At 47.9% G+C, this 106,992-nt stretch overlaps 3 protein-coding genes and 1 long non-coding RNA gene across 10 annotated transcripts; 3 read left to right on the forward strand and 1 right to left on the reverse strand.

Moving 5' to 3' along the window:
- The first annotated feature begins 6,764 nt into the window (after positions 1–6,764).
- Positions 6,765–11,858, forward strand: CDKN1B (cyclin dependent kinase inhibitor 1B). The gene is made up of 3 exons (XM_040967121.1): positions 6,765–7,745; positions 8,319–8,448; positions 10,509–11,858. Exons 1-2 carry the CDS (start codon positions 7,271–7,273, stop codon positions 8,438–8,440), a joined length of 597 nt encoding a protein of 198 aa, XP_040823055.1. The 5' UTR covers positions 6,765–7,270; the 3' UTR covers positions 8,441–8,448; positions 10,509–11,858.
- On the reverse strand, positions 11,859–15,164 carry LOC121147334. The gene is made up of 2 exons (XR_005882363.1): positions 15,086–15,164; positions 11,859–12,033 (listed from the first exon to the last, which is right to left on the reverse strand). It is a non-coding gene; the product is annotated as an uncharacterized LOC121147334 (long non-coding RNA).
- A 183-nt stretch (positions 15,165–15,347) lies between these two features.
- Positions 15,348–55,377, forward strand: APOLD1 (apolipoprotein L domain containing 1). Of its 7 annotated transcripts, none has more exons than XM_040967171.1 (4): positions 15,348–15,430; positions 16,796–16,947; positions 17,983–18,115; positions 54,326–55,377. In XM_040967171.1, exons 2-4 carry the CDS (start codon positions 16,907–16,909, stop codon positions 55,307–55,309), a joined length of 1,158 nt encoding a protein of 385 aa, XP_040823105.1. In that variant the 5' UTR covers positions 15,348–15,430; positions 16,796–16,906; the 3' UTR covers positions 55,310–55,377. The 7 variants fall into 7 exon arrangements, with proteins under 7 accessions (XP_040823105.1, XP_040823113.1, XP_040823121.1 ...); XM_040967179.1 differs by lacking the exon at positions 15,348–15,430 and adding an exon at positions 15,437–15,664; XM_040967187.1 differs by lacking the exon at positions 15,348–15,430 and adding an exon at positions 15,437–15,632.
- On the forward strand, positions 18,067–75,416 carry DDX47 (DEAD-box helicase 47). Its single transcript, XM_040967162.1, has 13 exons — positions 18,067–18,115; positions 63,712–63,890; positions 64,465–64,558; positions 67,763–67,951; positions 68,133–68,204; positions 68,460–68,578; positions 70,202–70,273; positions 70,413–70,529; positions 71,031–71,177; positions 72,012–72,149; positions 73,064–73,134; positions 73,677–73,806; positions 74,968–75,416. The coding sequence occupies exons 2-13, from the start codon at positions 63,801–63,803 to the stop codon at positions 75,097–75,099; spliced, it is 1,371 nt and encodes a 456-aa protein (XP_040823096.1). The 5' UTR covers positions 18,067–18,115; positions 63,712–63,800; the 3' UTR covers positions 75,100–75,416.
- Positions 75,417–106,992: the final 31,576 nt, after the last annotated feature.

The raw sequence follows: 106,992 nt of genomic DNA on the forward strand, positions 1-106,992 counted from the left end.
GGCTGCTCCACTTTGGACCCAACTCCCTGCTAATGCACTTGGGAAAGCAATGGAAGATGGCCTGAGTCCTTGGGTCCCATGTGGAAGATCTGGAAGGAATTCCTGGCTCTTGGCCTTACCCTGATGCAGCCCTGGCCATTGTAGCCATTTGGGGAGTGAACTAGTAGATGAAAGATTATCTCTATCTCTCCTCCTCTCTCTGTAACTCTGCCTTTCAAATAAATAAAAAATAAAATTTTATTTTTTATAAAAATCAAACACCCAAGCTTGAATCCTTAAGTTTACCCTTATTTCTCCATTGGTTCTAATTCTCTTTCCTGTTGGAACCCCTCACGCAGTCTAGTTCTGTTGGCCTCGGTGCTGCTTTAAGGCTGTTTAATCTGTTGCTTGAGCAATTGCAGTAGTCTCCAGAATTATCTCCCCGTGCCAGCCTCTCCAGGCGCATCGCACCCCTCCTTCATCCTGCTGTCAGACGCCACTTCCGAACACAAAGATCTGACTGTACAAAACAGCTTGGGCCCCTTCATCGTCACCTCCCCTCTCATAGGCACCATATAAAAAGCATCTTCAGCTATGCCTTTGCAGCTTAGGTTATGGCAGATTGCCTCCTGTTCTCTCTCCTAGACTCACTCTGGTTTCATGGCTCTATTTTTCTAAAACATATATTTGAGAGAGAGGAGAGAAAGAGAAAGGGAGGCAGTAAGGAAAGGGGAGAGAGAGAGAGACAGAGAGACAGAGAGACTCTCATGCATTGTCTGAGTGAGGCTAAAGCCAGAAGACAGAAATTCAGTCCAGATTTTTACCATGGATTGCACCTACTTGAGGCATTGTTTTTTGCCTCTCAGGGTCTGCATTAACAGGAAGCTAGCGCCAGGAGCTGAGCACTGCAGCGTGGTATATGAGCATCTTGACAGCTAGGGCTAAAGGCAGACCCTCATTTGCTTCATGCTTGTACTTCACCCATCTCCCAGGCTCCTCTGTTTTGTCTGTCTGTCTGTCTGTCCCTCTCTCTCTCTCACACACACGGAACTCTATATTCAGCTTTTCGTGTAGCACTATCCCTAGATGCCATCTCCTGGGTCAACTTCAGCCTTACTGTGCTCCAGGTCATCCCATCTCAGAAATCTAGGCCTCAGAACTTCAGCCCAGCCCAGGACTGGCTTGCTTTTATTCAGGATACCAGTCATAGCGTTCTTTTCACCTGATATTCTTTGTGTTCCCACTACTAACAGACTTATTTTTTTCAAAAATACATTGTATGTGTGTTTAGAAAATCTTTAAGAAGCAGAGACATAAAACACTTCCCTCTTGTGGTTTATTTCCCAAAGACCCCCAGTGATGGGGGCATAGGCACACCAAAGCTGGGAGTTTGGAACTCAATCCAAGTATCCCATGGGTGTGACTTGGGGTCCAAACACTTGAGCATAACATGTTTCCTTTCAGGATGGAGGGAACATTAGCAGGAGCTGAAATTGAAAGCTCAATCAAGACTTGAACCCAAGTACTCTAATATAGGATGTAGGAGTCCCAAAAGGCATCTCAAATGCCAGGCCAAAAGGTCTATCCCTAAACGTGCTGTTTTCAACTTCCATCTTTAAAATTTAACTTCCATCTTCCAAAATTTTAAATTCTTTTTATTGGGCCCTGGCAGGTTTGAACTGCTGCATGGCACACTGGCATTTTATATGACCTTCAGTTCCATGCCAGCTACTGCACTTCTGATCCAGTTTGTGGCTGGATCTGTGTCATGGGGAAAGTGGGGGAGAAGTCTTCTCTTGGCTGGTTCACTTTCTAGATGGCCACAAGGGCCAACGCAAGGAGCCAGAATCTTCTTCTAGGTCTGCTGCGTGAGCGCAGGGACCCAGGGATTTAGGGTTGTCCTTCCCTGCTTTCCCAGACACAACAGCAGGGAGCTGGATCTGAAGTGGAATAGCTGGGACTGGAACCAGAGCACGTTAGGGACGTCTGCCTTGCATGGTGTTATTTAACTCACTATGCCAAAAGCTTCTTTCTACTTTATTTTATTTAAGATTTGTTCTTTTTTTTTTTAAAAAAGCTTTATTTATTACAAAGTCAGATATACAGAGAGGAGGAGAGACAGAGAGGAAAATCTTCCATACGATGATTCACTCCCCAAGTGACCACAACGGCCAGTACTGTGCCGATCCGAAGCCAGGAACCTGGAACTTCCTTCCGGGTCTCCCACGCGGGTGCGGGTTTCCACTGCTTTCCCAGACCACAAGCAGGGAGCCGAGTGGGAAGTGGAGCTGCTGGGATTAGAACCGGCGCCCATATGGGATCCCAGCGCGTTCAAGGCGAGGAGTTTAGCCGCTAGGCCACGGCACCGGGCCCAATTTATTCTATTTTTATTGATAAGTCAGATATACAGAGAAGAGAGACAGAGAGGAAGATCTGATTTCACTGTCCAAGCGACCGCAACGGCCGGCCGGAGCTAAGCGGTGCCGCTAGGATTAGAACCTGTGTCCATATAGCATCCCGCGGCGCGGCGCGTGCAAGGCGAGTACCTTAACCGCTAGACTCCCATGCTGGGCCCGCCCTTTCTTTCTATTTTAAATTTGAGCACTTCTGGGGGGCCTGGGCTGTGGCACCGTGAGTCACGTAACCGTCTTCCAGAGCACGTGATCCCAAGTGGACGCTGGTCCCAGTGACTACCGGCTGCTGTTCAATTCTGACACCGTTCCCCGCTAACGCACCTGGGAACCCTGCCACGTAGACGACCCGGAGGAAACTCCTCACCGCTGGCTTCAAAATTTGCCCAGCTCTGGCCTTTTTGGCCATTTGGGGAGTCAACCAGAGCATGGGAGATTCCCCCTCTTCCTAATTCTCCCTTTGAAAGAAAGAAACATCTTTTTAAAAATTAATAGAAGGCGCCCAGCAAATTTCTGCGAACTGAAATTCAAAGAGTCAGAAATGGATGGCTATAAAATTGCTAGATTCATATATTCCTGTCCGTGTAGCGGAATGACAAAGGTGAGCAAAAACTATTGCATTGTAAACATCCTCAAAGCCGTGTGCGCTTGGGAGGGGCACGTGGAACCTTGGCAGAACACCTCCCCCCTCCCACCCCGCAATGTGCCGCGCAACTTCCCCTGGACAGGACCACGGCTGGGGGGGTCTGTCGGACAGGACCACGGCTGGGGGGGTCTGTCGGACAGGACCACGGCTGGGGGGTCTGTCGGACAGGACCACGGCTGGGGGGGTCTGTCGGACAGGACCACGGCTGGGGGGGTCTGTCGGACAGGACCACGGCTGGGGGGGTCTGTCGGACAGGACCACGGCTGGGGGGGGGGTCTGTCGGACAGGACCACGGCTGGGGGTGTCTGTCGGACAGGACCACGGCTGGGGGGGGTGTCTGTCGGACAGGACCACGGCTGGGGGGGTCTGTCGGACAGGACCACGGCTGGGGGGGGGTCTGTCGGACAGGACCACGGCGGGGGGGGGGGTCTGTCGGACACAGGTGCTTGCCCAGCCGCCTCATTCTGCCACACAGGTGTTTTCTTTTTCAGTTATTTTTATCTTTGCCTCTTTCCTTAGTTGGTGAGACACAGAGATGGAGGGGAGTGGGGCGGGGGTGGGGAGGTTTCCGTGACACGTCTCAGCTGTAAGTGAGGAACCTGGCAGGGGTGAACGTGACAGGAGAAAGAACACACAGGGCCTGCAAACCCAGTCTGCGGGTCTCTCCTCGCTGTCTCCGGCAAGCGCCTTCTCGCTGTGAGAGAGGAGGGCGCTTGGCTCGCCGCCGCCTTTCCTCCCGACTGGCGGGCGCACTCCGGAGTGTGTTTTCCTTGCTCTGTCGCTACTACGAGATGACGCCTGACTTCTTTTTATTTGCCCTGCAAGAGCTGGGTGCCTTGACTGTCAACAAAACACTTTAGACTGTAGCGAGGAGGTCGGCGTAGGCGCTGCCCCACGGCCAGCTGCCAGCCTTCTTAAGGTGGCGTGACCTGGACTCGACTTTTTAAGATGAACAAAGCAACAAAATGGTGTAGCTCCTTGTTCATGAAAGATCCAGAGAACCGCGGGCAGAGACAGCAGCATTCGTTTTTTGCCTTCATATCCTACTCACATTCCATGAATAAAACCACACTTGCGTGGCAGGTTTAAATACTGCAGAATGTCTTTATTTACATACTCATCTCTGCAGAAGCTAGTGAATTTGTTTATCTGTAGTATCTACAAATTATAATGAAGTTCCTGTGTACTCCTGGCAAATATTTTTTGTGAAGCTGTGTAAACAAGAATTTGTAAAAACTTTGCTTATTTTATTTGAAAGACAGGCAGAGATCTGTCTTCTTTGTCACTCCCCAAAAGCATGCAACCCCTGGGGCTGTAAACTCAATCCAGGTCTCCCACGGCGGTGCCAGGGACCCTATTCCCTGCCTCACTGCGTGTGCTGCAACAAGAAGCTGGAATCAGCAGAGCTGGGAGACTGAAGCCCATGCCCTCTGACATGGTACGTGGGCATTCCAAGTCGGGCTTTAACCATAGGTCTCCCCTCCCCCCGCCAGCAATTATTTTTAAAAATCTGGACAAGTATCAATTTCAGAGGTCAAGTATAGATTTATGACAGTGAAACTTTTTTTTCCGCTAATTTTCCTGCTGCTTTTCCTCCAGGCCTCATTCAAAGAAATTAAGTAGGGGCTTTAAATGTAAAAAAAAAAAAAAAAAAAAAAAGAAAGAAAGAAAAGAAAAGAAAAGAAAAGAAAAGAAAAGAAAAGAAAAAGAAAAAGAAAATTACACTGGATGGGTGTATGGGTCTCCAGCTAAAAGCCTTTATCTGGCAGCGAGATGGGAAGTCCCAACTTTTATATCAGCTTTGAGTTCTCTACACATCATCCGCACCTCGTGCCCCATCCTTTTGGAATCTGGATTTTAGCTGAAGGAGCGGATAGCGATACAGCAGAGGCCACTGAGAGCTGAGTCTAAATGGCCAGTGACCACAGAGACATCAAGTAGGCACCTGCCAGCAGCCCACAGTTGGAGAAGGAGCCATTTTGAATAACTTACTAGGGAAGCGACCCCCTCGACCCCCTCGAGACTGCAGCACGAGCCAAGTGTGGCAAGAAATGGAGCAGAGGATGGGAGTGGGGGCAGGGAGGAGTGGGGTAGAAGAGGGAGACTGCCTTCTCCGGCCACCTGTGCTTCCAGCTGGATGCACCCCCAGGCCAGCAAAACTCTCAAGGTCTCAGCGTCCTCAGTGGTAACAAGGGAGTGTCAAACCGCAGGGTCTCTATGACCCCTCCAGCTGCCGCTTCCTGACATGCATGAAGTGAGGCAGGCTAGCCAGGTGGACAAACAAGATGCGGCTAAGAACACACGTGGAGGCATCTGGACTTGCCTAAAGCACAGGTGCATGAAGAAGAAAACGGCGCTGATGTGCCACCGGAACACCGGCCCGGTTTCCAATATGGCTTACTAAGTTTGACCCATGTCAAGACACTACATGTTGGGAGTGGTGTGAACAGGCAACGGAAGACCCGCTTAGCCCTGTTTCGGAAAACAGGACAGTCCCATCCCCTCCTATTTGAACTTCTACCACTTGCAGAAGGTCAAAGTGACAGGTAAACTTCAAGTTGCAACGGAGAGCATAGAAATGCCCAAATGGCATCAGGTGTTAGAGCAGCTCTGTATGGGTTTTCTAAGCCACTTCCTAATCTGAACTTGGACCCCCGAAGGGAGTATTTTCCACCCTTCCACAGCACGATAGCTATCTAAAAGCTCGCAGCTGAATGTCCTCCGCTCGGAGACTTCAGCTTTCATCCAAATACAATGAAGCAATCACTCCCGTGGGAGAAGGAAGGGGCTGCTGGGTCCTGGTAGCACTGTGAAGAGCTCATGGCCAGTGTAGGTGGCCTCACCTGGGCTGGAGAAGCAAGGCCGGAGCCACGTTGTAAAGAAAGGCGTTGGAGTCGGCTACAAAGTATCGAGCGGCCGAAGCGAGTTTCTGAGCTCGAGGTCTTATTTTTATTGAGGGAGAGCTTGGGTGCCAAAAGCATTCTAAATGCTGCCGTCCACTTCCGGCTACTTTATGGAAAAGTCGTCTGCCCCAGCGGCCCCTTCCCTGAGCTTCCCCCCCGCCCATCCCCTCTTCCCGCCTGTTCTAGCACATCAGGAACCTTCGTCATGACCGATTTATCTGACCACTGTCCCACCCTCTGCAGCCCTGGAGGAAGCAACCGGGCAGGCAGGGAGCTCGCCTGCGCGGAGGGGGCTCCTGGGGAAGAGCGGAGCAGGACTGGGGTGGGGTGAGGTGGGGGCGGGGAAGGGCAGGGCTCCCCCTCACTTACTCCCCACCCCCATCTCTCATCCCCCGGCTCGGTGGGCACAGACAGAACCAGCTGGGCAGCGAAGCTCAGAAAGAGGGGCGAGCGACCCTCTAGGCCCGAGGTGGCCCGGGTGGGGAGCCCGGCGGTCGGTCGACGCCCGGGGCGGTTGCGTGTCCCAGACCCCGCCCGGGCCCGCCGCCCGGCCCCTCCCTAGCGCCGTGGCCGGCCGGCCGTTCGGCTCTAGGCGGCCGGTTGCCTTTTTAATTTCCCCGAGGCCAGCGCAGCAGGTTTGCTGGCAGCCGCGCGGCCCCGTCGATCGCGCGCACCCCCTTCCTCCACACCCCCCTCTGCAGGCGGCGCGCGGGGACGCGGGCGGGCGCTCGCCCCGCGCCAGGGCCACCTTAAGGCCGCGCTCGCCAGCCTCGGTGGGGCGGCTCCCGGCGCCGCGACCAATGGATCTCCTCCTCTGTTTAAATAGACTCGCCGTGTCAATCATCTTCTTCTTCGTCAGCCTCCCTTCCACCGCCATATTGGGCCACTAAAAAAGGGGGCTCGTCTTTTCGGGGTGTTTTCCGCCCCCTCTCCTCTCTCCACTTTCTCTGCGCGCGGCGCGGCTTGGACGGCGCAAGGCTCAGGGAGCAGACACCCGCGGGCTCGCTCCGGCTGGGATTCGGACGGGCCAGCCCTCCCGCTCCTCCCCTCCCCTCCCCGCCCTCTCGCGCGCCCGCACACTTGATCGGCGGAGGCGGCGGCGGCGGCTTCGGCTGTGCGTCCGGGGCTTCCCCGCTCTGCTCCCGCACCCTGCGCGCCCCCTTAGTGCGGCGGCCACTCGCCTCGGTCGGTCTCTCTTGGCTCCTAGCGCTGTAGTACGCGCGCCGGGCTCGGCTGCGTCTGAGCGTCCGGCTGCGTTCGGTTTTGTTTTGCGGAGAGCCCGCGCTAGAGGAGAGGCGGTGGGGGTCCAGACCGGGCCCAGGGGGTTCAAGATGTCTAACGTGAGAGTGTCCAACGGGAGCCCAGTCCTGGAGCGCACAGACGCCAGGCAGGCGGAGCACCCCAAGCCGTCCGCCTGCAGAAACCTCTTCGGTCCGGTGAATCACGAAGAGCTGAGCCGGGACCTGGAAAAGCACTGCCGAGACATGGAGGAGGCGAGCCAGCGCAAGTGGAATTTCGACTTCCAGAATCACAAGCCCCTGGAGGGCAAGTACGAGTGGCAGGAGGTGGAGAAGGGCAGCTTGCCCGAGTTCTACTACAGACCTCCTCGGCCGCCCAAAGGCGCCTGCAAGGTGCCGGCGCTGGAGATCCAAGACCTCAGCGGAACGCGTCCCGCCGCGCCGGGTGCGGGGTCCCAGGCCAACTCCGAGGACACGCACCTGGGAGATCCAAAGACAGAGCAGTCGGACGGCCCTACAGCCTTGGCCGAGCAGTGCGTCGGGATGAGGAAGCGACCTGCTACGGATGGTAATGATGGCCCCCTACCCCCACCCCGAGCCCCCGAGTCTGTGTATCCCTCCTTGCTCGCGTGCGTGCTCCGGCTCTGCCTTACTAGACTCAGCTTCAGCGTATTCAGATGGGGGGAGGGGTAGCAACTTGATTACGAACCCCGCGGACTGCTTATTTATTTATTTATTTATGGTACCTGGGAGGGTGTTAGTCTTCACGAGTCAAAAGCGGGAGGTTGTAAGATGTGATCATTTTTATCCCCTGTTTCTGCCCACAAAAAAAAAAAGCGCCGTTCTTTTTCTAGGTGGGCAACAAAATTGTAATGTTTCCCAGAGGGACCCCCCCCCCACGCCTCGCCAACTTTTTCCTCCTTCCCTCCCCTTACTCCCCCCACGGGCACCGGGGAGAGGGAGCCGCAGACCACCTGACTGGACGCTGCCCCTTCCAGGGTCTTGGGCGTAGGCGATGGGGTTTTCATCCGCTGGCCACGGGGACCAGCTTGCGCCAGCCATTGTTTGTCCTCATAACGACTGTATGTGTGCGAGTGTGTGTGCGTCTGTTCTTTTAACACTCTCGCTCTTTGCCTTGCAGATACTACCCCTCAAAACAAAAGAGCCAACAGAACAGAAGAAAATGTTTCAGACGGTTCCCCGAACTCCGGTTCGGTAGAGCAGACGCCCAAGAAGCCGGGCCTCAGAAGACGTCAGACGTAAACAACTCGGTGGGTTGATCAGGAAGGGACACCCCCCTTCCACACCCCGTGCTCCACCCCAACCGGGGGGGGGGGTGTGGAAAAAAAAAGTCCAACCCGGACACCCCAGCTGGGCTGCCTGAACCCAGAATACCTTTACACCCCAGCTGACGGGCTGCTGGCAGATAAGGAGCTCGGTAGGGTTTGCGGGGTGTTCCTAGTTTGAGAAGTCAAAAGGGTAGCCGTGGGGCAGGCTGGAAGTCAATATGGAATACTGTAATCCTTCGAAGTTTCTAGCTCTCCTTGAAACACTAACTGCCTAGAGCGAGTGCCTGTGTGTAACCAAGGCCCCTTTCCCCGGTGAGTCCCACTCCACACAGGCTGGGAACAATAGGTCCCCCCTTCCTGCCCCTCACTCCCGGTCCTCTACTCCCTACTCCATCTGCACCAGACCTGGAGGTGCTCCTCAGTCCCCCTTCTCCAGAATTTGAAAATTGGCCCATGCGCAATTAAATAGCAAGCACGAAGGAAAAGTGAGGTGCAGCCAGCTCACCTTGGCTTAGACATGTGAATAGGGAGGTGAGAGGATGTGTGCTTTAACTTGATCAGTTTTCATAAACTGTCACTTTCCCTTTTTACTGATGCCTTTTGGGGAAAACACGGGAACCTACATCTTAAAAACAAACAAAGACAAAACCCTGAAGTTGGAAAGCTCAGAAATACCCAAGTTCCTACGGCATTGCCACTCGTCCTGGAGCTGCAAAGCAGAAGTACGCTTCCCTCCGGCAGAATAAGCAGTCCAGGAACGTGTCAGCTTGTGTATGCTAATCACACCAGGGCAGCGTGATTGGGATATGTGTGGGGGAAGTGGGTGGTAGTTGTCGCGTAGAGTAGGCTCGCCAGTCCAGGAAAAGCCTGGTGTTTTTCATAGAGTAAATGTGTCTCTGTGGATGGCTAATTTGAATCATTCAGCCCTGACTTTACCTGGACAGCTTTCCCTTCCCAGGGATTGATCGCAACTTTCTATCCACAAGTTCTGAGACGCACCCCCCCCAGCACAGTGTAAGTGTAGCCGACGCAGATTCCTCCCGTTCATATTGTCTTTTAAAAACTTCACTTGTAAACACTTCAGAGTCAGTTCAAGACCAGGCATTCAGGCTGCTTGGTCCCACAGAGGATTTCTTGACTTCGCTAAAGGTTTTCAGAACTGCGCTGCAGAGCCTCGACAGCGCAACTCCGTGCGAAATGGAAAAAATTGGGTGACACATTTTCCTGAAGCGACATAAACAACGCCCCGTGCTCGCTGGCTTGTGACTTGCGACCTAGCTCCTCGGAGGAGAAAGCCCCAGACTTAGAGGATTTTGATCTGGCCCTACAGGGAGCCATGTGTTAGTAATGGTGCCAGCTACAAGAACCATAGTGGTACGGGCCTAGGGGAAGGCGTTAGCACTCACTGTAGTCCAGAGAGGAATAAGAAACAAGAGTATTTGCATTTTGGACAATGCTGTTTGTAGGGATTTTCCTTCTGGAGAGCTGTTGTTTCCAAGTATCTTTCAACTTTAGCAAATGGAGCTGCTCTCCAGTGTCGCCATTTCTTCATTTTCCTGTTTCTTTTTTTTTCTCTCCCTGCCCGTTTTTTTTTTTTTTTAACCCAGATTCTCCACGGTCTCTCAGCCTCTGCACTGTTGACATTCGGGGCCGAGTCCTTTGTTGAAGCAGGCTGTCCTGAGCCTTGGAGGGTGTCTGGCAGCCTCCCTGGCCTCTGCCCACCAGATGCCAGTAGCATTCCCCCTCCCACAGTGGTAACAATCAGAAAATGTCTCCAGATCCTGCCAAATGTCCCTTGGGTGGGGGCGGGGGGGCAGCCCATTGCTAGGAACTGCTGCTGTAGCCGAGAAAGGAGACGCACAGGGGACGCATGGTGTCCGCAGGAGCCGACTGTATTCACTGGGTATCAGTACAGATTCCCTTCCCTGCGGCCCTCAGGTGTGTCCTGATCCACGCAGCGAGCCAGTCAGTCCTGTGGCTTCTGCATAACATTTCCCTAGTGCTTTTCTTCCTAATCCTCCCTCTCGCTTTCCTTTTTGCAGCCTTCAGAATATGTTTCCTGGTTTGTCCGAGACACCCCAGCTTGAGGGAGCAAGGAAGATGTACATGACCGATTTAAAGACGTATGGCTGACTCCATGGAACGGACATCTTGTATAAGCACTGAACAGCAACAACACCATAACACTAAAATGTTTAGGCACTCTTAAATGATCTGCCTCTAAAAGCATTGGATGTAGCATTGTGCAATTAGGTTTTTCCTTATTTGCTTCATTGTACTACCTGTGTATATAGTTTTTACCTTTTATGTAGCACATAAACATTGGGGGCAGGGGAGGGCAGGGTGGGGCTGCAGAATTGGCATGGGTGGGTATGAAGAGCTGGCTTCGGTTGATAGCAAGGAAGAAAATATTTGACTTGCCAAGAAGAGAAGCAATTGGATGGAGAAGATTGAATTGTTTTCTTTAAAGATGTAATGTCCCTTTCAGTGAAAAGTGATATATCATATTTTTAAATCATTACCATTTGGACACTGGCTACAAATAGTTGCTTTTTATTTTTATAGGAAGCTTACTTTTATTTGGGCCCTCCAATGATTTTTCTAAGTAGCAGCAAATGGCTTAAAAAAAAAAGCAACCAAAAAATTATCCCAGTGCCTCCCCCCTAAAGTATCTCTTAGTTGGAACTTACCAGTTAATTATTCAGCTGTTTGCTAATCACTCCAGGAAATTCTAGGCAGAAACCTTAAGGTGGACAGGGGGGAATTCTGGACCCCCTCAAATCTGACCATGTATTTTTTGTCACACCAGCTGAGAAATTTTTCTTACATTTTGGTTTCACTTTGGGTTTTGTGGACACAGTCAAAATAATTTTTAAAAATCTGTAACTTCACACACACAAAAAGAGATAGTCTTTCATTTTAAGCTTCTCCTGCTCATTTCTTAATTTGTCCAACAGGAATGAGGGGTTTCTTAAGGAAGGTATGCATAGAGAGAAGGCACACTTGGGGAACAAGTGAAATGCATACTACATCTTTCAACAGTGTTTCTTCATTGCCTGTGTATGTGTATGGAACAGAACCATTTGAAATGTACCTGTGTACATAACTCTGTAAAGACACTGAGAAATTATACTAACTTATTTATGTTAAAAAGAAATTTCTTCTTCTTCTTCTTTTTTAATCTAGACAATATACAAGCCAAAGTGGCATGTCTTGTGCATTTGTAAATGCTTCTTCTGGGTAGAATAGGTTTTTCCCTTCTTCTGTTAAATAATATGGCTGTGCTTAAAAAAGTTGCATACTGAGCCAAGTATAATTTTTTGTAATGTGTGAAAAAAGATACCAATTATTGTTACACATCAAGCAATCAATAAAGAAAACTTCCATAGCTATTCACTGAGTCAGATTTAATGTGCTGCACGAAGCTTAAGGAGTCCTGTTTACACAAACATGGTCTAAGGTAACATTTAGATCATCGAGGCCCACAACTCAAGGATGTTTCCTGTGGCTACGAAATGCAGTTTGTGTTTTCCATATTTTCCTGTGTGGATGCACGAAGCTTTAGCTCTGGAAAGTAAAGGGGGAAAAAAAAAAGTTACATTTTCATAGAAATAATATTGTTCAAGTCCCCTTGAGTTAAAATATATCTTCTGGGGGAGGGATGTGTCAGAACCAAAAATTCTTACATAAGTGTGGACTGGTCACACAACTGCAGGATTGAAAATGAAAGTAACGTGGGGACTCCTGAATTGTGTTATTTGCCCAAGTTCAGTGTTGGGGGGGAGCAATTGTTCAGACCACCTCTCTTTCAAAATACTCAGCTATGTGATGGACCCTGGGGAAATTGGTCAGTATCCTATATTGATTTAGGAATAAATTCATATTTAACTGGGTAACAATATGAAATTTCCCAATTCCTGAGTACACTGCTTATAAACTACACATCCCAAACTGGGTTGCTCTAAATCCCAGGTTGGGCTTTTTTGGGGGTCTCCAGAGTCAATATAGCAGAGATAAAATTTTTATTTAAGAAGAAATTATTTATTTAAAAATTTTGTAAAAAGACAAGCCGTATGAAGTCAGATTTACAAGAATTCCTGTAATTCTACACTCTCTTAAAAAATGTGGCTGGAGTGTAAAAGTAAATTATTTGTTCTAAGGATCTCCAAAGAGGAACAATATTAAAGTCTGATTTGAGGTGAAATTATTTTACCCAAACACTTGCATTTACATCACAGCACCCCAAAAGACGCTCCAAATAAGATGGTATCAGCATTTTTTGACCTGAGATTTTTTTTTTTTTTTTTAAGCAGGATTGAGACTCTTTGTCTGTGTGGAAGAGGAAAATGGGTCTTTGAGTGGAGAGGCCAGTTTTTAAAGAAGGTATCATTATAATCAAAGATTTAAGCTGTTTTTTTTTTTTTTGTGATTCTGTTTAAACTCCCATTTTCACTCTGTTTTTCAGGAAGAGACTGTGTGAGCAAGAAAAACAACTCAAAGAGAGGAAGGAGTGGAGGGTAGGAGCTAATGAAATCAAAGTTCCTCTGAAGGGGGGGGGAGAGATACTTCAAGAAAGTAATGGGGGAAAATGTCCACCGAGTGGTTGCCTGTAACCCATTTTTCCTCTCTTCAAGGGGTCGCCATGCGAAGTTGGAGAGGCTGGGTGTTAACCGCGCCGCGCTGGGGCGAGGTGGATGCTGGCCGCCCCCAGCCATCGGTCCGGCGCCCCTGCACGTCTGTGCTAAAGCCCTCCGAGGCCGCTCCACGGCTCGCATCGTCTTCCCCTCTCCGGACGGGACCGTGGAACCCGTCGCGACCGTCCCTCGAAGGGGCCGCCGGCCACCCCCTGCCCCGCTGCCCCGGCCCCTTGCGCCGCCGTCGTCTCCCCGGAGCGCCGGGTTAGCCCCCCGCGCTCGCCCGCCGCCGCGCCGCGGTTGCGGGGTCTGGCTGGCTTCAACAGGAGGGCGGGGAGAACAAAAAAAAGGCCAGCGGGTCTCGCTCCTCGTCGGTCCGTGGCAGCCCGCCGCCGCGCGCCGTTCCCGCGCCCGGGGTGCCCGCAGGCCGCTGAGGACGGCCGCGCCTCTGCCAGCGCAGGCGGGCTGCCTAGTTCGTCTCAGCAACTTTGTTCCTTCACCGCGTCTCCTCCCGGGCTAAAGAAGCCGCGGAAGCCCCCCTATTCCTCCTGGCCGCACTCTGCGCTGGGGCACCCCGCCGCCTCCGGAGCGGCGCGGGACCCTGGGCGCGTTGGAGAGACCACCTTCCAGGGCGCGGACCCTCCGAGGCAGCAGCCCGCTCCCACCCCTGCCCCGGGCTCCAATGATCCGCGGCCCCGCGCATTTCGAAAGCCTCGGCGGCTCGCCGGCGCTCGGTGAGGGCCGCAGCCGCTCGCCGGACGCGCCGAACGCCCGGCCGACTGCGAGGGTCGCCGGGGCCCGCCTCGCAAGGCTCCCCAGGAGCCTCCCCCGGCTGCCCCGGCGCGGAGGAGGAACTGAGGCAAAATGTAGCCAAAGGGCCGAGAGCCGAGGCCTGGGGGTCCGCGGGCCAGGCGGGGGGCCAGCGAGGCAGGCGGCCATGAGGGCCTCGGAGCGCCCACCGCCCCCCACGGCCGCCCCCGCGGAGGCCGCGGATCGCCGCCTTCGCCATTTCCTCGCCCTCCGTGCTGTGGCTGTACACTTGCCCTTTCGGCGCTTTTAAGAGGTGTTTTCCGAGCTCCTCTAACGTCTCCAAAGTGTTTTCAGAGTGTACTTTTTGTTTGGTCGAGTTGTCATCTCTTTCACCTGAGCCACACCCTATAGGCACCTTCTCCCTCTCGACTGAATAGTAAGACCAAGAATTTTTAAAAAGTAAAATAAATTAAATGACTAGAACTAAGTAGGGGTGAAGCGGCCCACGGCTGAGCTAGAAGACCTCGGGGGGCGGGGGGCACGTCCGGGACCTGGCGCGCAGGGGCCGGGTAGGGCGGGGTCGGCCCTGGTCTGAACCGAAAGTGCAGGCTTTGCGCGCCAACTGCACTCCTCCAGGCGGCCACGGCGCGCGTGCCCTGTCTCCCGCGCGTGGGGGCAAGAACGAGGTAGACCGGGGCAGGGGTAGACCCAGGAAGAGCTCAGGAGGGCTTTGGGCGCGAAACCTCGACGGGCCGGCCGCACAAGGGACGCGGAGGCCCGGGATTGCATCACTGCGGCGCGCCCCCCCTCTCTCCTCCGCCATTCCCCACCCTTGGCCCAGCCCCGGGCCGGACTCCGCCGAGCGGCTACCATCATGGCGCTCGGGCCCGGCCGGGCCGCGCCTCCCGCGCTCAGTCCCGGGGCGTCCGGGCCGCAGCCACCGAGCTCGCACCAAGCACTTGGCAAACATCGGCCCCTCCCGGGAGCGCAGGCCCGCCTCCCTTCCCTCCCTTCCTCCCTCCCTTCTTCCTCTCTCTCTCTTTCTGCCCCCCCTTCTGGTGCGTGCGCGCGCGCGCGCGCGTGTGTGCATGTGTGCGTGTGTGCAGCAGAGAACTTGAAGATTATTTTTTTTTCCTCTCTCTCTCTCTTTCTCTCTCTCTCTCTCCCTCTCTCTTTTTTTCCTCCTCCCGTGCTGGTGGTTGTAAACTTGATTGGCATTGGCTGCGCCCACTGACCCCTGCGCGGAGTCCACTGAAGATTTAAGGTGGATCCGAGAGGCTGCGGCTGCAGGCGGAGTCTCGCGCTCGAGCTGATTTTGCAGGGGGAGAAAAAAAAAAAAAAGCCCCAAACCGTGAGCCCGCCGCGTCGTACGAATCCCGCGCGGTACCAGCCCCGCGCCCGCCGCGCCCCGCCCACCCTGCCCGCCGCGCTGCCCCCGCCCAGCCGCCGCTCCTTCGCCATTGGCCCGCGTGTGCAGTTTGAATTTTTTTTTTTTTTTTGCAAAGCTTGTTTTTTTTTTTTTTTCTGAAAAATACAGTATCGTAGATGGTGTGATTCGCAACTTCCTTCGGCGGCGCGAGGTGGGGTGTTTTAGCTGGCTGTGTGCAGGCGGGAGGGAGGGGGCGGGCGGAGCGGCCGGTGGCCGGGTTCGCTCCCGGAGCGTGGCGCACGGTGTGCGGGGGCGGTGGAGCACGCAAGCGGCTTCGAGGTGTAGCCTCAGCGGGCACGGATGCCCGGGGTGCACCCTTCCACCGGCTGTTGGCCAGGGACAGCAGGATCCTGGTGAGGATGCACCGTTCCCCAGTCTTGGACAGGTAGAAGCGGGGAGGGCAGAGGGGTGACCTGGCGGGTGAAGGAGAAAGAACACCTTCGGGTGATCGAGTCAGAGTGGAGGTGGAAATACATCGAGCAAAAACGTATTCTTTCCAGTGCCGCTCCAAGTCCCGTCGGCGTTCAAGCAGTTGGTGTCCTTTTTACTGAGGGAAAGAAAAAAAAAAAAAAAACCGTTTGGGGTCGGTGATTTGGAAGTGTTTTGGGATGAGCTTGTATCTGTAAACCAAATCGAGATAGTGACTTGATGTGCCCTTGATTTCTGGGTTCGAGCAAGTGCGTTAAGGTTGAGGGTTAAGGTTAGTAGGAATACAGCCGGGATAGAGAAGCTGTCACTTTTAATTTAGAACCCAATTGTGTTTTACTGTGAACCCTTCTCAAAGCTTCTAAGAATTCCGTTTAATCTCCAAATCACGCTGTGTCCACATGAGCGTTTACACATCTCTGTTAGCTGCTATACTGCAGAGGATTTTTAACACAATAGCTAGCCCTGGCCTTCAACAGTTCCTAACCCAGGGCTGATGTTTGTCAGCGAACTCCTGCAATTCTTAGCCTAACAAAACCATTCAAACCAACTAAGTGCCACCAACCTCGGGCAAATCAACCTGCTTTGCATCCTTAGCAAGCCCGCATCAGGATGGGTCACTAGTCACCCTGTACCTCCCCGGGACCCACCTAAGCAGGGCGGACCCCGAGGAAACACACAGGCCTTGCTATGGGAACATGGTCCAAAAGGTTCAAGCATCAAAGCAGGATTTGGACCAATAACTTTCAAAGTCTGTTCTAGACGCTGTAGTTCCAGCCTTTACACGTCTATATTTCCACTAAATTAGGCTATTCTCCTTGGTTTTCAGCCAGCTGTGCTGTCCAGTAGCCAGTTACCCTGAGTGTGTGTGTGTGTGTGTGTGCGCAGGGGGGACAGTTAGCCAAGCACTCAAATGTGGCCGGTCTAGACTGCAGTGTGCTGTTAGGTGTAACACGCTCAGCAGGAGAGTGTGAAAGAAAAATGTTAAATATCTCATTTGTAATTTCCATGTTTATTATGTCACAATATTTCTGAGATGTTGGGTTGAATAAAACATTGTTAAATGAATTTTATCTGCTCCCTTTTGCAGTCTTCAGTATGGTCACTGGTCCATTTGACTCACAGCTACCTCGAACGATCTGCTGGAAAATTGATGCTCTAGATGAACTCCTGTCATGGACTGGAGGCCCCTTCTTGAAGAATGGCGACTAACAATGCTGGCACCTCCATGTCCAAATTGAAGTAAGGCCCCAAAGTCAGCTTCTAGAATTGTTGAATAGAATCCTGCCAATATCTGGTCTTGAACACCTAGGGTTAGAGTCCAAATGTTGGGAATGTAACGCGGTTATTAAAAAAAGTGCTACTTAAGGCCTTTTTGGCCAATGTGTGGTTCCATAAGATTTTAGTGCAACTGAAAAGTTCCTATTATCATCATGTGGCTCAGTGATGCTGATGTAAACAGACCTGTAGCATTGACAGGTGTACATCCCATACAGTTTTGGTCCAGTGCATAGGCTTTGATAATGAACGACTAGTTACAGACTTAGTATTTGTTATATATTTAGAGAAAATTTTTGTCTGTGTGACAGGCAGAGTCAGAAAATTTAAGATGCCAAAGCTGAGGCCTGGCAACTGAGTCCAGGTCTTGTCCGTTGATGGCAGGAACAACACGAGCCCTGCCCTGCTGCCTCCCAGGGTCCACGTGAGCAGAAAGCTGGTGTTAGGAGCAGTGATGGGTAGCTAACCTAGAACTGCAGTGTGGAATGCAGACAACTGCCTTGCCACGCACCTAGCTAGGTACACACATGTATTTTAATCAGTGTTTTAGAGTTTACTCCTTTTTTTTTTTTAAGTGAAGTGTGGAATACCCTCAGGGAGGCCCTTTGGTAGACAGTCCAGGGCACACCTTTTGTTCTCATCAGAGGTGACCACTGCCTGCTCATTATTGCCCCAAGACCTTCCAGGAGGACAAGGTGTGAAGACAGGGACACAGATGAGCCGCACCCCATATGGGTGTAGGCTATTGTGGTTTTTCTCTTAGTTTTTGTAAAGCTGTTGCAATGCATTTGTTTTAAGCTAATCGTTATAACAAAAATCACCATGTTTTGAAAAGAAAGTCAAATGTTTATAAGGTAAGAAAGTGACAGTAAGATCAGGTGAATGTTGAAGAAAGAAAAAAATTTATAGAACGAATCTAGCATAGCCTGAGTGTAGAGTGTAAGTCTCTGGAGGCAGACAGGAGAGTCATTCTCTCACTCACTGACTCTCCCTGCACAGCTTTCAGTCCTACAGCTTGCTGGATTCATGGGCAGTACCCACCCGGGGGCACATTCTCCCATCTTTTACACCACGGTTCTGCACCTTTCCTGTGATTGGATACAGACTCACTGCGTGCGGTAACAGTAACATGGTGTGTGGCCTGGAGGGGGAGGCTGTGTGTTCCATAGGTGGGTACTTCAGATAAGCTTCCTGTTGGTGCTAAAACTTCTGGAAAATTTGAAAAACTTTACTATACACTTTTCCCTTTAAGGTTTTGAAGGTCTCTCGTATTCATTTATCTTGCATTAAAATAAACTTGTGTCTTTTAATTCTATTTTCCATTTTTTGTCTTTTCAGATATATATATATTTATTTATTTGTTTATTTATTTGAAAGAGGGATAGGGAGAGGAAAGAGGAAAGCGACAGAGGGAATTCTGTTTGCTGTTCACTCCCCCGGATAGTCACAATAGCCTGCACTGGTCCAGGCTGCAGCTAGGAGCTTGGAACTCCATCTGGATCTCCCATGTGAGTGGCAGGGGACCAAGCACTTGGGTCATAACCTGGAGCATCAACAGGGAGCTGGATTCGGAGCAGAGTAGCTGGTGTGGTACAGGTGTCACAAATGGTCAACTTGCTATGTCGTAACACCAGTGCCCCCATGAACTTTGAAGTTCCCACATACAGCCCAGCTATGTGGTGGGCTGTCTAAGTACATGTCATGGTGTGCACTCAGCAATGGGATCCTCTCATGTTGCGCTGCCTAGCACATAGCCACCATGAAGTGACACATGATTGTGTGTCTATAAGGAGATCAGATGGGGTCACCACGGCTTTCTGCACGATGGAGATAGATGAAGAAGTCCCATAGATGAGGAATGACAGAAACAGACTCCAAAAAAGAAAAACCTCCACAAGTAACTTTTCACTACCAGTCCTCAGGGGACAGAAGAGTGGTGGGAAGACACAGCGGTCTCAATGGAAACAGTCTGACAGGTGGCTTGGACAAAGGGAACGGTGCCCCATGGAGGAGTGCTCACCAGGTTGAAACTGGAAGTCCTTCCTAATGAATCTATACCTTTACACCACATCCTGAGAATGAGGGGGGTGATGACTGATTAATTTGAGAGGCATTTGGGCAGGGGGAGAGACATACTCCTCGTTTGCTGATTCACTCCTCAGACACCTGCCGTGACAGGAGCCAGAAAGTCAGCCTGTGAATGGCAGGGACCTAGTTACTTGAGCCTCAGTGTCCCAAGGGTATGCATGGGCAGGGAACTGGAGTCAGAAACTGGAGCACTCCGTGGGAGACAAGCCCTAGGCCAATGCTTTCGTGTAGGCCAGGTGCCTGCCCCTCCAGTGGGTTCTGGTCATGTTATTTAATTTCATTGCTCTACCAAGCAGGCACCCAGGATCATATCATTGTTGTTATTGTTATTATTACTTAGTTACTTTGGGATTATATACATATATAGATTATATATACATATATGTATATGTATGTATTTCAAGATGCAGTTCCATAGACTCAGGATTTCCCCTCCCTCTTCCCCATTCCCCTCCCCCACTGTTTCCCCTGTATTATTACAACAGTATAATCCTTCAACATCACAAGTCCAACATTCTATTTAAATGCATCATGACATTGTAGGAGTAGACGATGGTGAAGTCCAGAATCCTATCGTCAAGATGTATTTAACAGCTTCATTGGCAGTCTTTTATTCAGGACTATATATTATTTTAAACACTGTGAATATTGAATTTGTTTCCATGTATGATAAAATTAGTCTTCCACACCCCTTTGCTTTCCTTTTTCCCCCCATAAATGTGGATTTGTCTTAAAGTGGGCTCTTTATCTCACATTTCTATATCAGGATACATTTCTGAAGAAGTAAAGAAAGTGAAATAGATAAAAACGTGCAGGGAGCCGGATGAGAAGTGGAGCTGCTGGGATTAGAACCGGCGCCCATACGGGATGCCAGCGCATTCAAGGCAAGGACTTGAACAAGGACACTACCGTGCTGGGCCCCCATTTTGAGCATTTTAAGATGTCCAGTCTGACGACACAAAGAGCTTTCACACTGCTTAGTGACTATGGCCTCTGGGTCATTTTCTTCCAACTTTTCTTATGATAGCTTTTTCCATGCACGTTTTTATTTTTAGCTTATCAAAGGGATCAATATGTTATATCTTATGAATTAAATATTTTGTGTCATACCTGGAAAGCCCTTCCCTTCTCTGAGATTTTATTTTTCCAATGCTTTTCCTGAAATACAAACTGTATTGAGAAGTCAGATGTTTCGTTAAAAGAAGTATAGTTAGGATTACCCAGACACATGGGCAGCTATTCTTGCTTTTTTAAAAAAGAATTTTTTTTAAAGATTTATTTTTATTATTTTTTTTTATTGGAAAGGCGGATATACAGAGAGGAGAGACAGAGAGGAAGATCTTCCGTCCGATGATTCACTCCCCAAACGAGCGCAAGGGCCGATGCTATGCCAGTCCGAAGCCAGGAGCCTCCCACACGGGTGCAGGGTCCCAAAGCTTTGGGCCATCCTCGACTGCTCTCCCGGACCACAGGCAGGGAGCTGGAAGGGAAGCGGGGCTGCTGGGATAGAACCGGCGGCCATATGGGATCCCGGGCGTGCAAGGCGAGGACCCTCAACCACTTGCGCCACCGCGCCGGGCCCAAAAAGAATTTTTACTAACGTATTTCTATTAATTTGAAAAGGAATGAGAGAGATCATCTGTCCACAGGTTCACACCCCCAAACGTACTGCACCATCCAGGGCTGGGCCAGGCCAGAATCCAGAGCACAGAATTCCATCTGGGCCTCACACACGGGTGATGGGAGCCCACTATCTCAGCGATCACCGGCCACCCCCCAGGAACATGGGCCAGAAATTGGAATCAGGACGGAAGTTGGGACTTGAACCCAAGCTCTCTGACATGGGATGAGGCTTCCCAAGTGTGGTCTAACCGCCGTGTTGGCAGTCCACCCTCATTATTCTTTCTTGATGGCTTGGTCTTTGTTTTCCTCCTTTTTATCTAAGGTTTTTTGTAGTTTCACTGGTGACCAAGGAAACAAGGAATGCGTGCGTGAGGAAGCCATGGCCTGCGTGAGCCATCACCCAGGTTCATTTCTCTCCCCCAAACCACCTCATCTTGGGTTAATGGCCTTGCTTTACCTGGCCCTTGGCATTCCTCAGCTCAGTTGTTTCCAAACAGCACACAGGCTTTTGTGACACACTCTCACCCATTCCTGCTTCCCATCTCTTTATCATCAGTAATCCACGTCTCCAGAATCCTTGCCTGCCTCCGGTTTTTCCTTCAAACACTCCATTCTTTCACATTTTGTTTCTTTGTTTTGATTTCTTATTTATTGGATAGGGAGAGGCGAGACAGAGAGAGAGAGAGGAGAGAAAGCTAAAAACCTAAAGAGAACCTCCACATTATCTGTTGGTTCCAAGTGCTCACAATAGCCAGGGCTGAGCCAGGCCAAAGCCAGGAACCTAGAACTCCAACTTGGTCTCCCACATGGGCGGCAGGGACCCCAGGGTGCTTATTAGCAGGGATCTAGGTTGAAAGAGAAGCAAAAGCACAAACCCAGGCCCTGCTATATGGGATATAGGTGTCCCAAGCAATGTCTAAACTGCTGCACCAAACAGCCATTCCTCGACTGTCTTTTAAAAGCTTTGAGCATAGTTTATTGCACTACATGAGAAGTATGAAATGTCTAAATCAGTAGAGTGAGAAAATAATGTGTGGGTAGGTAAGTGGTGTTATAGGTGGCTAAACATTTGGAGAAAACTGCTGAATATGCAACACATGTGTGTGAGTATTTTATATTTTTATACACTGTGGGTTTAACATGTGTAGTCCATGATTGCACAATTCCTGTCTATAATAAATCTTGGGAAATAGTAAGATTTATGACCAAAAATCTTATTTTTCATCAGAATAATCGTTTGCAGTGTTATAATTAGCTTTTATAAAGAGGTGAACAAACCAAATGAATGATTTCTATTGAACCCTCTTTAGTATATCCAGGAATAACACAGATTGCAGTCATTAAGACAGCGCAGGTGGCTTAATATGTATTCACAGGAAACGTTGTCTGTAAGACACAGGGGCCAGTGATGCAGTGTAGCACCTGTGGCATTGGCAATCCATATGAGCATCTGGCTGCTCTGCTTCTGATCCAACGCCCTGCTAATGGCATGGGAAAGCAGCAGAAGACAGTCAATGTGCTTGAGTCCCTGACCGCATGTGGGAGACCGAGAAAAAGCCTCTGGCTTTGTCTCAACCCGTCTCTGGCTCTGGTGCCCATTTGGGGAGTGAGCCGGAGGGTAGACGACCTCTCGCTGTCTCTCCTCTCTCTGCATTTCTGTCTTTCAACTAAAAATAAATAAACCTTTTTTAAAAAGGACATTAAGGCAAAAAGCTGGCATAAGCAATATTTATGGTATGGAACCATTTTCTGTGAAAGGTAAAATATAAAATATATAAAACCAGAACAAAAAGCATAAAATAAACATCATATAACATATAAAGTAAAATAAAAATTATTTGTGAAAAATAAAAATATGCTCATACATGTAACATTTATCTGGAAACATTAAAGTTTCCTAACTTCTGATTGGAAGATACTTTCTCTTAAACATCTTTGTATTGATTGCATTTTTATAACAGCTTTTTAATATTTCTAGAACTTCTCAAATGCCCAGATGGATTACAGAGGAGTGTGTATATGTGTGTGTGTGCCTGTGTGCATATTATATACACATAGCTTCGTGTGCAGGGTACATAAGTGAGATATCCATACCACTGGAATTAACCCAGGGATATTGTAAACAACAGAAACTTGCAGCTTTGCCCTCTCTCCTTGCTAACAGTATTCCACACTCGCACTGCCTCATCCTTTGCACATGCAGGGAAACAGTGTGGAGATTAGCAGATCCAGTAGCTGCCCTGGCTTGGTTACTGAGGACACAGGGCTGGGACAGTCATTTTCAATTTCGAGTTAGTTTCTAGGAGGACCTGAAGTAAATCTTAAAAGTGAGGGATGTTGAGTTTGGGGAATTGCTTCATTCTGTCTTTGCATTTACAGTTGAGAAAATATTGATTCTTTCTTTCCTGTCTTGGGGGGAGGTTCAACGAGAGGATGGATGGGTTCCTTCTGACTCTCTGAGCTGTGAGATTGTGCATTCCATCACTGAAGAGCAAGTGCTTGTCCAAGGAAGCTATAGTCCTCAGTTTGGCCACAAACCACAAATCCACCAAACTCAAAAGGAGATGATAGTACAATTGCGTAGGCTGAACCAGGCTCGTTTATTATCTCATTGGGAAAGAGCATGTGAATGTGTAACTGAATATTTGCTTAGTGGTGTTAAATGTTGCTTTGTTGTTGCATGTACACTCGGGAGCCTTCTGGGCGAGGCTACTGTCCTAAAGCCACAGTCTGTTAGAGGAAGTAGACCAGATGGCATTACAGGGAGTGTGTGGAAAGAGATATGGATGGAAAGGATGTCACAATTCAGCTTCGAGCTCTGACAACTTGAGCTCCATCCAAGGTTTCCCAGCTGGGGAGTAAGCGGGGCCTGCACCCCAAGCTCTGTTATTTCCCCCCCTAAGTAAAGGGGCCTTCACAAATCTACCTGTCCAAGGGGGTGCCTCCCTCACGTTCCAGTCCTGTAGAATGCTGGAAAAGACAGAAACAGGAAGCAGAACCTGGTGATAGGGGCTAAGAAATTGCTCTTAAAAAATGACCTGGTAGCTAGGACCTGGAGGCTGAGCAGAAGTCAAGCAAGTGAAGGAGTTGGGGGAAGGAGAGTCATCCAGGCAGACCCTGGTCCAAGGCAGCAAACCAGGGAAGGACTTAGAAATCAAATGTTTGTGGGGCTGGGTGTTTAGCGGAGTGGCTAAGACACTGCTTGTAATGACGGCATCCCCCATGGGAGTGCCTGGGTTTGAGTTGTAGCTCCCTCTCTGAGTCTATCTCCCTGCGAATGTGCACCTTGTGAAATAGCAGGTGACGGCTTAAGTAGCTGGCTCCCCACCACTAACACAGGAGACCTGGGTGTATTCTTGGCTCTTGGACTTGGTTTGCTCCAGCCCTGCCTTTCAGCAAGCAGATGGAAAGTCTGCCTCTGTCTCTTTAGTTTTTTTTTTAAGGTGCTTATTTCTGGAATACAAGCTCCAAGGGCAGAAGGCCTGTGTGCTGTGGTAAGGGTGATGGACTTGTTAAGCCACAGTAAGGAATATTGGGCTTTCCTTTAAGTGTAATTGGAAGCCAGTCCATAACTGAAGAGAATAACTTGAACATTTTCAATTAAATAGTTTAATCCTTTCTTCACTCCCTCTAACTCTAGCTACAAACCTCAGCCTGTACTGGGGTCATCCCAGTAGAATATGGGAAGGAGAGTTCAGGCTTTCATTCCCTACAAAGATCGGTCACAGATTTATGGAAATGACAGGTGTCATGGTGCGGGGGGTTAGGCTGCCATTTGGGACGCTCACATCTCATGTGGGAGTACCAGGGATGGAGATGAGCCTCTACTGCTGAGGCAGCTGCTGATGGGCAGTGGTGGTGGCACCTGTGCCTGGGATCCTGTCACTCAAGGGAAATCCTGATGGAGTTCCTTGTTGCTGGCTTGGGTCTGGCCCAGCCCCAGCTGTTGTGGGTGTTTGTGTAGTGAAGCAGCAAATGGAAGAGTTCTCTCTCTATGCTTTTGAAACAAATAATAATAATAATAAAAGCCTTCATAATAAACCTTTAAAATAGTTTATGGAAAATAGAACTGAGAGATAAGTTTTTTTGGGAGTGCAAAAACAAAACAACAATCCAAAAACCAAAACAACAACAACAAAAAAAGTGTTTTAAACCCCTTGAAATCCAAGTATAGAGGGTTCTTCAAAAAGGTTCATGGAAAATTTATGTTATGAAAAGCTTTGCATGGGTTTCACATTTGTGTGTGTGTGTGTGTGTGTGTGTAAAAGCAAACATCTCAGGGCCAGTGTTATGGCATAATAGGTTAAACTACCACTTACAATATGGCATCCCAAATGGTTAATGTAAGTCCTGTTGCTCCATTTATGGCACCGTTCCCTCCAAATAGTTCTAGGAGGACAGCAGAAGGTGGCTGCAGCCCTCGATCCGCGTTCAAGTTGGAGACCTAGAAGAAGCCCTAGGCTTTGGTCTGGCCTAGCCAGGGCCATTGTGGCCACTTAGGAACTGAACCAGCAGATAGGATATCTCCCCCTCTATCTTTCTGTAATTCTGCCTTTCAGGTACAATTCTAAAAATCTTTTTTTTAAAAATAAACATGCCTTCATTTTTCCATTTTCATTCCATTTTATTTCCTTCATTTTATTTTGAGTACATTATTTTGCTATGACGCTGTGAAACACGTACAATATAATTTTTTTAAAGATTTATTTTTATTATTATTTTTTATTGGAAAGGCAGATATACAGAGAGGAGAGACAGAGAGGAAGATCTTCCGTCCGATGATTCACTCTTCAAGTGAGCACAACGGCCAATGCTATGCCGGTCCGAAGCCAGGAGCCTCTTCCGGGTCTCCCACGTGGGTGCAGGGTCCCAAAGCTTTGGGCTGTCCTTGACTGCCTTCCCGGGCCACAGGCAGGGAGCTGGAAGGGAAGTGGGGCTGCCGGGATAGAACCGGCGCCCATATGGGATCCCGGGCGTGCAAGGCGAGCACCTTAACCACTTGCGCCACCGCGCCGGGCCCACAATATAATTTCTAAGCAAACTTTTTTCAGTCTTCATTTGGTAAGATCTAATGTGAAGTGCTTGAACCACGAGGGCAGCCACTGATCCCAAATGGCATAATTCCAGGTTTGTTTTTTATTATTTATGTAGAGGAAGGGAGAAAGAGAAAAAAAGAAGAGACTGAACATTCCTACCTACTGATTCACTCCCCGAATTCTCACACCAGCAGGGTCTGGATAGGACCAGGGCTGGAAGCCAAGAACTTAATCCGGGTCTCCCGTGTGTGTGGCAGGAACCATCACTGGTGCCTCCGTCATTGGATCAAACATTCCCTTCTGTCCATGTGAGCCAGAGCCAGGCCTAGTGTCTGCTGAACCACAGGTCTGAAGCAGTGGACCCCAACACTTTGTCCACCCACCGAGCTGCTGGTTTTAGCTGGAGGTCCCTTTTCATTGTCATCACCAGCCAGTTCCTTGTACCGCTTTCGAGTCTGGTCCACACTAGGTCTGTGAGATTGCTGGGCAAAGAAGGAGAACTCGGAGGCGGATCCTCAGTCATGGTCTCCCAGCAGCGCTGCCCTGCTTCCTTTCATGTTTACCCCGGAGCTGGCTTCGGTGTTCACAGGTACTTTAGCCAAATGCTCCATTCTTTATTTGGCTTGGCAAGGAGACTTTCAAAGAGGGCTAGGAAGAACAAATCCTCTAGAACGGGCTTTCGTCCTTGCTTTTAAGACCGAAGATTAGTAGAAGAGAGCCCTCTGCTGGCTAGATGGGCAGAACAGCCCAGAGTTGGTGGCAGGGCAGGAAGCTGTAACCCAGCGCTCCGCCTCTTAGGTTCTTGTGTAGGTATGAACAACTTCAGGTCTGCAGCTGTCAGTTCATGCTTCTTTGGAGCTGATCTAAGAGACCTGTAATTGCCAGCTCAATCACAACAGTTTTTCTTTTCCTTTTTTAAAAAAGGTTTATTTGAAAGTCATCCTTCGTGAGAGACACAGTGGTGAGAGCAAGAACAAGAGAGAGAGGTAAGGGAGGGATTTGGGGCTGGGTCAGATGGAAGCCAACAGCCAAGATTCAGCGTGGGTCTTCCACATGGATTGTAGAGTCGAGCCTCAAACCCAGGCAGTCTGACACATGATCCCAGGCAGTGTCTTAACTGCTATGCCTAACACCGACCCCTTGTTGTAGTCTTTGGCAAAAGTGTTTGTCTTTCATAATCTCTTTGAAAGTAATAGCTCTGAATCTTAGCCCCGGACCTGAAATAACTCCCCCATCTAGCTTATCTTCATTCTTTTTTCTTTTTCCTTTCCTGCCTTCCACCTTGCCTTCTTCCCTCCTCCAGCACCACAAAATAAAACCAGTCTTCACTCCAAAGAGAGGACCCGTTGATGGAATCTGAGAAGGGGAACCAGCGTGGCTTATCTGCCGCACACCGTCAGCTGTGTAGCCAGGCGGGAGGCCCAGGGTTGGTGTGACCAACTGAGGAGGGCTCTCTTTTGCCCCTGGGGAAGCCTGTAGAGGGGTTTGTTGGGCCGTGGGAATGTGGATGACTGACGGGAGCTGTGGTGCTGAGAACCGAGTCCTGTATCAGGAAGAGAAAGAGGGCTGTGTCCTGGAGACCAGTGGCCGTCAGGTGCCCTGCTGTGTGCTCAGCCCTGGAGTAAGCAACTTACACACCTTAATTCTATTCCTTGTTTTCCCTCTCCACTGTCTCAAACACCTTTCTCTGGAAGAAAACAAAAATGGATACTTCAGAAAATGTAGGATGCAACTTGCCTAAGAGAATAGCCGTGTGTGTGTTCACTGTTTTATTGTTATATTTTTGTTCCGAATAGGCTGCCGTTCCTACACACAGGAGGGAGTGTACACATACCCTACTGGACAAATCCTAAATCTCATTCTAACATTCTACCTCTGGCCCTTGGGCGGAGAGCCTCGCGTCTGCTCCCCTTTCAGCAATGACGCTTGTTTTCTGTCTCCCCTTGTTGAAGCCAAAGTACCTGCTGCTAGTTTCCATGGTGACCATGGTAGTGCTCTTAGCGCCCCAAACTCTGATTTGAATAAACTGCGATCCAGAGGTTGACAGCTCTCCAAAGTCACCCTCCCAGGCAGGGATGAAGATGGAAGAAGGACCCAAACACCTTTCTCTCTTTCTCTTTCTCTCTCTCTCTCTCTTTTATATGTTTAAAGGGTAGAAAGGGAAAGACACAGAGAGAGGGCGAGCTTTCTTCTGTTGATTCATTCCCCAGATGGCCATAATGGCCAGGCTGAAGCTAGGAAAATTGGACCGTCCTCTGCTGCTTTCCCAGGCACATGAGCAGGGAGCTGGATGGGAAGTGGAGCAGTTAGGACTCACCATTGCAGCTGGGACACTGGAATTACAGGCAGTGGTTTAATCCACTCTTTTGGTGGGATCCACACCTGTCCTTGCCCAGGGTTATGTAGATTTATTTTTTTTTTAATTTGCTTTACTCTGCTCTTTTTGCTAGATGTCTGTCATTTTCTCTAAGGCCTTTATCCGTCTACCCTGCGTGCTCACAGCTTGGCCAATCTATGCAGCTTTTCCCACCAGGCCTCGCCAGTTTCCCCTCTCTTTGTAAATTTCCTTATCTTGTTTGTGTCTTCTTAGGGTTTTAACAAGTAGCTAGATTCAAAAAATTTCCAAAAAGTATCTATAAACCCTTTTTTCTTTTCTATAGTGTTTATTGATTCTGCTATTCCTATATTGTTTGACAGCATTGGCAATTATTTTAAGTATGTTAAAAGTTGCCTTTGTGAAGGTGTGTCAACAAGTTTATGGGAAATGGAATTAAAACATTGGTGCTGGGGTTAGATGCTACTTGGGATGCTTGGGCTCAAGTTCTGGCTGTTTCTGATTCCACATTATGGCTCAAGTACTTGGGTCCCCGGGATACCCATGTGGGAGATTTGGATGGAGTTTCTGACTGTTGGCTTCATGGGGCTCAGCCCTGGTTGTTGTGGACACTTGGGATGGGATAGAGCATCTCTCTGTGTCTCTCTGCCTTTTCAATAAATTTTAAGAGGATGCATTTATGTTGATGCAAAAAAATTTTTGAAACCCATACTTATGGGTTTGACAGAAAATACATATTCTGAAAAAAATGCATGCATTTTAACTTTTTCCTATATCATAACAGACTCATTTTAAAATTCCATCTTCTGGAAGTACCTTATACTTACTGCAGCTCTTTCTCACAGTAAAACAGGCCTTCTTCCTGGTGATACAGCCTTTGACTTCTAGAACAAATCTCCTACTCTGGGAATTTAAGGCACTGTCGCAAGTCAACAGTGTAGCTGTTTTAGAATACAGTGTTAACAGTTTCAAATTGTTATCTTGCAGTTTCTAAGATGTTGACATTGACTACAGTTTTTTTTTTGTGGGTAAGACATGGTCTGACTCCTATTCTGCCACAGAAAAGACTGAAGCAGCTCTCCCCAAGCCGTTTGCTCTGTTAGGCCCTGGAGGCACTGGAAAGGAGGTCTGACACCTGCCGGTCTGTCTGCTTCCAGCTGCCTACAAGGTGGATAAGATGGATGTAACCTGAGACACATTCTTTGTGGCTGAGGATAGAAGGTACATTGTGCAACAGAAAGATACAGCAGCTATAGGCGATGCCACGCCAGCTCTGTAACTGCTTATCTGCAGAATTCCTTTACAGAAAAGAAAAATAAACGTTTATCTTGTTGGAGCCGCTATGATTTCTGGGCTCTGTTTCTAGCTGCCAAATGCAAATCTTAACTGATAGCAAAGTCCTTGAGGAGTTTTGAGCCAGGGACTGATTCCATACCATTGTTGGCTCGGCAAGGACAGATTCTGGAGGGGGCGTTTGAGGGAGAGGGTTCTGAGATAAAGTTGGCCTAGCAGGTGGGGACGGAGAGTGAGGGGTGATTGAATGAGGAGATGACACATGTTCCACAGGGTCACCAATTTCGGTTAATTTCCCAGGACACCTCTGCTAAACCCTATTGTGTGGTGGTCCTTTACATTTTAGTGATGGAGTAATTTGCATGCTGCTATTGTCAGCCGGCCTGAAAGCTGAGGAGATTGGGGCGATGGGTGCTCTTTGTGCCTTAAAAAGCAGCGGGAGAAAGCTGGAAGAGGGAAGGTGGATCAGTGTTACAGTAAAGTGAAGCGATTCTATTTACTAAGCTCCTGCAGGCATTTCCAAGGAAAGGAACTTTTGTTAGCCGTGATTGTCTAATCTAGATACATTTGAAATGTATCCTTTATTGGGTAGTAACTGTAAATAACATTAAAAATGTATCATGGAGGAACTTGCCAAGTACAGATAATTGCATACAATGAAAGCTTCTAAAAGGAAGGGGAAAAAATCCAAGGTTCTTAAATTACCCTGTGGTTGATGTGATCACGCTAGGTAGTGACTGAGTTTTCACAGTAAACTTTTCATTTTGAGGCAGGGCAAGAATGTCATACGTTTTAGGTGAGAAGAAATTTCATTATTATTTACATGGGTTATAAAAGTAAGATGCTGTAGTTACACTTGGGTGTTACAAACTTGAGTATATGAACTCTCCCTGTTCATTCACGAGTGTATTCCTCAGGCCCATTGTCGATGGACAGGTACCTTAGTCCAGGCCCAGAGAACCAGCTGATTCTCTCAGAAAGCCCAGCTTCCTGTTCCCTGTGGTCCTAACAGGAAACCTTAACTCCAGGGCAAGCTCATCTATGAACCTATCTGCAGATTCAGTATCTCTTTACATCCTTAAACATGGGCTGGCCGTTCTAAGCTTCCTTGTAGATCTAGCTTGGACAGGTTCTTAGAAGTCTTATCCTAGCTACCAACTTCAAGGTCCCTTAAGGCAGTGGCTTTCAGTCCTGCCCCCTCTGCACAAAGAACTGAAGATGCAGCTGGCACCATAGCCTAGTGGCTAAAGTCCTTGCCTAGCACTCACCAGGATCCCATATGGGCACTGGTTCGTGTCCTGGTGGCCCCGCTTCCCATCCATTTCTCTGCTTATGGGCTGGAAAAGCAGTGGAGGACGGCCCAAAGCCTTGGGACCTTGCACCCATGTGGGAAACGCAGAAGAGGCTCCTGGCTTTGGATTGGCTTAGCTCTGACCATTACGGCCACTTGGGGAGTGAATCAATGGATGGAAGATGTTCCTCTCTGTCTCTCCTTCTCTCTATATATCTGACTTTCCAATAAAAATAAAATAAATCTTTAAAAAATGAATTACAGATGCACCCAGTGTGAGTAATTCCATCTCGCCATTTCTCCTGTCATATCCCCAACTGGGATAACATACATCTAAAGGCAAATGACTGGCTCCCAGGTTATAACCTGGATTGCCTGTTGCAAACTTCCATACTTTTGCTACAGCTCAACTTTCATAGTGGCATATGGATTGTCTCCTATTTAAAGTGGGGAGAAATCTGAAAAATGGTGCCAACAATGATCAGTATTTAAATTGCGTCTCCCTAAAGTCCCTGGGCTGTGTTTGCTACATCACACCAAAGCATGCAGTACAACAAGCATTTTTTTTTCCACTCTTTCTCTCTAGTTAAATAAATCATAACGATTGTCATCCACAGAGCAATGGTGTTCTCAAAACTGCTTGTCCAACACATTATTTGTTTAATCCTCCAAGAAGTTCTAAGAAGTGGCTTTAAAAACCAGGATTGTTATTCAAGGTCACAGCGGGTAGCTGAGCGAGAGCTCAAGTTCAGGTGTCACTGACTCTCAGCTTAGGGTTTGAGGTTTTCCTGTTGTTCCCATAAATAATCTCAGCGAGAACAGGACTGTGGCTTCACTGTGACAGTCTGCTTCATTCTCTTTTGCTCTCTGCCAGGCTACAAGACTTTATGGGGATTAAATATTTCTGGGCAGCCATGACTTGCCGTCTGTTGAAAAACGAGACTCTAATATCTTTAATAACTGTTTCATTACGAACCAAGGCAGGGTGACGGTCAGACCTAGAGAGGTGTAGGGGCCACTTGGGGTACCCACATCCTGTACTGCATCAGCTGTGCTAATGCACAATTGGGGAGGGGCGGGATGAGTATTGCAGAACTGGGTCCCTGTCGTGTGTCTGGGAAATCCTGAATGAGTTTTGCAAGCCTGGCTTTGGCCTCGCCCAGTTCTGGCTATTGGGAACATTTGGAGAAGGACCAGCAGATGGGAGATCTTTATCTTTTAGGTAAACCAAAGTTTAAAAAGAATTAAAAACCACAACAATAGAGGGCTGTTACTCAGTTTGGAATAATCCTAGAAATACCTATTTTGTGCTCTCCGTCTCTCCTGAGACACAATGGACGTTATGCACTTATTTTGGGCAGAAGGGACACCCTGGGTGCTACTTTTTGGTGAAGACTACAATTACCGTCAGGCATTCTGAGGCCGGGAATTTTTTTTTTTTTTCTTTTTCTTTCAGGATTTATTTATTTTGGGCTGTCCTCGACTGCTTTCCATTGCCACAATCAGGGATTTGAAAGCCGCATATGAACCAGCGCCCACATAGGATCCCGGCACATAAATGGCGAGAACTTGAGCCACTTGTCCACTGTGCCCGGCCCTATTTATTTCACTTTTAAGTCAGAGTTACAGAGAAACGGGTAGGAGAGAGAGACACACACAGATTTTTCCATCTGCTTCCGGTTCACTCCTCAAATGGCCACAACCACTTGGCAGAGCTGAGCCAGTCAGAAGCCAGAAGCCAGGAACTTCTTCCGGGTCTCCTACGTAACTACAGGGTCCCAAGGCTTTAGGCTGTTCTTCGCTGCTTTCCCACACCACAGGTACGGAGCTGACTGGGACACAACTGGTACCGCTATGGGATGTACCGCTATGGGATGTTTTTGCTGAAACTATGCCAATGGCGCGTACCCCGCAAGAATGCCATCAGTTTCCTGATAGGCTTGTCTCTAAAGCTCGGGTCGAGTTTTAGCTCCATATGGATTCTGGTGCTCTCAAACTCCACCTGCTTCCATGGAAGGTAAGAAGGTCACCCCGCTCCCCTCACCCACCTCTTGAAAGCTTGGTATTTGATTAGCTTGGGTGTTAACTGGTTTCCCACTCTGAGATGATTAGCCTAGCAGGGGACTTGGCTCACTTTGCTGGTAGGTGCAAAAACAGGAGTCAAGTGTTGTTCGCCAGTTTGTTTAGTTAGTGAGGAGTTTCATTGTAAAAATCAATTCCTTTGTGCTGTTGAAGATTGCTGAGGGAGGTTTTCCCTTGAAACACCCAGGTTTTCCCTGACTGGTTGAAAGCTAAGGCCATGTGCCTTTCGGGGGACTTCTCCTGCAGTTCCATTGGGTTGCTTTTGGTGCCTTGTCTCTCTAAGTTTGTAAATGAAAACTAATGATTGGCTTACTGTGTTATTGTCGTGACCAACTGAAAGGGAGGTGCAATTACAAATTTTATGGGTCATGATGTGCGAATGCCATCATGGAATTGCTGCAAAATGCTAACTGTTATTGATAGGAGTACAAACTAGTGTTACACTTCATTGGAGGAAGTTGATTGACGTGCACATGTGACCGCTTTTCAAAACAGCCTTTTCCATCGCTCTGTGTTCGCTCTCTCAATTTGCATCTTTGTAAAAGCACACTTTCCCGGTCAGCTTTAGTAGATACAATACTATTTGTTTTCCTTAATTGTCTTGCCCTCAGTGAAGTGAGCATCGACTTCACAGTACTTCTTACTTGGGAACACTGACAATAATTCAAAGTCAAGGACGTGTTGTAACACTGCTTCCTAAGCTGATGTCCCAAAGCCCGGGCCTTGAGTAACAGGTGTATTTTCTTCAAGGATGATGTGTTAGCCTGCTTTCTAGGGCCACTGCTTCCTTCCTAAGTGCAAACATGTTTTAATTAATCAAATTAGAATCAAGTCCTGGGCCCAGCACAATAGTCTAGTGGTTAAAGTCCTTTCGTTGCATGCACTGACATCCTGAATGGATGCCAATTTGTGTCCTGGCTGCTCCACTTCCCTTCAGCTCCCTGCTTGTGGCCTGGGAAAGCAGTCGAAACCTTGGGACGCTGCACCCACATGGAAGACCTGGAAAAAGGTCCTGGCCCCTGGCTTCAGATTGGCTCAGCTCTGGCCGTTGTGGTCACTTGGGGAGTGAACCAGAGGATGGAAGTTCTGTCTCTCCTTCTCTCCGTAAATGTGACTTTTCAATAAAAAAAAATAAATCTTAATTGTGGGCCTGGCGCAGTGGCCTAGCTGCTAAAGTCCTCGCCTTGAACGCGCCGGGATCCCATATGGTCGCTGGTTCTAATCCCAGCAGCCCCACTTTCCATCCAGCTCCCTGCCAGTGGTCTGGGAAAGCAGTTGAGGATGGCCCAAGGCCTTGGGACCCTGCACCCGTTTGGGAGACCTGGAAGAGCTCCTGGCTCCCGGCTTTGGATTGGTTCAGCTCCAGCCGTTGTGGTCATTTGGGGAGCGAATTGTTGGACGGAAAACCTTCCTCTCTGTCTCTCGTCCTCTCTGTATATCTGCCTTTCCAATACAAATAAATAAATCTTAAAAAAAAATCCTAATTATTGTGCAAAAGAAAAAAAAAAGTGTGAAGTCCCAATGGCGTGATTTAACTCCACTCACTGTAGTTTTTTTCCGTTGTCATCTGGGTGCATCACTAAGGCTGGTGAAACAGCTGTGTGAACTATGACTCTCACATTGGTGTGTAATTTTGTGAATAAACATTTGCACAAAATTCAGGCAAATATGTATCTTGAAAGGCATTTCATCTCAGTTTTTTTCTTCCCTTCCTCCTCTCAGTAAATATTGGGCATCTACTGTTTATATTGGGCTTTTGATATAGAAAACATCACCCTGATCTCCCGTCCCCAAGGAACTCAGAAGTATTTGTGTGAAATCACAAGACAGGGTGTTTTGAACAGGGAACTTGGGTAACTGCTGGAGAAGCATTGCTGAGAAAGTGTCATGGCCCGAACATGCGCCGCCAGATTTCAGATGCCACTTGTAGCCATTTGGAGGAATGAACCATTGCATGGAAGATCTCTCTCTCTCTGTCTCACGCACTCTCTCTCTCCTCTCTTGCTTTGTGACTCCCCCTTTCAAACACTAATTTTTAAAAAGTAAAAGATTTGGAACAAAATGATGGATGGAAAAATACACATTGGCAGATATGCACGTTGTCATTGGTAATTAGCAAATTACACACTAATGCTGCAGTGAGAGAATGTCATACATTTATTGGAATGACTAAAACCTCAAACCAATCCAAGTTGAAACAAGACAAGATTGAATGCTGGCAAGGATGTGGACCAACTGGGACTGTTGCTCCTGTCTGGCAGGAGTGCCAGATGGGAGAGCAAATTTGAAAACAGTTTGTATCTTATGGTAAACATGTGTTTCCATATGGTCCAATAATCCTAGGTATTTACCCGAGAGAACTGAAAAACCTGTATTTACATTCTGCGGATTGATGCTTATGGCAGCTGTATTCCTAATTGCCCAAAACTCAAACCCCAGTTGCCTTTTTTTCAATTGAATGAATAAATGAACCATGATACATTTATACAGTGGAATATTACTCAGCAATAGAAAGAGGAGAAATATTATTTTTTAAAAAATAATTAAGTCATTTATCTTTAAAATTTTCTCCTATGTGCTTGATGTGGTAGCCTAGCAGCTAAAGTCTTTGCCTTGCATGCACCGGGATCCTGTATGGGTGCTGGTTCTAATCCCGGCAGCCCCACTTCGCTTCCAGCTCCCTGCTTGTGGCTAGGGAAAGCAGTCGAGGACGGCCCAAAGCCTTGGGATGCTGCACCCGTGTGGGAGACCTGGAAGAGCTCTTGGCTCCTGGCTTTGGATCAGTGCAGCTCCAGCCATTGCAGCTGCTTGGGGAGTGAACCATTGGACGGAAGATCTTCCTCTCTGTCTCTCCTCCTCTCTGTATATCTGACTTTCCAATAAAAATAGATAAATCTTTTTAAAGATTTTTGTGGAAATAATAGTCTTTCCCACTTTCCTGTAGCCCTTGAATCTTTGTGCCCTAATTACCATGTAAAGATTGTCAAAAATTAAAAAAAAAAATAAGAGGGTGGGGAGAGAGAGAAGTCTTCCATCCATTGGTTTACTCCCCAGATGGCTGCAACTGCCAAAGCCAACCAGGCTGTAGCCAGGAGCCTAGCATCCCCTCTGATTCTCCTGAGTGGGCGGCATGGACCCAGTTCGGACCACCCTCTGCTGCCCTCCCATGTCCATTAGCAGAGCACCTGGAACTTGAACCAGTGATCCAATACAGACTGCCAATGTTGCAGGTGACAGTGTAACTCTGTGCCTCAGCACTGATCCCACCACATGGCATTCTCAGAAAGGCAAAAGCAAAGGAACGGAAACAGTTTGAGCAGTTGCCAGGGGCCTTGGGTGAGGGGAGGTGACGATTACGAAGAGGCGGTCCCTGGAGAGTGAGCTGGGCCGACATTGAACTCTTCCATATCTTAAAGGCAGTGACAGGGTCACAGTACTGCTTCACTGGCAAGAGGAAAGATGCACACATTTTTCCTGTTTGGGGAGCTAATAGTGAGAAGGCTTGACTTCTGCTTTCTGATTAAATTGAAGTCATCCTATCCAACAGTTGAACATGGCCAAGCCTTTAGCAGAGTACCAGTTGGAAATGACATATTCAATGACCAGCCTAGAGGCCGGAGAATTCCAGCGTGGTTCCAATGGGGCGGGCGGGATAACAGCCCCCAAATGTCTGTGCATTTATGTCCAGAACCTGCCAACTCTCCCTCAGATGGCAAAAGGGTCTTTGTAGTTGTGATTAATGTTGAGAACCTTGAGATGGGGAGGGGCAAACTCAGATTATTAGGTGGGCCCAGTGTAGTGAAACAGCCCCCTGACAGCAAAAATGGAAAAGCTTTTGGAATGGCCGTGACCGAGTGAGCTGCCAGGGAAGAATGGCCACTCCATAGTGTAGGATCATTATGTGACAGGTAGATACGACTTCAAAGAGGTGCACATCCTGATCCTCAGAATCTCTGAATAGCCTGTTAGGTGGAAAAGGGGGAATGACAGTTGCAGATAGAATTAAGTTTCCTGATTTGCTGGCCTTCCAGTAGGGAGGGTAGCTTGGCTTACCCAAGTGGACTAGGTTTAATCACACGGTCTTTAGATGGGGAGGAGGGAGGAAGAAGAGGAGGCTGGAGAGGAGTGATGTGATATGAAGATGGACCCTAGCTGCTGCTTTTAGGGATGAAGAAAGGGACCAGGGTGGTCTCTAGAAGTTGGAAAAGGCAAGGAACAGATTCTCCACCGGAGCCTCTGGGAAGGACACCTTGATTTTAGCTCATCTAGACTCTGGCTGGAGTTCTAGCCCAAAGTACTAAAAGATAGTAAATGTGTGTTGTTTCAAGCCACTCAGCTGGTGCAACTTGATGTAGCTCCAACGGGAGACTAAGACACAGGGAGAACGCATTGTTCTTCAATGTGAGAGGAGAATGTGAAGAGAAGGGAATTGCTAGCTTGGCTTCCTGCCTCCTGTGGGTGATCTGTTACCCACTTTCAGAATCATTCTCTGAAGAGGCTTGGATGTGGTTTGTTTCTCCTGGGTCCTTTTGCTGGTGACATGGTGGTGCTTAGAGGTGCTTAGGCCTTGCTAGGGGCACTGCTCCGAGAAGTAGCCCTTGTAGGTGTTTGAGCTCACAGATGGACATTGGATCTACTTGATGAGACATGCCCTCACCTCACACTGGAGTGCCTCATTTGGGTTCTGATTCTGTCCCTGACTCTGGGTGATGCAGGCCCTGAGAAGGCAGTGGTGATGGTTCAAGTAGTTGGAATTCTGCTACTTGACTGAGTTCCCAGCTGAGTCCTGGTCGTTTTATGCATTTGGAGACAGAACCAGAGGAGTTCCAGTGGAGACTGACCTCTGTGTGTCTCTCAAATAATAAATAAATTTTTGTGGCAACCCACTTGGCGAGTTCCCGTTGGGACTGTCATTTCTTATGTGTGCCCTGCCAGCTGCCACCTGCCATGAACCCAAGTGATGCTATCGAGACTTTCGGCCTCTAACATTTGTGAGCTCAGTAAACATCTCTTTCTTCACAAGTAGCCTGACTCTGCTAACTTCATTATGATTCTGATAAGCTGACAGTCTCATTCCCACTGTACATTTATGACATTACCATTGGGTTTATTGCCTGTTAAACTGCACCCCTGCTGCCAGGGCCCAGTGTTACTGAAAATGTTTTTGCAATGCCTGATCTCCTCTTGCCCAGGCGACTAGGTCTCATTTTGAGCCTTGTTTTATGCCATCTGCTGCTATCTCAAAATTGCTGTTTCCCAGCCTTCCCTCCACCGAATATTGCAGGAAACATGTGCCTCTGCAGCCCCCACCCCGGATTTGTGCTGCCCAAACTCTTTCCTTTTGCACTTCTTGCTTGCTTGCTTGGGATTGTGTTTTATGCCTGTGTGACAGATATTAAAATGATGTGTGACCAAAACCTCTCTTCTTGCTTTAGGTATCCAACTCACTAGAGGGTGTTTTGGGGGCCAAGCAGGATGATTTGCGATAAAGAGAATTAAACTGCTCAAGGGGGGAGGAACCAAAGCAAAGGAGATACTTTGAAGCAGATTTTATAAAAAGAGTGAAGGGAAAAAGGAAGAAGAAGGAAAAGAGAAGAGGAAGATGAGATGAATGAGCTGGGCAAATTTTAAAGAAAGAAAAATTCAAATAATATTTTTAAAGGAGGTTCCCTAGATAGCTTGTAATATCACATTCTCTGTGCCTCCCTAGGACACACTCGGAAAGTGTTGTGTTTGTGTGAGATGCATGTGTATTACATGCTGAAGTTGGCCTTATAGCAAGGGCAGGTTGAGCTAACACAGCCTCTCGAGGCTGCAGGTGGTAGGAGGGGAGGAACTGGGGAAGCAAGGCAAGAAAGATGCCCAAGTGATCTTTGCCACAGTGAGTCTCAGCAGGCATTCTGGCTAGCAAGTCAGGAATACTCCAGAATGGTTCCAGGCACAAACTGCACCCTGGGGAAGCCTGAGGAAGGCAGCAGGAGCAGGGCTCTGAACTGTTACCTCCTGTCTGTGTCCACTTGTCTGGGCCAAGCTGCACACTGGATGGCACAAAACCCCACAGGGCTTCCAAGTGGTGTCATCGGCTCCATGGCCCCTCTAGAAATTCACTTGCAGTGGGGCCAGTCTGTGTGAATCCAAAAGTGGGGAGTCACCAAAACAACAAAAGGGACAGTGGAGAGAATCTGAGAAAACTTCACTAAGATAAAGTTTTACTTTAGTGGGCTTGAAATGATGCATCATCTGCCTGGCTGATAAATATATGAACTTGAGTGCCTTCCTAAAGACAGGAAAAATTGAGGCCACAGGAAAACATTCTGTAATGTTCGGAGAGATAAGCTTATCTTGAGACTGCCAGATTATAACCACGGCACCACAGATTATAACCATGGCATCAGGGAACAGCTTTTACCATCTTGGCTGAAAAGAAACAATCAAGGGATTGAATCACCTACGCAATACAAACGTCTCTCTTACTAGACAAAAACAAACAACGTGGAAATAAAAACTGTCTTTCTAGAAGAGGGTTGCATTTAACTGCCAGCCTTTCTCTACCTTTTCTCTTGCCTCTCTGGGCTGTTGATTTCATTGGCAAATCAGGGGGAGAATGAAGTGGGCACATTCAGCTTTTGTGTCGGTCCTGCCAGCGTGAAGTCTGCTCTGGGGCCAGGCCAGGCTGACCTTGCGCCCCAGTGGGGCAAGTCCACTTGGGACCAAAACTTCTAGATCCTGTGCTTCCAGCAGAACATAGGGAAGCTCTTGGGACTTTTATCTGAAACGGCTTCTGCAACTCTCTCAGGCATCCAGCCAACCTGTGGCCTTCCTCTCTCATTCTTTTAGTTTCTTTCTGGGTTGGTTTTGAGCTCTGAAAAGTAGCAGGAGGGTTATTTATTGGGTACTGCTTGTGAGCTCCAGTGGCGGGTGCGTTGGCCAGAAAGTTGGAATGAAAGAAAGGAGCCCAGTGAGGGAGAGGCAAGTGGGTGGATGCACCTGGAGCAATTGAGGCTTCTATGGGATGAGGGATTGCCCTTGGGACCTTGCGCTTTTGTCAGGGGTGATGGGGGAGGTGTTGTGCTCCAGCTGCTCTTGACCTTGGCAGCTTGCAAAGGTTTACAGGGAGCTAGGTAGGAGCTGAGAGTGGTGCAGTTGGCTCTGAACAGCTGTGCTTGTGTTGGAGAAGCCACTCAGAAGCTTGAAGAGGGCCTTGGCATGGGCACAAGGACTGTGAGGGCCTTAACGGGGACCAGCCGGCTGCCCAGGGCTTAATCAGCAGGCACGGCTGAGGTAAGGATTCAATTATAAAGGGGGTGGGGTACCCGGTCTTTTCATATACTCCCCTTATCGAAATGAAGGGAGAGGGAAAATATTTTTTTGTTTTGTTTTGAAAACTGCGCAACAGCTGGGTTCTCTACGGACCAGAGAGCATTAGAGAGAGATTAGCTTGCCATGTGTTAGGGCTCGGTGGGTAATGTAAACAAACAGTCCTCCTTTTAATTCCTGTTTGATGTTGTTTTGAACCATGCTCAAGGGCAAAAGAGGGTGCACTGGGGAGGTTTGGGGGAGGGGGGGACTTGTGGGGGAAGGATGGCCCAAGTTTGAACCCATGTGGCTCAAGAATCGCTGCCTCTGCTTGTTCTCAAAGTTGCAGCCAACTGGGAGACCCTCCCCAGGGGATAGCATGATTTTTAGGCCCAAGGACACCCATAGAAAGAGACAGTGGAGAAAGCACTGGGACAGAAGCATTGGGTGGGTCGTGTGGGGGCTGCTGCTCCATGGAACTTGCCTTCTTGGCACAGCTGCAGTGCAGGCACCTGCAGTTCCCAGGGTCGTGCAAAGAACGTGGGTGGGAAAGAGTGGTTCCCCACAGAGGCCGGGAGGATGGAGGGTGTGGCCATTGGCTGTGTCTCAACTTTGTGAGAGACAGAGTCCTTCCCAATGCTGTGTTTGTATCTGCTGCCCAGAGTGCAGCTTGTTAGCTATGGGAAGAGCAGGTGCCACAGTGCTAACGCTGACACCTGGGTAGGAAATCGCCACCCACTGAATTAGTTTACTTATTTAATTGAGAGAAACTGAGAGACAGGGGACAGAGTTCCTGTCCCCTGGTTTGCTTTCAATGGCCACAGCCAGGCTGAGCAGAAACTGGGAGCCAGGAACTCAATCCAGTTTCCAGTGAGGTGTAACTCAAGCTGTTGCTGCTGTAAAAACAAATCAACACTAACACACCCAAAATAAAAAAAACTATCTTTATCTTAAAAAAATGTATTTATGTATTTGTTTGAAAGGAAGAACAACAGAAGAAGGGGAAAGAACAAAGTGAGCGAGCAAGTGAGAGAGAGAGAGATCTTTCATCTACTGGTTTGCTTCCTAAATGGCCACTCAGCCAGGGGCCGGGCCAAGCAGAAGCCAGAGGATGGGAACTCCATCTGGGTTTCCCATGTGGGTGGCAGGGGATCAAGTGCTTGGGTCATCTGCCTCTGCAGTGTTTGGGGCTTTATTTAATTTTAATTGATTAATTTTTCAATGGAAAGGCAGATCTACAAAGAAAGAGGAGAGACAGAAAGATCTTCTATCTGCTGGTTTACTGCCCAAAGGCCCGCAATGGCCAGAGCTGAGCCAATCCGAAGCCAGGAGCCAGAAGGTTCTTCTGGGTCTCCCACATGGGTGCAGGATTCCAAGGCTTTGTGCCATCCTCAACTGCTTTCCCAGGACACAAGCAGGGAACTGGAGGGGAAGTGGAGCAGCTGGGCCGTGAACTGGCACCCATATGGGATCCCAGTACATGCAACACAAGGACTTTAGCCACTAAGCTATCATACCAGGCTCTATGTATTTTTTTAAAGATTTTTTATTTATTTGTAAGACAGAATTTTATTTATATATATAATTTACTATATACATAATTTATATTAAATATTTATATATATATAAGAGATATATATATATATAATTATATATATGTCTATTTAGAGAGCAAGAGAGGAGGAGCAGAGGGAGATAGATCTTCCATCTGCTGACTCACTCCCCAAATCATTGCAAAAGCCGGGGCTGTGCCAGGTTGAATCCAGAAGGCTGGAGCTTCTTCTGGGTCTCCTACATGGGTGGGTGCAGGGGCCCAAGCATCCAGGCTCCCCTGTTGTTTTCCTAAGGCCACCAACAGGGAGGTGGATCGGAAGTGGAATAGCTGGGACTCGAACCAACATCCATGTGGAATGCCAGCACCAGAGGTGGCAGTTTAACTGGCTGTGTCGTGGCATCAGCCTTTCCCCTCCCCCCTTGAGATTTATGTTTAATACATCAAAATATATGCACTATCTAATTTATAATTATATGTCTTCAAAATTGTTTTTCTTCATAGGAAAATCTGAGACAGGGATCTGTTTACTTTGTTCTCTTCTGAAATGACTGCGATGACAAAGGCTGGGGAACTTTATGCGTATCTCCCTGAGAAGTGCCAGGCACCCAAGCCCCTGGGCTGTCTCTGGGCGCCTCACAAGGTGCACATTCAGCAGGAAGCCAGGAACAGAAACAGAGCTGGGATTTGAACCCACACACTCAAATGTGGCTTGCCAAAATCCCACCCCCCATTTAGCCATTTCTAAACTATACATTCCAGCAGCCTTACATACATTCATATTATCGTGCAACCATCAGCTCTTCAGTTTCTGGAAGTTTTTTTGTCATCCGAGTGGAAGCTTTCTGCCCACCCTGACTCCTCTGCTCCCAACACCCTTTCTTCCTCTAGGAATTTGCTTCGTGCAGGGCTCTCATATTAGGAAATTCATACTAAATTCATTAGTCTTTTCTATAGCTGTTCTGAGAGAGACATACCTGCTAACTGCTGGTTTACTATCATACAGTACCCACCAAGGCTGGGCCTCGTCAAACCTGGGAGCCAGGAGCTCAGCCTGTCTCTCACACAGATGGCAGGAATCCAACTCTTTGAGCTCTCACTGTGGGCTCCAGGATCTATAATACTAGGAAGTTAAAAGTGGTGCCGGGGCTCCTCACCAGGCACCCCAACAACAGGTAAGGGTACCTTGAGCAACATTTTGATTGCTGAGACACCTGCTGTTCCTACCTGACTGTTTACTGAAAAAGAAAACAGATTCAGGAAACTAAAAGAAGCAAATTATTGTAAAGAGAAAATCTTTTTAGCTATCACCTAAGCAAAAAAAAAAAAAGAGAGAGAGAGAATCTGGGGCTGGTACAATGAATGGCTCAACTGGCTTATCCTCCAACTCCAAGTACGGCATTCTATGTGGGTGTTGGTCTGTGTCCTGGCTGCTTAACTTGCAATCCTGATAATGCACCTTGGAAAGCAGCACAAGATGGCCCTGATACACCTGTGGTAGACCGGGATGGAATTCCTGGCTCTTGGATTCAGCCTGGGCCTACACCTGCTTGTTGCAACCATTTGGAGAATGAGCAGTACATGGAAAATCTCTGCTGCTTTACTTTTCAAATCAATTCAATCAATGATTCTTTAAAAATTATGTTGTGGAGCTATGTTGAGGGTATTTCTAAAAAATTCATGAAAAAGGAATTAAAAGATAAATATAGTGTGAGCTTTTGCTCAATCCATGCATATGGTATTTTCAAAAAGTTCATGGAAAGTGTGCATTATGGCAAACCTATGCCTGGATTTCAACATGTCTTGTGAAGCAAAATAAACATAGCATTTAACTCAACTTCCCATGAGCTTTTTTTTCTTAAAAACTTTTTTTTTTTTTTTAATTTGAAAGGCAGATTTATAGAGAGGAGAGACAGAGGTTAGTGAATTCCTCACAGATGGAAACTTAGATTTAAAACTTACTCATCCTTGTAATGCCCAGTGAACATCTCTGTTTCTTTGGAACCTATTTATTTGAAATATTAAAACTTGTGAACCTAAACTTGCAATCCAATAGAAAATATCTTGCTTTCTGTGCCTCAAATAGAAGTTCTGTGTTTTGTGGCTAACACAAAACCTTCCCATCAGAATGATCTTTGAATTTTATTTTTCATCATGTGCTTAATTTAATACACTTAAGGGCTACTGAAACTTTCTGGTCAGATTAGTTCAAACAGTCAGAAATTGTTCTCTTCCCCCGAAATAAAGCTGATTGAAGGATTATGTTGTCTGAATAGCTGTAGAATTCAGAGACTCCTTTATAAAGACTTACTTTATTTGTCGGTTTAAAAATATCCATAATTTCTTTTGGATTAATGGTCTAAACTTGCATATTTGACCAGAGTTTTACTTTTTCGTTCATCAAAGCTAGAGCTTGCTTGTTATTCATTAGTTACAAATATGTTTCAGGGAGAGGAATTGTGAAACTATACTCAGTAGGGAAAAGAAAATCAATATCACATTTAAAATATGTATGTCTTTTGTTCAGGAAATCTCACTTTCCGGGCTGCCGTCTACAAAAGTGCTTGCCAGGGTGTACACACCCACCATGCATGAGAATATTCGCTTTGTGATTTTTGTAATCACTCAGTTGACGAGGCAGTAAATGTCAATCCATAACGGACAGAGATGAAGGAATCGTGGCCTGTTGCTACCATGAGTGAGAGCCACATGTACCGCCTTGGAAAACTGTCTACAAAAACACAGTTCATTCCATTGGTTCAAAGCAGATTTGTAAGATTTATTTATTTCTATTGGAAAGGTAGATTTTCATCCACTGGTTTCACTCCCCAAGTGGCCACAACAGCCACTTAGGACCATACTGTACAATACATCTGCTGGACCACTTTCTTCTATTTGAAACTTTATGTGCTTTGGCCAGCATCGCCGAGTATCTCCCCTCCAATGTTTGTACGTAGCTAGATTCTTAAATTTTGTTATTAATCTCCACGAAACTAACACCACACTGAGAAAAATACTGTAAATTTAAAAGGAATGCAAAAAATAAGTTATAGATTTTTCTCACGGAATTAAAAAAGCACCTAAAGTTATTAAAGTTTCTAATAATCAAAAAAAGTGATTGATTTTCAGGGTGTTAGAAAAGATACCTTTTGCTTCATTCTGTTGTTTAGTGTGAACTGATTTCTATCTTAAACTGGCTTTAGGAAGAGTTAAAAAATGACTGATATCCAACATTTTCTTGCCTCTAAGAAGATGCAAAATGCTAAACTGTTCAAGGAGTCTTAAAGTTGAAGGCCAGTTGAAGATTTATTATGGCTCTATAGATACAAAAAAAAAAAAAAAAGCAGGTGTTTCAGTCCAGGTTGCAGTGATTGTTGTGCGAGTGTGAGAACTTGAGATAATGACTAAGTCTGAGAAAAGGAGAAACAAAGGTGAGTATCCTGGGAGATAAGACAGTCTTTGATGGCCACAGGAGGGTGTGGACTCAGCTGCAGTTCTTCTAGCATCCAAAGGAAAAGTCTGTGGTAAACCGGTAATGACTAATAGGGACCAAGGGGCAAACTTCCAAATAACATAAGGTCTGCTTCACTCCCAGCTTTCCAGGTGTTCTATGCAGGTGTGCACACCTGTGGAGAAGGAAGCAGAACAGCTTTGGCATCTTGCTGATCACAACTCACAAGCCTGGAGTGACTTAGGAGCTTCCAGCATTAGATTTATCCAGAAGAAGAAGCAGTAAAATGACCAACACATTTCATTTTGAAATCGATAGGCAGGGATGGTGGAGTCCCCCTTGAAAGCTAGAAAGGCTGGGAGACGACGTTGGTTAACTTGCTCGTATCTCCCATTTGAATTGCGAGGCGGCTCCTGACTCCAGCTGCCTCTGCACGTGGCTCTCTCGGGCACGAATGGTGATGGCTTAAGTCCCCGTCCCCCACAGAAGAGGCCAAGTTAGAGTGCTGGGCTCCTGGTCTCAGCTTGGCACGGTCCTGTCTGTGGTGGGCATTTGGATGAGCAAATAAATGAAAAAAATAAATGTAAGTTAAACAGAAAGGAAAAAATGGTGTTACAAAGCAGTGATTGAATAGAATTAAAAAACAGGCAGCTGAAGTCAAGAGCGGCCTCAGGAACTCAAGGTCAGGCTCTCAATAAATTTACAGAAGTACGTGCAAACAATAACAACGAATCAAAGGGCCAGCATGGTGGTGTAACCAGCAATGCTGGCATCCCATATGGGTGCTGGGTCATGTGCCAGCTGCTCTGCTTGCACAGCCATGTGGGGGATCTGGAAAAGCTCCTGGCTCCAGGATCAGCCCAACTCTGGCCATTGCAGCCATTTGGGCAGTGAACCAGTCATCGGAAAACTCTGTAATAAATCTGTCTTTCAAATAAAAGTAAGTTTCAAAAATCAGGAAAGAACAGAGAAGCAATAGTATATCTATAGAAAAGTATTTTTTTTTTTAAACACAGAGTGATCAATTCTGTATCAACCTGGAGAAGAATTCAGATCCACATTGCACTATAAAAAACTTCACTTGAGTCAATTAGGTTAAAATATTTATTATTAGTTAGCAGTGGCTTAACCTGCTGATCCATAATGCCTGCCCCATCAGAATTCTGATTTCTCTTTTGCTCGTTAAAGATTTACATTATTTGCTTGAAAGTTGGAGTGATAGGGAAAGAGATCATCCATTTATTTCCCCCACCCCCATAACCTTCAGCAGTTGGGGCTGAGCCAGCTTGAAATCAGGATCCCAGGATTCCATCCAGGTCTCTCTTGTGGGTGGCAGGGGATCTAAGCACTCGGGTCAACTTCCTTTGCTTTCCCAGGAACATTTTTAGTGAGCTGGATCAGAAGCAGAGCAGCCAGGACTGGAAGCAGCAATCTCATATGGGATGCCAGCATTGCAGGTGGTGACTTGACTAGCTGTGCCACAATGCCAGTCCCAGCCTTGGTTTGTGAGCAGATGTGAAGATATGAAGAAACAGTAGTTAGCCAACGGCATGCCAACAGATGTTGCCAACCACAAAGCAGCTGTTGCCCTTCCAGCTTCTTGGTTCTCCAAGAGCTTCTTTCTCGCTGTCCATCACATTCCTTCCAGACCCCTAGCAAAAGGCTGCTTACAGCACCCAATGGAGGCCCTTCCTAGGACCAAATGAGGACTGTACTTCCAAAGGAGTGGCTGAGAAAGAAGAGGGAATGAGAGGCTTGGTGGTGCCTTGGCTCACCTCTGATTATCCTTTCTGTAGGCAAAGCACCTGGAGGTGGTCTGATGCCTTCCACTTTCGTCTCTTGCCTCCCCCATGGCAGGGGTATACGTTGTGTTCCTTTGATGCTGAGGAGGCTGTGTGCCTTGATTAACTTAACTAACCTGAGCAGAAGCCAACTTCATCTCCATCAAGTATTCTGGTTTTTTGTTTTTTTTTTTTTTTTTTTTACTTTTCCTGTACCTTTCTGTCCTACCAACACCTCTTGCACTCAGGCTTTCTGAACTACTTCGGCCACCTTCTAAATTAAGTCCTGGCTTTTTACTGTGTGCCTCTAAAAACCATCCTTTCCATGAGTGTCCAGGATGCCAACCCTGCAAAACCACAAATGAAAAATCTTCAGTGGTGCTAAGCTGTGCTTGGATGTGCTTGTCCCACTGATGGTTCACTTGTTGTGGGCCCACCGGGTCCTTAGTGAGGCCTGAGGCCGCGTGGGAAGCCTGGTGGGAGGTCCTTGGGCCAATTGGAGGTGTATCCCTGGAAGGGATTAAAGTAGCCCTTGTTGAGTCCCTGATCTGTTCCAAGAGTGAGTTGTTAAAATAGAAGGCTGGACTCGGGAATGATACTCTGGCTTCCTGTTATAAGATGTGATCTCTGGAGTTAGCATTGTGCCTTGTGGGTTAAACCACTGCGTGCAACCAGTTATAAGCACCAGTTCAAATCCTGGTTACTCCACTTCCCATTCAGCTCCCTGCTGACAGCCTGGGATACCATTGGAGCACAGCCCAAATCTTTTGACCTCTGCCAGCCAGGTGAGAGACCTGGATGGAATTCTAGAATCCTGGCATTAAGTTAGCCGAGCTCTGGCCATTTGGTGAGTGAACCAGTGGATGAAAGATTTTTTTCTCTCTCTCTCTGTCTCCCTCTCTCTTTCTCTTTTTGTCCTTCTCTTTTTTAGCAATTCTGCCTTTCAAATACATAAATCTCTTTGATCTCCCTCTCCTACTTGTGCTTCCATAATTGTGACACCATCTGTCATGAGCCCTGGTCAAAGGCCACACCTACGGCCCAGTTTTGCCTTGGAGTATCCAGAATAGTGACCTGAATCAGGCTTATTCCTTTACACCCTGAGCCTGCATCAGATACTTCACAGCAGCAAAGAAAGGGAGGCTAATACACTCTTGTTCAACTTGACTTTGAAAATCATCGTGGCCAAGCTTCTCTCCAGCCTTCAACCTCATCCCCTCATCCCTAGACAGTCCCAGCTTACCACTTCATTTTTCTTTTTTTTTTTTTTTGAAAGAATTTTTAATTTTACTTGAAAATCAGAGTCACAAAGAAAGGAAGAAATTTTCTATCCACTGGTTCACTCCCCAAATGGCTGCAATGGCCAGAGATGGGCCAGTCTAAAGTTCGGAGCCAGGAACCACTTTGCTCTTCTGGGTCTCCCACATGGGTGCAGGGTCCCAAGGCCTTAGGCCATCCTCTACTGCTTTTCTAGGCCAGAACTAGGGAGCTGGATAGGAAGTGGATCAGCTACAAACCAGTGGCCCTATGGGACGCCTGCACTTGGAGGTGGAGGATTAGCTAGTTGAGCCAACGTGCCAGCCTCCAGATAGGATAAATCTTAAGAAAACCAAAAAGAGAATAAAATCCCCCTCTGAGTTGTGTCAAGGCCTTCTGGTGCTGTGCTTCCAAAGCTGGTGGTGGCGTAAACAGTTCCTTCTGGAAGGATCTTCATTTGCCTTCATTTGACAACATTTCATTATGAATACTCCCCTCCTCTAGGGGCAAGTGCACACACATGTCCCAGCAATTCTAACGGTAACGGTGGAGAATCCTGGAAACAAGCCAAGTGTCTAACAGGGAAATGACTAAGCAAACAGCAGGATTATTACATAACCATTAAAAATGACAGGGCTGAGGACTGTGTCAACACAGAGAAGTGTGTAACTGTAGGAACGTTAGGTAGAAAAACGAACCCAGACTAGTGTTTAAACACTAGGGTTGAAGAATGGCTGTGTACATTAACAAAGATCAGAGGCCATTCTGGAGAAACAAAAGATGATTGGATTTCAGTGTTCACTCTGTTGGGTTTTTTTCCTCCTGGCGATTCCTCGCATGTATGATAATAATAATGAGATCCCGTGTGAGCTAGATACCCAGAGAATCCTCAGCTGAGAGAGTGGCTCCCAGGGATTGGTTCGTTACCTCCCAGGGATTGCTTATGTCAGATTCTCATAAAACTGCTATGGAAACAATGACATTTCTTCAGATGAACCAAATACTTTTCATGAGTTCAACTCGGCAAGGACTGGGAGAGCTTAACTGTACGAGCGTGCTTACATTTTTGTGAAATTCATAAAAACCACGGCCAGAAATCCTCAAATGAGTGTGTGATGCTGTTGTAATTTGCTGTTCTTTATTGGAGTGAATGTCTCTGATAGAACAGATTGCAAAGCCTGGAAGACCTTTGACCTAAATCGTACATTCACACATACTGTTTCACTTTCATCATCCTGATGTTGTCTCCAAAAAGAGATTTTATATACAGTCACTGAGATACAGTGATAGGGAGTGAAAGGGAAAAAATCAGATCGTTCAAAACTCTCTCTGACCGCTGCTCTATGCTATCAATGAATAGTTTTATAAATCCCATGATTAAATTATGAAGTAAACACAATTTTTAGTATTCTTAGAATTTCTTTTTTTGTTTTTGTTGTTTACTGAGAGCCTGAAAAGTTGGAGTGGCCTGCGCATGTTGAAGATTCTGAAGATAACTGTCACGTTATCCTTCAAAAGTGATAGTTTGGGGCAGGTGTCTGGTCCAGCGATGTAAAGGCTGCTTAGGACAGCCACACCCCCCAGTAGAGGGCCTGGGTTCAAGGCCTGGCTCCGTCCAATGCCAACTTCCTGCTAATGCACACCCTGGGAGGCAGCTGGTGATGGCTCAGGCATTTGCGTTCCTGCCACCCGCAGGGGGGAGCTGGATGGATGGAGTTCCCAGCTCCTAATTTTGGCCTTGCCCTAGCCACACCTGTTACAGGCATTTAAGGAATGAACCAGCAAATCAAAGATCTCTGTCTACCTCTTTGTGTGTGTATATATGTCAAATAAATAGTTACAAAAGTGATGGTTTTAAATATATGCCTAAAACTAGTAGACTGTTAATAGTAACTGCAGTATAAGCACCTGACAAACTACTGTCTAGCGGCCTTAGGGTTTATGCTGTTACGAAACCAGTGGTTGGAAAATCAGAAGCTTCTAGAACTGAGATTCACAACAGCACCTGCAAATTGGACTCCCCTGCATGTGCCCAGACCCTATTCAAGAGCACCAGAATTAGACTGTTCGGGGCTGGGGAGATGCCCTTGTTTGCAGAGCTGTGGACCCCTCTTGCTGCCTGCATTGCCTGTCCTCATGGCTCTAGGTCTTGACGTTCAAGCTGGCTCCCATGAGGTGAGGGGGAAGGATTACTCTGGGATAATGTGTTACAAGTACCTCACAAATACTTTGGAAAAGAAGTTTGAGAACACAGCCAACAGATGAAAGAATTTTCTTTAAAAAAAAGTGTGTTTATTTATTTATTCAAGAGGTAGATAGAGAGTGGGAGAGGAAATGGCAACTCAAGAACCAGAACTGGGTAGGCAACCCAGTCACTGTGATGCGGAAAAAAGAAGCCCAAACGTGCAGCTTTGCTGCTGGCCCAGTGCCTGTGCCCCAATCCACAGTTCTTTATAGGGCAGGAGTGTGGGGGAGAACTTCTCACACACAACTTCTGACCAAAATGCCTTCAATTGTTTCTCAAAGTTTGTGCCATGGTTTGCTCCGTGAAAGTAGACAAGTGTCGAGTCAACAACATGAAGTTCAAGTCTCAGTTCTTGTAAATAATGTCAAGGCCAAGTTTCTGCAACCAGTGAAACCGCAACTAGTCTACAGGGCCAGATGTTTAGCTTCCTCCCCTTCTCCATACTAAGGAAAATATGGGGAAACAATTGGTGCACAACAGAGCGAGAAGGAGATTTCAGGCTATGGACCGAGCTCAGCAGCACGAGGCCTTCTCTCCGGCGCCTTCAGTGTATCTGTCTTTGTTGTGTGATTACTGAGGTGTTAGAGATGACCCCGGGAAAATTCCTCAGCCACAAAATAAGGAATTATTTGTGTCCCTCTAAGGGGATTTGGGGGAGCGGACGGGAACTGAAGATTCAGGGTTCTTTAAAAAAGGAGAGGGGCTGGTATTGTGGTGTAGCGGGTAAAGCCCCTTGCAACACTGGTACAGCAAAGCCAACATCACAAAGCATAGGGATGTAGTTCCAGTCCTGACTGTTACACTTTCAGTCCATCTCTCCTTGTTAACGCACCCAGGAAAACAGTGAAAGATGACCCAAAGACTTGGGCCCCTGCACCCGCATGGGAGACCTGGATAGAGCTCCTGGCTCCTAGATCGGGCCTGGCTTAGTCCTGGCTGTTGTGGTTATTTGGGGGGCGTGAACCAGCAGATGCAAGTGCCCTGTCTCTCTCTTCCTCAGTCTCTGTGACTCTTTTGAGGAAAAAGAAAAAAAAAAAAAAAAGAATCAGGGCATGGCCCTTCCTTGTCCACCAAACCCCCAGTTCAGCCTGGCTCACAGCTCACATCTGGGGATGGAAGAAGTTATTCTTCCACTGCTTTTCCCAAAAGTACAAGAAGAGAATGGAGGCCCCTGGACTGAAGTTACGTTTCTCTTTTGAGGAGGTATAACCAGAATAGTTAGACATGACTCAAAATCAGAATAGTCACGTTCCAAAGGTCTGTGGTTTGGTTCCTATCCATAAAGTATAGGGAAAAAGATGAGGATTTAATTCTGCTGCAAAAATAATATGGCTGTTAAGACTTTCCAAATTGGGGGGTGGGGGATGGATGTCTGGAGGAGCATGCAGATGCCCACAGGGCCTGAATTCGAGTTGAGGTTCCACTTCCCATTCCAGCTTTTCTGGTCACATGCATTGCTTAAAGACAGGTGATCCTGTGAGAGAGCAAGGTCGAGCGCCTGGCCCCAGGGTTTAGCCTGACCCAGCCTTGGCTGTCGTATTTAGAAGCTGAACCAGTAAGATGGGAGATCCCTGTGTGTGTCTCCATCTCTCTGCCTTTCAAATAAATCAAAAGGAAACAAAAGATTTCCAAATGAACCAGAGAAAGCCATGTAAGTGAAATACCCATCTGGCCATCCTCACCTGAAAGCGAGAGTGTTAGGAGAAGGGGGTTGGACCTGGGGCCCAGAGGTAGAACTGAGTCACCAAGCTGGACTCCGGCCCCCTGGGAATGCCCCAGGGATTACTTTGTTCCATGAGATCCGGGCTGTGGCCAGTCCCGAGCTATCCAGACACTTGTCCTTCAGCCCGGGCCTCGCTAATTGGTCAATGGAATCCATTTGTGTAATGGTCCCACAGGGTACAACCACTGCATCAAATGAACACCGTGTCCCTGCTGCTGTTGAACGTGTATAATTAGCTCCCTGGGCAGCCTGACCCGGCCTCGGCTTCTGACGCACTTGGTCTGTATCAAGCCCTTTCTAAGACCTCCGACCTCGTCCTCACAGCTGGAGATGCCCGAACCCGCACGCAGCACATCCCGTGGGCGTGGCCTTGCATTCTTAAAGCTGCACGGGGTCGGTTCCACCACTCACAGACTCCTGAAGCATTTTTTTTTTAAAAACACAGGCGTGGAGCATGAGTGGCTACATCAGATAGCAGAGGACCGGCCACCTCCGCCCTTGGCTTTTTCAAAAAAAAACAAAAAAACAAAAAACAAAAAAACCCCAAACGGTTTTGTAACTGTGACTTCTCAAAAAAAAAAAAAAACACTATAATTGGTCAGCCTGAGGTGCCTTCTCAGCCCCTCAGATGGCGTCATGAGCTATTCTCAGGAGAGGAAAGGCAGGGTGTCCCCCCCACCCCCTGGGAGAATGAGCACACGTGTTTCAAGTGGGGGAAGCGCCCAGGGTTCTCTTCCTGCGCTTGGGGAGGGAGTGCCAGTGAACACAATGTCCGTTTCCTAACTACGGGATGTGCTGTACTGGCAGGTCATTTTCCACCGTGTCACATCCTTCTGGATGGAGGCAGCAGGGGCCAGGACAGGAAACAGCAAATTCTCAGAATGAGACAAGGCTTTCCCAGGGCTGCTATTGGCTCTGGGGAACTATAAAGCTCACCCTTCCAGAAACAGCCCGGGATTTCTCTTTCCTAGAGGCGATCAGAAGCGAGGGTAAGTGGGGAGCCCCTGCTGGCTGTGGGGAGACAGGTGCAAAGCAGCAGGACTGGCCGTGCTGGGGGTCACATACATGATCCATTAGGCTTTGGTTGGGGGGGCGGTCAATGAGATGACTTCCTGTCATTTTGCCTGGAATAAGGGAATGGGCCAATGGAGACCTGTGTGTGCGGAGACCGGCTTCTGGGTGCCGGGAAGTCAGCAGCCCCCGGACCTGGGCTCTTGGGTGTTCTCCTCAGCCAGGTGCCAGGTCTCAGAGTTTTGGAACATTCTGTCTCTGTGTCTAATCTGCCATGAGAAATTCCTAAGGTGGATGGTGGGGCTGAAGGTGAGACTCCCTGGCAGAACCCGCGGGCTTTCGCCTCAGCATGCAGTGTTCTTTTCTTTTAAAGATTTATTTATATCAGAATGTGTACTTACAGAAAGAAGAAGAGACAGAAAGCTCTTCCATCTGCTGGTTCACTCCCCAAGTGTGATGAGCAGATCCGAAGCCAGGAGCTAGAAGCCTCTTCTGATCTCCCACGTGGGCTTGCAGGGTCCCAAGGACTTAGGCTATTCACTTTTGCTTTCCCAGGATACAAGCAGGGAACTGGGAAGGAAATGGAGCAGCCGGGACATGAACCGGTGCCCGCATGGGATGCTGGCACTTGGAAGTGGAGGGTTAGCCTGTTGAGCCCCCAGTACCAGCCCCTGTAGTGTTTTTCTGTGTGAACCATCTTCTTCCTGGTCTCACAGTGCAAAGTGGCCCTCACTGAGTAAGCCACTCCTATTTCACTGTCAGCCTTTTTTTTTTTTTCTTTAGAGGAAGCCCTCATAATGGAGAGTGGTATCAACATAGTTTTAATTAAACCCTTACTAAACACTGATTAATTTTCTGAAGACCAGATGAACTCTCTTGGAATCAGCCACACCTTAGACTCGATTCTAAGAGCCTGGATGAATATGTAGCAAAGAATTACGCTGAGGGAAGGTTGGACTTCGGTTTCTTACAGATGGTGTGGCTTTTAAGGTTTTGGTGACTTGATATTGCTGTGTATAAGAGAAATGGAAGGGATGGGAGAGAGAGGAGAGGTTATAGGAAGGGGGGAAAGAAGAGAGAGAGAGAGAAATTGTTTCACAGCTCCCAGGGCCCTGGTCTTTATATGATGAAAGTGCTTCCTAAACTATACAATCCACCACGTGCAATGCGTGTTCCAGCAGAGCTAAGGCCAGGCTTAGCTCTTGTCGAACAGTTGAGCAAGTCCCTCCCCAGGGCTCTCTGGGAGAGAAGCTCAAAGTGACCTTTTCTCATTGGCAGATGCGGTCGCGAGGGCTCGAGAACCTGCCACTGGTCACAGATTCCAGCGTTGGCCTCTGTGGACTTGACACGCACGACTCTCCAGGAGACTGGCCGCTTTCCCCCACTCCTCGGACCGGCGTAGCAGTAGCCGCTACGCTTGAACTTGAGACGCCCTCCCCGCAGCGCGCGCACGAGAGCCGCGGCGGGCGCCGGCAGCCGTGGGCTGAAGGAGCGCCTGTGCACCTGCGGGCCGTGCAGACTATGCAGACTCTGGCGGCCGGGGAGCCGCGGGGCCCTGACGCACTGCGGAGCTTCCAGGGGCTGCTGCTGGACCGGCGCGGCCGGTTGCACGGAGAGCTGCTGCGCCTTCGCGAGGTGGCACGGCGCCTCGAACGCTTCCGCCGGCGCTCCCAGGCGGCCAACGTGGCGGGCAGCTCGCTGAGCGCAGCCGGCGCCGTGGCCGCCATCGTGGGGCTCTCCCTGAGCCCCGTCACGCTGGGTGCCTCGCTCCTGGCATCGGCCCTGGGGCTTGGGGTGGCCACCGCCGGAGGGGCCGTGACCATCACATCCGATGTCTCCCTAATCTTCTGCAACTCCCGGGAGCTGCGGAAGGTGCAGGAGATTGCGGCCACGTGCCAGGACCAGATGCGGGAGATGCTGAGCTGCCTAGACTACTTCTGCCGCTGCCAGGGTCACGGCGATGTCCAGCTGTTGCAAAGCGGGAGGAGTGCTTCCATGGCCCTGTACAACTGCGTCTATTTTATCGTCTTCTTCAGCTCCCGTGGCTTCCTCGTCCCCAGGCGGGCAGAAGGGGCCACCAGGGTCAGCCAGGCCGTGCTGAAGGCCAAGATTCAGAAACTGGCCGAGAGCCTCGAGTCTTGCACGGGGGCCCTGGACGAACTCAGTGAGCAACTGGAGGCCCGGGTCCGGCTTTGCACCAAGGCGGGCCTCAGCCATGATCTCAGGAGCCCAGATGCACCGCCCGCTGGGCTGTTGTTCTGAGATGTCCTTCCCCCGTCCATGACTGTCCTCATGGGATGCTCCAAATCTGTAGCTTTCCCCCAGGGCAACTCTGAGTCGGACAGACACAAAGGAAGAGAAAAGCTGTTCCAAGTGGTCAGGTGGTCCCCACAGCCCCTTCCCCATCCATGTGACATGCTACCTGGACCTAAGGGCTGGGGTCTTTGGCATGATCCTAGTGGAGTAGCTGACCCTGTTTTCGTTCATGAGAAGTTTTTTTGTTTTTTGTTTTTGTTTTGTTTTGTTTTTTTGTCAGCAGCAGTGGAACAGACACTCCTAAAGTTATTTGTTGGGGCTTTGGAGGGAAGGCAAGCGCTCACTCTTTTGGTGGTGTTTGTGTTTAAATTTTTTTTTAGTTCTTATTTATTTGAAAGGGAGAGAGGAAAGAGAGAACGATCTTTTGGCTGCCAGTTCACTCTCCAAGTGCCTGGTCAAGTCAGGGCTGGGTCAGGCCAAGCCAAGTAGCCTAGAAATCAAACTGGGTTTTCCATCTGGGTGGCAGGGACTCGAGGACTCGGAGCATTACCTGCTGCCCGCCAGGATGTGCTGTAGCAGCATGCTGCATGCCAACAGCTGGGCCTGGGACCCAGGCACCTGCTAGGCATGAGAGGGTCTTACCTGAGACTGGTGAGGGTAACACCCTCTGTGTCCTCTCCAAGCTCTGCTAGGCCACTCAAGGAGTCACCTGTTTTTAAAGCTCTCTTCTAGGGTTTCTGACGGCAAGGGATTTCAGAAGCCAGGGCGAATCCACACTTGATGAGAGTTCTTAGGAAGACTCAGGACCCAGAGAGGGACCGGGAACTGACATGCCCTGCTCTTCCCTCTGTCCGCCTGGAGATGGCGTAGCTCCGCAGGCAGACCTGCAAGTGCTCTGAGAGAGGAGGCCAATGGAATAGCCTGTACGCCCTGACCCTTGAAGGGAGAGAGCGAAGCCAGCAAAGGGCAGGTGATCGACCCCTTTGATTCCTGCATGCAGGGCAGGGAAGGTGGCCGTGGCCTTTGATCAAACACTCCGGGTTTATGACGGGCTTCGACCGTGATGGCCTTGGCCACTTCGCCTCCCTCAGACCTTCTTCCTGTTCTGTCACGCATGGCGTATGCAACCTCGCTCAGTTGTGGGGAACTGAACACAACGCCTGGCTCACGAAATGCGGGCTTTGGTTGGCAAAGACGCCTCACCTGAGAAGTTGTGAGAAAGGCAAATTTCTAGGCTTCACCTTGCTGTATGAATCAGAAACTCCGAAGAAGGGGCTGAGCCGGGACAGTGTGACGGAAGCCCCCTGGGGTGATCCTGACCCAGGCTGTGGCTTTGAAGCCACTGTGTTAAATGCCGATCTCTCCCACAAAGTCTCCTGGCCTTTCTGGAGACTCCATGGCCTTCAGGGTCAGGGGCAGAATGTGTGGGTGTGTGCAGAAACCCCAGGTCACCACACTTGCTTGCGGTTTCTCATTCTAAAAGCTGAGGGATGTTAGCATGTAAACTCGCTAGAGGGCAGTGTTGCTCACTCATTGTAGAAACTGGTACAGCAAGGAATGTGAATTTTCTGGAAACTGACCAATCTCTATTAATTTCTCTGAAAGCCACCGGGTCACATATTTTTTTTTAATTTATTTTCAGTTTGTTATTTAATTTCTATGTATTATTTGCTTGTAATTTTATTTAATTGCTACATTTAGAAAGTCATTAGCAAATTTCTGAATGGGAGTCTTCAAGAGTTTCATGAGGTTGGGCTTTCGAAGGCAGGACATGAGCTGGACATGTCATGGGGCTCTCTGAAGAAGTCTTCCTTCGGAGGTAGTTGCAAATTCTCAAAAGATCAGGAGCCGAGTGTAAGATTGTCAATGGAGTCTGCAAGTGTGGGGTAGATACGTGACAATGCGTGTCTATCTAAAGGTACCTTGCCAGAAGATAACACTTGACCAGGAAAGGGAACCTATTTTCATTTAGGAGAAAAAAAAAATAAAAAGAACCTATGAAGGCAGCACTTAGATTTTGGGAACCTGATGTCTTATGAAGTCACATCTTCACATGTGATGGACAAACAGCTTGTGTTGTGGTGGGGGTGTGCCATGTTTTCATTTCGGGGACCGCAGGAAACTTACCAAGTGTGTCCACACAAATGCTTAGTGCTTCAATAGCCATGCCGATTACTGTAATGTTGAGAAACATGTGGAAACTTCTTTGGGAGCACACCTTCTCAATTTGGTTGTGTTGTTTAAGCGTGGGACGTGCCATGCACTTGCCCATCCCGCACCCCACCCCTCCACACACACTATTTTTTTGGGAGGGGAGGACAGTGTGTCTGAGGAGCTCTATTTTTGCACTAGAGGTGAGGACTGACAGTCAGTGTTATCTTTGTTTTTCCTGTGAATTGTAATCCGTCTTCATCTTGGTTTATTTTGGAAGTTGCTGTTGGTTTAGATTGAGCTGGTATCATTTTCTTGAGTGGCTTGCATAGGTGTTAGCATTTTAGACCTTCAGAATGTACTTCGCGTTATGGTTTGTGTTTTATCGCAAAGGTACAATCATTCCCTAACTCCATCTTTTATTATTGAATTATAGTCTTCTGATACCTGACCTATTCCCTAAAAATAAACTGGGTATTTCCCAAAGCAGCGACAAGCTATCATTAGGCTGTCAGAGGGAATGGAAGTCCTGAATTTCTGAGGTTATTACTTTAGTAGCCCGTTTTAATTCCACAGGATGGTGGCTATTTGGAAATAATACTTTGCACATAAAAATAGTTCAATATGTGCATCTGACGATTAGCCACTTAACTATGTTGATAGGAATTTGTTGGCAGAGACGGACCATCCACTCTTGGGTTTCTCCGATGAAGACTGGAGCTTCCGGCAGGATTTAGGCGGGTGTAACTTATCTTCACCCCAGAGACAAATTGCTACTTCTGTCTTCTATGGGAATGTGAGCAGGCTTCTTCCTTTAAGCTTTCATTGCACAAACAGGTTGAAATGGCATGTGGTAAAGGGGAGGAGGGAGAGGAGGATTTTGATTCTAAGTGTGCTTCACAAAAATGTCAGAGCTTCAAATAAATATGTTTGTATTAAACACTGAAGTATTGCTCCGTTATTTTGGGAGGGTTCATATTGGTTGAACAGTTTGATTTCACAGGAAAGAAGATCCATTTGGTTATGCATTTCAAGAATTGATTAGAAATAGATCCTGCTCCATTAAACATATATATATATATCAGCTTATTTATATATATATATAAAATAAGCTTTCTGATCTTGTTTTTATTGTACTTATCCTGAGAGAGAGAGAGAGAGAAACTTCTGTCTGGTGATCTCCTTCCCAAATGCCTGCAGTGGCCAAGTTAGGCCAGGCCAAAGCCGGGATCAATGCTAATCTCTGAACTAGGTGGCAGAAACTCAAGCACTTGAGCCATTCCTGCAGCATTCTGGATTCTGCAGGAAGTGGGAAGGGGAGTTAGAGCTGGGAACTGAACCTAAAAACCCTCATATGGGACGCCTATGGCATTGCAATCCTATGGTGACTGGTCCTTTCAGGGAGTGCACAGTCAGCTTATAATACTTTTGATTCAATAGCCTGGATATGAAAAGGAAGTGGAGGCAATTTAGACATTGAGCTAAAGGCATTGGGTGGAGGTAAAGGGAGATACAGTTAAATGTAGCAATTTTTATGCTTATTTTTTCCTACTGTGCTAAAATTAGCTTTTTCTTTATTGAAACAAGTTGCTCATTCTTCAAACTTTTTGATCTTTTAAAAATGAGTTACATAGTGTCTGTTCATGTTTGCCTTGAGATGAATCATAACTATGGAGCGGCTATGTTTAGCCCTTTTCACTTAACCTCAAACTATAGGAATCCTTTTTTTTTTTGGATTTATTATTTTCATTATTATTTAGCAGATTCAGTGTGACGAATCCATTTTTAAAAAGTAATCAGTTGCGCCTGTCACAGTAGCCTAATGGCTGAAGTCCTTGCCTTCCATGCGCTGGGATCCCATATCCCATCATGGCTAACGTATACCTGAGGGCCACATTTTTGTCATGGAGGAGGGAGGGTGCTGGCGGGGAGGGTGCTCATACAGTAATCCCATGTCCTAAAGACCCATAGATGGAATGGACCAAGGAGTACCAAGAACCAAATAACATGCTTGATGAAGTTGGCTTTCCTGACCCGTACCACCCCAGCCACGCCACACTGCCCTGAGCCACTTCCTGGGGTGGTTATCCACGTTGACCGTGGCCTCAGCCAGTAAATGACCACACGCCCAGATTGCTGGTCAGATTCAGAAACTCCCTGTGAACCATGGAATTAGTTGATAAACAGGCTCTGGGACTTATTCATGCAAAACACACTCATAGGAGAATAATCCGCAAACCTACTTCACTCATTCAGGGAACAAGCAGTTACTGAAAGCCTCTTTGCCACTGGGCTCTGGGACTCGAAGGCAGAGCTGCCCAGCCACAGTGCCTGTGCCTACTGTGCTTGCTGTAGGGTGGGAGAGTAGACCATAATGGTGGTCGTTTTGGCTACCGCTGACTCCCTTTTGACTACCGTGGTGGTGATCAAGAGGGAGAAGGGGGGACTTCGGATTGCAACTTGCTCGTGTGGCACAGACAGGAAAGAAAGAGGCCAGGAGACGAAGATGAAGAAAGAAGTGCTAAGAAGATATCTAAATGGTGTAGCTAAAACATATTTTATAAAGCTCATTTATGGCAATGCTTTGGCCTAGCTGGGTAAGTGTTTCTGGCTTCCTGTGAATGCATACCCTGGGGTGACAACAGGTGGTGACTCAAATCCTTGGGTCCCTGCCACTTGCATGGGAGGACTGGATTGGGTTCAGGGCTCCTGGCCTCAGGCTGACTGCCTCCTGGCCATTGTGGCCATTCGGAGAGCGAAGCAGTGGACAGGAGATCTCTTTCTTGTCTGACCATCTAACTTTCAGATGAATAGATTTAGAAAGATATTCTATTCTCTGGTTCACTGCTCAGAAGGCCTGAATAACTAGCACTGAACCGGCTGAATCCAGGCTCCTAGAAGTCCATCTGAATCTCATGTATGGGACGCAAGGGCCCAAGCTCTTGGACCGCCTTCTGCTGCTTTCTGGATGCGCGAACAGGGAGCTTGATGGGAAGCAGAGCAGCGGGGACTTGAACCAGAATCTCGGGTGGTGGTTTGACCCTCTGTATAACACTGGCCCCACCCACCATACTTTCAGAGCCCTACAAATCAAGTTTCAGTTCCTTCTAAAATCACAAAGACAGTATGAGCTTTTAGGTCAAAGGAAACATTTCAGTACGGTGTCTCCATACATTTGTCTTTGTAGGAACGCAGTTATAAGCTATAATTTTAAATTGTATTTTGGGGAGGGAGGGGTTCGTGTGCAGACTGCAGCGCGCAGGGTCCACGTGAGACTGAGATGTGAGCTGGGAGCGGTGAGAGCTGTCCTTCTGGGGCCTGTACATTGTTTTGGGCTTACTTCCCCTCTGATGTTCTAGAAGGTTTATTTAGATTTCCTCTTTGCTCTCTTCCTCATTGTTCTGAGAGTACAAGGTGTGACCTGGCTCCTTGACTAGCTCGTACCTCTGTACCTTCTGTGACCATGACAGAAGCCTCCGAGATGAAGAGTGCAAAGCAGATAGATAACGTCCTGGGCGCTGCAGGCTTTCTCGCTGGAGCCCCCTGCGGCCACTGCCCAGGGGCTGGCATGGGTCCTGTCTCCAGGATGCATGCTGGGTGAGGCCCCACACCAAGCAACAGAGCGAAGCTGATGCTGCCGTCACAGCAGCCACATCCTCTCCAAACCCTTGGTGCCTTGGGGATACTGGCACCAGAGGAAGTTGTAAAAATAGCCCAAGATTGAATTCTCCAAGAACAAACAGGCGAGACCCCTGCTTGGCCATGCAAACAGGATTTGCTAACGCAACAGCAGTGGGCTGGTTTAAGTCAGTTTCCATTTTTAAAGAAAGATGCATTTATTTTTATTTGAAAAGCAGATTTACAGAGCAGAGTGAGAATAAGAGAGAGATCCTCCATCCGCTGCTTCACTCCCAAACGGCCGCAGCTGAAGTCACCACGGTACTTAGTTCAGTCCTTAGTTCAGGGCATGGTACTATGCCAAGTGCCTCCTCTTTGTATATTTATTTTCTTCCACTGGTGCAGTGGTGCAACGCACTAATCCTCTGTGCTGTGACACCAGTATCCCATATGGGCACTGGTTCCTGTCCCATCCAGATCTCTGATTATGACTTAGCAGAGGATGGCCCAAGTCTGTGGGACCCTGCACCCACGTGAGAAACCTGTGAGCAACTCCTGGCTTCTGGCTTCGGATTTGCTCAGCTCTGGCTGTTGTGGCCACTTGGGGAACGAAGCAGTGGATGAAAGACCTTTTTTTCACCTCTCCTCTCTCTCTAAATTCTGCCTTTCAAATAAAAATTTTAAATTTTTATTACATTTAAAAAGAATTTATTTAAATTTTAAATCCATTACATTAAAATGTATTTATTTATTTTAAATATATTTGTTTTATTATTTTATGGTGCCATTTCTTAGGCTCTGGGATTTCCCTGCTCCCCTCTCCAAATCTCTTCCCTACCACTGATTTCCCTTATATTATGACAATAGTATAGTCATTCATAAACAGTCATAAGTCCATGATTCTGCTATTTAAGTGTATCCTGACATTGTGGGCATGGACAATGGCAGATAGTCCAGCATCCTACCGTCAAGATATATTTAACAGTATCATTGGGAGTCCATCTTTGGTTTGGAAGTAGAGATGCATACTGCATTGTATCTTCACATCTGGATATAATAGTCTCTATTACACAGTTACTATATCCCCTTAAATGAAAAGCTATAAAACAAAATCAACAACAGGAAGAAAGATACAAAATTTATAGCAACATAAAGTTAAATAACATGCTGCTGAACGACTAATGTGTCACTGAAGAAATAAAGAAAATCAAAAACCTTCTTAAAGAAAACGATGCTACTGTGTGACCTATGAGTCAGTGAGGAAATTAATGAGAGAAAAAGAAAAGCTGTTTTGAATGACTGAAATTCAAAACAAAAATATCAAAATCCACGAGCAAAATAGTATTGAAAGGGCTATTGATCTTGTGTTTGCTTATATCAGACAGAACATATGATATTTGTCCTTTTGGGATTGACTTATTTCACTGAGCATAAGGGTGTTGGAACCATTTGGTTTCAAATGGTAGAATTTCACTCTGTCAGGGAAATACAAGTGAAAACCACACTGAGGTTCCACCTAACTCCAGTGAGACTGGTCCACATTCAAAACTGCCAACAACACCTGCTGGTGTGGACGTGGAAAAAAGGACTCTCCTTCACTGTTGGTGGGAGTGTAGGCTAATACAACCACTGTGGAAGTCAGTATGCAGACTGCTAGGAGAATTGAAAATTCATCTGCCGTATGTCCCAGCTATCCCACTTCTGGGAATATATTCAAAGGAAATGAAGTCTGCATACGGGAAGAGGATCTGTAATCCTGTGTTTATAGCAGCACAATGTACAATAGCAAAGACATGGAAACAACCAGATGCCTGTCCAAAAAGGAGTTGATAAAGAAAGTATGGTACATCTACTCCAGGGAATATTACTCAGCCCACATATGAACCGTGCCACCCAGGGTGTTTGTGCAGGCCACAGACACATACTTACCATCCACTGTGCCAGATAGATATCAGATTGCCCCCACCTGGTCTCCGCCAAGAATACTGCCCCGACCACCCGGATGTCAGGAGACAGGAAGGCATTTGCTGGGCACAGGGCATACAACATACTCAATTTGCCTTGGTAGTACCTGGTTGCTTTCCAGATCAGTCTCACGCTTCTCGGGGCCTCTGATTTGCCTTTTTCTTTCTCTTGTCTGCCCATAAGATCCCAGCTCAAATACTCCTGTCTCAGAAGGGTCAACGGTCAACCCGTTTTCCAAGTTTTCCCCACAACTCACTCTCCCCAGGTTGCTCTGCCATTTCTGCATGTTATCTCACAGCACTTTTCAAGATCTGAAATACTCTGTTATCACTTGTTTATTCGCTGTCTTCTCTTCACCAGGGCTGCTGCAGCTGCTGGTCCATTCACCAGGCATCTAGCACAGTGCTAGCACATGGAAACTTCTGAGCAGTCTGTTTAAAATGGTTTGCTTAGCAAAGTGAGTACCAAGGTGTTACAGGGAAGTCTCAGGAATCAATGAATGGAAGATCTGTCTCTTTGTGCCTTTCAGACAAAATAATAAAACAATAATAAAAGGGAAGCTGGAGGCTCTTGTCACTAGCCACCCTGTGCAGTTCCTCCAGGCCACCAATTTCAACCCATCCCTAACTTTCCATCACTACTTGCCCTGTCCGGCTGTTGCAATCTCCGGAAAGCCCGCAGGAGGGCGCGCGGAACAAGTGTTAAAACTACAACTCCCAGCTTCCCGCGCGCCGCCGGCTCACTTCCGCAGTCAGCAAACAAGATGGCGGCGTCCGAAGAGCACGATTCTCCGGCCGAAGGCCTCGAGTCAGCGGCGGTGGAAGAGGAGGAACCTAAAACATTTAAAGATCTGGTGAGACTGGGGGATGCCGACTTCTTGCATTGCTGTGGGGCGAGGCTCAGGCAGGACTCGGTTCCCGTAGGTGCTGGCCAGTGTCTGGCAGAGGGTTCCCCCGGGTGCTGGCCAGACGCGCTCTCTCGGTCTCTGGGTTTGGGCGGTGGGACAGCTGCCCTCCGGGGTCGGCTTGCTTCTCTCTCCTCCTTTTTACGGTGCTGCGTGTTATCCGTGCTGGAGCTTGTACTTGTGCCTGCTGTTTGCTTGTGGGCCCGGGTTTGAAGTTCTTACCGGGTCGCTTGGCAGAGGCGAGCTGGTGTCATCTGTGCCTCAGTGTGCACGTGAGTCACTTGGGTGTGGTAGTTAAGCACTTAGCAGCTCGCAGGAGTGTGAGGGTGTCGAGGTGAGAAAACACGTGCTCGTGACTGTGGACCCGGTCAGTAGAATATTCTGGAGCGCTTGCCCCACGGCCCTTCTTGTTAAATAGCAGGCTGTGAGGTGTGGTGACTTCCAGCCCGGCTCTGACAGGGGTGGTGCTGTACTGTTCCCTGCTGAGGCCTGTTTTTTTTTTTTTTTTTTTTTGTATTTGAAGGGCGTGACCGATGTCTTGTGTGAAGCCTGTGACCAATTGGGCTGGACGAAGCCCACCAAAATCCAGGTGGAAGCGATTCCCTTGGCTTTACAAGGTACGTGGATGGGCACTATGTCCCCCGCAACAGATCCGGCGTGGAGTTCTGCTCACCTGAATGCCACGTTCAAAGCAATTACTTACATGTTTCAAAGGGAATACGATCTCCCAAGATTCCAAGCTTGGGCTTGTTGGCCATTGAAAAAGTTAATCGTGTTCCGTTCCTGTTGACCGAGCTGCTTTTCTGTCTTAACAGCTGAAGGGACTTGTTCTCCGTCCTGGATGAATGTGTACTCTGAAAGGCCCTGGTTGGAGCGTGCTGCTGTAGGGCTGCCTCAGACATGTGTCTGTCCAGAGGACTTGAGATTTATTGCTCTGAGGTTTACTTAAAAGATCTGTGGAAGAATGGTTGAAGTGCAGGGTTAGAACTAGCAAGCAGAACTTTCATTGAGGGTACTCGCTTAGGATTAGGGTGGGCTGTCGGAGACCCAGAGGCAGTTGCTGACTGGGGTGTGCTAAGATCCTTGAGAAGTGAATGACCGTAAGAAGAGGGCATCCCTAAATGTCTACACGTCAGATTTTGTGTAGTATTCCAAGGAAGTCTAGGTCCTCCTCACCCCAGATTCCTCTCCCATGTGTCTCAGATGAACAGGTCCTGAGAATGCTTGGCACCAGCTACAGCATACCTGGAACATGTCTCTTAGAGCTGGGGACCACGTGAGGGGCGGTAGCTGAGGGATAGTATCCAAGTGGCAGAGGACACTTGGTGTAGCTGTTCTGTGAGTTCTTGGCATGCTGGCATCCCTTATAGGAGTTGCTGGGTGCTGTTGTATCTCCTGTTCATCTGTTCCCTGCCCCAGCTACCTACTAGTATCCATGCAGTAAATGCTGACTTGAACGCTTGAGTCCCTCTTGCCCACCTGGGAGACTTGAAGGAAGTTTCCAGTTTTTGGCTGGGGCAGGTGGAAGATCTCTCTGGATGTCTTTTCGATAAAGTGAAAAATCAGGCAAGTCACCGATGGAGGAAATGAGTGTGTTTGGTCTGGAGAAGTGGTGGGGCCCGCTGGCTCTTTTGCCGTGAAGAGCTATGACGCGGGAAGGGATCGGCTTACTGGGCCTTTACGTCTGCTCCTGCTAAGGCTTGGTACTGTGGATTTGCTGCACGTGCAAGGCACCGGGTACCAGTGGCCTCTCCATGACTGCAGTAAGGTAGTCATCAGTTTATGGTGAAAGGGGACATAAAGAATGACATTCAAAGTACGTAGAAGGTGTGGTCCCTTCCAGGTGCAGAGGGCTTGAGAAGACGTCTGAGTTTTTTTTTTTTTTTTTTTTTTTGGCTGGGGAGCTTGGGAAGATGTTTGAACTAACTTTGAAGATGTGGAAAGATTTAGACATATGGTCACATAGGAGGACTTTTTAGGCATAGGGAGCCACGTGACAGAAGCCAGAGGAGCTGGACAGCACAGGCAGGTGTGGAGATGTGCAGGTGCTTCCTGCAGAGTGGTGAAAGGGCTCGGTAGGGTGACTGAGGCGGATGTAAAGGGCTTGAATGCCAAGTGAAGGGATCTGCCTTTGCTCTCAGGCACTGGAGCACATTTAGGAGATGATTTTTGTTTTTAAAGATTCATCTATTTTTATTGGAAAGGCAGATATACAGAGAGAAGGAGATACAGATAGAAAGATCTTCCATCCACTGATTGACTTCCCCAAGTGACTTCCACAGTGGCTGGAGCTGAGCCGATCTGAAGCCAGGAGCCAAGAGCCAGGAGCTTGCTCTAGATCTCCCATGTGAGTGCAGGGTCCTAAGGTTTTGGACCATCCTCTGCTGTTTTCCAGACTACGAGCAGGGAGCTGGATGGAAAGTGGAGCATGTAGGACACGAACTGGCACCCATATGGGAGCCTGGAATGTGCAAGGCGAGGATTTAGCCACTGAACCATTGTGTTGGGCCTAGATGAGGATTTTTTTTTAAAGATTTATTTATTTTTAATGGAAAAACAGATTTACAGAGAAAAGGAGAGACAGAGAGAGAGGTCTCCCATTTGCCATCTCAGTTCCCAGATGGCTGCAATGACCAAAGCTGAGCTGATCCAAAGCCAGGCGCCAGAAGCCTCTTCTGGGTCTCCCAGGTGGGTGCAGGGTCCCAAGGGTCCCATCCTCGACTGCTTTCCAGGCCACAAGCAGGAAGCTGGATTGCAGTAGCTGGGATGTAAAATGGTGTTCATATGTAATGGCTAAAACCTTGCATATGCCAGGATCCCATATGGGCATTGGTTCATGTCCTAACTATTCCACTTCCCATCCAGCTCCCTGCTTGCCTCACACAGGTGCATGTGAGCAGGCAGCTAGCATAGGAAGCACAGCTGGGACTTGAACTCGGGCACTCGGATAGGGGGTGTGTATATCTTAGGTGTACTGTCCAAAGGCCTGATTCTGAATCCCATGGGACTGGGAGGAGCAGAGCTCTCCTCAGTCTGCCTTGGAGCAGGGGGCTCCTGCGGATGGTTGCCTTCTCAGCTGCGCGGTCACTGGCCAGCGTGCCCACAGCTGAGTGCGGCTGGAGGAATGTCACGGAGCAGCAGTGCGCCGCTGCCCGTGGGTTGCAGCCAGCCTGGACAGTGTGATCCTGTTACCAGTGCTGAGCCATGGTGACCTGTTGGTAAGGTGTTGACCCATACGGTTTCAGGAGCAGCAGTGGAAATGTGTCCTGTTCAGTTCCCTGGCCTCTTGTTATGTCCTCAGACCAAAGAAAGTCATGAGCCTGAAACTCCCTGCTCCTCCAGACTTCTTAGCTGGCTTCCAGGTCTCCTTTCCAGCCTCATTCTTCTGCCTCTGCTCTGCTGTGTTGTGCCGCGTTCCTTCTCTTCTCTGCAGCTCTTTTCTGGAAAGCCCTTCCTCTTGGCTCCTATAGGAACGTCCGCCTTCCTCTCGGCCTCAGACTGGGCTCACTCGTCACCTGCAGCCCTTCCTGGCCTTCGGGACAGCAGTTGCTCCTTCCTCTGTGTCCTCACTATGTTCTCTAAGGGCCTCTGTTGAAGCCCCTACCACCTTAGGCTGCATTTGGGTATTCTCTGGCCACGGACTTAAGTTTTTCTAGAGCAGAGGAGGTGTCTTCCCTTGTTTTTCGGCCGGCCAGCCTTTCTCCTCATGCATCAGATACCCAGTGTCTGCCTTGCCCCTGGCTTTGTGCCATTGTGGGAACGTGAAGGCTGTGCAGAGAGCGGGCATTTCCTTGGTGTGAGGTGTTTTCTTTTTCTTCCAGGTCGTGATATCATTGGGCTGGCGGAAACCGGCTCTGGGAAAACAGGGGCCTTCGCTCTGCCCATTCTGAATGCGCTGCTGGAGACGCCACAGCGATTGTTCGCCCTGGTCCTCACCCCAACCCGCGAGCTGGCCTTTCAGATCTCCGAGCAGTTTGAAGCCCTGGGGTCCTCTATCGGGGTGCACTGTGGTAAGTGGGCCAGAGCCTGGAAGGAAGTATTGTCATTAGAAGTTATGGGCTTAGCTTTGGGAAAAGCATTAATTCTAAGGGGAGAACCAATTTAAGCAGAAATCCAGCAGAATTCAGAGATGTCCAGTGGACTCTGAAAGTCACGAAGGAGCTCATTTTTATGTTCTCTTTATTTCTGCAGCTGTGATTGTAGGTGGAATTGATTCGATGTCCCAGTCCCTGGCCCTGGCGAAAAAACCGCATATAGTGATAGGTGAGTCGATGAGCCAGTGACAGACACGGGCCAACTCCAGGTAGAGAAAGCCTACCAGTGTTGGCTGGATTACCTTGGAGGAGCAAGTTTTCTTTTGGTAACATTTGTTAATTTCCTAACGGTTACGTTTATTTTTGTTTGTTTGTGTTTTGTTTGTGTGTGTGTTTTGGTGCTGGGGGCGGAGGAAGAAGTCATTTTATTTTTACTGGTCCTTCTTTGAATGTTGCCATTCTCCCATTTTTTTTTTTTTTGTAGCAACTCCTGGAAGATTAATTGACCACTTGGAAAATACAAAAGGCTTCAATCTGAGAGCTCTCAAATACTTGGTCATGGATGAAGCAGATCGAATATTGAACATGGATTTTGAGACAGAGGTGAGTTTTTTATTTCTCTTCCTGCTTGTAGGGCATCTCAAGTTGCCTGTTTTAAAATACATTCATTGTACACCTGTTTTATGTGAGCACTGCATCAGTCTCAGGGTTTTTATTTTTTAATTTTTTGGTGGTTTGAAGATTGATTTATTTGCAAATCAGTGTTAGAGGCAAAGATAGGTCTTCCACCATGAGTTCACTTCCCAGATGGCTACCATGGCAGGAATTGTGTGAGATCGAAGCCAGGAGCCAGGATCTTCATGCCTGCGTCCCACGTTGGTGGCAGGGTCCTAAATACTTGGGGCTGTGTGTGCTTTTTCCAGGCCACTAGCAGGGAGCGGGGTTGGAAGTGGAGCAGCTGGTGCACTAACTAAGCCCCCCTGTGGGATGATGGTGTTGTTGGTGGTGCTGTGCCACAGTGCTGGTCCAAGTCAGTTTTTGTAGCATCCCAGCTGCCCATTTGCCCTCTTGATGCTCTCACGTTGTCCGTGCCTCAGCCCCCTCTGCAGAGGTGGGGAACGTCCAGCCTGTGGCTCAGGAAGTCCCTGGGACTGGCTCTGCCGAGGCAGTTGTAGGCCGACTCGAAATTCAGTAGATCGCTTCTCGGCCTTTTGGCTAAGATCAAGTGTAAAATTCAGTAGATGTATCGCTGACTGACTTGGAGCTGATAATTTCTGTAGCCCATGAGTTGTGTCCTCCATGTCCGGTCAGCCTTGGCAGGGAAGGGGCCCCACCTGCCTTTTTTTTTTAAAGAGGGCTTTGGTCCCCTTCCATCCCTTCCCCCACCCCCTTATTTATTTATTTATTTATTTATTTATTTATTTATTTTTATTTTTAATTTTTTAGGGATTTATTTATTTTTATTACAAAGTCAGATATACAGAGAGAAGAGTTAGAGAGGAAGATCTTCCATTAATTGATTCACTCCCCAAGCAGCCACAATGGTCGATGCTGTGCCTATCCAAAGCCAGGAGCCAGGAACTTCCAGGTCTCCCACAGGGGTGCAGAATCCCAAAGCATTGGGCCTTCCTCGACTGCCTTCCCAGGCCACAAGCAGGGAGCTGGATGGGAAGGGGAGTAGTTAGGACACGAACCAATGCCTATATGGGATCCCGGCATGTTTAAGGTGAGGACTTTAGCCACTAGGCCATGCCGCCAGGCCCACCACTCCCCTTTTAAAAGTATTTATTTATTTATTGGTTTTAGAGAGGCAGAATTACATCCCCACCTGCTCCATGACTTCAGAGATGAGGAATGGCAAAACCAGATTTTCTTTTCCATTTCATTTTTTAGACCTTTTTGTGCATTTTGAAATGTTTTTTTTTAATTTTCTTTGATGACCTACTCTGTTTATTGAGTTGATCAATACTCATTCCTGACCTTTTCCTTTGGTCAACTTAGGTGTAATCTATCAACTTAACCTGTTTTGCTCTTTAACTGGCCTTTTTGCCTCTGGTATTGTATGAAATAATAAGTAGCTCAGGACATTTTAGTGAAATTGAGTGTGTGGGCCTGCAGAGCCCACAGCGATGTGCTTCGTGTTGGTGTCTGTTTCCTTCCCCAGGCAGCGGTTTGCAGGAGTCCACTCTAAACGTTCTGTGGTGTGCTTTCCTCCTTGCACCCTAGGTGGACAAGATCCTCAAAGTGATCCCCCGGGACCGGAAGACGTTCCTCTTCTCTGCCACCATGACCAAGAAGGTGAGATTTTCCTGAATTCCTGCCTTCCTCTTTGTAAGTCTTGATGGGTGAGAAACTGCAGTAGCAACAGTGAAAAATGACTACAAATAACACTAGAGCATACAGGGGTTGGATACTATCCTAGGTTTTCTTTCTTCAGGTGCAAAAGCTTCAGCGGGCAGCTCTGAAGAATCCTGTGAAGTGCGCTGTTTCCTCCAAATACCAAACGGTGGAGAAACTGCAACAGTATTACCTTTTCATTCCCTCTAAGTTCAAGGTGAAGTGTTGACTTTGATCATTCCTGCCTCTCCCTTTGCTTCTCACCTAAGCATCCAAAAATATGTCAACATTTGTTTAGCTAAGAGCTGTGGTTCTGTCTGCCCTGGAGTGCACCTTGTGCTTCCATCATTGCTGATAAGTCAGACTTGCCAGGAATTTTCAACCTATCAGGCCACTGTCATGAAGTCTCACATAGTGAGACAATTTCTTCACCCCAGGCTTGGGATAGTGTTCTAGTTGTCTGCTTCTGATATGACTTTTTGGTTTTGTAGGAAGGGGAACCTAGTTTGTGGTTTGACAAGGACTTGACTTTGATTGTTGAGGACACATCCCGTGTGTGGCATCAGCCCGTTTGGGGATGCCTGTTTCACGAGGTGACACAGTTGGCAGATGGTGGTCTGGAAACCTGAGAAGCATCTGTAGGGTTAATCTTAGTTATATGTGGAATCTCCTACCCTTAGGATTCATTGACATGTATTGTTTTGGGTTTATGACTTAGGATACCTACCTGGTTTATATTCTAAATGAATTGGCTGGAAACTCCTTTATGATATTCTGCAGCACCTGTAACAACACCCAGAGAACAGCTCTGTTACTCCGAAATCTTGGATTCACTGCCATCCCGCTCCACGGACAGATGAGTCAGGTAAGGATTCTGTGACATCTTCAGCCATGAACTGGTGTTGTGAGCAGTTATAAATCTTGTAACACTAGATTGTCACCACACAAGGATGTGGCTTCAGTGTCTATTCCCCACGGTTGTTCTGAATTTCTGCACTCTGAAATGTTGCTCTACATGCTGACTTTCTCGTTTCAGGATAGAAGAGGCTCAGGCTAGGTTATTGTATAGTTAGTTGTCTGGTTGCAACTTGTTGTGTTGGTTTATTTAGCTGTGGTGGTAGTTGTGACTCTGGTCCTCTGGTCTCTAGAAGTTTACATAAAGTATTTCCTAGTTATGTTAAATAGTCCATATTTTGTGTTTTCTAGCCTATGTCATAATTTATAAAAGCGTTTATTTCTGAGGCAGAGAGAAAGATGGAGATGGAGCTCCCGTCTGCCCTTTCACTCCTAAGATGCCCACAGCAGGTCTGGGCTGGAGCCTCGGCTGGGCACTAAATCCTCTACTACACGGGGGCCAGGTCAGGGACCCAGTTACTCGAGCCTTGCTTAGTTTACCTTGGTGGAAGCTAGAATCAGGGGCTGGTCTCCAACACAGCTGGTCCTATGGGTCGTGGGTATTTTTCAGTAGGCGACGTGAGTGTTGGTGCTGCTAGGCCTCATGGCCATCCCTTAAATGTTATTTTGTTGTTTGCACATTACTGTCTTGACATTCTGGACTTGGGGGAAGTAAACTCAACTTTTTCTTGATGTTGGTTATTGTGTTTATTGTGTGTAGGTTGTGTGTCTTGTATCCTAAGAATCTTTAACTTTCCAAGATTAAAATTCTCGTTTCTCTTTCATTATCTATCTCACGTCTCAGAGCAAGCGTCTAGGATCCCTTAATAAGTTTAAGGCGAAGGCTCGTTCCATTCTTCTAGCCACTGACGTTGCAAGCCGGGGTTTGGACATACCTCATGTGGATGTGGTTGTCAACTTTGACATTCCTACTCATTCCAAGGTGAGTCTTATTGCTGACTTGACTTTCTAGCTCCCTGACTGTGTTAGTGGAATGTTTGTGTTTCCTTAGTTACGACGTACTTTTTTTTTTGCTCTTTCCCTAAGTATCAAAACCAAGAAAGCTCTTCATTTTTTCAGTCTGTCATTTGTATGTATAACATTAATAACCGAGTACAGGTCATCAGGGCAGGCTTTGGGTGCTTATAGCCGGAGGGACAGTTGTAGCAGGTACTGACCCCTGATCAGCTCATTTCCATAGTCGTGCTTGGTGGATCTCAGCACTTCTCAGCCATGGCACCAGTAACACTTTAGGCCATGGGGTTAGTTGTTTGCATTGTAGAGTGCTGGCAGCACATGTGGCCTGTACTCAACTACCCGTAGGATTGCTATCTCATTGTGACACCAGAATTGTTCTAGGTGTTACCGGACAGCCCCTGGTTGAGAACAGGTGTATCACTTGTCTTTGTGTTTTAACTATGGTAGACAGAATGTCACGTGACGTTTATGCTTAGCACTGAAAGTGTGTGTATTTCCATGTCTTAGAGCTAGATACCAAGGTTTGGAGAGGTGTAGTATAGTTTGTACACTACACTAGTTAGCTAGCAGTTGGTAGAATCTGCAGATCTAGGGTTTTTCTTCATGCCAGTTGCCTGTAGCTGTGTGAATTTTGCTTTGTAGATTTGTCTAGAAAGAAAGGGGAGGAAAAAAACCTTTAGAACAATTTTTGTATTGCAAGGAGAATAAAGTGGATGAAGTGGATTTGTATATCAAGAAATAGTGCTGGCCATTTTTTTCCCAGGTTCCACAGGAATCTGTTTTCTTTTTAAGGTTTACATAGGAGTTTGCATCCATTGTGTGTGTGTGTTTTTTTTTTTAACTTATAATCACTTGAATGTGTAAACCCTTTTGTTTTAGGATTACATCCACCGAGTAGGCCGAACAGCTAGAGCTGGGCGTTCTGGAAAGGCTATCACCTTTGTCACTCAGTAAGTGAATCCGCTTTCGGGGAGAGCGACCCCAGAGCAGGACTCTGAAGCCACACTGACTCGCAGCCTGGCTCTGCCATCTGCCGTGGGATCACCTACACTCCTTTGTCCCTGCCAGTGTTTTGCCGAGACCCAGAGAGCACATATGTACAGTGTCTGCAATAGAATTTGATGCGTGAGAGGCCCCAGTGGTCCCCGTTTCCTTCTGCTGAAGCCGGCCAGCAGTGACTTTCCCATCATTCAGAAGTGATCAGAGCAACTATTGATGATCTTTTTGCGAAGGACACACTGGTTAGGTACCCACAGCTCTTCTGTGCTCAGAGTGCGGTGGGAGATCTTTGAATGATCAGCGCAGATTGCTCTCAGCCACACTTGATTTTTTCTTTTTTTTATTTCTTAGCCAGAATTTAGAGAAGGAATAATAAGCTCAGAATTTCTTAAATCGGGCTCACACTGCTTCCTAGCCCAGGATACTGTGGCATTTGGGGATGGAGGCTGTTTCCTGGGTGGACAACCGTAGCCCTGCCTTCTTCCTTCCCCAGGTATGATGTGGAGCTGTTCCAGCGCATAGAGCACCTGATTGGGAAGAAGCTGCCTGCCTTCCCCACACAGGATGACGAGGTGATGATGCTTACGGAGCGGGTGACCGAAGCACAGAGATTTGCCCGAATGGTAAGCAGCATGCAACTCGCTCTCATCTATGTAAATGAAGCTGTGTGTCAGACACGTTAGAGTGTTAATCCTGCCTAAGGGACTACGGGTGCTGGGTATCGTATTACAAATTTAAGATGATTAACCTATAGTGCAGAGATGATAGGTAGTTTACCTAGGTCATCCAACTGAGTGCTTGAATTAAAGCTTGGACTTGAGCTGCCCAGGGTGACCGCATTCTCAGCCAGTGGGTATGTATCATGAGGTGCCAAAAATCCCATCAGAGCTGAGGTCAGAAGACCCAGCTGTGGGCTGTGAACTTGGGCGTTCTGCCTGATCCCCTGTCCTATAAATCATACTGAATGATGTGAAAGCTGCGGCCTTTTATGACCGCCTGATAAGCTAATGGAACCCACAGTTACTGGTAATGGTGGCAACAGTAGAAGAAGGGTGGTGAGAAAATTCTAGATACATATCCTGGGAAGTTCTGCTGCTTCCTCAGGTCTAGCCTGAGGGCTGGAAGCACTTGGCCTCTCCTCCCTTTCCTCCATGGAATGTTTACAAAAACATTCAATGTTCTTGAAAGTGTTAACTTTAGCAAACAGTGTCCTTTGGGGAAAATTTTTCAGAAAATAGAGAGGATTAAAGTAGTACATGAAGAGATAAACCTTTTCCCACAGAGATCCATTGATAAGATTTGGCTGTTTTTCTTTCTTTAGGCTGTAATTGGACTTTATCTGATTGTATGTGGTGACCTTTTTTTTTTCTTTCCCAGCAAACGTAGATCCCTGTGGTCATTTCCCAAAGAGTTCCCTTGTGGATATGTATATATATGTATATATATATATATATATATATATATGCGCCATGATTTCATTGATTAGTGTTTTTCCTTGTTAGCACTGTGTTGAAAATTCTAGTATACTCAACTTTGTATACTTTTTTCCTTAGAATAAATCTCTGGGATATCGTATTTTTGCCAATTTGCCATGGGATGATAGTAGCTTCTAATGTTAATTTCCGTGCTGTGGTTACTACAGAGTGGGCAGTTCTGTGTGTTTTGGAGTGGGGTCTTAGTCCTTTGCTAATGGCAGCTTCCAGGGCTGACTCAGCAGTGTGGGCTCTTGCGTCACCCTCCGTGACAGTCCTTTAGAATCAGTCCCCTCCTCTGGTTTCTTGCAGGAGTTAAGGGAGCACGGAGAGAAGAAGAAGCGAGCGCGAGAGGATGCTGGGGACAACGACGATACCGAGGGAGCGATGGGCGTGAGGAACAAGGTGGCCGGGGGCAAAATGAAGAAGCGGAAAGGCCGTTAATGACTTGTGTGGAGACTGAAGGGGACCCCTGGAGAGTGGGATCTGCCAAGTGGGGCTCCTAGGACTGGCCTCGGTCGCGGGTGGGTCCTGAAGCCACCCAGCCCCCTCTTAGGGGTGTGGCTGCTGGGGAGTGTTGGTGCTGCTGCCGCTGTCAGCGTGGCTGCCCTGCTGCTGGCATCAGTGGGCTGTGTACCCCATGACTTCACACAGACCTGCTGCCTGTCCAGGGCCCAGTGGACCCCGTGATCTGTAAAGTACAAAAGAAAGAAGTTTCTATATTTGTAAGTGATACCTAAACTCTTAGCTTGTGTCATCCCTTCGACGAGACAATAAATTTAAATATGATTTTTGGAAGACTCAAAACTCCTTGAAGATCTTGATGTTACTAACAGGTAAGAACTTGACAGTGGCAGATACATGTCTAGTTCTTTACAATAAATATTATTCATTTAAGACTTTTAAAAAAAAACTTAGCAAAGCAACAAGGTGATGTATGGCTTTCGGAAGGAAATCCTGCCTCAAAGGCGATTGTATTGTTGGCTGGAGCCGAGTCTCACTGATTGATTAAAAAGGCAGAGAGGTGAGATCTCTGATCCACTGGCTCGTTTCCCAAACACCACCTGCATTTCCCAAACGCCATTGCAGCACAGGGACCCGGTCACTTAGTCAACACTGCTGGCTCCCAGGATCTGAAGACAGGAAGCTGAAGCCAGGGACCAGAACTGTGAATTGAATCTAGTGCTCTGATCGGCGTTACAGGTGCCTTACATTCTGTTTCAGCAGCTAGGCCAAATGCTTGCTCCTGGAAAAAAAGATCTTTATTGTATTTGAAAGGCAGTGTGATAGAAGAGCGAGATATTTCACCTTAGTTTCCTTTTACCCTGCAAACACCCTCAACAGCTGGGCCTAGGAGAGGCAAAAGCCAAGAACTGGGTACCCCGGGCATGGTTTCCATGTGGATGTCAGGGACCCAGATATTGGAACCATCCCTGCTGGCTTCCAGCATGTGCATTAATTAGCAGGAAGCTGAACTGAAATGAGGAAGCTAGAACTGAAACTAACCCCAGCAGGGGGCCAGGAGGTCCAGGCAGTGTGTGACTGCTACACCAACACCCACCCCAGGAAGAGCTTTCTCAGATGTTGGGGTAGGATGTTTTCTACCTCAGGTAGCTGCTAAAGGGAGTCTGTGGTGAAGGTGTTTGTTCTACGGAAAGGAGGACCTGGAAATAGAGGGAAAGGAGAGGTGCACCTGTGGCTGCCCTGCCTACCTTCTGGGGCTCGTTATAACGGATTTACCTGGTGAGACTTCGCAGGGGATTAGGGTAGCGACCACTGTGTCAGAGCCAGTGCCTGGGGCTGTTTCAGCTCAGGAAGGAGCAAGTTGAAATCAACTTGAGGAGAAACTGGGATTATCCTGAAGCCAGCTGAGCTTTCTGAGCAGGTGGTGGTCACTGGGTCTGTGGGGCCCTCAGCTAAGTGCCTATTTCTGGGGAGCCTGAAAAGGTTAAAAACCCACCACTCCGCAGCTTCACTCGGAGTCCCAGGGGAGGAGGGGGCATGCCGTCGATTCCGGGACAGTTGCAGGCCCAGAGCCTAAGCTGGAGTCCCAGATGGAAAGCTCTGGCATGGAAATGAATGCCCGGATCCTTGAGTGAAGGCCAGTGGGCCTGAAGCTTGCCCGTTTTTCAGAGCACGCCCTGTGCCCTCTTGTTTGCCATACTCCACACGTCGGGTCTTGCTGCTGATGCCCGTCATGAGGTATGCCTTAATTTCTCAAAGACTTTGAACCAAGCGGCTTGAAACGACAAAAACTCACTTTCTCCCAGTTCCAGATTCTGCACATGTGAAGTCCAGGTGTGGCAGGGCCATTCTCCTGACTCCCGGAGAGTCAGGAGAGGGCCCGTCCCCGGCCTGTGGTAGTTACTGGCCGTTGCTCATGGGCCTTGGCTGCAGCTGCCCGTGGCCTCCTGCCCTGCGTGCCTTCGTGTGGCTTGCTTGTGAACCCGCTTGACCCGGAACTGAGGGTGTAGGCTAATCCAGCATGATTGTGTATTTAATTGCATCCACAGAGACAATATCCACATAAGGTTACCTTCCAGGGTCTGGCTGGACATGATCTTAGGAGGACACTCGGCCTGCAACTCTCCCAGAAGCCATGGCTTCCCTGTGTCTTTGTGAATTCTGCTGCATTCTTTGGGGGTTATGATTGCATTGTGGGATGGAAATGACGGAGAGGAACGGCTACAGAGAAAGGGGAGGAGACGGAAGATAGCTTCAGGAGTGGGGTAGGTCGGCGTACAAAGAACTTTAACATAGACCTCTGAAACATACTTTTTTTTTTTTTTTTTTTTTGCAGTCAAAACCCCCAAAGACCGCAGGTTTAGCAGGAGGAGAGGAGGTCTCCAATCTTTGTTCTGTTCTTTGGTGTTACTGCACCGTGGGCTTCAAAACAATTTCCCTCCACCCGGTTGTGGACAAACCTGCGTAACTGTTATGACCTCGTAAAGGGAGTGTGTTGTAATGGGTTAGGTCAGCCAGGAGTTAATGTCTCCCTCACTTCTCACCTGAATTATAAATCCAATTTACAGAGTATTCATTGCATGGTGACACAGAAATGACTTCATTATAACTCCGGGTTTTACTTCCTCTGAACAGGGTTGAAAGTGCAAACCAGGAGAGCCCAGGGACAGGGGTTTGCGACCAGGTGACATTGCTTTAAACCGGGCCTAGCATTCCAGAGGAACACAACATCACTTAAGACATGCTTGAGTGGATTCTAATTGTAGCTTAAAGGAGTCTAGACTCGATTCTGAGGATTCTCAGTCTCCCAAAAGTAGGTGAGTACCCCAGGATGGGACTGGCTGTGGAGGGACAAGTGTAGTGCCCTGAATGCTTTTCCCGTGGGGGTCCCCCCCCCCTTTCACAGCCACAGAACTCAGGATGAGCCTGCCACAGCCGATGTCCCTCTAACCCTGGCAGAGTGGACCTGAGAAGAAACCCAGGTTGCTGTGGGTTAGAAAATGAAGGGATCAATGCTAATAAAAACAGGTAGCAAAACACCATCAAGAAAGTCGGCCCCTGGAACAAAACACAGTATACTAGGAGTTTTACTCTGTTTATGCAGGAGGTGAAACTTGGCCCCGCGGCAGCTCATAAATCAAGCTGTGAGTCACCTCTAAATGGAATGCCGAGAGCCCCAAACCAGGGCCCTTGAGGTTCAAGGGTGACCCACACCCACATTCCCTTTCATGCCTCACCTGTCCCAAGTATGCACTAAAAGTGTAGCTAAAAATACAACGCAGAAACCTGAGGTCTGGAATAGTTCCAAACAGTCACACCTAGAGTGGGGAGCTGACGTGTGCTAGGGAGGAAGGAGAAAATGGGCCCAGGGAGGGGCCGGAAAGCCTCCAGGCTGGGGGTGCAGATGGCTGTTGGTATTGTTGGAGCTTTGGTCTGCTAGGAGTCGTCTGTTCAGCAGATCTTCCAGAGAGGAAGGATGGCTCCTGTCGCTACTCTCAAGGGGCCGGAAGGAGTAGGAAGAATGTTACAGTGGAGTGTGGGAAGTGTCTCGGGATTTGTTTGCTCGGGCTATGTGAGCTTGACTTTTCTCATTTCCCTCCTCTCAGCCTCACAGAATCTCAAATCTTAGTTTCTAAACTCCCGTTCTCCCTCTCTCTGCCTTCCCAAATCTGTAAGATTCTGGCTGCTGTGCTGAGCACTAGGAATGTGTATGAAGGTCAAAGTTGGCTTGGTGCTGCGCTGCTGCTTGCCTGCACAGCGGAGACCATGGCTTATTCACGGAGGCTGCTGACAACTGTGCGATCTGACGCGCAGTGGGGTCAGTATCTGTCACTGTCTGAGGCTCACTAAATGTCAGGAGGGCCACATGTGTGATCTCGAATTCTCTAAGTAATCCCAAAAGGCGCAAATGGTCATTCCCATCAAGGGCCATGGAGCCACACTGCCCCATGACCCTTCCTGGCAATGAGGCCTTGGACACGTGACCTGAACGCTGTGTTTCCATATCCTCCTCCTCGCCATCTTCATCACCACCACTACCATCATAGTACATGTCTCCCCTGCGTGTGAGGTGCAAGCAAACTATAAAAAGCTTCTTCAAAAAGTTCATAGAAAATATGAACTGTACTATGTATGGACTTCAAAATACTTCTCAAAAATAAGTTTCTTTAAAAATTCCATTTTCCATGAACTTTTTGGCAGTAATCTGGTGCCACGACACATCAGGAAGGGCCACACATTTTAGCTGTTGTAATTTTACTTTTTACAGTGCAAGTGGACAGGGATTATGTGGTTGGCAGAGGTCAAGGAAACCAGTAAGGAACTACGTGTTATTATTGTGTTTTTATCCCCTTGACAAAATCTTTTGAATAAGTAAGGTTTAATAATAATACTTTTTTTTTTTAATTATTTTTATTAGAAAGCAAACTTTACAGAGAGAGGATAGAGAAGGTCTTTTATCCACTGGTTCACTTCCCAAATGGCCGCAATGGCCAGAGCTGAGCTGATCTGAAGCTGGGAGCCAACTTTTGGGTGTCCCACATGGTTGCAGGGTCCCAAGGCCTCGAGCCATCCTCTGCTGCTCTCTGAAGCTAAAAACATGGAGCTGCATCATCGTAAGTGGAGCAGCTGGGACACGAACCAGTGCACATTTGGGAAGCTGGTGCTACAGGGAGGAGGATTAGCCTGATATACCGCCATGCCAGCCCCAATAACAATACTTAGTAATGAATAATAAACACACATTTCAGGCACCAGCCTATTTTCAAATAGCTGGAAGCCCAAGAAGATGTTTTCAAGTTTGGCCAGTAGGTGGCAGAAGGGAGAAACGATCACCCCTAAATGGAAAAGTTTTCAAGCTGGGCAGTATGAGGAGTCTTGCCTGTGGCTGAGAACAGGGGCAGGGTCAGAGGGCTCATTGGGTGGTGTGTGGCTCATGGTGGCCGAGAGAAGCACTTATAGTTGTTTGAAGGGTGCCTGCCTTCAAGGTTTATTAAGAGGGGCTTTGAAGGTGGGGACTGGGAGAACCAAAGGAAATCAAAGTTCAGAAAAAGTGGCATGGCAGAATTATCTCCACTTCCTCTTGCCAGCCTGGCTTCCCACCTTTCCCGCTGACAACATCTCCTCTTTTCCAAAGCCTCTCCTTCCCTCTTGGCTGCTAAGTCACTTGCCCCGTCTGTGTTCCCCCTCCAGCCTTCACCCTAGTCTGTAGCCTGTATACTGGTATTCCCCTGTGCCAGTCACAATAACAGTCCGCATTTGTGAATGTAAATTGCCCTGAGTCAGTTGCTCCCCTTCCATTGTATGCCCCTGCCTTGCTTTGTATTCCTCAATTAGGCTTGGTTCAGAGCCCTCTACCCTCTGTCAAATCAGCTTGGGGCTGGGTAGCTGGTGGGCTACTCATCTATTCATTTTGTTCTGAAGACATGTGGTTTGGGTCAAAGGGATCAGGGCTTAGTCACCATTCTGGGTCCAAGTGATCTGTAACAGAAATAGGACTTGGTAATTGGAGGTGCTGGGCTTATTGACCTGAAGGCTGGCCCTCCTTCCCCTCAGTGGTCGCCTGAGGACAGGAGTCCACCACTGACTCATGCTTAACACCCCATGGCTTCCAACTCCCATACACAGCTGCTCAAGCCAGCACCAACCTTAAACCAACAGCCTGTGCTGTTCCCGGATGGGTCAGAGAGAGGGGGGATCCCAGGTTTCTTACTTGACATGCTTCTCTTCATGCATTGTAGTGGCTGCTTATTTCATTCTTTACCAGGAGGCTGGGGTGAGGCTGCTGTGTGTGGCTTTTCCCTGCTGCCTCACACACGGACTGGAGAGAATGAGCTGCTTTGTGAGGGAGCTGCTTGTGGAGTGGCCAAGCTTGTTAGTGATAATTGAAAACCTCCACCTAGGCAATGCTTTTCACGGTGTCTTGCATGATTTCTGAAATCCATCCAAGGTGGGATTTACAAGGTGTGCACAGTGGCCTAGTGGCTAAAGTCCTTGTCTTGAGCATGCCAGGATCCCATATGGGCTCCGGTTCTAATCCTAGCAGCCACACTTCCCATCTAGCTCTCTGCTTGTGCCCAATACAAATAAATAAATCTTAAAGAAGAAAACGTAATACTCATGTGTGTACACATTTCCTTGAGTTTTACAGTGTGCCCACAGGTTTGTGACTGTTTAAGCAGAGACACCAGGGAAGAGGCTTGGGCTGAATAGTTAAGACCCCTGTGTCCCATGTTGAAGTGCCCAGAGTTATTTATTTGAAAGGTGGAATGACGGAGAGGGAAGGATATATTTTCCATCCTCTGGTTCACTACAGTAATGGCTACAATAGTCAGGTCTGTGTCAGGTGAGAGCCAGGAACCACAAGTCCCTCTAGGTCTTCTATTTGGGTGGCAGGGGTCCAAGCACACGGGCCACCTTCTGCTGGCACCACGGCGCGCTAGCAAGAAGGAAATTGGAAGCATCACACTGGGATGCAAACATATACAGGATGTCGGAGTCCAAGGCGGTGACATAACTTGTGGGCCACAATGCCAGCCGCAAGGCTGGCATCTGGAAGATTGAAATATCTCTCTCTAAAAGATTTATTTTTATTGCAAGTCAGGTTTACTGAGAGAAGGAGAGACAGAAGGATCTTCCATCCACTGTTTCTCTCCCTAAGTGGCTACAACAGCTGCAGTTGAGCTGATCTGAAGCTAGGAGCCAGGAGTTTCTTCCAGGTCTTTCATACAGGTGCAAGGTCCTAAGGCTTTGGGTCACCTCTACTGCTTTCCCAAGCAGGGAGTTGGAAGGGAAGTGGAACAGCTGGGATACGAACTGGTGCCTGTATGGGATCTGGCGCATCCAAGGCGAGGACTTTAGCCACCAGGGTACTGCCAGGACCCTGAAATCTCTTTTGGGGAAGAGAAATAGAGGATATTTAAGGACAAAAATGTGCTTTAGCTCACCCATGTAGCCTCATTTTGCTAATACACACCATTGTTGCCTCTTACCAGATTCTAGAAGTTACCACAGCAGGAGTTGGTAATGCAAGCTTCATGCTTCACCCTTTTAGTGATTTTGCCTTAGAGGATCCACGTGAGTGTCCAGAGGACCACTGGACGGGGTCCTGAAGGAGACAAAAGACCCACAGTTACAGGGCCCTGGCTGAGAGGGCTGTGTGGGAATGGAGGCAGAGCTGCCTGGCTGGGTGGGGTCAGGGGAGAGGTATCTTGGAAGATTTACAGCCCGGATGTGCCTTCAGAGATTATGGTGCCCAACCACAGCCTAGTCATTTCCTGTGCGGTCCAGTGCTCTCTGGGCTCCCTGCCGTTACCGGCCAGCGGCTGTTGGCCAGGGCTCCTTTTCCTGCCCTGTGACCCAGAGGGAGCAGCTTCCAAGTGGGGCACAGGCAGCCAGGGACTGGAGATTGTAAAGTCAAGCTGATGAGCTGCAGAATAGACCTCAGCACTTTCCATCTTTAAGTCACTTGTCTCTGGTTTTATGCTTTGCCGTGTAGATAAAGTGCTGCTGTGCAATAATGTGTAACAAACATGCAATCCTTCCTCTAGGTGTGTGGGAAATGGCAGATATCAAAATCCACAGGGGCTAGGTTTTTATTTATGTATTCATTGAAGATGGGGAGAGAGGGATGGGGAGCACCCCCATCCACTGTTACATTCCCAAATGCCTGTACCAGTTGGGCTAGGCTGAGGCCAAACTGAAAACTGGGGACTAAATCTAGCTTTCTCACCTGGGTGCCAGGCACCCAACTTTTTGCCCTCATGGCTGCCTCCCAGGGTCCTCAATAGCAGGAACCTGCAGTTAGGAGCTGGAGGTGGCTCTTGGACTCAGATACAACAGTGTAAATGCTGTCTCAATGATGGTCATGTACTGTTGAGGAAATAATGACAGAAAGAATAGGTTATATATACTCAGCACAAATACAGTGTTTTTCCCAATATTTTGCATCTTTGGTTGGTTGCGTTCATGGACGCCGAACCCATGATAGGAGCACTGAATATATGCAAATATGAAGGCATGTTACAAATATCATGTTGAAGTGGTTTTCCTACTTAGTGCTTGTTGAATTCTTCGGTAGCGGATTAAGCTTGTGATTATGAAGTAAATTGAAAGGCTGTCATTGTAAAAATTAAAGGAAAAATCAGAAAGGAAGGTTGGGGGAGAGTAGAAGTGGGAGAAGGAGGAAGGGTGGGGTAGGAAGTGTCATTAATGGTCTTTTTTTAAAAAAAAAAATGATTTATTTTTATTGGAAACGCAAATTCACACAGAGAAGCGAGACAGAATGATCTTCCCTCTGCTGGTTCACCTGCCAAGTGGTCACAGTGCTGAAACCAATCCGATCTGAAGCCAGGAGCTTCTTCCAAGTCTCCCACACAGGTACAGGGTCCCAAGGCTTTGGGCCATCTTCTATGGCTTTCCTTGACCATAAACAGGGAGCTGGATGGGAAATGGAGCAAGCAGGACGTGAACCAGTGCCCATTTGGGCTGCCAGCACTTATGGGTGGAGAATTAGCTTGTTGAGCCACCACACTGGCCCCTCATTATGGTCTTAAAACTGTAAATATGAAATGCACCACAGTGCTGGTTATCTGTAGGGTCTAAGTGATGAGCCCGCCTTTGTTTCTGATACTGGTGTTTTGGGTTTTCCAGCTTCCTCTTCTTGCTGGGTTTTCTAGGAATTTATAAATTCTTTACAAAGAACAGAATTCTGTTCTTTTGGATTTTTTTTGTCTGTTTCCTATTTCAGTTTTTGCTTTTTTAAAAAATCATTTTGACCATCTTTTTCTTTTTTGAAATTGCTTTTATTTTGGCAATCTTTGCATAGTTGATTAGGGCACAAAGGGTCAAGGGCTACAGGAAAGTGGGTAAGACTATTGTTTCCACGTTATTGCTTATTTTGGGGGGGGGGTATCTGGGATAAACGGGGAGATAAAGGGAGAAGCCCCACCCAACCTCCCACCCATCCCAGGTTCCCAACCTGGGGCATGCTCCGAAGGTCCTTGTCAAGTGTTTTTGATAATTCAACAGTTCTGAATTGCTGACAATTGACCATCTCTTTTATTTCACATCACTCTCCCTCTCCTGGATTCTTCGGGTTGAAGCTTAAATCAGTAATTTTACACTATTTTTTAAAGATTTATTTTATTGGGGCCCGGCGCGGTGGTGCAAGTGGTTAAGGTCCTCGCCTTGCACCCCCAGGATCCCATATGGGCGCCGGTTCTAATCCCGGCAGCCCTGCTTCCCTTCCAGCTCCCTGCCTGTGGCCCGGGAAAGCAGTTGAGGACGGCCCAAAGCTTTGGGAACCTGCACCCGCGTGGGAGACCCAGAAGAGGCTTCTGGCTTCGGATCGGCATAGCATCGGCCGTTGCGCTCACTTGGGGAGTGAATCATCGGATGGAAGATCTTCCTCTCTGTCTCTCCTCTCTGTATATCCGCCTTTCCAGTAAAAAATAATAAAAATAAATCTTTAAAAAAAAAGATTTATTTTATTGAAAAGTCAGATATACAGAGATGAGGAGAGACAGAGAAGATCTTCCATCTGCTGATTCATTCCCCAAGTGTCTGTAACAGCCGGCTGGAGCTGAGCTAATCCGAAGCCAGGAGCCAGGAGCCAGAGAAGCCAGGAGCCAGGAGCCTCTTTCAGGTCTCCTATGTGGGTGCAGGGTCCCAAGGCTTTGAGGAATCCTTGACTGCTTTCCCAGCCACAAGCAGGAAGCTGGATGGGAAGCGGGGTTTCCTAGAATAGAACTGGCGCCCATATGGGATCCCGGCATATGCATGGTGAGGACTGTAGCCACTAGGTTACTGTGCTGGGTGCAATTTTACACTGTTTTGCCCTAACATAGATATTTGAAAGGATAAATTTCCCTGTAAACCTTGCTTAAGCTGCAACCTATAAAGTTTGACACATTATATGGAAGCTTTATTATATGATATTATTCCACTATTTGATATTATCATCTTACAAATAACAACATTGTACTTCTCCAACAGTTATTGGTGCTTACAACACTGTAATCTATGCTTCCTGTGCTTTAAGCTCTTGTCATATATTTTATCCTTATATACTCTATATTATGCAATGTACTGCATTGCATAGTATAGATGCATTTTATATTTAGCTAGGTGTTTATGGTCTCTGGGTCTTTTGTTCCTTCAGACAGGTCAACACTGCCATCTGGAATTACTCTGTAATCATTTCTCACCCAGCAGGCTTTTGGGATATGGATTCTGTATCTTTTTCTTAAGACATTTGTTTTCATTGGAAAGGTAGATTTAGAAAGAAGAAGAGACTGAGATAAAGATCTTGGATTTGCTGGTTCACTTCCAAAATGGCCAGAGCTAAACTGATCCTAAGCCAGGAGTAAGGGGCCTCTTCCATGTACCCCATGCAGATGCAGGGTCCCAAGGCTTTGAACCATGCTCTGCTGCTTTCCCAGGCCACAAGCAGGGAGACCTGGAACAGCCAGGAGACGAACCAGTGCCCATATCGGATACATGCTTGGAGGTGGAGGATGAGCTAATTGAGTCATTGCACTGTCCCGTGGATTATTTCCATTAATTTGTCCCTAAGTTTATTAATCATTTTTTTCCTTCCTGCTGTTATTTGTAGTATTTTCATTTCAAATGTCTCTTTGCTAATCTGCTTCATTTGTTCACACCACATGTTTTTTTCCACTAGATCCTTTACTAATTTTTCAAAAGCTATTTTGAAGTCTACAGTAACTGCCAAATCTGGGTATACCTGAGATTTGCTTTTCTGAACTATTTCCTGTCTTGATAATGGGTTAGACTAGGGTTTGTGGAAAATGGAGTTAAAAAGTGAGTTTACTTTTGTGCTCACATTTTAAACATTTTAAAATTTAAATGTGATTCATCTAAGAGGAAGGGAGGGAGAGGAAGGCAAGAAAGGGGAAGAGAAATGAGCTCCTGTCTACTGGTTCATCCTCCAGAGGCCCTCAGCAGGCTCCCCAGGACTCAGGGTCTCCCACATGGTTTATGGGAGTCCAGTTGGTTGAGGTATCGCTGCTGTCTTCCGGGGTCTGTGTTTGAAGGACACTGCGGTTCAGAGCTGGTGCTGAGTGCTGAACTCAGGCCCTTCCCTGTGAGAGACAGGCTTCTTAGCTGGCAGCTTAACTGCCAGGCCAGGTCCTTGGCCCTTGTGCCAGAAGTTTGAAATGAACGTGTAGTAATTTTAACACTAGGCGTTCTCTATGAACTGTACAAGTTCATGGGAATACTCATCATGTTCATAGATTTCAATACTTAGGCACCAAAATAAATTGATTTTCCTACTCTATTTTTCCACAAACCTTTTAAAAATATTGTTTGTTTTTATTTGAAAAACAGACTTTTTGGGTCCTGAGTGATGGCTCAGTGGCTAAATCTTCATTTTGCCGGTATGGGATCTCATATCGGTACTGATTTGTGTCCCAGCTGCTCCACTCCTGGCTTTGAATCAGCTTGTCTCTGGCCATTGTGGCCATTTGGGGAGTGAACCAGTGGATGAAGAGCTTTCTCTGTCTCCTCTTGTAAATATAGTTTTCCAATAAAAATATTTTTTAAAAAGACAGTTTTTTTTTAAAAAAAGATTTATTTATTTGACTTGAAAGTCAGAGAGGAAGAGACATTTGGTTGTTCAAACAGCTGCAATGGCCAGAGTTTGGCCAGTCTGAAGCCAGGAAGCAGGAGCCTCTTCCAGGTCTCCTACGCTTGGGCAGGGGCCCAAGGCTTTGGGCCGTCCTCAGCTGCTTTCCTAGGCCACAAGCAGGGAGCTGGTTGGGAAGTGGAGCTGCCAGGATTAGAACTGACACCCATATGTGATATCAGTGCTGCTTCAGGCAGAGAGGCTGTGTCATATCCTCCACAAACTTTTTGAAGTGCCCTTGTGTATGTTTAAGTGTGAATGATTTTTCTAGTATTACAGATTGACATTCACAATATCATTAGATGAATTCCTGTTGAGGCAGATTAAGAACAATGATTGGTACAGTAATTCGTTGACTCATCCAGAATGCCCAGCAAATGCCAGGAGTTTGCACTAACTGTTGAAGCTAGGTTTAATTACAAGACTGCCTTAGCCTTCCTAGCTCTCTGCCCTTTCCCTAGGCTTAGCACCTGGAGGTAAGGGAAGTTACCCAGCTCCATGTTTCTAGTAAGATTATTACCATCAACCGTGAAGCCAGAATTCCACCTGCTTCAAAAACCTTGGACATCCCTGGGTCCCTCTCCTGGCAAGGAGACTATAATAAGAAGTGCTCAATCATGTTCTCCTAAGAGACCTTGAGGATTAATCCCACGATGCCATATAATGTTGCTTGCTTCATATATGTTTATGTTCATATTCATGAAATAGCTCCCAAAGGATGGATAGCTGTCAGCACTGATAACCTCCTGGGGGGGAAATCCCTCATCATCTATTGGACGTAACTTGAGTGTTGATCAGTGTGAATGCATTTACCTACCTTCCTCCTGCCCAGGAACTCCAAATAAATCTAAATGAAGTGTCCAAGCGACTTACTGAAGGAATATCGTCCCTGGGTCCTGTGCTAGGGACCAAGGGGACAAATGGTTAAGTACAAGGGGCTTGGCTCACGAGGGGCTTACGGCCTTTTGGGAGGGAAAGATACATAGGCAGCTTCTTGTAAGGTGACTGATGCAATGATAATTGTTGTATGGAAGAGGGATGACAAATTATAGAGGTCATTGCCTCACAAAGGTTTCTTATTTAGTGGCATGAGCTATTTCCTAATGGTTCGTGACATTTACACTTTTATTGATTAGGAGATTTGGAGATTCGAAATCCGAGGTGACTCTTGTTGTCTTCACCCCTTGGCCCTGGCCACCTTTTTCCCCTTCGCTCTTTCTGATCTGGGAGTTGTTTGGAGTTGGTTTATACTATATTATTATATTGATGCACAGCTTACTAAGGAATTACATATGTAGCATAAAATCCACCCATTTTAATTGTAGAGTTCAATGAGTTTTAACACATTTGCGCAACCATCACTCTAAGCCAGTTTTAGAACCTGCCCATCAGAACATTTCCTCATGCCCTCATGCCCATTTGCTTTCGGCCCTAGTTGTTTTGCTTCTTCTCATATGATATTTTCAACTTAGGTCTTCTGGAATGTAGCATCCCCTTTTGCCACACCCTGAAAATCTGAGACAGGTTTGGTTGGTGTTGAAGACGAGCCTGGGATTTGCTGCCATGTTAAATGGCGCGTGGTCCTCCTGCCTCCCTCTGGCAGACTTACTGAAATCGATGTTATTAGTACTCTGTCATCTTCTCCAACCTTTTGCCAGTTGACTCGATTCCCTTTTTATCCATGGATTGTGAAAACTACCAAGACCTGTAGGACAAGCCACAAAGTGAGGCTAGATCCTGCAAGGGGGAAGTTAATGTAGATACAGGGATGCCATGACTAGGTGTTGTCATCATGCTTTTGTCAGATGCCAAAATGTGCAAATGCTGTACAAAGCACAGCAGGAAATAGCAGTCTGGCGACAGGTATTACTGTGGGAATGCACGAGTCTGGAAATCCCGGGGAAATGCAGGGCACAGAATGAACCCAGCTCTTCTCCACGGCTGTGAGGGGTCAGTGTGGAGATACGCCCCGTTCTGTGCCAGGCAGGTGTCGATCGGTGAAGAGGGCCTCCTTTGACACCTCTTGGTTTTCAACCTAGGAGACTGCAAATGGAGGATTGACGAGACTGTTTTTCAACTTCTAGCTAGGTGGACTGCTGTGATGTGGGCAGATGGTGCTTCCGGGGACACAGACCTGATATGGGGCAGACTTTGAAGGAACAGGGAGTAGGGCTGTAACTGTGCAAACGCAAGGGGATGTGGAACCCTGAGTCCTCATAATGTCCCCAGTGACCTAAAGCAGCACAGGGACTTCTGGGTCTGGAAGCTGACTATATTCCTGTTCCTCTTCTGACTAATGGGGGTGATCCGAGGGTACCCGAGAAAGACCAAGAAGATAGAATTAAACGGTAAGTTTATTTGGGGGGTCAAAACATTATGAAAGCTGTAGTGTTTTCATAATATTCATTTTTATGAACTTTCTAGAGATCCTTCATATGCCTGGAGTCCAAAAATTTTAGCCCCCAAATGAGCTTACTCTGAAAATTTTATTTATTTATTTGAAAGGTGGAAACAGAGTACCCCTCCACTAGTTCACTCCCCAAATGCCAGCTTTGGCTGGGGCTGGGCTGGGCTGGGCTGGGCTGAATCTCAGAGGTGCGGCTTAGGTCTCCCATGTGGGTGGCAGGGGCCCAACTGCTTTACCGCCACCTGCTGCCTCCCCACGTGCACATTAGCAAGAACTGCAATCAGAAGTGGAGCTAAGATGTGGGATCTAAAGCAGGTTGTTTCCTGCTATGCTGAATATCCACTCACTAAACTTCTTTTAACTCCATTTCCCAAGAACCTTTGGAAGTCCCCTCATAGTTAACACCACTCTCCACAGTGTTCGTGTTAGGAGGAAATGCACTAACTCCTGAACCCGTACTCAGTACAAGGTGAGGGCGAGTGATGATGCTAGTGGAAGTGATTGTTTCTGCTTCTGACTTGAGCAGTGTCTAAGTGCACGTGGGCTTCTTTTCTTGGTACCACTTAGCCCAGAGGCACAGTGTTCACAGCCCACACTGAAGTTTCTCCTCCGACCTCTTCTTACTTGCTCACATCATTCTCTCACCTGCTGCTGCTTCTTCCATCCCTCAAAACAGACAAGTGTGTGTGGCCACAGGCCAAGCCAATCAATGGACAGATACTGAGATCAGCCTCATGTTCAACAATGAGCAATTTTTTTTTTTACTTTTTGAATTGTATCGTACAATTCTTTATAGTCTGGGATTCCTGTCCCCCAATTTCCACTCCCCCGATTGATTTTTCCCATATTTTCACAACAGTGCATCTCTTCATAAGGAGTTACAATTTCACCAGTCCACTATTTGTGTCGCGACATTGCAGGTACAGACAATGTCAGACATCTAGACATCTCCCCATTGTCTAGATATGTCCAACACTTTCATTGGGAGTCCATCTTTTGTTTGAAAGTAGAGATTCGTGTTGAGTTGTGTCTTCACATCTGGAGATGGTAGTCTCCATTACTCTGCCACTATACATTCCAACTTGCTGATGGATTCCTTATATTAGCACATATGGTATTTTGTCTTTTTGGGATTGACTGATTTCACTATAGCATAACGGTCTCTAGTTGGGAGCATCTAGTTGCAAATTGTATAATTTCATTCTTTTTAATGGCTGGATAATATTCCACGGAGTAGATGTACCATAGTTTCTTTATCCATTCCTTTTTTTATGGGCATCTGGGTGGTTTACATGTCTTTGGTGTTATAGATTGTGCTGCTGTGAATATAGGATTACAGATCCCCTTCAACAATGAGCGAGTCTAATAGTGTTTGCCTCAGCCGTCAGAATGAATTGGAGCATTTCAATGATGTACACAAAGAATAAATCAAGAAAAATGAACGGAGTTAATTATTTGGCATAAGTAATTAAAGACTAAATTAAGGGAGAAAACAATGCTAAAGTTTAATCATAAAATAATAATACTAAATGCAGTATTTGTCAATGCTTTCAGGGCTTTTTTGGGAGGGGTATGATTTGTTTAGAGTAAGAGACATGCAAATTCTCTAGGTAGCAATGATAAGCAGCTCCTTTTTATTTTGTTTTTAATTAATTTTTTTTGGAAAGACAGATCAGACTTACATAGAGAAGGAGAGACAGAAAGAATACTCTTCCGTCCTCTAGTTCACTTCCCAAATGGCCACAATGGCCAGAGCTGAGCCGATTGGAAGCCAGAAGGCAGGAGATTCTTCCTGGTCTCTCACGTGAGTGGAGTGGCCCAAGGACTTGGGTCATTATCTGCTGCTTTCTCAGACCATAAGCAGAGAGCTGGATTACAAGTGGAACAGCCAGAACTAGAACTGGCGCCCATGTGAATGCTGGCCCCAGCAGGTGGAGGATTATCATGCTATACCACCAGCCAGCTTGATATAACCCCTCTTTGATAGGAAGCAAAAACACAGGGACTTCTCTTTTCATGAAGGGCAGGGAGAGGGGAGTGTCTGCAAACATCTCTCAACATCTGTTTGCCCTGATTGAGAGACCCATCATCCATGAAGCGCAAGAACTCAACAATGGACTTGAAGGGATCTTAGTGGGTGGCCCTCCTCCTGCTCCAGGTGCTGAAGTAACCCAGCTGTCTTTCTTCTTCAGCTTCTCTAGACTTGCAGACGCTTCACATAGACTCATGGAACTCCTGGAAGACACACTTGTATGGTGGCAAGAGTCTTCTGTGCAACCTGTAAGCTGAGCCATGCTCCTCTTTTCTAGGGAAGATTGTTTCTGGGTTTGTGTGACACGTGATGAGAGGTGTGACAGTTGGGAGGATGGCTTTAATCAGCTTGTCTGGCTATATCCCAAGGTCATTATGAGAAGTACATGAGATATGATAGATAAAATGTTCTGCCTAGCTCTGTGGCATTGTGTGTGCTCGTTCGGAGTTTTCCGTTCATTTGTTCATCTATCTCAAGTTTAATAAGCAGCTGTTGTATATATTAGGTGTTAGTGTTGGCGCAAGGCAGGAGAATGCACAGACTCATTTCCTGTCCTCAGGGAAGGACGGCGGGCTGCTCCAGGCCCTTGTTGAGTGAAGTTGAAATGTACCAGTGTCCTTTGGGTTCTCTCAAAGGTGCAGACTTTAAAGTAAGTGGAGCATTAAGTAATGATCTAATTGTAAACATGTTTTAAAAAGATTTATTCCATTTTTATTGGAAAGTCAGATATGCAGAGAGGAGGAGAGACAGAGAGGAAGATCTTCCATCTGCTGATTCACTCCTCAACTGAAGCTGAGCTGATCCAAAGCCAGGAACCTGAAGCCTCTTCCAGGTCTCCCATGTGGGTGCAGGGTCCCAAGGCTTTGGGCTGTCCTCCATTGCTTTCCCAGGCCACAAGCAAAGTTGGAAGGGAAGCAGGGCCACCGGGATTAGAACTGGCACCCATGTGGGATCTCGGCGCATGCCAGGTGAGGACTTTAGGTACTGCACCGGGCCTTTAATGGCAGGCATTTTAACACAGAGATAAGCACATGATTTCTCTTGTGTCACCCTGGTGTGAGCTCTGAAAAGCCCATGTTATGCTTGTTGCTGTAGATACCATTTCCATAACTAGTTATGACTCTGTTGAGTCACCTGTGATGTACTTTACCACATGCCAGGCTCGAGGACAAGCCTTGTAAATCAGTATTGATTTAATCCTCACAACTGTCTCCTAGAGTAAGCATTGTTTTCCATTTTATAGATGACGACGGAGAAATTGAGAACATTTTCTTCAGTCACTTGGCAGGCAAGTTGAGGTTCAGGAGTCAAACTCCATGTGACTCACAAGTTCGTGCATTTTAATTTTTTAAAAATTTTAATATGAAAACTGGAGACTATAGAGATTGAGTTGGATCAATCAGTTGATTGCTAGATATCATTGTTCCTACATCAGCCAGGGCTGTCCAGATGGAAACCTAGTGCTCAGAACTCAATCTGAGTTTCCATGTGGGGGACAGGGACCCAAGTACTTGGACCTTCAGCTGCTGTCTCCATAAGGTGTGCACTGCCACAACACTCAAACTGGAAGAGCAACTGGAACTCAGAGCTGGGAGCTATGTGATGGGCTTCAATGTTCCTCATGGTGTGTTCATTGCTGTGCCAAACGCCCCAGAAGCGTGTCTTTGATCAGTCACATGAAACTTCTGTTGATTTTCAGTTTGCTTTGCTAAGGACTGGACTGTTATTTCTTAACCCTGCCCGCACGCCCAAACTACTTCTAACAATGTTGTACTCACCTGATTGCCCTTCTCTTTCACAAGACTGAGGCTTGCTTGAGAGTAGTCACAGCCACAGGCCTTACTGGTGTATCCTCAATTATTCTGCCTATCCATTAACATGTGATGAAACCATGGTAAAAGTCAAACACAGGGACAATTTGATGGTAAACCTCACATCTCTGCATGTTGACTGGGATGACATGGTTCCTTCCTGGTGGCCTTTCCATTGGTTGTATCCAGCTGATGGTTGCGGTTGGTGTTTTTGGCACTCACCTGAGCTGAAGTCCAGCTCTGTCTTGTGGCTAGTGCAAGCCATGGACAGCTGTGAGTGCTGGGGACTGGTGAGACCTCTTCCCGGCCCCATAGAGCTTTTCCATGTAGCCAGCCTGGCTTTCTTACCAGGTACTTGTTATAGACTATCAACTGAGTGAATGTTCCAGAAGGCTTGGGGTGGAGGCTGGAAGTCATTTTATGACCTAAGTTTAGAAATTGCCGGGTATCAGTGCTGGCCTCTCGCATGGTGAGTCACAGGCCCAGTGAGTTTCAGCATGTGAGGGTCACCTAAGAGCCTGCATTTCAGGAAGCTTCTTTGTTGGGGGCTTTGGATAGGATGGTCTGCTGAGGAGGTGGGGAGAAGCTTTTTAGAGAACAAGAGACACACACGAGGATTCAACACAAATACTGGGAACTAACCAAACAAATATGGGGTGGGGGCGGGCAGAAAGAAAGGGAGACACGGGGTTCCACACAGAAGCCTTGTCCCAAGGCTCAGAGAGAAGAGGTGAGGAATGATGGGCCTAGAGTCTTCTGGTTTTTCCACCTCCTTGGAGGAAGATTTGGGGCAGTTATTTAACTTGTTAATGTCTCGGTTTCCTCATCTGTGAAATGGAGCTAATCCATATTCATTACTGAGTAGAGAAAGATGAAACTCATGGATCCACAAAGAGTCCTTTCCCATGATACCCAGTACTTAGAAAACACTCTGTACATGGAGGCTGTTGCTATTATCAGCACCATAGAAGGACCATGGGAATGCAAACAAGCCTGGAACACAGGATTCCAGATGGGAAATGGTGAGATAGGAGCCTGGAATAGTCCACAGGAGCCAGATCACCAACGATGCTGTAAGTCACACATAGGTATTTGCATTGTATCTTAGAGTAAATGAAGAGAGGTTACACAGGGCACGGTTGGCCAGATGTGAGATTTTGGAAGGTCCTCTCTCTTAATGATCTCCAGAGAGGGGATGCTTGAGAAAAGAGAAAACTTGAGGCAGAGAGGTGAGTTAGCAGCTGTTGTCAGTAACGGGCATGATGGTCTGAGGGTATAGATAGGGTGGAGTGAACTAGACATGCTAAAGGTCACCGTGCTGGTTAGTGACAGAGCAGGGGACCAGAGCTGCTGATTAGTTACACAGGAATTTCCTGCCAGGAAATTAACCTTTTTTTTTCACTTGTTGATTTAGGCATGAGTTGCATATGTACGATTTGATAGAGATGGAGAATCAGCTACCAGGGCCTGGACAGAGTTGGTTTTGCTAGGAGGTATGGTTTTCGTTTCCATTGCTGCCTCCCCCACCTCCCCGCAGTTGCTGTTAGTAAACAAGTGACTTGGGAATGGCTGCCCCAGGGGCAACTGTCTACCTGCCCCCCCAGCCTGACTGGTTTATGTTTATAGGGTCCCACCCCCATCTTCTCATAACTACCTCATTTGTTCCCCTGTGGCTTGACTGGGAGGGTTTATTTGCTTTTTCAAACTTAATTGGCATATAAAACCAGGCAGGAGGTGATTGGCCGCTTGGTTGCAGTGAAGTTGGCCTTTCACGCTGTGTTTCTCAAACATTCTGTGTGCACCCAGGATAGTCATGGCGTTCACATTCCTAGAAGGCTTGACTGACTTCAGGTTGCAGTGGAGAGATGAGTGGAGAGGAGCCTCTTGGCAGAAATGGGCTTCTGAGCCAAGATGCCTGAGATGGCCATGGTGGCTGTGGGGACCTTTGGCAAAGACGAAGCCTGCTGGAGCAGCATTTGGCTCTGTAGCTAATTCACTGTATGGGGTGGAGTGCCTGGGTCTGAGTCCTGACTGAGTTCTGACTGCAGTCCTAACGTACGCCCTGGGAAGCCAGTAAATGATGAACCAAGCAGCTGGTCCCTGCCATCCATATGGGAGACCTGGATTGAGTTCCTGCTTCCTCAATTTGACCTGGCCCAGCCTCAGCTGCTGGGAGATGTTTGGGGAATGAATCAGTGGAAAGTAGATCTCTGATTCTCAAATAGAATAAGTTTTTAAAATTTTATTTTAAAAAAAGGAGCGTAGTTGTTGGCATTCTCCATGGCTTGAGGTGCCACAGGAAGTCTACTTGGATCCTCGGCTTGTCTGTGAACATCCCAGGCTTGTTCCTGCTTCTCCATGGGGATTGAATTGTGAGAGTTCAGATGTTCTTCCTGCACAGCTCCGTGGGAAGACTTCCCTCACCATGCTGCCTCTTGTGGGGCATCCCCACACCCACCTTCCATGGGTTTTGAAGAGACACAGAGGAGCAGCAGGTGCCATGTGTCTAAGTGCCCACTCCACTGCCAGGTTGTGCAGTCCACTGTGGCACTGCCCTCATCGCCTCTTAGCTGTGCCAAAGCCACCTGAGGGGTTTTCATTCTTTCTGTGTCCCCATGATACTTCTGTTGATTGACAGATTCCAAAAGGTGGATGGCTGGCCACCTTACAGTGTGGGCAGCTGAGGAGAAAGGTGTTAAACTATCTGCCCAAGGCTGTGAAGTGTGGCACCGTTCAGGAACTAACCAGCCACTGTCCCAGGATTAAGGGGTTCACAAACGTATTTCATCTCATCGTTTTGACATGCCCTGGGGCAGGTCCTATGGTCTCTGTCTTAGAGCCGATGAAACTCAAGTTTTCAATTTTGGTGCAATCCACCCCACCAATGTTCCATGCCTGGAAGAAAAACCCAGACTCTCTAACCCTCTTAGAGTAAAACTGCTTCTCCTTTTTAGTGTGTTCTGCATGACCTGTTTCCTTTATGAAGCAAACTGCCACTTTTTCTTTTTCTTTGAGAGGGTAGAGGGCAGGGGAAGTGTACCAGCCCCCCAGCCCCTGCAATCTGATTGTGTATTATGATAGTCCTAGCATGGGAGGCTGGACAGGTGTGTGTGGCTGCTCTGTGGTTTGCAGAGGGATGGGATTAGAATGTGCTGGGAAAATGCAGGCAGGAAGGCAACCTTGTGAAGTGGACAGTGCATGAAAGGCCTCTATTACCTCCAGCCTTCACCGACTCTTCAGCTCATAAACTTCTCTCTAAATAAACTCACATTCTTAAGTATTAATTGATGAATTTGAGGCATATGCGTACACACAGATTGAGAACTCCCCTTCTGGTTAACTCCTTCAATGCCTGCACATCCAGCTGGCACAGCCAGGAGCTCCATCCAGGAGTCCTACATGAAGGGCAGGTACCCAAGCACTTGACCCATCCCTTGATGCTTCCCAGGATATGCATTAGTGGGAGGATGGGCGTGGGGCGTCAGAGTCAGGGCTTGGAACCCACGCACTTCAGATAGGGAGAACCTGGGTGACCCAATGAGCATCTTCACCATGAGGGGAAAGATTCACCTTCTTGAGCCATTTCTCCTGTGAAAAATTTTCCTGCTGCTTTTTCCTTCCAGGAGAAATGACCCTTTCTTTTGAATCCCCACATCATTTACTCCTTTGTGCTTAAGTCGCTGTGTTGTGATCACGTTCCTTATATTCCTGTCTGTCCTGTTACACTGTAAAGGCCTAAAGGACAGGGATCACTTCATTTCTGTCCTTTTCTCTATAGTATGGCTGCAGGTAGGCTAGCAAATATTGATGGGATGCATGACTGAACATCTGATTAAGCCCAGTTGCTGTGGCCTTAATTAGTGTGTACTGTGTGTCGACTTGCACTAGGTCTGTGTGTGTGCATGTCCGCTAGCACCTATCTTCATGACTCTCCTCCAGGAAGTAAAAACTAAGCAGCCAAGAAAGTAAATTAAGTAGTTGACTGGGAGGAAGGAACAGTGAGTGAACACCAGAGGGACAAGTCTAAACAAGACACTGGTCACGTCCTGGGCTTTTCTGCTTAGCTAAATGCCCCAGGGCAGCTCACACAGCCAGTCACAGGCTGAGAGACCAGAGGAGCACGGAGGAAGTGATAGTAGGCAGAGGGTTCTTCCCTTCACTGCCACCAGCTGATGGTAACAGTGGACTGTGTGTGTATGTCTGTGTGTATGAGAGAGAGAGACTATAAATTAGTTATGTCTGTTTTGTTTCCAAATGTCTTAACATCCATGGGCTTACCTTATAACTTTAATCTGAGAGGCAGTCATGAACCCCTCGAAAGTTGTAAATCTTCTCCCCCAAAAACTGTCAAGAGCTAGGAACCTGTGAGGTTTTCGGAGTCTGGGAACCTCTTCTGTGTTACCAGGCTGACACGATGCCCAGCTCTGGGTGTGTACTTGGTATCAATTGCTGCTCCAAGCTGTACTAACAATACTTGCCCAGGAGAGAGAGTTTTGCAAAAAGTGGAACAGGTTGATAAGAGAAAAATTCCACCATGGCTTGAATTTCATTACAAGGACCAGGGACTGGATGGCAAGAAAGATAAGGAAAGTTAATGGGTTAACAGGGGCTGGCCAAATCAAAGGACAGCAATTCCACATTCCTGAATGTCTGTGAAAACCTTGACCTAGAAATCTGAGGCGGCAGACACCCCCAACTCCAGCAACAAATCCAGCTTACTACCCTGAGCAGGTGCCTCCTCCCCGCTTTGGACACCCCTGTTGTCCCAGTGCTCTCACACGCTTGGACAGCATCGGTTCAATGTAAATAAACTACACTTCCCGCCTGCCCACTTTTATCATAAAGATGCTCTTAGTTGTGCCACGGGCTGTATTTCCAAATGCTGTCTGGCTTTGCTGTGGGAATCCTTCTCATGACTCGTCCTTTTCTGGCTAGTGTCTGGCTCATCAGATCTTCCCATTTCAGAGACTCCTGGATCTCCAAAGTCTAACAAACTGAACTCAGACTCTTCTAGAAGGCAACTCCAGTTACCCCAAGCTAAGCTTGGTCACGTCTTTCTCTCCTTACCTGCTTTATGAATCTTTTCATATTTACAATGGCATCAGTCTTTGGGCTCTGTGCCCTCAGGTTATTATCCATTAAGTCCTGTCTGTCCTAGAAACCTTGCCCTCAGCAGGTCTAGCAGCTTCTTCCAGCCAGGAGACGGTGCAGGTAATGAATGAAAAGCAGCTAGCATGGTCCTGGTGGAATAAAGATGACAGTCCTCAGATGTTGCCCTGTGAATACGAAAAGACAGCAGACATGGAGTGGGCAGGGGTTCAGAGGACAGAGTCATGGGTTCCAGCTTGGGAGGGTGGGAGGTGGGCGGCCCAGGATGGTCAGCTTCTCCTTGAAGCTTGTTCCATTCTGGTGTGACCTGGCCTGTTAGAAGCTCTGAGGCCACAAATGAGCCGATAGATACTGATAGATAGCTCATGAGAGATGCCTTTGGAAAGTTTTTAATTTCTCTCTTCAAATGACTAGAAATGCCGTTGTGGCATTGAGCGTAAATGCAGAGAACAAGCTCTGAGTGGGGACATCTGCCCGAGAAGCCAGCCTGGCCCCAGGGAAGTCATTCGGGCAGCTATTTTCACTCAGGAAAGGGATGTGAAAGGAGGAGGCACAGCCCTTGCCAAATCCAACAGTCTAAAAAGCAGGCTGTTTAGCCCAGCACAGCCGTGGGCAACAGCAGCTGCAGTGAGAGCAGCCAGGCGCCCCTTGGGGAGGACTGGGCAGAGCCCTCTGGGGGACATGGCGCCAGAGGCCATGGTCCTGGTCTCCAGGCCCACCACATGCAGGGCCCAGGCAGACGCCCAGGGGGCTGCAGTGGGGCACTGCTTGGCTCTGGAGTTAGGGACAGGGCATTAGCAGGTGCAAACATGAGGGCAGATCCATAGTGCTCAAACCTTCTTTCCCTCTGTGTCTTTCTCTGACGGATGGTGACAGCTCAGGACATTTTCCCAAGGAAAATGCATACTCCTTTCTGACACCTGGAGGCCTGCCTTTGGTTCCCAGTTGTATGTGTGTGTGTGTGTATGTTCTGGGTGTCTTAATTTCCTCAGGCTGCAATGACAGGACACTAGAGACTGGGTGGCTTAACTGCAGTTTATTTTCTCCTGGTTCTGGAGGTTGGGGACTCACGGCTTAGGAGCCAGCATGGCTGAATTCTGCTGAGGCCACGACTTGTAGGTAGTGGTGACCTTGCTGTGTGTTCGCAGGACCTCTTTGGGAGAGGGGAGGGAGAAGAGGCAGGAAGAGAGGGAGAGAGCGAGCGAGAGAGTATATATAGTATAATCACCTTCCAGAAGCTCTACCTAATGATACCATCACATGGTGGGCGGTGGGGAGCAATCAGATGGGGACTTCAGCATGTGAATTGGGTGGGGGCCCGTGGCACCAGGTTAGGAACCCTGCCATATGGAAAACAGAAGCCTTGCTGGTTGCTGAGGACAGCTACAAAGTGTCTTCTTTTTTGGTGGTGGTTGTGAGTTGGGTATAAAAAAAAAATCACAGAATTAAAAATGAAAGTGGAGAATGGCCAAGTGTTTGCTATCTAAAATGATATCCTCAGATGGGAAATGACATGAGGGTGATGTCTGGGACAAGTCTAGAGACAGTTCTCCTGGATCACCTGTCAACCAGAATTCGGGCCTAAAACTTGTCCCTTGATCCCTCTGAACTTTATTTCAGGCCATTTCCTATCAACAACTACTGTTTATTAACCCCATATCATGGGCCAGATACTGTGCTTTCTCCCCTCCTCCCAGATTCAATGATCTCTTTGGTAGGATAGCAAAGCTAGTACTGTTATTTACATTGTACAGATAAGAGCGATAAGGAAACTGAATCACCAAAAGCTTAAATAGCTGGTGGGAAGAATTCTCCTAGGTTTCCATTCGAAAGCTGTTTTCCAGGGGATCTGGGACATGCCTTGGTTGTGGGAAGTCAAACAGCCACACTGTGAAGTCTCTGGGCCCCTCGTTGACTCATAGTCTTCTCTTCTCAATACTCCCTTTTGTCAGGGTTCATTTGGTTCCCTTCCCAAGACCACACCCACTGGCTTTATGTAAATATGTTCCCAGCAGTCGTGGTTTGGGGTAGTACAAGGGAAAACAAGGAAATTGAGCAGCAGGTGAGTCGAGAGCCTAATAGCATCCTTGTTCAAATGCCCAAGGCTGCTGTCTAGGGTGGCTGAGGAGTGGCTGCCACAGGGTGTCCCTGAGAGTGGGACCCTGGGGGATTCCTGAGCACCTGCACAGACACCCCACTGGAGTTTCACTATGGGCTAGGGCCGGTGGTATACACGACTTTAGTTGTCTAAGTCTTTTGTTCTTGATAGATTCTGTGTGCTTGGAAGGAGGCCCAGCACATAGCATTTCAATATGTAGTCGTTGAAGAAATAAATACCCTAGTCTTAAACTGGTGGGGGCAGGAGGGGGCAAACGGCCAGGCATGTGAATGATCGTTGAGTCCTAAATTGTCAAAACCCTGTTTCCTTTTTTCTTTTAATATTTACTTGTTTTTACTGGAAAGACAGATTTATAGAGAAAAATATCTTCTACCTGCTGGTTCACTCCCCAAATGACCGTAATGGCCAGAGCTGAGCCAATCTGAAGCCAGAAGCCAGAATCTTCTTGCAGCTTACCCATGTGGGTAGAGAGTCCCAAGACTTTGGGCCATCCTTTCCCAGGCCTTAAGCAGGGAGCTGGACAGAAAGTGGAGCAGCTGGGACAGAAACCAGCATCCATATGGGATGCCCATACTTGCAGATGGAGGATTAGCCAATTGAACCATTGTGCCAGCACCTGAAAGCCGTGTTTCTAAAGCAGTTTATTCCTCTAAATGGCAGAGTTACTGAGAGATAGGGAGAGATGAATCTTCCATTCACTGGTTGGTGTTCCTGTGTTCAGGGATATGTGTCTTCCTGTGTTCAGGGACACACGTTCAAGAGAGAGAGCCAACCAAGACACTGGGTGTTAGATGAGATCACACCAGCGCTATGAACCCAGCGTTCGGAAATTTTTCTTTGTAAAAGAGGAAATAGATCCTGAAGCTGTGATGTAGGACTTGGGCCAGATTATTACAATTGTAAGGCTCAAGTTCATTCCCATATGCTACCTTTTAAGTCAGACAAAAGGCTTGTATCTTTATTTCAGAGGCAGAAAGACAGATGGCGAGAGAGAGAGAGAGAGAGAGAGAGAACTGCCAATTTCTGTACTAACTAGGAGCATGGAACTTAGTCTTGGGTTCCCACATGAGTGCCAGGCACCCAAGCACTTCAGCCATCACTGTAGAGTTGGTGGCAAGCAGGAGTCAGGCACCGGTTGTAGAACCCAGGCATTCTAACAGAGTGTGGGCATCTTAGCTTACTGCAGGCAAAAGGAACAGGAGAACAGAGTGGCTTGTGGGATCTACCCAAGGATGGGTCTGAGATAACAAAGGTTGTGGGCTCTCTGTGGCCCTTGTGGCCTCTGGCCGCCTTCTCTGAGCCAAGTATAGCCTCAGAGAGAGGGAGAGGTCCCGGCAGAGCCATTGGTGCCTTGTTGTGTCCTGTGGGAGGGAAGAAGATAATCTGGCAGGTGCTTTGGGTTTCATGTCACGGAACCAGTCTGGGTACTTAGTGGGTGCTGTGCCCCAGCCCTGGGGTTATAAGCAGGGTCGCTCTGGTTTCAGCAGGCATGCTCTGGCTCATCATCACTTGCCTCCTGATGAAGACCCTGGCCATGAGTGTCACCTCAAGGGACATCCCCAGCGAAGGCAGGGAAGTCTAAGCTGTGACTGTAGCATTTTTAAAATAGTCTGATGAGGAGTGGCATGAGAGGGGCAGAGCTGGTGCCTGGCCAGTATGCTGACCGCAGGTGTAGGTGCCTTGCAGGCCGCATTCCCCAGCTTCAAGTGTCAGCTCTCACTCGGCGCCCTCTAGCCTCTCCCACCTGGCTGCTGGGAGAGCATCTGCCTGCAGATGGTTACTCCTGCTGTGTTCTAGAGCTCTCCTTGGTGTTTCAAAGCTGCAGCCAAATGTGGTTTTCAATTCAGAGATTTGGGAGGGCTGTGCAACCAGGCACAAAAAACTGAGTTGAGACGACAACAGTCTTTCTTTCTGAGAGGGGAGCCGCCTCTACCCGTGTCCCCACTTGTGGGCACTGCATCAGAACTTGGTGGTCCTTGGCGTGAGCTGGCATCACGCCCATGTTGGTGTTTGCTTCTCCCTGGCTTTCTCGGCTGTGTCTGTATGACTCTCTGCATGCTCTCCCTGTCCAGGCACCTGTTACTGGTTTTAAGGCCACCAGAGTGGCGCTCCTTGCTTGATGGCTCCCTGCTTCAGGCCATGCTGGGACTCTAAACCCTTGCTGACTACTCTGCTCGTCCAGCCTCCTGTTTTACTGCCCACATTCAGTGCTTATTTTGGTGTGGGCAGGGCCATGTGAAGGGTCCATGCCCCAATGCCTTTGCACACTCTGCCCCCTCTGCCTGGAATGCGTTCTGGATTCCTCACCCCACTCCCTTCATCTGAAAAATGCCATCTCCTCCTTGGTGGGGAGGGAGTGTTGCTGGTGGCCTTTTGGTGTGACCATCCTCCTGTATGTTCCCCTGGTGGGACGTGGAGCTTTTGCTTCTCCACTGCCCAACTCTGCTAGACTCTGCTCTGTTTGGTTTCTTAGATCACCCATAACTGCTAATAATTGAATAAACAGGAAAACTCCCATCAGAGGGTACAGGCCAAGCAGGCTTTCTTGCTTTGGTTGTGTTCACTGCAATCCTGGCGCACGGCTGGCTCTCATATGCTTCCTGTTGTAGTTAGAGGTAGCCAGTACTAGCTAGGAACCTGGCTGGATCCTTGCAGTTGCACTAGGGTAACAATCTAGACAAAATGACTTCCACTGTGCATGGAGCATACTAAGTGCCCAAATTTAAGTTCCAGCTTTTTTTTTTTTTAAAGTTTATTTTATTGGAAAGGCAGATTTACAGAGAAAGAGAGACGAAGATCTTCCAACTGTTAGTTCATTCTCCAAATGGCCTCAACGTCAGGAGCCAGGAGCCTCCTCCAGGTCTCCCACATGGGTGCAAGGTCTCAAGGCTTTGGGCCATACTTCACTGCTTTCCCATGTCACTCACAGGGAGCTGGATGGGAGGTGGAACAATCGGATTATCGGCACCCATGTGGGATTCTGGCACTTGAAGGAGGAGGATTAGCTAATTGAGCCATCGTGCTGGGCCCCCACAGCTCTGCTTCTGATGCCAGCTTTTTGCTGGTGCACACCGTGGGAAGCACCAGGTGAAGGTTCAGGTACTTGGGGTCCTTGACATTCCCCTGGGAGGCTGGGGCTGATTCCCAGCTCCTTGTGACTGTTGCAGACGTTTGAGGAGTGACCGAAACACTCAAAGGTGAAGGAGAGTCAGAGTGAAACCTGAGTTTCCAGGCTCAACTTCCTGCTCTTTCTCTTATTGATTTCCCAGGGTCTTGATTCTTGCTCTCAAGGCCATTGCCTCGGTACATAGACCTGGAAACAAATGACTCCATCAGTTGACCACCCTGCCAGTCACTCGGCTGCTTCACTCTTCCCATTCAGTCCCTCCTTGCCCAGGGGTTCCTTACAGACTCAGGTGCCGGACTGGGATGGGGAAAGGTGACATGGGGCCCAGAGCTTAGCATTGAAGAGGGCACCCACTCTTAGGGCTATGTAGTACCTCCTGGAATTTTGTGCGTTAGGTGCCTCACTGGCCTTGCCCTGGTCCTGACTCTGTCCTCTTGTAAAGAGATGGGAGGAGACAAAGAAGTCCATAGGCGGGCAATAGAGACGATGCCAAGGGGCAGGTGGCTGTCCATAATCAATGGCAACATGACCAAAGATTGCACTCAGAATAAGCATGTGTACCCAGGCATGTCCTCCCGTACAGCGCTGTGCATGCTAGGTGCCGCCTCAGAGAGCAGTGAGAGCGATAGGCTGGACACTGCCCTCCCTTTCCTTGTCCTGGCAGGCTGGGTGGGGGTGAGGGAGACGCCCCTCCAGCTGTGACCTTCTCAGACATGACATTTTTGGCTTGACGTCACGAGCCTCGCCCCACATGTGGTGACTCAGACTTCTAGCGTGCCAGCGCTGGGTGAGCCCTTGGAGGTGAGTAGCTCTGTCCAGCTTCGCGAGGGAGCCACTGGCCACATGTGGCTTGTGAACACTTGTGAATGTGGCTGGCGCTGTAAATCTAAAATGCCTGCTGGACTTAAAAATTATTTGTTTGAAAGATGGAGAGACAGAGAAAGATGTGCTGTCTGCTAGTTCACTCCCCAGATACCCACGCTATCCAAGCTAGGGTCAGGCTGGAGCCAGGAGCTCAGAGCTCAGTCTGCGTCTCCTGTGTGGGTGTCAGGCAGCCCATCACTCGCTGCCTTCCTTAGCAGGAAGCTGGACTCAGCACTGGACAGGAACTCAAACCGAGACATTCTGATATGAGATGTAGCTACCTCCAGAGGCATCTTCACTCTTGCACCAGATGTCCCACCCCATACTGGATTTTTGAGGACATACACAGACAACATGACATCGAACAGCCCAATAATACTTTGGAAAATGCTGATGATGTGCTGAAATGAGTAATACTTTGGAGAATATTGATTATGTGTTAAAATGATCATATTTGTCATCTGATGAGTTAAGGAAAACATGTAGTTGAGATGAATTCCCATTTTTTTTTCTACTTCTATTAACGTGGTCGCTAAAAAATGTAACCCCTTACAGCACCTCGCACCTGTGATCTGTGGTCCAACATGGGGCTAGCTGCCTCCCTGCCTTGACAGACCAGCACTCCGAGGTCCACAGAGAAGCCCTCCCTCGGTGGATGGAATGCTCTAGGAAGCACCCTCCCTTTCAGTGCCACCAGCCTCTCAGTGCAAGCCATAGGAGTCCTGGGGATGGAGCAGGTGGGCTTGTGGATGCCCAGGCTGTGGGGCTCAGGGCAAAATGTTTCAAGACTCAGGATATTGGCTGTGGTTTCTTATGAATAAAACAGGAACTTAATAGACACAGTCTCTAAGAAACCACATCTTATTTTTAACTTTTAAGAATGTATTTGAAAAGTAAGGAGAGAGAGAGGGAAAAGGAGGGAAGGAGAGGGAGTGAGGAAGAGAGAGAAAGGAGAAGAGAGGGAGGGGGAGAGAGAGAGAACACAGCCGATCTTGGTCTGGTTCACTTCCCAGGTGCCTGTAATCAGCCAGGTGCCTGGAGCATTCAGTCTCCACAGGGGTAGGCAGGGATCCAGCTGCCTGGGCCATCACGTGCTGGCTCCCAGCAAGGCACAATCACACTCAGGAGTCAGGACTTGAACTCACGTGTTCCTGGATACTCTGACCCAAGCAACGTCTTGACCATTGGGCCTGAGCAGCACCCTTAGAAAAAAAAAAAACAAGAACGCTGAAGGTGCAGGGAGAAGCGAGGGGGAGGTCTGGGGAGTTGTAGGTCCTTCCCATGGGCCAATGCGAGCAGCACAGGTGAGAGCCACAGGTGCACCTATGGCCACCTTAAAAACACAGTCCCTCCCCTCCCTACAGCCCAGGGCACACTGCCCTAACCCTCTGGGCCGCCTCTGTGGGACTGTTGAAGAGTAAACAAAGACAGGTTTCACTAGGATAGGTTTGAGAGGGCTGAGGAGGGCGGGGCTGCTAGACACTGCTGGCGAATTCCTTGGTTTTGTGATTTTATCTGCTCCCCCCCCCCCCTTGTTCCCGGCAGCCGGCAGGCTTGGTCAGGAATTTAGAGGAGGTGGTGAGAAAAGCGGAGAAACGGCAATCTCTGGGTCTCAGGGTCGTGACTCTGCTCCCCGCCCTGGACCGGTGGGATGTGGGCCTGGGCCCCTGTCTCCTTTGTGGCTGGGAAGGTCCCAGAGGGCGGACACCTCCCTCCCCTCCAGCCTGGCTTCTCCTTCCGCTGAGCGGGGTAAGAATGATGGGGAGAAAGCCTCACTCCGGTGCTGGGACTCACTGGGCAGCTGCCGCCCTCTCACTGGCCGGCACTTGCCAGGGAGTGCCAGTGCCCAGGGTGGGTGTGGCTTCCATCCTCAGGAGACTGCCGGGCAAACAGAGGGAGCGTCCTTTTGAGCCCCAACCCCTCGCTGGGACCCTGCCTCTGGGATAAGGAGCAGACAGTGGGGTCCTCCCCTCTACCCTGCCCCCATCCCAAGTGAGTGCTTCTGAAGCCAAGAGGTCCTGGGACTTCGTTGCTATAACAGCAAGACGCGTTGTGGAACTGGCATGGGCGTTCCTCTCCCTGGACCCTTCCCCGCCCCCTTGTCCCTCCGCTCAACCCTGCGAGGCGTGAGCGCGGGCTCCCGCCCCCAGCCACCATCGCCTTTATAACCGTGGGCGCGGCAAGGGCCGCATCTCCGCTCCAAGGATTCCTCCTGCGTCCAGCAAGCTAGCAAGCCGCGTGCTCACTGCAGCGCCAAGTTCACAGCCAAAGCCCAGGACCAGGGTGAGTGAGGCCAGGAGAGCTCAGAGCGCGTGGCGCAGCTGCGATGGAAGAGAAGGGGGGCATGGGGATGGAACGCAACTGGCGAGGGGCGAAGCAGTACTGAGAAAGGAATTGCTCTAATTTGACTCTACTTGAATTTCCAACCTCATCTACCCCCCATTTCTGGGCCTCTCAGGCTAAGAGAAAGACAAAGGGGGAAAAAGACCACGGGGCAATGATTTGTGCTCTAATACGGAATTCTTGCCAGGCCAGAGGTGAAGGACTTGGGGATCATGTTAGTGGGAAGAGAAGAGGCAGAAAGAGATAGAGGAAGATCTAAAGCAGGAGGAGGGAAGAGGTGGCAGCTGCTACACGGTCACCCGAACACGGAAAAGTTAACTGCATTTTATCCTTCCCCCGCCCGGCTTCCAGGATGCCCTGTTGAATATTGGGTCTCGAAGTTTCTCCCTACCCACTTTATCGTCTCTGTGAGT

Source organism: Ochotona curzoniae, unplaced genomic scaffold (genome assembly GCF_017591425.1).
Source record: "Ochotona curzoniae isolate NIBS_2020 unplaced genomic scaffold, NIBS_Ocur_1.0 contig_1482, whole genome shotgun sequence".
In the NCBI taxonomy this organism is placed as follows: domain Eukaryota; kingdom Metazoa; phylum Chordata; class Mammalia; order Lagomorpha; family Ochotonidae; genus Ochotona; species Ochotona curzoniae.

What these genes read in the sequence shown, in the direction of transcription:
- DDX47 (XM_040967162.1), top strand. Translation starts at nt 63,801, where the DNA reads ATGGCGGCGTCCGAAGAGCACGATTCTCCGGCCGAAGGCCTCGAGTCA. An exon ending in CTAAAACATTTAAAGATCTG is followed by an intron (nt 63,891 to 64,464) that starts GTGAGACTGGGG and finishes TTGTATTTGAAG; the next exon opens with GGCGTGACCGATGTCTTGTG. An exon ending in TCATTCCCTCTAAGTTCAAG is followed by an intron (nt 70,530 to 71,030) that starts GTGAAGTGTTGA and finishes TTTATGACTTAG; the next exon opens with GATACCTACCTGGTTTATAT.
- APOLD1 (XM_040967171.1), top strand. Translation starts at nt 16,907, where the DNA reads ATGGCGACTAACAATGCTGGCACCTCCATGTCCAAATTGAA. An exon ending in ACCTCCATGTCCAAATTGAA is followed by an intron (nt 16,948 to 17,982) that starts GTAAGGCCCCAA and finishes CTCCCTGCACAG; the next exon opens with CTTTCAGTCCTACAGCTTGC. An exon ending in CGTGCGGTAACAGTAACATG is followed by an intron (nt 18,116 to 54,325) that starts GTGTGTGGCCTG and finishes TCTCATTGGCAG; the next exon opens with ATGCGGTCGCGAGGGCTCGA.
- CDKN1B (XM_040967121.1), top strand. Translation starts at nt 7,271, where the DNA reads ATGTCTAACGTGAGAGTGTCCAACGGGAGCCCAGTCCTGGAGCGCACA. An exon ending in GAAGCGACCTGCTACGGATG is followed by an intron (nt 7,746 to 8,318) that starts GTAATGATGGCC and finishes TTTGCCTTGCAG; the next exon opens with ATACTACCCCTCAAAACAAA.